General features: G+C 48.1%; 5 protein-coding genes across 9 annotated transcripts; 3 read left to right on the top strand and 2 right to left on the bottom strand.

Annotated features, from left to right (window-relative positions):
* The first annotated feature begins 864 nt into the window (after window positions 1-864).
* On the top strand, window positions 865-16,144 carry LOC309351518 (guanylyl cyclase-activating protein 1-like). Its single transcript, XM_081879248.1, has 4 exons — window positions 865-3,087; window positions 8,135-8,284; window positions 12,302-12,392; window positions 15,049-16,144. The coding sequence occupies exons 1-4, from the start codon at window positions 2,890-2,892 to the stop codon at window positions 15,177-15,179; spliced, it is 570 nt and encodes a 189-aa protein (XP_081735374.1). The 5' UTR covers window positions 865-2,889; the 3' UTR covers window positions 15,180-16,144.
* A 6,249-nt stretch (window positions 16,145-22,393) lies between these two features.
* Window positions 22,394-41,236, top strand: MIOX (myo-inositol oxygenase). The gene is made up of 10 exons (XM_081880187.1): window positions 22,394-22,447; window positions 26,227-26,307; window positions 27,955-28,035; window positions 29,020-29,182; window positions 31,100-31,167; window positions 33,161-33,270; window positions 33,464-33,531; window positions 33,865-33,914; window positions 38,543-38,655; window positions 40,182-41,236. Exons 1-10 carry the CDS (start codon window positions 22,430-22,432, stop codon window positions 40,288-40,290), a joined length of 861 nt encoding a protein of 286 aa, XP_081736313.1. The 5' UTR covers window positions 22,394-22,429; the 3' UTR covers window positions 40,291-41,236.
* A 491-nt stretch (window positions 41,237-41,727) lies between these two features.
* LMF2 (lipase maturation factor 2) lies at window positions 41,728-77,715 on the bottom strand. The gene is made up of 14 exons (XM_081879812.1): window positions 77,580-77,715; window positions 72,918-73,171; window positions 67,159-67,187; window positions 64,068-64,264; window positions 61,796-61,974; window positions 58,839-58,977; window positions 57,227-57,361; window positions 54,521-54,626; window positions 53,088-53,184; window positions 51,192-51,374; window positions 49,086-49,254; window positions 48,132-48,243; window positions 45,940-46,048; window positions 41,728-43,113 (listed from the first exon to the last, which is right to left on the bottom strand). The coding sequence occupies exons 1-14, from the start codon at window positions 77,677-77,679 to the stop codon at window positions 42,751-42,753; spliced, it is 2,172 nt and encodes a 723-aa protein (XP_081735938.1). The 5' UTR covers window positions 77,680-77,715; the 3' UTR covers window positions 41,728-42,750.
* A 211-nt stretch (window positions 77,716-77,926) lies between these two features.
* On the top strand, window positions 77,927-111,400 carry NCAPH2 (non-SMC condensin II complex subunit H2). 3 transcript variants are annotated; one of them, XM_081879906.1, is made up of 21 exons: window positions 77,927-78,037; window positions 81,227-81,428; window positions 82,341-82,442; window positions 82,563-82,618; window positions 84,038-84,119; window positions 85,077-85,148; window positions 87,694-87,773; window positions 88,360-88,496; window positions 88,654-88,746; window positions 91,730-91,851; window positions 91,941-92,006; window positions 94,207-94,273; window positions 96,136-96,243; window positions 99,786-99,839; window positions 101,177-101,250; window positions 102,881-102,977; window positions 103,263-103,331; window positions 104,974-105,029; window positions 107,836-107,937; window positions 108,573-108,722; window positions 111,126-111,400. In XM_081879906.1, the coding sequence occupies exons 2-21, from the start codon at window positions 81,306-81,308 to the stop codon at window positions 111,264-111,266; spliced, it is 1,851 nt and encodes a 616-aa protein (XP_081736032.1). In that variant the 5' UTR covers window positions 77,927-78,037; window positions 81,227-81,305; the 3' UTR covers window positions 111,267-111,400. The 3 variants fall into 3 exon arrangements, with proteins under 3 accessions (XP_081736032.1, XP_081736030.1, XP_081736031.1); XM_081879904.1 differs by having other exon boundaries at window positions 91,727-91,851; XM_081879905.1 differs by having other exon boundaries at window positions 77,947-78,037; window positions 81,230-81,428; window positions 91,727-91,851.
* A 2,097-nt stretch (window positions 111,401-113,497) lies between these two features.
* Window positions 113,498-118,280, bottom strand: SCO2 (synthesis of cytochrome C oxidase 2). Of its 3 annotated transcripts, none has more exons than XM_081880155.1 (2): window positions 118,191-118,280; window positions 113,498-114,625 (listed from the first exon to the last, which is right to left on the bottom strand). In XM_081880155.1, exon 2 carries the CDS (start codon window positions 114,612-114,614, stop codon window positions 113,643-113,645), a length of 972 nt encoding a protein of 323 aa, XP_081736281.1. In that variant the 5' UTR covers window positions 114,615-114,625; window positions 118,191-118,280; the 3' UTR covers window positions 113,498-113,642. The 3 variants fall into 3 exon arrangements, with proteins under 3 accessions (XP_081736281.1, XP_081736283.1, XP_081736282.1); XM_081880157.1 differs by having other exon boundaries at window positions 113,498-114,640; window positions 118,191-118,253; XM_081880156.1 differs by lacking the exon at window positions 118,191-118,280 and adding an exon at window positions 117,641-117,730.
* Window positions 118,281-118,489: the final 209 nt, after the last annotated feature.

Raw genomic sequence — 118,489 nt, 5'->3', positions numbered from 1 at the left:
TATTTAAACATCTTTTTTAATTCATTATAGATCAATTCCCAAAACTCTTTCATTTTATCACATGTCCACCACATGTGGTAAAAATCACCGTCCTTTTCTTTACATTTCCAACAGATTTTACTACTCGTCCTATACATTTTTGCTAGTTTGGTAGGAGTAAGATACCAGCGATAGACCATTTCCATTACATTCTCTTTTAAAGTAGAGCATGCAGTCAATTTTAAATTTTCATTCCAGAGTTTGATCCATGCATCATATTCTACATTATGCCCAAAGTCTATTGCCCATTTTGCCATAGCCTCTTTTATCAATTCATCTATTGTATTCCATTCTAATAAGAATTTATACATTTTCGAGAGTAATTTGGTCTTGCGATTCCTGTCTGCCTCTTGGCCCCTCTCCTCTCCTGCTTCCGCTTCTGCCTCCCATTCTGGCCTTCTCTCTGCTGCCGACTCTCCCTGCTCACTAAGCCTTGTAGCCTCTTCACATTCCAACACTTCCTTCTCCCCCCAGTGCTCTCCCTCTGGTCCCTCATCGTTGTCCCACCACCCCTTCCTGGGATCGGAGCCTCCTTCCCTTGGGGGCTTCCCAGCTGGGTTCCTCCCATGGATCCAGCCAGTCCACCACCACCCCACCCACATAAATAATAATAATAATAATAATAATAATTAATAATAATAATAATAATAATATGTTTCAGATAACATTTCCTGCAATACCTTTTAAGGACAGGGTGGGTGGGTGAGCCACAGGCCTGCGGCAACTTTTATTTTATCAAAACCCTTTTTAAAATTATTATTAGGGGGTCTCTTCTAGCAAAAACTTCCAGAAATTGTCAGAAGGCACGCAGAGTCTGGGGCATAGATCTCGAAATGCTTTGCTCCCATGTGAAGACTCCGTGTTACTATAAGACATCAATGATCTTGCTGACATGTTCATCATAATTGGAGGACCCTGGAGGTTAGTCGTTTCATCCAACATATGTCTCCCCAAAAAATGTCCCGAGAATTGCAATGGCGTGTAAAAAGAAAGGAAGAAGAGATCAGCCTCTGATCATCTTTTGGTGCAAATATCTGCTTGACCCCCTCACCTTTAGCTCCCGTAATAGCAGCAGTTTCTTGGATTATTCTTCCCTCTTCTTTTCTTTCCGTTCCGTGCATATCGTTGAAGCTTTAAAGGCTTCTAAATGGGTCTGAGATCAGATTAGAAGGCTATAATTGGCTTGGAAAGATCTCCCCCAGTGCTGCTTAACGTGATTTGGATGTCTATTGTGAAAACAGAAGGGAGCCAGGAGCTGGTCCTGTAGCAACCACCAGTGGGAGAGGGCGGCGGCTGCTGCTGAGGGTCTCCCCGTGGTCCACCTCCACGCAGAATGGGAAGCAATGGCAGCAGGACACTGGATGACCTGCAGACGTTGGAGATTCACCACTGGTACAAGAAGTTCATGACGGAGTGTCCCTCTGGGCAGCTGACGGAACATGAATTCAAGCATTTCTTTGGACTCCGAGGCCTGGACCCAGAGGCCAACCAATACATTGAGCAGATGTTCCACACCTTCGATATGAACAAGGTAGGCCTTGGCGGCTGGGCTCAGCTGCACCAGTTTTCCAAAGCCAGTGAGCTAGCTGTGGTGGCCACCAAAGTAGCGGTGACATTTTAAGAGTAGCAGAAGCAGCTCAAGGACACCCCCAGAACTGTGCAAGCGGTTCTTCCTTCCCCCCGCCCCCCAGGAGCATACTTTGGAAACAGCTTTCGGAATGGTGAAAAGAATGTAGCAGGTGCTGATTGGCTAGCTCCCATAACATCAATACCTCCCTGCCCTTGCTAGAGCAGTTTCGTCATTGATTTTTAAAAGGTGAATTTGGTGAGCATAGGATGGTGGATGAGGTATAAATGCTCACAACTGTTTTAAATTGCTTTTTATTTATCTTATTCTCATTTTGTGTGTTGTATGCCGCCTTTTTATACAAAAGTGTGGTCTAGAAATATTTCATCGTACAAGTAATAACAGATAGAGGTACGAGAATATGAGATAGCTCATATTCTGCATGGTAGGCAGGTTATAGCTGAGGGCTGATCCTCTGGCTGTATATATACCCGGCTCAGGAACACTTCGATCATAGGTCCTCCTCTGGGAAACTTGAATTCCACTTCTGACACCAGTGTTGCATGCCACCCCAATCTCTTAGCAATGTGGCATTCCAAGTGTTCCAGGCGCTTTCCCCCAGGGTTTGTGTTTTCTTTTGGAATGAGACACAGCAGAGACTGGTGTCCTTATGATGTATGGTTCATTTACACATATATACAACCTGAGCCTACAAGGGAGCATTAACACCCCAGAAGTGTCTTGTTTCTCCCATAGCCACAGCCTTGGGATTCAAACAGAAATAAAGCATTGCTTGCATGACTGCCAGGTCCAAAGAAATGCTTGAATTCATGCTCCATTAGTAAGACACAATCATGAACAACTTGTAGAAAGGGTGGGTCTCCAATGTCTGAAAATTCAGGTGGTGTGTAAAAAGAAGCAATGCAAGAAAGAAAGAAGAGGTCAGCCTCTGGTCAATTTTTGGTACAAATATCTGATTAACCCCTTCACCTTTTCTGATTAAGCTCCCGTAATAGCAACCTTTTCCTGGATTATTCTTCCCCGTTCTTTCCATTCCCTCTTTGTATCGTTGAAGCTTTAAAGGCTTCTAAATGGGTCTGAGATCAGATTAGAAGGCTATAATTGGCTTGGAAAGATCTCCCCCACTGCTGCTTAACGTGATTTGGATGTCTATTGTGAAAACAGAAGGGAGCCAGGAGCTGGTCCTGTAGCAACCACCAGTGGGAGAGGGCGGCGGCTGCTGCTGCTGCTGAGGGTCTCCCCGTGGTCCACCTCCACGCAGAATGGGAAGCAATGGCAGCAGGACACTGGATGACCTGCAGACGTTGGAGATTCACCACTGGTACAAGAAGTTCATGACCGAGTGTCCCTCTGGGCAGCTGACGGAGCATGAATTCAAGCATTTCTTTGGACTCCGAGGCCTGGACCCAGAGGCCAACCAATACATTGAGCAGATGTTCCACACCTTCGATATGAACAAGGTAGGCCAAGGCTGCTGGGCTCAGCTGCACCAGTTTTCCAAAGCCAATGAACTAGCTGTGGTGGCCACCAAAGCAACTCTGGAGGTAGCGGTGACATTTTAAGAGTAGCAGAAGCAGCTCAAGGACACCCCCAGAACTGTGCAAGCGGTTCTTCCTTCCCCCCGCCCCCCAGGAGCATACTTTGGAAACACCTTTCGGAATGGTGAAAAGAATGTAGCAGGCACCAATTGGCTAGCTCCTGTAACATCACCAATACTTCCTTGCATTCGCTAGAGCAGTTTTGTCTCTGATTTTTTAAACATTGGTGAATTTGGTCGGCATCAAATGAGCGATGAGGTGTAGGTGCCATTGAACGTTTTTAATTGCTTTTTTATTTTTCCTATTGTAATTTTGTGTGCTGTATACCACCTTTTCATACTTTTAACGAAATGTGGCTGTAGATATTTCATTACGCGAGTATAACAGATAGAGGTACAATTGCAAATAGATATAGATAACTCATCTTCTAAGTGCTGATCCTCCAGTTGAATTTTTGTGTGCGTTACCTGTAACACAAGTTGCAAATTCCATCCTGCGCTATGGGTGAAAAAGAAAACCCAGCTGTGAGCGATCAAAAACTAGTACCAAGCTCATGAACACAATTTAGCTGCTTTGGTTTCTTATTTTGTTTTTAAGTGCTTTAAGAGCAAAATGCAGCAGAAGGGAACTTGGGGTGTTGTCACCCCAAATCCCTCTCCTGTAGAAGGATTAGGTCTGGGAGGAACAGGGTGGCAGCATGAGATTCTTAGGAGAAAGTAACAAGGAGGTGAGAATCTCATCTGTGCCTGGATGGGACATCCATTGGGACACATGCAAATTTCCTTGAGCTTCCTGAAAGGAAGAGAAGGATAAAAGGCAAGGCACGTGGACCCTGGTCTGTTCCTGGTCCACTGATTTGGTTAAAATGCACAGTGCAAGATTGAGAACTCCAGATCTCTGGGTAGCACAATCCGTAATGGCTAACCCAGCCTTCTCCAACCTGGTGCCCCCCAGACCTGTTGGGCTACAGCTCTTGCTGGCCCCTCACAACGGCTTAAAGCTCTCTGAGCTTTGGCTTCTGGAAATCTCCCCTGCGTGCGAACCACCCACCCGACCTCAGTTGTGTAAAGCTCTGGCAGGCCAGTCCTACAAAGGCAAGCTGAAGGAACTGGATGTGTTCACCCAAGAACAAAGAGGATTAAACCGGAGGGGTGGGGGAGACAAGAGATGAGAAGACAGCAGGAGGCTGGAGTGCCTTCCGCTAGACGAGGAATGGGCATAGCAGGATGCAACCATCTCCAGCATCCCAGTGGAAAGAGAGGGTCTCTCTCTTTTTTTCTGTGTCTTTTAAAATGATTTTTATTTGGTTTTACAGAATCGATCACACAATTAACATTATTGAAAAACATTGCAAATAAAATAAGATTCTTTTGAATTGATGAGTAGTCTCCCAACCCGGGATTTTCCTTAACATCAGGGTGCAAGTCCCATGTGGGTCCATGCGGCCAGTAAAAGAGGGAAGTTCCAGCCAAGTAATTTGGAGCAAAACAGCAGTCAGTAGACCACAATCTTTATTGTTGCGCAACAGGTCCCCACAGGAGCAAGAACCCCAAGCGTGGGGTGACATCGGCTTTTAAAACTTCCCACAATATCCCAGAACACGGTTCATACTGTGTTATGTACTGAGCTGAATCCTAGAACAATAGGATCCAGAATGCTGCAGTCTGATTGATCCGCAGGAGCCACCCAATCAGGCTCCAGATGGAAGTGAATCAGCAACCTGATTGGCCTGCAGGAGCCCCCCCCCCCCATTTCCATAACAGGATCTTAGGAATTCACTCCTCCTCCCCATGCATTCTTTAAATAACTATATCAACTGCATATTATAGTTCATCCAAATTTCAGTACTCCATCGTTTCTAAAGTCTTTGTAACATTGCAGGAGTTATTTAAAGCCTGCCAAAGAGTTCCAAGTGTTTATAGTGTTCTTGTAAATATCTATATTTATCCCAATCTCTACTGAAGTTTCGATCTTTCTGATTTTCCATGTCAGTCTTGTCATCTCTGCATAATCTAGTAGCTACTAGATGAAGCTACTGGAAAGAGAGGGTCTCTGAAGGAGACCTGAATCAGCTCCGTCCCAGAGCACATGCGCACACAGTCCAGAGGTGCATCTTCAATTCTGTGTGGTCATGGCTGGGGAAGGCAGCAACCCTGACCTCTCCAATGTTCCAACTCAGGTGGTTAAAAAAGCAAGACTGCCTTTGCTTCATTTCTTTTTTTTTTAAAAATAATATTTATTAAAATTTTAAAGGTTACAAAAAGAAAAAGTAAAAAACACCACATTGAACAAAAACAAAACAACACATCACAATAAGGGGGAAAAAAGAAGAAAAAAACACAACTAATCTTCCCATAACTTATCTTTCATTTGCTTGTTTCCTTGACCTCCTCACACCTCCCTTTTTTGTATTCTAGTTCGGTTAACTATTTCAGCAAATCCTTTCCATCTTTTCCAATTTTTGTTCTGTAATTCATCTCAATATAATGTAACTTTACTTTCCTTTTTTTTATATAAATATTTATTAGGGTTTTTAAATATAAATGCACACATAATAAACAATCTTACTTCTATCACAACAATTTCATCACTCCTTTGGACTCCCTCACGTCTCCCGCTCCCATTTACATCGTTAAAAATTTTTTCCAAACAAATTATCAACTTGTTTACAATCTCATGTCCACTCATTCAAATATAATCTAGCACTTCTTCCAAAAAATTTTATATTTTCTTTAGTCTCACTTATCATCAAATTTAAATCTAGTTTAGTGGTGACCAGTTTTTTATAATCTAGCATCCTTCTTAACATTCAACCAAATTACAATGTTTTTGTAGATACATCTTGAATTTCTCCCAGTCTTCCTCCATCTTCTCTTCTCCCAGATCTCGGATTCTGCCGGTCATCTCGGCCAGTTGCATATAGTCCATCAGCTGCATCTGCCACTCTTCCAGTGTGGGTAGATCTTGAGTTTTCCAGTTTTTTGCGATGAGAATCCTTGCTGCCGTTGTTGCATACATAAAAAATGTTCGGTCCTTCTTTAACACCTTCTGGCCGACAATACCCAGAAGGAAGGCCTCTGGTTTCTTAGTGAAGGTATACTTAAATACCTTTTTCAGCTCATTATATATCATTTCCCAGAAGACCTTCACCTTAGGGCATGTCCACCAGAGGTGAAAGAATGTTCCTTCATTTTCTTTACATTTCCAACATTTATTATCAGACGAATGGTATATTTTGGCAAGTTTAACTGGGGTCATGTACCATCTATATATCATTTTCATAACATTTTCCTTCAGAGCATTACATGCGGTGAAGTTCAGCCCAGTGGTCCACAACCTTTCCCAGTCCTCAAACATAATGTTATGCCCAATGTCCTGTGCCCATTTTATCATAGCCGATTTAACCATTTCGTCTTGTGTATTCCACTTTAGCAGCAAGTTATACATTCTAGATAATACCTTGGTCTTTGGTTCTAACAATTCTGTTTCTAACTTCGATTTCTCCACCTGGAACCCTGACTTTTTGTCATTTTTAAAAACTTCTTTAATCTGAGCATAATGTAACCAGTCTCGCACCTTATCCTTCATTTTCTCCAAACTCTGCAATTTCCAATTGTCTCCATCTTTTTCTAATATCTTTTTCTAATATTTCCCAATATTTTGGCCATTTGGCCTCCATATTGGGTCTTTTTCGGGCCTTAGCCTCCAGAGGTGAAAGCCACCTTGGAGTTTTATTTTCCAATAAGTCTTTATATTTTCCAATAAGTCTTTATATTTTGTCCAGACATTAAACACTGCTTTCCTGACAATATGGTTCTTAAGGGATTCAGGTCGGAGCGAAACAATACAAACTTAAAGCTTTTGCAGATGACCTAGTTTTGACCCTGCAGGAGCCAGAATCTAGTACGAAAAGAGTATTACAATTGATACAGGACTTTGGTCGGGTGGCGGGATTTAAATTAAACAAACAGAAAACCAAAGTGCTGGGAAAAAATTTGACAGACATAGAGTCAGAACGGTTTCAGAGAGAAACAGAATTAACTATGGTTAAAAAGGTAAAGTACCTAGGGGTAAACATAACAGCAAAAAACCTGAGTCTATTCAAGGATAACTATGAAAAATGTTGGTCTGAAATTAAGAGAGACTTGGATAGTTGGACAAAATTGAAGCTTTCTTTGTTAGGCCGAATTGCTGCTATTAAGATGAATGTATTGCCAAAAATGTTGTTTTTGTTTCAAACATTACAGATTGTGGACAAAACGGAGTGCTTCCGGAAGTGGCAGAAAGATATATCTAAATTTGTCTGGCAGGGCAAAAAGCCCAGAATTAAGTTTAAGATATTAACAGATGCGAAAGAAAGAGGGGGCTTTGCCCTGCCAGACTTAAAGTTGTACTATGAAGCCGCAGCTTTTTGCTGGCTAAAAGACTGGCTACTTCTCGAAGACACTGACGTACTGGACCTGGAAGGTTTTAACAATGCTTTTGGTTGGCATGCATACTTATGGTATGACAAAGTTAAGATCAATAATGTAACTTTACTTTCCCTCCTTTCACCAATTAACACTTTGCTTCATTTCTATCCCACCCTTTCTCCAAGGAGTTCAGTAAGGTGTACGCTATGCTTGCCACTTTCCTGTATATTAATAATAATAATAATAATAATAATAATAATAATTTATTATTTATTATTTATTCCCCACCCATCTGGCTGGGTTTCCCCAGCCACTCTGGGCGGCTCCCAACAGAACACTAAAAACACAATAAAACATCAAACATTAAAAACTTCCCGAAACAGAGCTGCCTTCAGGTGTCTTCTAAAAGTCAGGTAGTTGTTTATCTCCTTGACATCTGAACAATCTTGAACATCAGCCAGGTCAAAATCTGCACCAGCTTCTGCTCCCCCTGCCTAGTTTTCTTATTTCTGCCCTCAATACTTCATCTCTGCTTTTTCCCTGCTCCGCCTCCACAGGATGGCCATATTGACTTCATGGAGTACGTGGCTGCCCTCAGTCTTATCCTGCGAGGAAAGATGGAGCAGAAACTGCGCTGGTACTTCAAGCTCTACGATGTAGATGGAAACGGCTGCATTGACCGCAGTGAGCTGCTCAATATCATCCAGGTAACGGAGAACTCTGTTTTCTTGCAAAGGGCGCCGGAGCTGATTTCTGGAGAGGGAGAAGCCAAAGTTTAGAATGTGTTTGCGGGTTAGCCGCTTCCTCATCCCGGATGTTGGAGCGGCAAAGGAGATGTCGCTCTGCACAGTCTCAGAGGCACACTCTTCTCTTTGCCCCTTCACATGCTCAAAGGCTAAAACCTCACATCCCCAAAGAGAGGCGGTTCACCCCAACCGTAGCAGTTGCTGGTGAGCAGTGACAGGAGAGGGCTTTTAATTTGTACCGTATTTTTTGCTCTATAGGGCACACTTTTCCCCCTCCAAAAATGAAGGGGAAATGTGTGTGTGTCCTATGGAGTGAATGCAGGGGGGGGAGGCAGGCAGGAAAAGCCCCCCAAAGCCGCACACAAGCTCTGCGCGGCTCTTGTGGGCTTTTCCTCAGGAGGGAGAAGGGACTGACACGGCCGGCCAGTCCCTTCTCCCTCCTCGTAGAAAAGGGTGGGCGGCTCCTGTGGGCTTTGGTGGGAGGTGGGGATATTGCCCTGCCGGAGAGGTTGCACGGGGCTAAAGAACCCATAGCCCCGTTCAGCCTCTCCCGGCTGGAGAGGCTGCGCGCGGCTATGGCAGAAGCCAAGATAGCCAGTGGGATGCGTCCTGCTCGCGTCTTGGCTTCTTTGCTCTTTGGGGCTGGGAGGGGGAACCCGGGCTTCCCCGGCAGCCCCGAGAAGCTCACGGAGCAGCGGGAAGGCTGCACGCCTTTCCAGTGCTCCCCGACCTGCTCTTTGGTGCTGGTGGTGGGCTTCCCCCTGCCAGCCCCAAAGAGCAGGTTGAAAGGAACCCGAAGCCTTCGGAGCGCAGCGGGAACTCCCGCCGCTCTCCAGAGGCTTCAGGTTGCCTTCACTGAAACCTGGAGAGCGAGAGGGGTCAGTGTGCACCGACCCCTCTCGCTCTCCAGGCTTCCAAGGTAGCCACCTGAAGGCGGCTGAACGCACCTTGAATGGCACCTTGTTTTAGAGGGGGAGAACAAGGGGGAGAAATTCTCCCCCTCTCTGCGCAGCGCCTCCTGCTGCTTCGCTGAAGGGGCACTGGGCAGAGAGGGGGAGAATTTTTTTTTCTTGTTCTCCCCCTCTAAAACAAGGTGCGTCTATAGAGTGAATAATACAGTAATTTATGTATAAAAATGTGCCATAAGAAAATATATCAAAGCGGTTTACAGCAAGGCAAACAAAGCTATACAATAAAAACCACAAAAGAACCAAAAAAAGAGACGTCGGCTAACCACTGGGGAAGGATGTAGTCTGAGGCTGAGTCTACGCTAATCTGTTTAAAAAAGCTAAGGAAAAATTATATAGCTAACTCTCAATGCAAGTTTACATTGACTGCTGTACAGCGCTGCCTGGTGTCAGCTTTTTATATCGCAGTTATAATGTTATAACTCACAAGTATAGATTAGTCCTTTACTGCCTGCATAGGGTTCGGACGGAATAGAAAAGTTTTCAGTAGGCGCTTGAAAGTTGGCAAAGAAGGCGCTTGCTGCATCTCCGGTGACAGAGTGTTCTGCAGGACTGGGATGTTGAAACTAAAAATTTGGGCCTCATCCATACCTCTGGTTGTCCCGTGTCTAGAAATCACAGGTGCAAGCAGTTTTCCACTCGACCCATTTTCTCGGGGAAAACCTGCTCTTTGGTGCTAAATCAGGGCAAACATCAATCCAAAGAAAACCCAAAGTACCGTTTGGTCCCATTGAGCACTAAAGAGTGGTTTTCCCCAGGGGAAAGCAGCGGAAAAACAGGAAACATTGGATGAGCCCTTGGTTTCTTGGAGAGCACTAGGGGTGAGTTCTGCTTCACCTTCACAGCTGGACGCAGCAGTGCTTTATAATGTCATTGGCTGGAAACTGCTGGAGCAGGAGAAAGTGCTCTTGGGTTCGAATCCTGGCTTGCGCGTTTCCCATTCGGGCGTCTGGTTGGCCCATATGAGAGCAGGAAGCTGGGCAATATGGACCCGTGGCCTCATCTAACGGGTGTTTCTTATGTTCTTACATTGTTGTCAAATGAGCCTTGACAGCTTGGAGAATGTTCCAGCGACACTCCTGCAAATTATCTTGGCAATTGAGCTGGTGGTTCAGGCGACCCCAGAGCTCCCTAAGTTGTCCAATGCATTGTAAATTAATACAAGAACTTTGAGCCTGGCTCCATTGTAAGTGGCCTTCAATCCTCGCTTGTGGGCTGCTTCTTTCCCTAGCCCCAGCCCACCCCCCCTGCTACACCCCTGGTTGCCCCATCATTTTGTTCATTCTCTTGGCCATTTTCCAAACCTATTCCAGCTCCACCAAGGATTCGCCTTCACAGCCATACCCTGATTTTTCATTTTTTCATTTTTTCATTATATGTGCACACCGCCCTATGCCCGCAAAATAAAGTTAAGAAACCCAAAATACATAATCAAAACGAAAACAACCCAATAACATCCCATCCTGCAACTCATTTTATTTTATTTTAATAAATTTATTTATTCGGTTTTCAAGTTAAAATTTTACAATCACAAACATACAACACACAACATAAAGACAAGGTTCCAGAGAATCTCCTGGACTTCCATCCTCCCCTTTGTGGCTCCTGTTATTTAATCATTTTCTCCTGCATCTTTTATAATAACCCAAATCTTTTACATTATATCCAAAATTCACCATTAAACTACAAGTGTTATTCCCACAACACATTTTAAAAGGGCGTTGGGTGTCAATCAGCCAAAGGCCTGGTTAAAGAAGAACATTTTTGAATGGCGTCTAAAAGTGTATAATGAAGGCACCAGGCAAATCTCCAGATGGGGAGCCACTGCAGAAAAGGCCCCGTTCTCGTGTTGCCACCCACTGGACCTCTCGTGGAGGAGTGACATGAGAAAGGGCCTCAGATGATGATCTCAGGGTCTGGGTAGGTTCATATGGAACCTATGCTTAGTTTGGAAACAAATGCTTTCTTTTGATCCCACAATGCTGGCAGAGCAGAAACCGTGAGGGATGGCCTTTAAAGGCTCTGCTGACTCTTGTTTTCTTCCCCAACCTGTTAATATCTTACTGGTATATGTTACCTTGTAAACAAGGGTTGAGCTTCTCCACATCCTTGCAGATTCCTTCAGGCAGGTGGGTTGGGTTTGTGTGCCTTGCTCTGGGTCAACCCTTCACCGTTCATCCAAGTTGGTGGCCATCAGGGCCTCCTGAGGCAGTGAGTTCCATAGTTTAACTATGCAAGGCATGAATTTTCTATCAGTCCTGAATTTTCCAACATTCAGCTCTGTTGAATGCCCACAAGTTCTGGTGTAATGAGCGAAGGTGACAGCCATGGTTTTCAGTTAGGTGATTTCTATCCTAACCTTAGGGACGTGGGTGGTGCTGTGTGTTAAACTACAGAGCCTCTTGGGCTTGCCGATCAGAAGGTTGGCGGTTTGAACCCCCGCGACGGGGTGAGCTCCCGTTGCACCGTCCCTGCTCCTGCCAACCTAGCAGTTCAAAAGCACGTCAAAGTGCAAGTAGATAAATAGGTACCGCTCCAGCGGGAAGGTAAACAGTGTTTCCATGCGCTGCTCTGGTTCACCAGAAGCTGCTTAATCATGCTGGCCACATGACCCGGAAGCTGTACGCCGGCTCCCTCAGCCAATAAAGCGAGATGAGCGCCGCAACCCCAGAGTCGGCCACGACTGGACCTAATGGTAAGGGGTCCCTTTACCGTTTCCTTTATCCTAAACTTTGCACAAGACACAGGGCGGTTTCCAAGAAGGCCAAACAAAACTAAGGCAATATATAAAACCCACAAAATAGCATTGTTCCTAAAACACACAGCAGAGCAACTCAAGGTTTGCAGCTGCTGTTGCAGTTGAGTAACGGGACATTTTTCTGGGGCCGGGATAGGGGGCATTCTCACCTCATTCTGGGTTTCTGATATTAAACAGCAATTGTAAACAATGCTTTTATGCAGCGGTTGTTTATGAACTGAACCAAATAAGCGCCGAGCTCTTCCGTTGCAGGCAATCCGTGCCATCAATGGCTGCGACCACGAGACAACCGCAGAGGAATTCACCAACCGTGTCTTCAACAGGATTGATGTCAACGGAGACGGTGAGACACCCCCCCGAGACCCTCCCTGCCCCTTCCCCAGGCCCACCCTTGTTCCGCAGTCCATTGCGAACTCTGCAGGTTCCAAACTCTGGGCCAAAAAGAGCAGAGCTTGAACCCATTACACAGACACCCTCCCCAACCCTGAACAGGGCCCTCCTCCCTTCACCAAACCTACCTGGGCCACGTGGGCCTCGGAATAGAAGGCAACCCTCTTAGCTATCCCATATCCAGCTGGCAGTGATGGGCGAACTACACATTCTACACCAATGCCCATAACTGGGCCCTGAAAACATCTGGGACTCTGTGGAGAGGAAAACTCTTTTTGGAAGGGGGATTAGCACTGAGGACAAGAGGCAGGAAGAAAAGGAGGAAGAGCCTGTTTTCATAGAGTCATGGAAGAGGCACCGAGGGTCATCTAGTCCAACCCCCCTGAAGTGCAGGAATCACAGCTTCTCTGCTCAATACTTCTTTTTTTAAAAAAGGTTTCGTTACATGCACTTGTTAGAGGATAAGAATCTAAATCAGCTGGTGTCCTGCAACCCCCATAATCCCAGACCATTGGTCATGCCAATCAGGGCTGGTGGAAGGTTTAATAAACTCATCCCCAATGCCCCTTACCCTATAAAATTATTCAGAATAGAGGTTTGCACAACCCACCGTGGAAAGCAAATAACACAATAAAATGCAAAACCGTAACAATTAATTGCACATTTACTCAAAATCCAGTAAAAACTATTTAGTTTAATTTTCAACAGAATTGATGAACTTGAGCTAGAGATACCAGCTGTTCAAAGTCTGATAGTCATTTACAATTGCAGCACCCACTGCCTCCCAGGGGACTGTACTATCCAGCTTGGGAACCACTAAGTTAGTCCAAAACATCTTGAGGGCACCGGGTTGGGGAATTCATCTTCTCTAGGTCTTTGTTTTGCTGTGAGACTCAGATCACAGTGAACTAGTTTCTTGCTCTACTGGGTTTTGAAAATGCTGAACCGTATTTTAACCAGTAACCCACATTTTCTCGGTTGAGTTCTGGCTAAAGTTCAGTTGACAGGACAGAGTGACAAGGCAGTACCACCTAAACAACTCCTGGCTGGGAGTTCAGGGGAGCTGACTCAAAGCGTAGCTTGCTAGGCCAAAGTGAAGACTTTGCAAGAAGGCTGCTCCAACAGCCTTGCAAATCCGGAGCTCGCAGGAGCATCCCTGAAAAGGTCATGCAGCAAAACAAAGATAACCTTCCCTGATCCAGAGCTCTGCAGAGTAGAGTTGCAAGGAAGAATGACGCATAGTTACTTTAGTACTGAGTTTGCTGCAACCAGATCTGGAAGGGCTGTGGCTCAGCGAGTAGAGCACTCGCTTTGCATGTAGAAGGTCCCAGATACTTGAAAACATAGGAAGAGCCTAATGGATCAGTCCAATGGTCCACCTACTCCAGCATCCTGTTCTCACAGTGGCCAAGGTGCCTAAGTGGGGAACCAGCAATCAGGGTTGGAGCACAAGAGCTCTCTCCCTTCCTGGGATTTCCAGCAACTGGTACAGTGGTCCCTTGGTTCTCAAAATTAATCCGTTCTGGAAGTCCGTTCCAAAACCAAAGTGTTCCAAAACCAAGGCGCGCTTTCCCATAGAAAGTAATGCAAAACGGATTAATCCATTCAAGACTTCTAAAAACAACCCCTAAAACATGAATTTAACATGAATTTTACTATCTAACAATTATGAGACCACTGATCCATAAAATGAAAGCAATAATCAATGGATTGTAAAGGTAAAGGGACCCCTGACCATTAGGTCCAGTCGCGAACGACTCTGGGGTTGTGGCACTCATCTCACTCTATAGGCTGAGGGAGCCGGCGTACAGCTTCCGGGTCATGTGGCCAGCATGACTAAGCCGCTTCTGGCGAACCAGAGCAGCACACGGAAACGCCGTTTACCTTCCCGCCGGAGTGGTACCTATTTATCTACTTGCACTTTGACATGCTTTCGAACTGCTCAGTGTATTGTACTATAAAATAAATAAGATAGTATTGTAGATGATAAAAAATTAAATTAATTTTTTTCTTGCCTGCACTGATCATAGTCATTGTTTGGATGGAAGGCTTTTATCCATTTCTGCAGTCACACAATCAATCAATCAGTAGCTGAACTGGGTTCCACACAGTCACAAAAACAAAAACAAATTAATCGAAAAGCCTCAAAAACAAAAACACAAATTAAATAGCAAAAACAAAAGCGTCAAACTTAATCCATTCCAGAAGTCCGTTTGACTTCCAAAATGTTTGAAAACCAAGGCGCAGCTTCTGATTGGTGCAGGCACCCCGGAAACAATAGCCAACAGCCGCATCGGACGCTCGGCTTCCGAAAAACGTTTGAAAACTGGAACACTTACTTCCAGGTTTTTGGCATTTGAGTACCAAGGTGTTTGAGAACCAAGGTCCCACTGTATTCAGAAGCATTTTAGAGGCAGAGCCTAGTCATCGATAGCCCTCTCCTCCACGAATTTGTCTCATTCTCTTTTAAATCCATGTTGATTGGTGGACATCGCTGACTGTTGTGGGAGCAAGTTCCATATCTCTCCTCCCAGAAAAAATGAAAATGGACTGGAAGGGGAAGCCCGTTTTCTCCCTCTCTCATTGTCTCCTGTTTCTCTGCCCCTCAGGTGAGCTATCTCTGGAGGAGTTCATCGAAGGCGCGAGGAAAGACGAGGAGTTCATGGAGGTGATGATGAAGAGCCTGGACTTGGATCATATTGTGTCCATGATCAACAGCCGGCGGCGAAACAGTGTCTAGCGGCAGGGCAGGAATGCAGGGGAGGGGGGAGTGAGCTTCCTCAGGTGTTGGAAGCAGCAGAGAATACCTGGAGGAGGAGGAGGAATCCTGGAGGGTAGATGCGCTTGGTGGAATGGGAGCAAGGTGCATTTGCAGAACAAGCAAAAGAGCATGACCTGAATGGATAAGTGGTCCACAGGCCATTTTCTCCCCGTTCATCTGCTCTCCCAACTGCCTAAAAGTGGGAGGTTAAGCCAATCTGTTCTCAGAACCGCAGGCTGGGCGTGGGACCTCCTAGTTTTACGAATGCAGCACACTCTGTATGCACTACTAGGGTATCCCGTGCGTGGAAGAGTAGCTTTTAGATATCTTCAGGGAAGAAGTAGGAGACTCCGCTGTGAGGTTTCCAGGCAGCCACGCTTCTCCTTTTCTCAAGACTCTCGCAGTTAGAAGGTTAGTTGCTGGGGCACGTCACGATGGGGCTCTTGATGCACGGTGAGTGAAGCCTCCTCTGCCAGCACAAACACACCTGTCTGTGCATGTCCACCTCCCTTGGCCGCTGGCTGAGAAGGATCACCTTTGCTGTGCCTGCGGGCTCCTTTCCAGGAGGATGAGCCCCCCCCCCCGAAAGGAGATGAGGCTGCCTCAAGCAGTGAATATGGGGGGGCATTCAGAGTGCCAAGTTGAGCTGTGGGTCTAGTCCAGGAGTCCCCTGGCACAAGCCTGGGAGATGCCCAGGAGTCCAGAATGAATTGGGCCCTCTTAGTGGGAGTGGGAGAAAAGCAATGACAAACCTAGACAGCATCTTAAAAAGCAGAGACATCACCTTGCCAACAAAGGTCCGTATAGTTAAAGCTATGGTTTTCCCAGTAGCGATGTACGGAAGTGAGAGCTGGACCATAAAGAAGGCTGACCGCCGAAGAATTGATGCTTTTGAATTCTGGTGCTGGAGGAGACTCCTGAGAGTCCCATGGATTGCAAGAAGATCAAACCGATCCATTCTGAAGGAAATCAGCCTTGAGTGCTCACTGGAAGGACTGATCGTGAAGCTGAGGCTCCAATACTTTGACCACCTCATGAGAAGAGAAAACTCCCTGGAAAAGACCCTGATGTTGGGAAAGATGGAGGGCGCAAGGAGAAGGGGACGACAGAGGATGAGATGGCGAGATGGTGTTCTCGAAGCTACCAGCATGAGTCTGACCAAACTGCGGGAGGCAGTGGAAGACTGGAGGGCCTGGCATGCTCTGGTCCAGGGGTTCACGAAGATTCGGACACGACTAAACGACTAAACAACAACAGGGGAGTGGCTGCTGATTTGGATTGGGCCCCCAGTCTAGCCCTGCACCCACAAGAGGGACAGGAGATTATTCCCACAAAAGGTGAGGGGCTGCACACCCCGCCTGACTCCTTGGTTCCCTTTCCTTTGCGCCAGAAGCTTGGAGTGCTGGCTGGCTCCAGCGCTGGAGCCCGAAGGTGCTCCCCAAAGCCTTTCCAAGGAAAGGGGGAAGGAGAACATTGTAAATAGGAGGCCAGGCTCTTGCAATATTTAGCGCTCTTTCTTTGTACAGTTTGCAATTAAAAGGAGAGAAATCCGAGGGTTGCTTGTTTTTAATTCCGGTCAGCAAATGGCTCGTTGGAATGGTGTCTTCTTAACCGACTGGCCGTTGGCAAAACAACAAGGGACACGGAGGTTGCTGGGGGACATTAGGAAGCAGGAGAGGGAAGAGAGAGGAAAGACCAGCTATCTTTCCCCAGCTGAATCCTTTAGAGCAGTGTTTCCCAACCTTGGGCCTCCAGCTGTTTTTGAACTACAATTCCCATCATCCCTGACCACTGGTCTTGCTAGCTAGGGATGATGGGAGTTGTAGGCCAAAAACATCTGGAGGCCCAAGGTTGGGAAACACTGCTTTAGAGGAGATCTAAGATTGACGGCAGGAGCAGGGACCGAGCAACAGGAGCTCACCCCGTCGCGGGGATTTGAACTGCCAACCTGCTGATCAGCAAGCCCTAGGCTCTGTGGTTTATCCCGCAGCGCCACCCACGTCCCAACCTAGCAGTTTGAAAGCACGTCAAAGTGCAAGTAGATAAATAGGTACCGCTTCAGCAGGAAGGTAAACGGCATTTCCGTGTGCTGCTCTGGTTTGCTGGAAGCAGCTTAGTCATGCTGGCCACATGACCAGGAAGCTGTACGCCGGCTCCCTCGGCCAATAAAGCGAGATGAGCACCGCAACCCTGAGGCTTTCACAAAGTAAAGGAAGGATTGAACTCTGATTAATAAGAATACACACAGAGGCTTGAACCAGCAAGACTCTGGGAAGGGTGCATATAAATCTCCGCCTCCAGCCCCTGGCCCAGGTCGTTTTATTCACAAAAGAGCTTTTTACAGAGTGTTCATAAGAACCAATCAGATGTCTTCTGAGCATTTCAAGAAACCCACGTGGGGACAAAGTTAAACTACTAGAACTAATTAAGCACGGGGTAAACAAAGAACAGAACTACAAAGGAGTACATTTGGCAACCCAGAAGGTCATAAACAAGCAATAGACATGATAAGAATGATGGCCAGGAGGACAGCGATCATTATCACCTTCCTGGCCCTAAGATTAACATTCTAAGATTAACATATCAGAAAAGCTACATCAAAAGAAACTGTCCACTGTGTTTGATGGCCCAGAATGCCTGCCTGTCTAAGCAACTGGGCTGTGTACGTGACTTGTGAAGAGAGAGAAATGGAACAGGGATGCAGAGGTGTAGATTGATCAAGAATCATATCAAAATAGTTTAAACCCAGTCAACGCAATGCTTTCATTGCTGGCACAGGCTTACTCTATATTTGTTATAATTCCTCATAGCAGTCCCACCTGATCACTACACAACCCCAGAGTCGTCCGCGACTGGACCTAATGGTCAGGGGTCCCTTTACCTTAAGATTGATGGCAAACATAGCATCAAAACAGTGTTCGCCAGACTTTTCTCTCCGGCTGGGTAAGCTCAGCTTCTCCCCATACTTCCCTGAATAATTGGCAACCTGCAATGCCCACCCTTAATTCAGCTGGCTGTCTTCAGTCTGGCGGGCCTTGGATAAATATTGTTATGTGTCACACCAATCTCTGAACAGGGAGAGACCCCAGGGGTTCCAGGCACTTACCCAGGTTTGGTTTCCTAGGAATGGAGGTCAGTGGAGACTGTGGTGTCTTTAGGATGTATGGTTTTATTTACACATGTATGCAATCTGCAAATAAGATGGAGGGGCTCACAGCATTAAATCCCCTCCCCGATCTTCCTTCTCTATTAGTAGCAGCCTTGGATCCAGCAGAGAGTAAGAAGGTCTCTGTGTCTCCAGCTTCCAGTCTGCTCTCAACTTCCTCTCACTGGCTATTGTTCTTCTACCTAGCAGCTAGGTAAAGTGGGAAAAGGCCCACCCATTTGTCCTATGGCCCAGAGCAGGGATCAGCAACCTGCAGCCCTTGGGCCGCAAGCGGCCCACGGGGGCAGTTTAACTGGCTCACAAGCCGCCCCCGAACTGAGCCGCCCACTCAGCGAGTCCCCACGCACTGTGCTAAACCGGCATGGCGTGGCATGGGGACTCGCTTCCCCTGCGCATGCCCAGACGCTCGAAATCGCACGCGCGATCCAGCCCACGGAGAGATCTCCACAGGACTTGACTGGCCCAGACAGGTAAAACCTTGCCCACCCCTGGGCCAGAGCAACTTCAGGTACCCCTACAGATAGAGGATCCCAAGAATTTGAATGGACTTAGGGCATCATCCAGGCTGGCCCCTCGCCCCCCAAAAAACCAAACTCATAACAATATTAAGGATTCCATTTCTGTCCAAATGTCCATGATGCAAAACTTGGGCAGGAGGTTCATGACTTCACAGGTGCTGGGCAAGCAGTGCTGTGCACAACTGGCTTCTGTAAATTCACACATCCAGCTTTCCTGGAGCTTAATGTGGAAGAGCAAATGGTTCATTTTAACAGAACGCAGTGGGTGTGATGCCTAGGCAGCTAGTCAGACGGATGGACTTGGCCTAGTAAGCTGCCTGGATGTGAAACTGCTTTGGATTCCAGCTGCAGAGTGTTCTGAGATGCTTGGAGGAGGAACGGGATTCTCCAGGGAGCAGAATGACGCCATGAAGCTGGAGAACATCTAGCAGGACCTCTCCATCGGTTCTGCCAGTGTTCCTCAGGCTGCTCCCTAAATTGTAATATTCATGAAGGAACCAGGCAATATTTTCCTTCCTCTCCTATTCAAGCTGCTTTAAATTTAAATAAAATAAGTAATGCGATAGGAAAAAGAGAATGTTGTGAATGTGTAGTTAAACGATGGAATTTGCTCCCACAGGAGGTAATGAAGGCCATCAACAAAGATGGGTTTAAAGAAGGATTCGACAAATTCACAGAGAGGGCTATCAATGGCAACTAGACACAATGACTAGGCTCTGTTTCCACTTGTTGGGGAAAGCAATGCTTCTGAATCCCAGTTGCTGGAGATCGTAGGAGGCATGAGTGCTCTTGTGCTCAAATTCAGCTTACTGGGGCATCTGGTGAGCCACTGTGAAACCAGGAGGCTGGACTGGATGGGTCATAGGCCAGATGCAACAGGCTCTCCCTATGTTCTTAAGTGTTGGGGAGCCACCAAGATGGAAATCTGGGGATCCAAGTCTCCCATTGCCTTGCTTTGTTTTCCTAGCTTCATGCCTGGGCAAACAACTGCTTTCAGAGGCAGGAGCCTCTCTCTCTCTCTCTCTCTCTCTCTCTCTCTCTCTCTGCCACCCCATGACCCCTTTGCCCTGGATGCCACTTGGCAAAGGAACGTTAGTGCTCTAGCATAGCATCCCAGTGATTTTCCACTGGTAAAAGATGCAGGGCCGGCACACCCAAACCTCACATCACAGTGCCATTACATCAATCTATGAATTTGCATATTATTTCAAAGCCATCCAAGTTGGGGACACCTTCATTGCCGCCTGTGACTTCCATCGTTTAACTACCGGTATGTGCTGCGTGCAGATAGACTTTCTTTTCCTGAATCTTCCAAAATTCGGCTTCGTTGGATGCTAACGAGTGCTAGAAGAAGGAAAGCCTTTCTTGAGTCCAGCCACTTTCTCCATGCTTTACTTTATAAACGTCTATCATGTTGACTCTCCCTTGCCTTTTCTCTAAACTAAAAGGTTGCAGACACCACGGTGGGAATCTTCAGGGAGGCAGGAGAGGATGTATTGTTTATTAACATCCTTCCTAACTTGCGCTAGCAAGTTCTATAACTTAGCAGAGTTTTACATTCTTTCCAATGCACAGCAGATAGCTGGTTGCAGGCTTGTGTAAGCCTCTCAATATTAGATGCCTGGTAAGTCCCCTCTTAAAAGAATAAACACTCCACAATCTTGTGTAAGGTATAAAAAAGAACTTTACTCACATCATCACTTCACAGTTGGATCCCTGAAGGAAGACTTAGTTACAAAGTATATACGTGTGGATCTATCCCATTTGGGGATAATCCCAGTGTCCTCTTTGGCTGGAAGCCAACAGAGCATTTCTCACTAAAAAGCTGCTACGACGACGGAGGAAGTCAAAGAGAATGCTGTGCTGCATGACTTGCCCTTTTGTTACCTGGACAGGTAAGGTCACGCCCACCTCTAGTCACATGCAAAGCAAGTATGCCCCAGTCAGAAGGAAACAGGAAGTTTTCGACTGGCTGGACCAAACATCCCTTTGCATGTCCTCTCTAGGAAAACAAGGAATGTTGTACTTGACTGCTACTTATGTATCACATCCCACAATCGCAACAGTTCTTCCTAGACCAGTTGCTTCAAATCCTTTTGACTGCCCTTTCCTGAGCGTTTCCCATCTCTACAATATCTTGTTTGAGGAACTGCAGATGGTTTTCCAAACACACTCACACCATAGATGGCTATACCAACATTATATCAGCCGTTATTTTTTCAATTCTTTTGCCAATGATCCCTCGCTCTCCCCACCTGCAGCTCCCATCAGCTGGTATATGGAGGGCACTTTCAAACTGTTGGCATTTTCAGATAAGGGAAATATACTGTGTTGGACAACATTTGCTTGACGTAGCACCTTCTAACCTCTTTGCAACCAAATCATGCTGGCAGCTGAATAAGCAGGTGGTCTGCAAGCAGCCAAAGGCATATGGGCTGCACGTTACGATCTTGGGGTGGCTAGCGTTGGGCCCCAGTTTGCTCCAGACCTTCCCACTGTGGGATGTGATACATAAGCAGCAGTCAAGTAGAGCATTCCTTGTTTTCCTAGAGTGGACATACGGGGGAATGTTTGGTCCAGCCAGTCAAAAACTTCGTTTCCTTGGACAAAAAACAAGGACACCAGCCAGGTGTGATTAACTTGGCTGGGAAATGGGGAAATATCTCTTTTGTTTCACTTGATGGGTGTTTGGTGGAGGGCAAGGGTTACCTATTTAATGGTCACTTGATTGGATTGCCTGCTTACTTGATTGGATTGTCTGGGGAGCCTGGCCAGTCTTTTGTAATGATAAATACTTCGCAATGTTAAATACTTAGTTCCTGAGTCAGGTCACAGGCTCACCCTGTGGAAACACAGACATACCCTTGAGACAGGATTTGTGAAGGAAAAGACAATGGGGAGACTTTTCTGTTTTCCTTTGACCTTGCAGAGAAAACATTTTGTCAATTTGGGAATCAAAAATGGTTTCAGGTCGGTCTTCCTGTGCTATCTATGTACGTGCTTGCTTGGTACACTTATGAACATTTAACATCTATCTCAGACCTCAAAATTCCTATCACATTATCCATCTTGACCCAGACAATGAAGGAACAGGGTTCAGGGTCCCGCTTTGCTGCCAGGGTGCTTGGCCATGCTCCATGGACCCGAGACACGAACACCAAGGCAACTGACCAATATCAACCTCTGCTCTGATCTGGGGAAGCCCAGGGCTTGTTTGTTCACAAAGTCGGAGGGAGGAGTTGCGTCTGTCCCCCTCATAGGATGCTACAGAGTCCTCTCCTCCTCCTCCTCCTCCTCCTCCTCCTCCTCCTCCTCCTCCTCCTCCTCCTCCTCCTCCTCGCAGGATGCTGCAAACTTCAAAACATTAATCGTTTGTTCGGATGCCCTGCTCAGAAAGGAGTTCGGCCCCTGGCAGGTTAACAGGTGACTTATTGGCCCCGGTTCCGGCTCCTGTTAGCTCAGCCTCTCCTCCTTACATAAGACCAGAGGCTATAAACAGCAGGGCAGTTGACTCCCCAGAGATCTCCCTCCCCACAGCTGCAAGGATGAAAGTGGTGAACGTGGTGAGTGAGCAGCAGCCCCCCTTTCCCAGCAAAGCTCCTCCGTTGGGAGAAGGCAGAAGGCTGAATGGGAAAGGGGTGCTGGAGGAGGGCTGGAGCTCAGCGGTAGAGCATTGGCCTCGCATGCAGAAAGTCCCGGGTTCAAGCTTTTCTGGGATCTCCAGGTGCAGCTGGAAAAGGCTCCTTGGCAGAAACCCTGGAGCGCAGCTGCCAATCAGTGCAGACAGTGTGGAGCTAGATGCTGACTTGGTAGAAGCAGCTTCCATTCAGAGACAGGCACCCCAGGATAGAGAGCAAAGGCTGGGAATGCAGGGATGGTAAAACCCGTATTACGCTGGCCTATTCCTTTCCTTTTAGGATTAGATCCAAAAATATCTCCCTAGCTCTTTGACAAATGCAATTATTCATTTTTATTTACTTCCCAAACTTTATATACCACTTGATTGTTTTTTTTAAAAAAACCCAAAACTCAAAAGTTATTTACAAAAGAGATAAAACGAATGCAGCTTAAAACTTGCATCACCTTTCTAAGCCTCTGGGTACGTGGGTTTTTCACAGGTATCAGAAAAAAGTACAGTGAAGGAGGCTGCCTGGGGTCAATAGGCAGGGAGTTCCAAAGTTCCACTAAAAGGCCAAGTTCTTACAGATGTGGAAGGGATATTATGTGGCGCTTGGAGCGGGGCCAGTTCTGCAAATTGCAGCAGCCAATTGCATGTATATGGGTGAGGCGATCTCGTAGGTCAATTGGACTCAAGTTGTTAAGGGCTTTGTATACAAATTGCAGCATCTTGGACTTGTCTTGGTAGCAAATCTGAACTGGAGGGGCAAGAAAAAAAGAGAAAAATCCCACCCCCATCCCTGGATCATAATGTTAGGTGCCACCCTTAGCAGTGAGAGATTCCAGGGGGTTCCGGATGCTTATACTCAGGTTCTGCTTCCTTGGAGTAAAGGTCAGAGGAGACGGCGGTGTTTTAGGATGTACTGTATTTTTTGCTCTATAAGACTCACTTTTTCCCTCCTAAAAAGTAAGGGGAAATGTGTGTGCGTCTTATGGAGCGAATGCAGGCTGCGCAGCTATCCCAGAAGCCAGAACAGCAAGAGGGATTGCTGCTTTCATTGCACAGCGATCCCTCTTGCTGTTCTGGCTTCTGGGATTCAGAATATTTTTTTTCTTGTTTTCCTCCTCGAAAAACTAGGTGCGTCTTGTGGTCTGGTGCATCTTATAGAGCGAAAAATACGGTATGTCTCTATTTACACATATAAAAAAGAGCTCAGCAACTCTGGCTCCCTAAAAAAAAAAGCTGAATAACTGGTCCATCCTCCAATGACAATGGGTAGATCACAGCCAGTTTTTTTAATACTGTGAGTAGATCGCAGTCCCTTGGGAGTTGGACATCCCTGCAACATCCTGCAATTCAGGAATCCTTCGAACCCACAACCCTGAGAGCAAGAGTCTCATGCTCTACTGACTGTGCTATCCTGAGCATCCCATGGAGGGGCTCACAGCATTAAAACCCCAACTAATCATGCTTCTCCATTCATCACAGCCATGGATACAGCACAGAGCAAGCAGGTCTCTGTGCCTTCCAGCCCGCTTCCAGCTCAGCTCACATCCCAAAACTCTGGCTACATGGAGGTCAGGTGATGGGTTGGAGGAAAGACCCACCCATTAGCCTGGAGTGCCCCCTCACAGTTGCAGCTCTCTCAACCTGGCCCATTCTTTTGGGATGCTGAGGGTGACACTTAACTGCATGAGGCCAGCTAGGATCGTTGTCTTGCAAAGCAACGTGTCTGACCAGTTCAGCAACCTCCTCTCTCTCGGATTCTAACTCTCCCTGAGTCCAGGACTCCAGGGATTGGAAGGAACTCAGGGCATCATCCAGACTGACCCCTCTGCTAAAACCCCAACGGTAATCTTCATTCTTCTCTGGATCAGTGGCAGAGCATATGTCCGCGTTGCCCAGGGCGGGTGTGCTCCTGAGGGGAGTGGTGGTGGGCACAGGATAGCTGCTCGGCTGCCCAGAGCGGCACACGTGCCCTGCAGCCAGGGCAGAGCGAGCCACCCATGCCCACCCACGACTCCCAAGCATCCCACAAGCTGTCAAAATTAAGGGGGAAAGAGGGAATGCCACCGGCAAAGCGGCGTAGCTCCCCCTCTTACCCCAACGGCTTGGTGTAGGCATGGGAGTTACAGGCGGGCAGACGGTGTGCTCAATGTCACCCCCCTCAGTGAGGGCACCCAGGGCGGTCCGCCCTCATCACCCCCCTTCCTACACCCCTGCTCTGGATAGAAGTATAAGGAGGCGGTGCTGAGCTGGACTGCTATTCAGGTCTCCTTCTGCCCCTTCCAAGTCCCAGGTCTCACATAAGTTTCACAGCATGTTACCTAATAAAGAGAACTATATGAAAATGCATCTGTGCTGGTCCCGAGGGTTAACTGTGCGGCAAGGTCCGAGTCCAGTCCGAGGTGGAGGGTGCGGTATGGAGGCTGTCCGTCAAAGCGTAAGCTGGGTCCAAGGCAGGGAATCGGGTGAGGTCAGGATCTCTGGCAGAAGAGCAGGAGCAGGCTACCAACAATGTTGCTCCCGCAAGCTGGGACTAGGGCTGGCCGGCTTTTATCTGCCCCGAGGCATAGGGCGGCCCTGATCCTCTGGTGACTCGCCTCTCCTGGCCTGGAGGCGAGCACGCTTCCTGCAGGAACCTCTGCAGCTCCGGAGAGGCTGGAGGGTTACCAGACCCAGAAGCAACCTCTGCTTCCCCTGACGGGGCTGAGAGTGGAGCACCTGCAGGCAATGGGTCCTCCATCACCTCAGGGGCCAGAGCAGATTCAGCTGGTGCCTGCACCTGAGGACCCAGCACAGGTGAGGACCCTTCAGGCTCATTCCCCAGCCCTGGCTCACCTGGTTCTGGAGGCGGGGACTCCTGTGCAGGCTGGGATTCCTCAGGTTCAGCCACCGAGTCCGAATCCCAGGCCATCACAGCATCACAGGTGGTACCTGGTGCCAGAAACACGGGCAAAAATGAATAAAACATAATAATAAGTGCAGGAGATATAATAAACAAAAAGGAACCTTCTACCATATGTGGTGGACATGCCCTGAAATTGGGAAATTTTGGAGCATGATCCACAAAGAAATAAAGAAAATACTAAGAATATCATATAGTAAAAGGCCAGAGGCATTCCTTTTAGGAATTTTAAATGATGATATTCCAAAAGACAAAACTATTTTTTTCTTATACGCAACGTCTGCAGCAAGAATCCTGGTGGCTAAATACTGGAAAGGGAATCAGTTACCCACTAGGGGAGAATGGTTATGTAAGCTTTCAGAATATTTAGAATTAGCCAAATTGACAGATATAATAAGACAAAAACCAAAAAGTGAAGTGAAAAAGAAATGGGAGTGCCTAAATGAATACCTTAAAAGCCAAGGTTCGAGGGCAGAAATCTGGCTGAGTCTGGAATAACCTTGTGAAATGAAAGGATAAGAAAGAGGGATTTATATCTAGATGTTAGGATAGAGATGATCAGGAAAACAGGAAGACACAATGAGAGGTAAAGGAGGTGCTGTGGGATTGGTGGAAGTCAATGTTTGTTTTTCTTTTTAGGGTTTATATTATTAACTTGTAAGATATGGATTTTTTTTAATGCTGGTTTTTGTGTTTTGTGTACTGTTATTTTTTGATTTTTTGGGGGGTTGTTGTTGTATGGAAAATACTAATAACATTTATTATTTAAAAATAAAAATAAAAAGTCCCAGCTCTCACAGAGCCTTTTTCTTCAGGGCTGTGACCCTTCAGAGGTGTACAAGCCAGAGAGCGATGCGGAGAATGGAAAGTCCAAGGAGGACTACAGGAATTTCAAGGTGAGTGCAGATGTGCCACAGAAAGGGATCTATTTTCCAAGCAACCTCACATAGACCTGGGAGAGGGACGGGTGGTGACGCCCACACAATGTAATTGCCAGAGCAGTTAAGAAGAAACAGGCTCCATCTTGAGATCGAGAAAGCACAATAATCGTTTAACAGAGACATTAACAAGAGAGCCCACATTAGAGTATTGGACTAGGATCTGGGAGAGCAGGGTTCATTCGCCCAGAAAGCTCACCGGGTGAGCTTGGGAGCCAGTGGCTGCCTCTTGGTCTAACCCACCTCGCAAGGTTGTCGTGGAGATGAAATGAGGAGGGGTGAGAACACCACCATGAGCTCCTGGGAGAAAAAATTGAGATATAAATCTAGTAAATGAATATATTAACACCACCCAGGCAGCTAAAACAAATAAACAAAATAATAATAATAATAATAATAATAATAATAATAATAATAATTTATTTATACCCCGTCCATCTGCCTTGGTTTCCCCAGCCACTCTGGACGGCTCCCAACAGAATATTAAAAATAAAATAAAAATAAAACATCAGTCATTAAAAACTCCCCTAAACAGGGCTGCCTTCAGATGTCTTCTAAAAGTCAGATAGTTGTTTATTTCCTTGGCATTTGATGGGAGGGCGTTCCACAGGGCGGACCACGACCGAGAAGGCCCTCTGCCTGGTTCCCTGTAACTTCGCTTCTCGCAGGGAGGGAACCGCCAGAAGACCCTCGGCACTGGACCTCAGTGTCTGGGTAGAACGATGGGGATGGAGACGCTCCTTCAGGTATACTGGGCCGAGGCCGTTTAGGCCTTTAAAGGTCAGCACCAGCACTTTGAATTGTGCTCGGAAATGTACTGGGAGCCAACGTAGGTCTTTCAGGACCAGAGTTATGTGGTCTCAGCGGCCGCTCTCAGTCCCCAGTCTAGCTGCCGCATTCTGGATTAGTTGTAGTTTCCGGGTCACCTTCAAAGGTAGCCCCACGTATAGCGCATTGCAGTAGTCCAAGCGGGAGATAACCAGAGCATACACCACTCTGGCCAGACAGTCCGCGGGCAGGTAGGGTCCCAGCCTGCGTCCCAGATGGAGCTGATAAACAGCTGCCATGGACAATAGAATTAACCTGCACCTCCATGGACAGCTGTGAGTCCAGAATTACTCCCAGGCTGTGCTCCTGGTCCTTCAGGGGCACAGTTACCCCATTCAAGACCAGGGAGTCCTCCACACCTGCCCACCTCCTGTCCCCCCAAAACAGTACTTCTGTATTGTCAGGATTCAACCTCAATCTGTTAGCCGCCATTCATCCTCCAACCGCCTCCAAACGCTCACACAGGACCTTCACCGATCGTTCAGGTATACTGGGCCGTTTAGGGCTTGAAAGGTCAACACCAACACTTTGAATTGTGCTTGGAAGCCAATGTAGGTCTTACAAGCCAATGTAGCCAATGTAGGTCTTTCAAGACCGGAGTTATGTGGTCTCGGCGGCTGCTCCCAGTCACCAGTCTAGCTGCTGCATACTAGATTGGTTGCAGTTTCTGGGTCACCTTCAAAAAGAAAGAGACACTTATTATACATTAAAAAAAGAAAAGAACCACTCCTTGCTGATGGATAAGCCAAAGGTCTCTCTCAATCCTGTCTTTTTCAGGATGGGCCCCTGATGGACCGAGTGTACAACACTTACTTGCAGATGCACACCAACCAGACGGTGGATTTTGTACAGAAGAAGGTGGGTTTGCTGGGGTGGGGGGCGGTCTTCAGTGATAAGGAAGGCTCATCATGCCCAACGTTTACAAGCAATGGGGGGTCCTTCTTTGCAGCTCAGGTATCAATTCTCAAAACAGTTCCGAAAGATGCACATCAAAGGGAAGTGAATCTCTCTGCATACGACACGCGACTCTCTGACCCCTGAAACTTTGCGAATATTTCCCAAAATCTACACCAAATGTTTTTGGGCCCCGTCTCCCTTGGCTTCATCAACTCATCCCCAGTGCCCCGTACCCTATACAGTGGTACCTTGGTTCTCAAACTTAATCCATTCTGGAAGTCCTGTTCCAACACCAAAGCTTTCCAAAACCAAGGCGCGCTTTCCCATAGAAAGTAATGCAAAATGGATTAATCCGTTCCAGACTTCTAAAAACAATCCCTAAAACAGCAATTTAACATAAATTTTACTATCTAACGAGACCACTGATCTATAAAACAAAAGCAATAATCAATGTATTGCAGTCGCACAATCAATCAACAGCTGAACTGGATTTCACACAGTCACAAAAACAAATTAACCGAAAAAGCCTCAAAAAGAAAAACACAAAATAAATAGCAAAAACAAAAACGCCGGACTTAATCCGTTCTGGAAGTCCATTCGACTTTCAAAATGTTCGAAAACCAAGCCACAGCTTCTGATTGGTGCAGGTGCCCCGGAAACAATAGCCGCATTGGACATTCGGCTTCCAAAAAATGTTCGAAAACCGAACACTTACTTCCAGGTTTTTGGTGTTTGGGAACCAAGGCGTTTGAGAACCAAGGTACCACTGTAGATAAGAAAAGCATTATTCAGGATGGTGGTTTGCATGGCCCACTAAGAAGAGCAACAACACAAAACAGGAGCAATTGAATGCACAACTCTTTGGAACCACCGATCTACACCTTCTGGCTGAGCTCCCCCAACCCACGGTTCAATAATAGTGTCCTCACAGTCCCCTCTCCCTAGAACGAGGAGTATGGAGGCTGCCAGCTCCGTCGGATGACCATCATGGAGGCCTTGGACCTGCTGGACGACGTGGTTGATGAATCGGACCCCGACGTCGACTTCCCCAATTCCTATCACGCCTATCAGACGGCGGAGGGCATCCGAAGGGCTCACCCTGACAAAGGTGAGTGGCTGGCGACTCCACCTGGGGGATAGATTTATTTTCGTCTTCTTTTTTAGTAGTGTGAGATATAGACATACCGTATATATATTTTACTGGTTTTACATATAGTCACATTACATAACATTGTACCCTCTTATTTGGCTCGACTGAGCCTAATGTCTTCCTCCTGTCTGATGGTTTACAAAATTAAACTTTACATCTTTACATTTCACTTCGTTGTATCATTACCTAAAACATTACATTACTCAACCTGAATAGGGAGCAATTTCACCTTACAGATCTTCAGATAACCCTGCCAGTGATGTTAATTCGTTACAGTTGTCTTTCAAATATAATATAAATTTCTTCCAGTCCTTTTGGAATGCTTGGTCTCGCTGGTTCCAGATTCTTCCCATCGGTTTCGCCAGTTCTGCAAAGTCCATCAGCTTCATCTGCCTCTATCTATCTATCATCTATCTATCTATCTATCTATCTATCTATCTATCTATCTATCTATCTCTATCTATCTATCTATCTATCTATCTATCTATCTATCTATCTATCATCTATCTATATCTATCATCTATCTATCTAAATTTGATTGCAAAGTAAATACATCAGTAACAAGCCATACATAAAAAATAATATAAAAAAGGAAAAAGAGAATAAAATAAAGAAAAGGAAAAAATGTGAAGAAAAGTAGACAGTAAAAGAATAAAGAAAAGTATAATATTTCAAAACAATAAACAATATTTTACAAAATAATAATAATAGACTTCCATCACTCTCACAACACTTCCTTTCACATTTCATATTTTATCTGTATTTCAGTATTATTTTCATCTTAATATATAAATGTGTATATATGTATGTTTTCCCTTTTCCATTCATGAGGTCATTCTAGACACAGCCAAATTTTTACATTAGAACCTTGTCTTTCTAAATAATTATTCAAGCACTTCTGTTCCTTCTTGACTGTATTCATTGGCTTTAGTCTTATTATGTCCGTCAATTTGGCCAGTTCCAAATATTCACATAATTTACATAGCCATTCCTCTTTGGTCGGTACCTGGTTACCCTTCCAGAACTTAGCCACCAGGATTCTCGCCGCTGAAAGAATTTAGTATTTTTTCTAGAAATATCACTATTCAATATTCCCAAAAGGTATGTTTCTGGTCTTTTGCCATGTGAAGTTCTTAGTAAGTTGTTTCTTTCTTCGTGGATCATGTCCCAGAACTTTTTGATCTCTGGACATGTGCACCACATATGGTAGAAGGTTCCAGTCTGCTTTGTGCATCTCCAACACTTACTACTAAGCGATTTGTTCATTTTAGCCAATCTCTCCGGTGTTAAATACCACCTATGGTGCATTTTCAGGTAGTTTTCTCTTACTAAATAACATGCTGCAGCTCTTCTTTTGTTGGTAACTCCTGTTGTTTCCGTCTTTGGGCTAACAAAATTCTTGCTGCTGCAGAAAAGTGGGAATAGATTTCTATTCCTCTCCCACGGTTGGAAACAATAGGAACACAAGAAGAGGCTGTTGGATCAGGCATTCTTCTCTGCAAGGGACTTTATTTTCTTTTTGTCTCTGGGCCAGCAACATCCATGCAGCTGTGGTCGCATACATAAATAGTCTTTTCTGCTCTCTTAGGATTTCAGCACCTGGAATTCCTAAAATTCAGGTTTTTCTAAAAAAAGGTTATTTTTTTTTAAAAAAATCAGCTCATTATATATCATTTCCAAAATCCTTTTACTACCTTACAATTCCACCACATATGATAAAAGGTGCCTTCTGTTCCCTTACATTTCCAGCATACATTTGAGCCTGTTTTATACTTTTGTTGCTAATTTGCTAGGAGCTAAACACCACTGGCACATCCTTTTCATACAATTTTCTTTCAACGTATGACATGGGCCGCCTCTCTTTTCTTGCCACAGATTGGTTTCACCTGGTCGGGCTACTTCATGACATTGGAAAGATCTTGGCACTCGTTGGTGAGCCACAGGTAAGCAGAAAGGTTACATACTTGCCCAGTCTCCCTCGTGATCCCCGTTAAGCAAGCTGCCCCACCTGAGGCTCGCTTGCCTAATGCTCAGCTCCTGTGTCACTGGGCAGGAGAGACCATGCTCCCCCACCCCCGATCTCCCCCTATCAGGGAATTTAGCAGGGGTGCCTGGGAACCCCAAACGGGGCAAAATTTCACCTGCCCCCTCCTTCCTCACCTGCATTTGTCATCTGTAATGTTGTATTTTAGTCAACGAACTTATTATACGCTACATAGAAGTGCCAATCTGAAGTGGGATATGCAATCATGCTACTTTTACACACCACTCAACTCTGAGCAGAGAGAGACTCTGGGGAGTCCAGGGTTTGGTTTCCTTGGAATGAAAGTCAGTGGAGACACTGGTTTATTAGGGATACGGGGGTGGCGCTGTGGTCTAAACCACGGAGCCTCTTGGGCCACATCATCCAGACTGAACCCCCATCCCAAACGAATGCCAATAATGATTAAAATATGTTGTTGCTAGATTACCATATCTTTCACTCCATAAGATGCACCTAGTTTTTAGAGGGGGAAAGCAAGAAAAAAATATTCTGCGCAGAGCATGTAAGAGGCTCTCGTTTTCTTGCTTCAAACCCTTCCGTCCCTCCTCCCGCTTCGCTGAGAAGCCAGCAGAGCAAGAGCGATAGCTGCGCAGCGCCTCTTCTTCTGTTGGCTTCCCAGCAAAGCGGGATGAGGGACAAAAGGGAGCTCTTACAAGGGAGCACTTAGCAGAGCCTGGCAGCGGCTCTCGCTGGCTTTTCCGGGAGGTGGGGGAAGGGACTGACGGGCTGCCCTCTGTGAGATTTCACCCCTCCCATATCCAAGAATCTCCTGACGAATCTGCTGATTCTCCAGAGAGGAGGAGCAGTGTTCTGCTTTCTACTTTTTCAGCCCCAGCACCAAGTCAGTCAGTCAGTCAGTCAGTGTGTCGGAGAGAGAGAGAGACTGAGTGTTAGAGATCATGTGTAGAGATAAGGTTGCTGCTAAGAGCAGCTGCAGACACTCAGTGCAGCATTCATTTATGCTTACACCTATTTAGTTCTATATATAGTTTTGTATTATAGTTATAGTTATAGAATAAAAGAAGATATTCTACAGAGCTGCTCTCCGAGTCGTTTATACACTGCCAGACTCTGCTATATTCTGCTGTGCGACGACTGTATTATGGAAGTGAATCCGGTGCTCACAACTCTAAGCTGTGAGTCCACAGCACTTTGACCTGTTCCTGTGTAGAAGGTGGTCTCTGGAAGTGCTACCCAGCTCGCCTAGCCCAGTCGGGGTTGAAGTGCATGAGTCCAGTTGGTGACACTGGCTCAAGGGCGATGCTGACACTCTGTGCCTTCTCACACCTCCCGGAAAAGCCCCCAAAAGACACACACACGCTCCGAGTGGCTCTTTAAAGGGAGCGCTGAGCAGAGCCTCCAACCTGCATTCGCTCCATAAGACACACACACATTTCCCCTTACTTTTTAGGAAGAAAAAAGTGCATCTTATGGAGCGAAAAATACGGGTATCTCCAATGAAGTCATCTGTTCACGGAAGAACCTCCACTTACATAACACAACTTCCCCTGCCCTTGAAGATCAATTCTGGGGGTCCTTCTCCAGGCCTTTGAGGGAGATTTGGGGATGGTGCAGGGGGGCGTTCAGGGAGAGGAGTGGGAAGCTGCATTGCACCATCAGAAGTCCTTGCGCAAACAGGATAAGTTTGGGGGATCTACAAGCCCCTGTTGACAATATTGTGGTTCTCCAGGGAGCCTAGCTCAGCTCATCTCCTTGAGAAAGGTGACACACCCAGTCCTTGCCGGGTTTATTATTGAAAATGAACACAAGGCTGGGATGGAGGCTCAGCAAAACAGGCCAAGGAACAAACCGGTTTGCAGGCACTCTGGACGGCCAAGAGGAATGGGGGGGGGCTCACTGACCTGCTCTTCCTTCCCCTCCATTTCTTGCAGTGGGCCGTGGTGGGTGACACTTTTCCAGTGGGCTGCAAGGTGCAGGACTCTGTCGTCTTTCGGGACTCCACTTTCCACAACAACCCCGACATGACGAACCCCTTGTACAAGTAAGCATTTGCTCGCATCCCTGTTTTGTTCCGTGAGCAGGAAAGAGAGAGCCCTTCATTTGGAGGGACAAAAACCTAAGAAGCTCGTCTAGTCCTCATCTCTTGTGATAATCCCTAGACCATTCGTAAGGAGGAGCCTGAGGTACGTTGGGGAGCAAGCCTTGAGATTTGTCTTTCTCTCTCTCCTCCTCAGCACTAAGTATGGGATCTACCAGCCTCATTGTGGTTTGGAGAATGTCCTGATGTCCTGGGGCCACGACGGTAAGAGCTCCAGCTTTGCATCCGAGGCAGGAAGCTATGGAAAGCTAAATTAGTTTGCACTAAGCTTGTGGAGAGGTTTTATGACATCTGCTGCTTATGAAGCAGTGGAGAGCTTCTATAGCACTGGATCAAGCAAATGATCTCCCTTGCTATCAAATGTATTTCTCCATTAACTTTCCTTTCCGCAAAAGTCTGTTCTGTGCCGTGGAGCCTGAATCTGCTGGCATGGAATGTGGCTGGATCCCACCCCAAAACAACAAGCAGTTTAGAAGTACACCAAGGGGGGACCCAGCCCCCTTTTGTCTTCTGTTTCTCTTCTTCTCTCCACTCCAGAGTACATGTACAAAGTGATGAAGCACAACAAATTTGCTCTCCCTCAGGAGGTAAGCCGGAGATCTCACCATCTATGCCCCAAATGCATTCCTACTTGTTTGTTTCTACTTGTTCCTGGTAAAATAATAACAACAGTCAGTGCTCTTTGAGGGGGGGGGTATGCAGGGGTACGCATACCCCTAAACGTTTTGTGAATCCTTGTACTTTTGTCCATTGACTGTATTTATTTTTCCTGATTTGAACTATAAAATGGTGATTTTCCTGAGTCAAAATGAGAGTACCCCCTAAACATTTTTTTTAAAAGAAAAAAAAAGCACTGATAACAACACTCTCTCTGTTTTGCCTTTTGGAAGCTGGTAAGGATGCAAGGACCATGAGCACCTAATGTGAGGCTAAGGAAACTCTATTGGAAGCAAACAGGGAGAGTCGAGTTTGCTAACACCTGTCTGAGGTCTGTGCAAAGTGTTTCCTTATACAGGCGTTGGTTTTGCTCTCTGCATTTTTCTTTAAGCTGTCCATCAACAGCGTCTCTGAAAAAAATTACACATCACTTGGGAAGACAGGCGAACTAATATCAATGTACTGGAAGAAGCAAAGATCACCCGTGTCGAAGCAATGATTCTTCAACATCAACTTCGTTGGACTGGTCATGTTGTGTGGATGCCTGATTATCGTCCTCCGAAGCAACTACTCTATTCCAAACTTAAAAATGGAAAGCGTCATGCTGTTGTTCAACGAAAGAGGTTTAAAGACTCTCTCAAGGCAAATCTTAAAAAAATGTAATATAAACACCAACAATTGGGAAACACTGGCCTGCGAGCGCTCCATTTGGAGAACAGCCTTGACCAAAGGTGTCATGGGCTTTGAAGACACTCGAACGCAGGACGCAAGGGAGAAACGTGCTAAGAGGAAGGCACGCTTGGCAAACCCTCACCATGATCAACTCCTGCCCAGAAACCAATGTCTCCACTGTGGAAGGACGTGTGGGTCCAGAATTGGCCTCCACAGTCACTTACGGACTCACTGTTAGAACCATGTTTATAGAAGACAATCTTACTCGGCTACGAGGGATCGCCAAAGAAGAAAGAAGAAAAGTGTTTCCTGGTGCAGCTGGTTCCATTGATTAGAGCAGCCTTTCTCAACCTGTGGGTCCCCAGATGTTGAACTACAACTCCCATCACCCCTAGCTAGCAAAGCCAGAGCTCAGGGATGATGGGAGTTGTAGTCCAACAACATCTGGGGACCCAAAGGTTGAGAAGACTGGATTAGAGCATAAGAGCAATGCTAGCATCCTGGGCATTCAATGATGCTGAAAAATTCAAGATGTACTTCATGCAATGTGTAGTTAAACTATGGAGGGCTATTGGTGGCTCCGAGCCAGAATGGCTCTCTTCTGCCTCCGCAGCTGAGGCAGCAATGCTGCTGAAAACCACAGAATGCAGGCTCTTGAATGCAGGTTTCCCAGCAGAAGAGGCACCTAGCTGGCCACTCTGAGAAGAGGATGCTCAGGGCCACGGGCCTGATTCTGCAGGGCTCATCTTACATTTTTTTTAAAAAAATGTGGTTTTTTTACCAACAACCAAAACACAAACAGTGCAACCCCCCCAGGCGGCTAATACACTGGGTTTACATAATCAATAATAACATATTGAAATCAACCCTATGTACAATTCTATATACCTTAACACTCCTCCCTCCACAAGGTTTATTTAACTTTTAACATTTTAATTGCCCCAAATTGTTCAAACCTACCCAAATAATTCAGTATCTTCTCAAACCAATCCTCCTCCTTCTCACTGACCTTAAACCCTTTCATTTTATGTATCTTCACAGTTAGAGATTCTAAGATTATAATATTTTTCAATTTTCCCCTCCATTGGTTCACCCCTAGCTCTTCTGCATTTTTCCAGTTACTCGCTATAACCTGTCTAGCTGCAATTACCATCAATTTTACCCATTTACATTCCTCGCGGGTGGCGCTGTGGGTTAAACCACAGAGCCTAGGACTTGCTGATCAGAAGGTCAGCGGTTCGAATCCCTGCGATGGGGTGAGCTCCCGTTGCTCAGTCCCAGCTCCTGCCAACCTAGCAGTTCGAAAGCACGTCAAGTGCAAGTAGATAAATAGGTACCGCTCCGGCGGAAAGGTAAACAGTGTTTTCCTGCGCTGCTCTGGTTCGCCAGAAGCAGCTTAGTCCTGCTGGCCACATGACCCGGAAGCTGTACGCCGGCTCCCTCGGCCAATAAGGCGAGATGAGCGCCGCAACCCCAGAGTCATCCGCGACTGGACCTAATGGTCAGGGGTCCCTTTACCTTTACTTTATCTTTGTTTCTAACTCAGTGCTACTCAGGCTAATAAGAACCATTAATTCAGATATTTCCACCTTCCTACCCAGAATTCCCAATATTTCTATACCAATCTGTTTCCAGAATTCATTAACTAACGGACAACCCCACCACATATGACTGTACGTTCCCATCACTCCACATTTCCTCCAACAATTCTTACTTCCAGATTTTGTAATATGATATAACCTTACAGGTGTGTAATACCATTTTTGTACAAACTTCAACCCTTGTTCCTGGATTACCCTAGAGGTCGCAACAAAGGGTGGTTGCCGAAAGATTCTATCCCAATTTTCATCTAAAATCTGCTCCTGAATATCTAGCTTCCAACATTCTTTCAAACTTTCCTTTGGTGATTTCTCTTACATTGTTAGAGTAGTTGCACTGCACCGCAGGGCAGGAAAGGCTCAGCTCCTGCAGAAATGCACAGAACATGTGGCAGCCCTGAGCCAGCAGCAGCTGCGAGGGACATGGGCTCAGGCAGCAGTAGTTGCCCTGAGGGTTGGTGGAGAACGGAAACACCCCTACTTTCTTCCTCAAAACAATGCCAGCAATTTCTCCTGGTTACCCCAGAACTTTGCAAGGCACACAGACATGAGATGTCGTGGGAGCTTGCACGGCCTGGAGAGATCTCGCGAGAGCATCCCAGAACCTGCATGCTGAGTGGGACTTGCCCAGGAATGAAGGCAGAGACCTTATTAAAAGCTCTCTGCCCCTTGCTTGGGGGGCAAGACCTGCCTGGTGCGCCGGCTGAAGATGGGTGGTCTTGACAGGGGCAGTTCAAGGATACTCATTTTTGCATATATGAGCCGTCGCCAGATCATAACCCTCACGTAATATACAATCCTGCTGTACTACCAATGCAGGTAAAGGTAAAGGGACCCCTGACCATTAGGTCCAGTCATGACCGACTCTGGGGTTGCGGCGCTCATCTTGCTTTATTGGCCGAGGGAGCATGCATACAGCTTCCGGGTCATGTGGCCAGCAGGACTAAGCTGCTTCTGGCGAACCAGAGCAGCACACGGAAATGCCGTTTACCTTCCCGCCGGAGAGGTACCTATTTATCTACTTGCGGTGGCGTGGTTTCAAACTGCTAGGTTGGCAGGAGCTGGGACCGAGCAACGGGAGCTCACCCCGTCGCGGGGATTCGAACCACCGACCTTCTGATCGGCAAGTCCTAGGCTCTGTGGTTTAACCCACAGTGCCACCCACGTCCCTCACAGAGCCGTTAGCTATTCAATCCAATGCAGAGCCGGTAGCTATTCCAAGTTAATCCATTTTGGGAAGAAATTAAAGGGGGAAAGTGAGGCTGCCAAGATGGGTCAAAGGGCAGATTTGTTTTTATTTTCCAATCTGCCTTTCAGCAAGAAAAAACTTAAGACCGAATTCGTTATCAGCAATTAATTAGCATGTTGTTTGCGGAGGGAGAGGCGGTGCAGAAGGAGCAAAGTCCATGTGAGATAAGCAGGTTTATTTCCATCAACAGCTCTCCCACAAACGACTGATAAGTTTCCTTTTGCTTTTTTGCTGACGAAACATTTTCAGAGTTCTTAAATTCTGATGGCATCTGTGTTGGCAGTGCAATGAAGGAGTCTCCCCTGTTTGACTTAAGGTCACGAAATTAAAAGAGACCTGCTTTTTGGGAGAAAAGCAATGACAAACCTAGACAGCATCTTAAAAAGCAGAGACATCACCTTGCCAACAAAGGTCCGTATAGTTAAAGCTATGGTTTTCCCAGTAGTGATGTATGGAAGTGAGAGCTGGACCATAAAGAAGGCTGATCGCCAAAGAATGGATGCTTTTGAATTATGGTCCTGGAGGAGACTCTTGAGAGTCCCATGGACTGCAAGAAGATCAAACCTCTCCATTCTGAAGGAAATCAGCCCTGAGTGCTCACTGGAAGGACAGATCCTGAAGCTGAGGCTCCAAGACTTTGGCCACCTCACGAGAAGACAAGACTCCCTGGAAAAGACCCTGATGTTGGGAAAGATGGAGGGCGCAAGGAGAAGGGGACGACAGAGGACGAGATGGTTGGACAGCGTTCTTGAAGCTACAAACATGAGTCTGACCAAACTGCGGGAGGCAGTGGAAGACAGGAGTGCCTGGCGTGCTCTGGTCCAGGGGGTCACGAAGAGTCGGACACGACTAAACAACCACCCCAGAGATTCTCCCTTGCCTTGGGTGTGTCCAAAAGTCACCCTGCTTGTCTTGGGGGGGGGCAGTAGTGGGGTTTTCCCAAAGCTTCAGGGCTGCATGGCTTTCTCTTTGCACACCCCTCTGTGCTCTAAAGCTGTGGAGGCCGATGCAGTTTTGCTTTCCTCCCCCTTCTCTGCAGGCTTTCTACATGGTCCGCTTCCACTCCTTCTATCCCTGGCACACAGGGGGAGACTACATGCACCTGTGCAATGAGGACGACCTCCGGATGCTGCCCTGGGTGAAAGAATTCAAGTACGTGGCTGCAAGCCTACGGAGGGAGAGGCAGGGATGGAGGTGTTGGGGTCTCTTCTCAGGAAGCAGCGTGGTTCAGTGGTTAGAGTGCTAGACCGGGACCCGAGAGACAAGGGTCCCAGTCCCCAGTTGCCAATTCTCAGCCTGGCCTACCTTGCAGGAGTTGTGGGGATGAAGCAAAGACCAAGATGCCACCTCGAGCTCGGAGGAAAAGATGGGTATATAAATACATCAGTAACAGAGGTCCCATCTAACTCAGTGCTGTCAGCACTGACTGGCAGCTGCTCCCCAGGGTAGGAAGTCTCCCACGTGGAGATTAAATCTGTGACCTTTGAGATTCAAAATAGGTGCTCTGGATCATCATCACCATAATTTATTATTTATACCCAGCCCATCTAGCTGGGTTTCCCCAACCACTCTGGGCAGCTTCCAACAAAATATTAAATACACAATAAAATGTCAGACATCAAAAACTCCCCTAAACAGGGCTGCCTTCAGATGCCTTCTAAAAGTCAGATAGTTGTTTATTTCCTTGACATCTGATGGGAGGGCGTTCCACAGGGAGGGAGCCACCACTGAGAAGGCCCTCTGCCTGGTTCCCTGCAACCTCACTTCTCGCAATGAGGGAACCGCCAGAAGACCCTCGGAGCTGGACCTCAGTGTCCGGGCAGAACGATGAAGGTGGAGACGCTCCTTCAGGTATACTGGACCGAGGCCTTTTAGGGCTTTCAAGGTCAGCACCAACACTTTGAATCGTGCTCAGAGCCAATGTAGGTCTTTCAAGACCGGAGCTATGTGGTCCCAGCTGCTGGTCTCAGTCACCAGTCTAGCTGCCACATTCTGGATTAATTATAGTTTCAGGGTCACCTTCAAAGGTAGCCCTACGTAGAGCGCATGGCAGTTGTCCAAGCAGGAGATAACCAGAGCATGCACCACTCTTGCCAGACAGTCCGCAGGCGGATAGGGTCTCAGATGGAGCTGGTAGACACCTACCCTGGACACAGAATGGACCTGCACCTCCATGGACACCTGTGAGTCCAAAATGACTCCCAGGCTGCGCACCTGGTCCTTCAGGGGCACAATTATCCCATTGTCCTCCACACCCACCCACCCCCTGACCCCCAAAAAGAGTACTTCTGTCTTGGCAGGATTCAACCTCAATCTGCACTGTTACTAATATAAACCCATCAGTAACAGAGGGCCCATCTAACTCAGTGCAGTGAGCACTGACTGGCAGCTGCTCCCCAAGTAGGGAGTCTCCTCCTTGGAGGTGCCACTGGAGATGAAATCTGGGACCCTTGGGGTTCAAAATCTGGATCACGACCTGCCCTCTCCCACCTTGGACCCCTAAGCCAGGCAAGTGTTCCTTAATCTTGGGTCCCCAGTTATTGTCAGACTACAAGTCCCATCATCCTTGACCCCTGGGTTCTGCTAGCTAGGGATGATGGGAGTTGTAGTCCGACAACAGCCGGCACTCTGTGGGTACCAGAGAGCAACCCCACCTTCCTTATTCCACCCCCTTGCAGCAAGTTCGACCTGTACACCAAGTGTGGGGAGTTGCCCAATCCGTCAGAGCTGAAGCCGTACTACCAGAGTCTGATCGACAAGTACTGCCCAGGTGAGCTTTCCTGGTGATGCTCAAAATGGGCTCTGCTTCCTTGTCGCCAACCCGGCCGCTGCTGCAGGATGGACGTGTGCCAATCTCTCGATGACTTCGCAACTGCAAGGAAGAGGGCGCGAGGAAACACGTGGTAGGGGGAAACACACTTCAGGCCGTTTCAGCATGTTTTCCGAAAAACGGCAAAATCCCTTCGAAACGGCACAAGATCCCTCTGTCAAAAACCAATAAAACGCTATTCAAATTGTAATGAACAGAAATCTGCCCTCGTTCTCTTAAGGGGGACACAAGAGCCCTTCTAGAGTCCTTTGTAGGTTCTCCATCAGTCGGAGAAAATAACAGAGGCCAACCAGAGAATATTGAGAAGCAAAGCAGATAGTAAGCCTGATCTTTATTGAACCGTTGCAACAGGGTGCCCCCTTCACACACAGGAGGAGGAGGACCCAGAACCCAGGTGTGCCAGCCCTTATATAGACATTTTAAATTGCCCGCCCTGGAGTCCAAGACCACCCCCAGGTACATCATACCTACATCACAGAAATGGCGGTCTACAGCAGAAATCTGAGTGCGTTGTTTATCTCCTGTCTGGCAGGTTACCTGTTAATGGTCACTTGACTGGATACCCTGGGGAGCCTGGCCAGTCTTTCGTAATGACAAATACTTAGTATCTGTGCCAGGTCACAGGCTCACCCTATTCATACACAGACGTACCCTTAAGACAGGATTTGTGAAGGAAAAGACAATGGGGAGGCTTTTCCATTTTCCTTCGACCTTGCAGAGAAATGTTTGAGGTCAATTTGGGAGGGACAAAATGGTTTCAGGACTTTCTGGGGGGGGGTCAGACATGTGGCTTATATATCGATGTACGGGCTTGATTGGTGAATTTATGAACATTTATTATACATAAGACCTTAATTTTTTTAATTTCAAAATCGGCAGGTTGTGCTCTCTGCTCTTCCTCCACGGCTGGAGGTAGGAAAGCTGAGCACCAGGTTTCTGGAACCTGAAAGGGGGGGGGGGAGAGACCATTGCTTTTGGTCTCAAATCCTATGACAAAATCAGAGTTGGAAAGGGTCCCAATGGTCATCTAGTTGAACCCCGTGCTATGCAGGTATCTCAGCTAAAGCAGGTGGCCATCTTGCTTGCTGGTCCCCCCCCCAAAATCTGGGCATCTGGTTGCCCCCTGTGAGAACAGAATGGGCGCTGGCCTGATCCTGCAGGCTCTTATGTTGACAGCATGTTTTGGCTGCACCAGCATGAGATCCGGCTTACTGTGGCGGGAGCCCAACTGGTAGAGTGCCACAAAACTCAAGCAGAGGGTCAGAAAACCTGGCGCAGGTTTGAACCCTCTGGGTGGCGCCAGACTCCTCACATTCCCACTCCTGGAGCCCAGGTATACAAAACACCCCCTCGCCCACCCAACCCCAAACACACACACACACGGGAGAAAGAGCTGGAATGTAAAGGCTTTATTTAGAAAATTATAGATCACTCTGTCTCTGGGCGCCGGCAGCGCACCTCCTTCCTTGGGGGGGGGGCATCTGCTAGAGCCAACAGGCCCACCGAGGTTGCTGTTCAGGGCCCTCCCACTAGAGGGCAGCACGGGGGGGGGGTGAGGGCAGCAAAGGCAATCTCACCTGCCCCCACCCCCGGTGGAGGGGGGAAGGGAGGCACAACTGAGGTCAAGGCAAGGGCCAGGAATATAGGGGGAGCTGGCCCAGAAAGAAGTTTGCGGGTTGAGGCAAGGCGGCCACTTCTGCTGCCCCTCTTTTTTGGGGGGGCACCCACCACCTCACAACAGTGCTCAGCAAGACAGAAAGGGTTTTCCCCTGGGGGGGGGGAGCTCCCTTGTAAATCTCCCACACCAAGACCAGCAGACTTTCGCACCCAATGCCAGCTCCAGCAGCAGAGCCAAAAATCCAGAGGAGAGAGATTTTTTTATCTAAAAATGAAGATTTTTTTGGGGGGGATACATACTCCCCCCGCACCCGGTTTTCAGGCATTCAGCTCCTCGTGAGGAGCAGGAAGAGCCCCAAGAATGAAACCGTGTTCAATAAGCAGCATCAAATAAAAGAGGGGTTTTTTTTTGGGGGGGGTGTGCAGAGGTGTCTTAAGAGGCCAAAGAGGCCTTTTGTTTAGCCAAGAACAGCCTCGTCCTTCGCCTTGGGAAGGGCTTTGGGGGGCCTCTGCCACTTCACGGGCAGCATCAGGGAAAAGCTTTGGGGTGCAGGGAAGGGAAAAGTTTCAACGGGCCCCCAGACCCGAAAGCCCTGTGCAGGTGAAGCAGAGCCCCCCAAACAGGAGGAGGAGCGGGGAGCGAGGGTCAAGAGAGATCCCCAAAGAGACCCGCACCCCAAAAATCAGCGGGCGTTTCTGGCCGAAAGCGGCAGGGCCCTGTGGGAGCATCCGTCAGCCCCTGGAAGGTGGGATTGGGGGCACAGAACGGGGCACCCCTCCAGGAACAGCACCTATTATTATTATTTCTTCTTCTTGACGTTGCGGGGTCCGTCTGCGGGGGGCTCGGCCAGGCCCCTGGACTTCTCCGCTGCTGCCGCCTCCTTCCTCCTCACTTGCCCGTTCTTCTCGCTGGCGGCCGCCTGGTCTCCTCCGGCCCCGGTGTCCACTTCTGCCCGCTTAGCACCCTTGGGCTTCCCAGGCCCGCTGGGGGCGCCCCCTGCCAGCAGCCAGCCCCCCGCCGCTCTCAGGAGGCAAATGGCAGCCCCCGTGAGGTACAGGGACCAGATGACGGCCGGGCCGCTGTACGGGTGGAGGTACTCTCGAACTCGCTGCAGGGCCGTCGATAGCGGGGCACCCGAGGCCCTCTTCGGGGAGGCCTTGTCCTACGAGGGAGGGAAGAAAGTGTTGGCAGGGCAAGGCCATAGCTCGAGAATCACAGAATTGGGACCTCCAAAGGCCATCCAGTCTAACCCACTCACCTAAAGCATCCCTGGCAGGTGGTTCTGCTTACAAACCTCCAAGGAGGGAGAGTCTACTACCTCTCCCGGGAGTCTGTCCCACTTGGTGTTGTTATTGTTGTTGTTGTTGTTGTTGTTTATACCCCACATATCTGGCTGGGTTTCCCCAGCCACTCTGGGCGGCTCCCAACAGAATATTAAAAACAGAATAAAACTTCAAACATTAAAAGCTTCTATAAACAGGGCTGCCTTCAGACATCTTCCAAAAGTCAGATCATTGTTTATTTCTATGACATCTGGTGGGAAAGCATTCCACAGGGCGGGTGCCACCACCGAGAATGCCCTCTGCCTGGTTCCTTGTAACCTCACTTCTTGCAGGGAGGGAACCGCCAGAAGGTCCTCGGAGCTGGACCTCTGTGTCCGGGCTGAAGGATCGGAGTGGAGATGCTCCTTCAGGTCTACTGGGCCGAGGCCGTTTAGGGCTTTGAAGGTCAGCACCAACACCTTGAATTGTGCCTGGAAACGTAATGGGAGCCAATGTGGGTCTTTCAAGACTGGTGTTATGTGGTCTCTGCGGCCGCCCCCAGTCCCCAGTCCAGCTGCCACATTCTGGCTTAGTTGCAGTTTCCAGGTCACCTTCAAAGGTAGCTCCACGTAGAGCTTACAATATCATGACAGAATTTTGCATGTCGTCTCAAGATCAAGGAGCAACTTGGAAAACAGCTGGACACCATTCTAAATCAAGGCTGTACTTTTCCAAACTGCACTGGTTTTAGCTACTGATTTCAAAACTGCCCTAATTTGGGAGTGGGGGTTCTTAATATTCAAACCCGTGCAATACAGGGATCTCTGCTCTCATTGTCAGAAAGTTCTTCCTGATATTTAGCTGCACTTCTGCTGTGGGATGAGCAGGGAAACATCTAGCGAACACGAATGGTTTGGCTTTCACGCAAACAGAACGGAGGAAAAGAATTTATTTTAGAAAATGGAATTATCGATTTATTGTGAATTGATCATTAGTCGGTTAACCTCACTTGCAGGTATTGCAAATGTTAAAAGACTGTACGTGCAGGAACTGGCAAGGAGATAGCTGATGGCTGATAATGGTTTTTTTTAAAAAATAATAATAATAATAATACTGTAATATAAGGTTAATTGTAAGGAATGCTATGCGAATTAGGAATAACTTGGGAAATAACGCAGAAGCAAAAAAGAAACTTTGGACACATCAAGAATGGAGGCGGGAAACTAATTTTTGGAAAAATTGTATTAAATTTGTTTTAACATGGGTGATTTGGTAAAAATTTGGAAAATCAATAAAAAGGATTTGGCAGGGCAGGGGGCTCTCCCCACAAAGCGTGAGGAAGCAATCTCCCATCATCAAGCTGCTGAACCCCCCCCCTTTTTCTGGGGGGCAGGTGGGAAAAGAAATGGGGGAGGGCAGGCACAGAGCCAGGGAAAGCAGCTCGTCTTCTGCCGGGGCAAAGGGGAGCCACACAGGGCTCCCCCCCCCACCACACTCTACCCCATTGAAAGGTGCAGGGCAGGTCAAAGAAAGTCCTTCTTTACGCAGCCAGAGTTAACCTGTGGAACTCCCTCCCACAGGAGGCAGTGAAGGCGGCTTTAAAAGAGGGTGGGACAAATTCCTGGAGGAGGAGAGGGCTCTGGGTGGCTCCTAGCCAGGATGGCTCTGCCCTGGCCTCCACAGCTGAGGGAAGCCATGCTTCTGAATCGCTGTCACTGGAAACCACAGGACGGGAGAGAGTGTTCTGTGCTCAAATCCTGCTTGCAGGTTTCATTTTGGGACAGCTGGATGGTCCCTGTTGGAAGAGACCCTGAGGATCATCTAGAACAGCCCCAGGGCCGGATTTAGGCTGGATGAGGCCCTAAGCGACTGAAGGTAATGGGGCCCTTGATATGTCCAGCTGTCCTTTGCCAACAACAAATGGTCACTGTTTTTTGTGTTGAATATATGCTGTATGGTCATTGATGGACCTAATAGGTATCTAAAGCCATTTGTATATAAGAAAAAATGTGTTTTATCAAAGTTATTGCTGAACAATTAAGATGAAGTATATTAATAGTGAAATACAATTAAGAAGTACATATTACTAGTGAAATAATGATTAAAATGATTTTTTATTCACAACAAACTTAATAATGCAAACACATTAGCACTGGGCAATAACAAAAGTTCCTTTAGAAACACAGTTTACAAAGACTCATAATCTAGTCTCTAGAAACTTGCTAGAGCATGAAATAATAATAGCTGTAATTATATGATGCAAATAATTATAAACAGCAGAATGAAGGCACCCTCTATATAGAAAGGAGCAAACCAGGGATATTTTAGGGAGCAGGCTAGCAGGCGGGGCCCATCACAGGAGCCTACACAACACAAAACACTGTTGCTGTATGTAGGCTTTATTTTATTTGCTTTTTTATCTTATATTTTGGAAATGTACATCCAGTGTTTTTTTTCCTTTAATTTTTTGGGGGGCCCCCAAGAGAGTGGGACCCTGTGCTAGAGCCTGTTGAGCTTATACGTAAATCTGGCACTGCACAGCCCTCTGCAAGACAGGAACAGGCAGTTCCCCCAGACAGGGATCAAACCTGCAACCTTGGCATCATCAGCACCACGCTCTAACCAATGGAACTATCCAAGCCCGATGCTCCCCCATTCCTCCTGTGCTCATGCACCCCTCCTCACCCTCTTGAAAGGGCACAGATGCTCCCTGCCCCTCGACTCACCTTAAGCCCATGTTGGACCAAGAGGTTGTCCAGGACGGTGTCGCCGAGGAAGACAGCTGGGTAGAATTCCTCCTGCCACTGCCGCCTCCACCACCGCTGAGGGAGGGACCTGCAAGGGGGCAGGAAGCGGGAGAATAACTGGGTGCCCTCTTCACACCTTGGATCAAATCTACGCTTCCAGGTGCCATAAGAAAGCTGCAGAGATAGCGCAGGATAATGCGCACCCCGGAAACGATCTCTTTCAGCTTCTGCCTTCTGGAAGAAGGTCCAGGGTTATAAAGACTAGGACTAGCCACTTGAGAAACTGTTTCTATCCAAATGCGATTTTGGTTTTAACCGCAGTGTAAGGCAGCACGTCAAAGTGCAAGTAGATAAATAGGTACCGCTCCGGCGGGAAGGTAAACGGCGTTTCCGTGCGCTGCTCTGGTTTGCCAGAAGCGGCTTAGTCATGCTGGTCACATGACCCGGAAGCTGGACGCCGGCTCCCTTGGCTAATAAAGCGAGATGAGCGCCGCAACCCCGTCTGTGACTGGACCTAATGGTCAGGGGTCCCTTTACCTTTACCTTTAAGGTAGTGTCTATGGGAGTATATTGTATTTAATTATGGGGTATCAGAGTTTATAGGGAGCTAACCAGGCTGGGATAGCTGAGATAGCAGGCTTGTTGGTTTCTGAATGTATGATGTAGATTGTCAATTTTGTTGTTCTGCATGGGACAATGACAATAAAGATTATCATATTGTTATTGTTCAGATGCGTTCGTGGTCCACAACCCCACCCATCCTGCTCCCGTATCCTGGGGGCAGGAGGCAGAATTCTGCAAAATCTGTTATCGGCTTCACGTATGCGAGGATACGCAGCCTGAGCAAAGAACTAGCAAGAACCAGGCAGAGGGGAAGCCTAATGCTGGCTGCTAGAGGGGGAAACGGCACAAGGAGGGTTCTGCAAGTACAGTAACAACAAAAACGGGTTGAGCAAGTGTTTCAAAGGACTGTGGTTGGATGAAGGGAATGGTGGAGTGAGGGAGTGGCAGAAGTGTGGGAGCAGTCAAATACAACATTCCTCGTTTGCCTAGAATGGACATGCAAGCGGATGTTGGTCCAGACAGTCAAAACTTCCTGTTCCTCCCAGGCTGGAGCATCCTTCCTTTTGCATATGACAGTAGGTGGGCGTGACCTAACCTGTCCAGGTAACAAAAGGACAAGTCACGCAGCACCCTTCCCTCTCTTTTTTGACTTCCTTCGTTTGACCAGCTTTCAGCTAGGACCGCTCTGCTAGCTCTCAGCTAGCAGAAGCACTGGGACTATTCCCCCATATGGGGCAGATCCACATGTACCTATTTGTAACTAACTCTGCCTTCAGGAATCCAACTCTGAACTGATGTGAGTAAACTTCTTTTATCGACTTTGAATAAGATTGTGGCATCTTTATTCTTTTAAGAGGGATTCAAGGGAACTTACCAGGAACGTGCAATTCAATCTGAGACAGACTGAATTGTATAATAGTGAGAAGCTCACAAGAGCCTGCAACCAGCTATCTGCTGTGCATAGAAAAAGGGGAATATAACTCTGCTACATAAAGGAACTTGCTAGCGCAAGTTAAAAGGGTAAAGGTACCCCTAACCGTTAGGTCCAGTCGCGGACGACTCTCATTTCGCTCTATAGGCCAAGGGAGCCGGCGTTTGTCCACAGACAGCTTCCAAGTCATGTGGCCAGCAGGACTAAGCCGCTTCTGGCGAACCAGAGCAGCGCATGGAAACACCGTTTACCTTCCCGCCGGAGTGGTACCTATTGATCTACTTGCACTTTGATGTGCTTTCGAACTGCTAGATTGGCAGGAGGTGGGGCAGAGCAACGGGAGCTCATCCTGTCGCGGGGTTTTGAGCCGCCAACCTTCTGATCAGCGAGCCCTAGGCTCTGTGGCTTAACCCACAGTGCCACCCGCGTCTTTAGCGCAAGTTAGGAAGGATATTAATAAACAATATATTAATAAACAATATATCCTCTCCTGCCTCCCTGAACATTCCCACGAGAAGATGGAAGTAATTTTGTTGTCCCCGAGAGGGGGCAATGACAATAAAGATATTATTATTATTATTATTATTATTATTATTATTATTATTATGGTCGAGGAGAGGATGAAAGCCCCGAAGGATTCCCCGCCCTCTCCCAGAAAGCGCTGCGTGTCACTCACCAATCCTGGCCGGCGTCCGTGAACCAGTATTTGTACAGCTGAGCCCGGATGTAGGTTGGGGGTTTGGAGCTGAAGGGGTACTTGGCGTCGTCCGCCTGCACGAGATGGATCACTGTGGGAGGGAAAGGAAGTTCTTTCAGGCCCAATGGGTCCGGATGTCCCACCCACTTAGACCCACGGGGCTTTTGTGGGTTTAGGATAAGAACTGGGTCTGCCACCTTGAGCTCCTTTGGGAAACAAGGTGGGATATACAAATGCAATCACAAACTATATTCCTGATAATCAAAGGAAGGTTTTCCTCTATGCGACAACTACTGCCAGGATGCTCATAGGCAAAAAAATTGAACGGGAGAAAAATTCCATCAATAAAAAAAGTGGTAAATTAAATTTTGTGAATATATACATCTGGCAAGACTCATAGCATTCATAAGGGGACAATTGGACCAAAAGTTAGTAAAAGAATGGGATTGTGCTAAAGTGTATATGAAAAAATATTGTTCTGGAGTAAGTATATTGGTATGTAACGAATGAAGCTTTGCAGGGTTAAAGAAAGTGAAAAATAGTGCAAAAAGTATATAGCGGTAATCTACATTAGACACAATAATTTAGAAAGAGTAAAAATTTTGAGGTCTTAGAACAAAGGAAGGAAGTCAATATGTGTATATGTATGTAATGATTAGAATGATGATAAGGTTTTATTTGTAGATGTGGTTTTTTGTTGTTTCTTTTTCTTGTTTGTATTGCTTTATTTTGGATTTAATGTTTGTAGTTTCTGTTGTCATTTTGCATTGAAAATAAAAAAATATTCTTTTTTTTAAAAAAAAATGCAACAAATGAACCAACAGCAATAATAACAGAAGGCAGAATTAGACAAACAGTAGTAAGTCTTCCTCAATATCAGAATTCTGTAAAATGTGGGAAATGGCCGTTCTCTGACTCTTTCCCTCCTCTCACCTTCTTTCTTGCCCTGTAGGAGGCGGTAGACGAAGCCTGTGAACCAGGGGCTGTGCGCTTGGGGAGCCAGGGCGGCAAACCACATCTGCCAGTCGAGGCGCGGTTGGTGCGGGGTCACCACAGGGGGGGCAGCGCTGACGTTGCCCGGTTTGTACATGAACTCAATCTCCTGCGGGCAAGAGGGAGAGAGAGGCACTAATCACACACACATCACCTGAAGCCTTATATCCCAGCTCAGTGAGGTTCATTGGACGACCACGGGAAAGTGAGCCTTTGGGTGTCATCGGCCCAGTCCTGTGGGACTCCCTGCCACTTGACACCCAGCAGGTGCCTCCCAAGCAAACTTTTAAATGCCTGCTGAAAACAACTATATTCCTCCAGGCTTAAGCAGGCAATTAAGAACATAGCAAACCACTTTGCTACGTATTTCTATAACACAGGGATGCACAAATATCTTTACAAATGATATACAGTGGAACCTTGGCTCTCAAACATAATCCGTTCTGGGAGGCCGTTCGACTCCTGAAACCATTCGAAAAACAAGGCGCGGCTTCCAATTGACTGCAGGGGCTTCCTGCACTCAAGCGGAAGCTGTGTCAGCTTCCGAAAAATGTTCAGAAACCTGAACACTCACTTCCGGGTTTGCGGAGTTTAGGAGCCAAAACGTACAAGTACCAAGGCGTTTGAGAACCAAGGTACGACTGTACATAAATGAATACACATATATGTGATACATATAAATGAAGCCACCCAAACCCCCAGGGTGTTGTGCTTCCACCGCCAGCTGCCTCCGAAGTCACACAAATGACTCATTTGTCTGCCCCAGCTTGTGCCCGTCCTCCATGAGGTCTAGCACCTCATGCAAGCATTGTTTTGCCAAAGTCCATGGACGGCATCAGCAGCTGCAGGCAGAAAAGAGGCCCAAATCCCCCTCCAAGAGGAGGATAAAAGTGCGTGGTCTAAAATTGTGTGCACCAAAAACTCCTCTCCTGCGAAATCCACCCACATCAGCTTCTCAGGATGGGCTTTATTAAAGAAAAAGGCTAATTGGACAGCATCTGAAGGACTTAGAGCAACAGAACAATCTGGCCATCATAAAGAAATTCTGTCCTTGGTATGCCTTTTCAGTTTGATTCCCTGGCACCATATCTGTAGAAATTAACTATCCCAAAATATCCCTTCACACTGGTCAGATTGGATGTGATGCCCTCTGCCATACTTGAGGGCAGATACCAAAAGATTCCAACTGAGAAACGACTCTGCCCCTGTGGAGATGGAAGTCTGGAAACAGTGGCTCATGTTCTCCTGTCCTGTCCCCTTTATAAAGATCTGAGGAATGAGATCATCACGCCACTCCTGCTTGCCATCCCAGGCCTCCCTTCTGTGGCCACACTGTTCTTTCTTTTATCAGATCAAAAGAATCAGACAATAATCTTGGTCATTTGATTGCCCTTTTTCCCCATTGTTGTCTTTTTAACTGCATACCGTATTTTTCGCTCTATAAGACTCACCTAGTTTTGGGAAGAGGAAAACAAGGGGGGGGGGGATTCTGAATCCTAGAAGCCAGGGCAGCCAGCGGGATCGCAGCGCAGCGATCTTGCTTGCTGTCCTGGCTTATGGGATAGCCGCGCACAGCCTCTCCCGGGCAAGGGGAACCTTCATATTTCAATATTGTTGTATTTTAATCTTGTTTTTAAGTTGTATTCATTCAAATTGTTTTTATTATTGCTTGTTAGCCGCCCTGAGCCCGGCCTTGGCTGGGGAGGGCGGGGTATAAATAAAAATTATTATTATTATTATTATTATTATTATTATTATTATTATTATTATTATCATCCCCTGCCCGGGAGAGGCTGAGCACGGCTAAGGCTCTCCCAAGAGCCGTGCTCCCTTTAAAGAGTGTCCCCAAGAAGCTCTTTAAAGGGAGCGTTGAGCAGAGCCTTCCACCTGTATTCACTCCATAAGACGCACACACATTTCCCCTTACTTTTTAGGAGGGGGAAAGTGTGTCTTATAGAGCGAAAAATACGGTATATTGCTTGTTTTATGTTGCCATGGCTGTTGGCTAATGCGAATAAAGTTTATCTATCTATCTCCATGAATTACCGTCCACGTTTCCTTGTCATAGCTGCCTTCCAAGACCACCTCGGGACGTCCGCCGACCCCCGTCATCCGCCGGAAGAGGCCGTAGGAGTTGGCGAGCTGGTAGCGGTCGACAGCGCTGAAGAGCTGGTGGACGCTGGGCCAGAGTTTCCCGTTGGACTCGTACTCAATGTAGGTGAAGGGGACCTGGGGCGAGAGAGAGAGCAAGGAGGGGAGGGGTTTTTTTTGGGGGGGGGGTCAGCCTCTCCTGGAGACAACGTTGCAGCAACAGGAGCGGCAAGAGCTTAGCCGTCCAAAAAACATGCATTGTGTATGTGGAACCCCGTCTCTGAATGAATAAAGCCCAGTCTTATAAGAAAAAATGCTCCTTTTTCCCTTATGGCGTATCCAAGAGCCCATATAGAGTCCTTAAGTGGGTTCCCTATCTGTAGGAGAAAAGAACAGAGGCCAACCAGAGAATATTGAGAAGCAAAGCGGCTAGTAAGACTTGACGTTTTCATCCCCCCAAAAGTTTTTGATTTGAGTTTCTACTGAAAAGAGGATGCATTTTAATGTTGTATTTTAATCTTGTTTTTAAGTTGTATTTCAATCAATTGTTTTTAGCCGCCCTGAGCCTGGTCTTATAAATAAATAAAATTTAATAATAATAATCTTTATTAAACTGTTGCAACAGGGTCCCCCACTCACACCACGCAGGAGGGAGGAGGGACCCTGAACATTGGTGTGCAAGCTCTTATATAGACTTTTGAAATTGCCTCCCCTGTAGCTCAAGACCACCCCCCAAAAAATCATAAATGCATCACAGAAAGAGGTGGTCCCCAGCAGAAATTTGAGTGTGTTGCTTCTCTCCTGCCTGCCAGGATACCTGATAATGCCTTATTATTATCTGATTGCCTTTTCTGGGTAGCCTGGCCATTCCTTGGAGATGGTAAATACTTAGTTCCTGAATCTCTTACACATATTGAGAGTGTGCTCAGCTTAACAGATACTTGCCAGACTGTATTTGCAGGGAGGTGTAAGCAGCCCCTACAGTCCAAAGACAATTGGAAAGCTTTCCCCATTTCCTTCCTCCTGGCAGAAAAATCTTTGAGGTCAAATTGGGAGAGTCAAAATGGCTTCAGGATTGCTCTCCTGTACTATTTCAGAGACACGGTTTATATACTTATGTACGTGTTTGCCTTGTACATTTATGAACATTTATTTCATATATGTAAATGTAAAGGGACCCTGACCATTAGGTCCAGTCGTGGCTGACTCTGGGGTTGCGGCACTCATCTCGCTTTATTGGCCAAGGGAGCCGGCGTACAGCTTCCGGGTCATGTGGCCGGCATGACTAAGCCACTTCTGGCGAACCAGAGCAGCGCACGGAAATGCCGTTTACCTTCCCGCTGGAGCGGTACCTATTTATCTACTTGCACTTTGACGTGCTTTCGAACTGCTAGGTTGGCAGGAGCAGGGACCGAGCAATGGGAGCTCACCCCGTCATTGCGGGGATTTGAACCGCCGACCTTCTGATCGGCAAGTCCTAGGCTCAGGGGTTTAACCCACAGTGCCACCCACGTCCCCTTTCATATATGTAAGACCTTAGAATTCCTATAACACCAGGAATCCCCACCACTAGGGATCCCTTTCCAAGTGAGAGCAACTGTTGGGGGGGGGGGCTTTGCTTCCCCCCAATTTGCTTTAAAAGGAAACAACTGGACAATATATTCATTCCACGGTGAGATGCAAGGTTCATATTTATACAAAAAGCACCCCTCCCTTCCACTTCTCTTTCCCCTGCCATCGTTCAAAGGTGCCATTTTTCTTTTATTTTTTCCTGAGTTGGCACACTTGGCAGCTTTCGAGGCCCACGCAAGACGTCATCCCTTTCCCCAAGCTGTCACCTGATTTACTCACCAGGCTGATGGTAAACATCCCGAGAGCCGCAGTGGCGAAGATGGCCCACTGGGTGGCGCTCCAGAGCTTCCAGAAAAAGCCACGGGTGCAAGCACTCCTATGCGGGGGGGGGGGGGAGAGGGCAAATAGAGAGGGCTGCATATTAACTTCTGCCATCTCCTTTTTATTTTATTTTACAGTTCAGTTTTTATTCGTTTATAAACAATACATCCAATCACCTCGAAACACCAAAACACAAAAGCATTACGAACAAACCACCACCAAAAAAGGATAATATGTAACTGAAAAAGGATAAAATAAAGTAATTTTCTTCACCTGATGACTTCTTCTGCCTCCTTTATTTCCTTGTTAACTGCATCTGGGTTTTTTTTTAGTAAACTTAACCAATATTAAATGTTGTTTGTATTCTTTTTAAACTTGTGTTATTACAAGAGTTAATCAAAGAATATTAAGGATTTGATGTGGGGACAATGTTCTTTTAAATATAGTCTACAGATGTCCCATTCTTTGTTAAAATTTTGGATGAACCGGTCCCTGACCTTTTCTGTCATATTTGCTAATTCTATATACAGTGGTACCTGGGTTCTCAAACGCCTTGGCACTCAAACAACTTGGAACCCAAATACTGCAAACCCAGAAGTGTTCCGTTTTGCGAACTTTTTTCAGAAGCCGAACATGCTCCGTTTTGAGCGTTACGCTTCTGTTTTGAGTGTTATGATGAGGTGTGTCTGTTTTTGCTATTTATTTTGCGTTCTTGTGGCTCTTTTTTGTTGTTGTGACTGTGTAGAACCCAGTTCAGCTATTGATTGATTGTGTATATTGATTATTGCTTTCGTTTTATGGATCAGTGGTCTCGTTAGATGGTAAAATCTACGTTAAATTGCTGTTCTGGGGGTTGTTTTTAAATTTTGAGGTATTTAGTAAAGAGTTACAGTCATACCTCATGTTACGTTTGCTTCATGAGACGTTTTTTCAGGTTGCATCCTGCGGTGACCCGGAAGTACCGGAAAGGGTTACTTCCGGGTTTCGCCGCTCGCGCATGCGCTAAATCACGCTTCGTGCATGCGCACAAGTGCCAAATCACGCCACGCACCTGCGCAGACACGGCACTTCAGGTTGCGGGCTTTTCATGTTGCGAACGGGCCTCCGGAACAGATCCCGTTCGCAACCAGAGGTACCACTGTACCTTAGAACTGAAAAATATATAAAATGCTATAATATAAAGGTTAGTTCTGAAACCCAAGGGGTGGGAGGGAAGGAAGTCAACAGGCTCTAAGGAGCCAAAGAAGTGGACAAGAATGATGTGATTATATATGTTTAAATGGAAAAGTAATAAAAATTATTTTTAAAAAAAGAAAAGAAGGCAGCAGGGACACTGCCGAGGCCTTTCCCCCCAAAGACACCACTTGCCCCTTTACCTGTGAGGCACTCACCTGTAACCAGCCTGAAGGATCTCCCAGACCAGAGAGGCAAGTCCGATGGCCGCCAGAGGGAGGGTCACCATCCGCAACCACAGCGTGAACTCATGGTAGGTGAAAGCTGGAGAGAGACAGAGAAGTCGTCCGCGTACGTGAAAAAGCCGGGATCAGGGGCGACAAGCCCCCAGCCCAAATCCCGATGGACAGCGAACTTCAAACTAAGAATCAGAGAACAGTAGGCACCCCTATGGTGTCTCCGGAGATAGACGGGGGCCCAAAACAGTACTACAGATGCACGCTTTCTATGCACCTCTTTGGAAAGATTCCCGGCTCAGTGCTAGGGCATCTGCTTGGCATGCAGAATGTCCCAGGTTCAGACCCTGATGGTCTCTCCAGGCAGGACAAGCACAGGCCCCGCCTGAAACTTTGCTGAGCTGCTGCTAGCCTGTGTTGGTAGTGCTGAGCTAGATGGATCAGTGGTCTTCCTCAATGCAAGGCAGATCCCCATGTTCCGCATTCAAAAGAACTCAGTTTTTGAATGTGGCAGCATTTACACTGCGGAACTCCCTGCCGATTGATAGCAGGCCGGCACCGGCACTTCACTTTTTTCAGGGCCTCCTAAAAACGTTTTCGCTCAGACAGGCCTCTCCTGATGTTTGTAGAGTTGGTGCAAGCTCTGTTTTTGGCCTATCATCACTTTAACTTCAGGAGTGCATTAACTTATTGTTGCTCTTTTTCCTGGGTGGCAATTTTATTGCTTTATCTTATTTTTGTAAACCGTGTTGAGCGGTTTTTTATTATTAAAAAAATACAAGCAAGCAGTGTACACATTTTATGAAAGAGAGAATGTTCCCACGAATTGAACAATCTCCTTTATGGTATTCAATTTTCCTGGTGCCCAAATTGGCACATTTTGACCTTAGATCATCAGGATTGATTTCCAGACCCTTGATCATCTTGGTTGCCCTCCTCCACCCACCTTGCAGCTTGTCAACATCCTTCTGAAACTGTGGTGCCCAGAACTGGACACAGCATTCCAGGTGTGGACTGACCAAGGCAGAATAGAGATGGACCATTACTCCCTTTGATCTGGACGCTAGACTTCTGTTGAAGTTACTGTTCATTGTCATCAATGTCAAAAGCCACACATTCTTTCCATAGGAAAAAAAACAGTGCAAAGCCCTTCACTGTTTATATGGATATTCTCAGGGCTGGATTTAGGTTTGATGAAGCCCTCAGCTACTGAAGGTAATGGGGCCCTTGATATGTCCAGCTGTCCTTTGTCAACAACAAATTGTCACTGTTTTTGTGTGTGGAATATATGCTATATGGTAATTTATGGACCCGACAGGTATCTAAAGCCATTTCCACATGTTGCTGTGCACCCAGTCCATGCAGAATGTGGGCACCCTATATATAGAAAGGAGCAAACCAGTGATATTTGAGGGAGCAGTCTAGCACGTGAGGCCCATGACTTGCATCATAGGAGCCTACACAACACACAAACACTGTTCCTGTATGCAGGTTTCCTTTTGTTTTTTATCTTATATTTTGGAAATGTACATCCAGTTTTTATTTCTTTTAATTTGGGGGGGGGGCAAGAGAGTGGGGCCCTAAGGTATAGCTCTAAGCTATAGCTTGTTTAGCTTATACGTAAATCTGGCACTGGTATATTCTATTTTCATTCTGCCACGATTATGGCAGCAATTTGCTCCCCGACGTTTCTTTTTAAAAATTCTTTATTACAAAATAATTTACATAGAGCATAAACACAATGAAAAACAACAAACAAACAACACCTCATTTGACATTATATACCCTTTAACATCCGATTCACCTCAGTGTGCTTTTTATACCTTACTAGTCAATATGCACTTGATTTTTTATTATTCCTTTTGGTTAATTACCAGGGAGGGAATTTTTATAATTTCCTTAAACTTCAAGATTCAGTCCAAATCTGTCAGGAGATTTGTGCTGTTACAGTACTTTTTAAGATATTCTTTGAATATTGTCCAAATGTTCATTGTCCAACAGAAAACAGTAAATACCTGATGAAGAGAGCACAGCAGAGGTCATATTTTCTGAGAATCCTCTGGAAAAATAATCTCTCAAAGGACCTGTTGATGGCATTTTACCATTGTACTGTGGAGAGTGTATTAACTTATGGTCTGTGTGTGTGGTTTGGGAGCTGCACAGCCAGGGAAAAAACAATGCTGTCCAGGGTTGTGAAGACTGCGGAGAGAATAACTGGGTGTACTCTTCCCACCTTGGATCAAATCTACACTTCCAGGTGTCATAAGAAAGCTGCAGAGATAGCGCAGGATAGGGGGCACCCCAGAAATGATCTCTTTCAGCTTCTGCCTTCTGAAAGAAGGTACAGAGTTATCAAGACTAGGACTTTCCGCCTGAGAGACAGTTTCTACCCAAATGCGATTTTGGTTTTAAATGCAGTGTAAGATAGTCTCTATGGGAGTATATTGTATTTAATTATGGGGTATCAAGAGTTTTTAGGGGCAAACCAGGCTGGGATAGCTGGGATAGCAGGCTTGTTGGTTTTTGAATGTCTGGTGTAGATTTTTTCAATTTCATTGTTCTGTATGGGGCAATGACAATAAAGTTTATAGTATTATTGTATCGTATGTTTACTAAATTTCTGGTTAGAATTTCCTCTTATTCTCCCCGTCATCCTTGCAAGTTGTGAGTATTCTGACGTTTCCATACCTGCCTTGGACTCAATCAGCTTCTTCTCCCAGTTGACCTTCAGGTCGAAGTAGAGAGCCGTCCAGTAGACCAGCAAGCCATAGGCGCCCAGTTCGGACAGAAGGGACATGACGGATGCCAAGCTGGGTGGCCAAGCTGCGGAGAAGAGACGACACGGAGCAATGCAAGGACGGAGGGGTGGGGTGGGCATGGAGGGGCCGTGGCCACACACCCCTAGATGGGTCACTGGGCAGAGAGGGCGTAGAGACCGACTCAAAATCCTCACCCGCTTTGAGGGAAGAGTGTTTCAAGGCTGATTCAGCGGCCCCGACCCCCCACTGGGGGATCTCAAAATATCTATCTTCCTAGTACTTTGGGGGACAGGAGGAGGGTGGGTGTGGGGGACTCCCTGGTCCTGAATGGGGCAACTGTGCCCCTGAAGGACCAGGAGCACAGCCTGGGAGTCATTTTGGACTCACAGCTGTCCATGGAGGTGCAGGTTAATTCTATTGTCCATGGCAGCTGTTTATCAGCTCCATCTGGGACGCAGGCTGAGACCCTGCCTGCCCGCGGACTGTCTTGCCAGAGTGGTGCATGCTCTGGTTATCTCTTGCTTGGACTACTGCAATGCGCTCTACATGGGGCTACCTTTGAAGGTGACCCGGAAACAACAACTAATCCAGAATGCGGCAGCTAGACTGGTGACTGGGAGCGGCCGCCGAGACCACATAACCCTGGTCTTGAAAGCCCTAAATTGGCTCCCAGTACGTTTCCAAGCACAATTCAAAGTGTTGGTGTTGACCTTTAAAGCCCTAAACGGCCTCGGTCCAGTATACCTGAAGGAGCGTCTCCACCCCTATCATCCAGCCCGGACGCTGAGGTTCAGCTCCAAGGGCCTTCTGGCAGTTCCCTCCCTGTGAGGTGAGGTTACAGGGAACCAGGCAGAGGGCCTTCTCGGTGGTGGCGCCCGCCCTGTGGAACGCCCTCCCATCAGATGTCAAGGAAATAAATAGCTATCTTACTTTCAGAAGACATCTGAAGGCAGCCCTGTTCAGGGAAGCTTTTAATGTTTAATGCTGTATTGTGTTTTTAATATTCTGTTGGGAGCCGCTCAGAGTGGCTGGGTATAAATTGTTGAAGTTGTTGTTACTGTTGTTGCTGTTGTTGTTGTTGTTAATCATTAACAAAACTTTAAACATTAAAAAGCTTCCTGTTAAATGGCTGCCTGCAGACGTCTTCTAAAGGTTGTACAGTTACTCATCTCCTTGACATCTGTTGGGTGGGTGCCACTACCTCTGCCCGGTTCCCTGCAACCTCACTTCTCGCAGTGAAGGAACCCAAAACCCACCAAGAAAGACAGTAACACAACATTTGGAAGAGCAACCATGAAATGCACATTGATTCAAAACCCAATGAAAACTATTTGGCTTAATTCAACACTCGAGGGAGGGATGACGACTTGATCTGGTGATGCCAGATTCTTGAACTCTAAGAATTTTCTGCACCCCCAGTGGCCCCTTGCCTCTTAGTAACCTCCCAGAGGGCACTACCACCCGCATGGGTATCAGATGATGCAGACCCGTCGCTAGCGCTGGACCCATTTTACAGAGCCACGGAGACCAAAGCTGCTTACCGGTTGCTGTTTTCTTCCGGCCGTGGCCCAGCCACATTCCCAGGTGTTCGTCATCCAGCAGCGAGAAGCTCAGCACGATGGTGAGAAGGTTGAAGAAGTTGTAGTTCCCCGTGGCAATGATGAGGAGCTGCAGGAGGACCTGGAAAGGGTTTCGGAAACCTGTCGTTATGATCTTAAACCTAGGTTTTAAAAGACAACCCACCCACCCCACAACCGGACCAGATGCAAAGGGACAGGGAAAGGGTCTGTATAAAGAAGCTCGTTCATCAGGGCCGAGAATAGATGTATTTGCAAGAGACTCTCCACAGCCCGGCTGAAATTTTGAGCGGATTACACCGATCTTGGTCCAACTGCACTGTCTACCAATTAGTTTCCCAGCCCAATTCAATGTGCTGGTTTTGACCTATGAAGCCTTAAACGGCTCAGGACCGCAAGACCTCAAGGACCGCCTCTTTCCATATGAACCCACCTGGACCCTGATATCATCTTCTGAGGCTTCCTCCTTGAGAGGTCCGGAGGGTGGCAACATGAGAACGGGGCCTTTTCTACAGTGGCTCCCTCTCTGTGGAATGCTCTCCCCAGGGAAGTTCGCCTGGCGCCTTCATTATACAGTCATACCTCGGGTTACAGATGCTTTAGGTTGCCTTTTTTTGGGTTACAGACCCGCCGAACCCCGGAAGTACCGAAATGGGTTACTTCTGTGTTTCGGCGGTTGCGCATGCGCAGAAGCGCTAAATCGTGCTTTGCGCATAAGTGCCGAATCGCAACCTGCGCATGTGCAGATGCCCCACTGCAGGTTGCAAACGTGCATCCCACATGGATCATGTTCGCAACCCGAGCAAACGTCCTTTTAGAAAGTGGTTCGTTTTGGGGGGTTGTTATTGGGCTATTGTTCTTATTTTGATTTTGTATATTGTGATATTTTCTGTGAACCGCCCCGAGACCTCCGGGTATAGGGCAGCGCATATACATTATATATATATATATATATATATATATGCTTTCGTAGATTTTCACGGGTACAGGAATGCAGGTTTTGGTGTCCTCGGGTGTCTTCCCGTGTAAAAGTTGGGGTGTCTAGGCGACGTTTCGACGAGGTCTCACTCGTCATCTTCAGGCTGGTGCTTTCGGCTTCTTGTTACTGGAACAGAGCAGGATCTCAGTGTTTGAGTTCCTATAAATACTGTAGAGGGGGTGTGGTGTATAGCCTCCAATGTTCTGGGCAGAGAGGAAGTTCCCAGGCTAGTGTGCCTTTTCTTCTTTTGTTCCTTAATTACTTGAGAGATATCTTGAGTGATTTCTTGAGTGATATCCTGAGTACCACTTAGGTGGGTCATTAGGTGTGGATTAGTTGTTAAAGTCTTTGTGTCTTGACCTCTTGAACTTTGTGAAGAGTTTTCCTGAGAAGATGGCTGTACTGTACTTAGTTGTGCTCTGGCTTGGCTTCGTGTATAGGGGCGAGCTGTGGTTTTGTGGCTTGTGTCAGCCAGATCTGTGTAGGGATTGCAGGGGGGTGCAGCATCCGGAGGTGCCACCATGGATTGGCTACTGGATGGTGTCTGTAATTCATCTGTGGAGAGGGTCTGGGTTTGGGTCTGGTGTGGTTGATTGGTGTTGGCGTTCTGTGTGCCTCTGGATCTGGTGTCAGTTTTTGTGGCTTCAAAAAAGAAGAAAAAACTTCCTCTCTTTTCCAACACATGAAAGAAACAGGACACGAAATTAATTTTGCAGATTCCAAATTGCTCTTTAACACGGAACATCACCACAAGAGAATAATCATGGAAGCCATCGAGATAGAGAAACACCCTCACAACATGAACAAGCGTGACGACACATCCCGCCTGCCAGACATCTGGAAATTAGCCCTCCCCACAAAAACTGACACCAGATCCAGAGGCACACAGAACGCCAACACCAATCAACCACACCAGACCCAAACCCAGACCCTCTCCACAGATGAATTACAGACACCATCCAGTAGCCAATCCATGGTGGCACCTCCGGATGCTGCACCCCCCTGCAATCCCTACACAGATCTGGCTGACACAAGCCACAAAACCACAGCTCGCCCCTATACACGAAGCCAAGCCAGAGCACAACTAAGTACAGTACAGCCATCTTCTCAGGAAAACTCTTCACAAAGTTCAAGAGGTCAAGACACAAAGACTTTAACAACTAATCCACACCTAATGACCCACCTAAGTGGTACTCAGGATATCACTCAAGAAATCACTCAAGATATCTCTCAAGTAATTAAGGAACAAAAGAAGAAAAGGCACACTAGCCTGGGAACTTCCTCTCTGCCCAGAACATTGGAGGCTATACACCACACCCCCTCTACAGTATTTATAGGAACTCAAACACTGAGATCCTGCTCTGTTCCAGTAACAAGAAGCCGAAAGCACCAGCCTGAAGATGACGAGTGAGACCTCGTCGAAACGTCGCCTAGACACCCCAACTTTTACACGGGAAGACACCCGAGGACACCAAAACCTGCATTCCTGTACCCGTGAAAATCTACGAAAGCAAATATATATATATATATATATTAATAATATTTATTAAGTTTTCAACAAGAAAAAGGTTACAAAACAAAAACCAAAAACGACATAAAAAGAAAAGAGAGAAAAAATACACACAAATAAAAAAAGAATATAAAAATCCCTCTTTCTAATATCATACCACTCATTTACTTATTTTCATGACTTCCTCACACCTCCCATTTTCGTATTCCATTTAAAAATTTGTTCAGCAAATCCATACCCTCTTTGTTTACCCTTAATTATTTATCCTCACCTATTATAACTTCAATTTTTCGTCTAATATCAATCCATTCTTACACATTCTTGTTTTGCCTAATTACTAGAACCACTTTGTTTCATTCCAACGTCATTAACATTCTAGGGCGGCATATAAATTCAATGAATGAATGAATGAATGAGGTTGCCTGCGGATACCTGGCTGTAGAAGGCAAAGAGGCGGAGCCGTCGCAGAGGAGCGAAGAAGAGCGCCGGGATGGCTATCTCGATGACGTAAGTGGCCACCACGCTGAACTTCTGGAACCAGACTGGCAGCTGGTGGGCGAACCACGAAGCCGGCGTGGGGATGCACTGGGTCTCATAGTGGTAGGTTAAAGCTGGGGAGACAAGTGGTTTTGGGATGCATAAAAGGATCCAGAACGAGAGATTCAGATGGCAGGAAAGGAGATTCTGGGATGTAATCCATTGGACCAGTCAAATGCAACATTCCTTCTTTCCCTAGAATGGGCACAATTAGGGGGACATCCTGTTTCACGGCATGTGACCTGGGAGATGGACATGGATCTTGCTGACTCGACATAAGAGTCGGGTCACGCAGCCAATTTCTCAGCCTTGATTTCTAGTTTTTGTCTCTTTCTTGTTGCTGTTCTTTTGCTAACGTTAAATAAGTTGGAGTTCTTGTTATTAAATATACCAAGAAAACTCAGGAACTCAGGCCAATGTAAGTTTCAGTAATGGGAGTGGTCCCTACTTGCTAATCAAAAGTCAATTTTGACAAAAACCGATCCGTTCATAAGTATGTATTCTGACAAGGACTACAAACTCTAACAGAGATTACAAACTCAAACTGATGAAGACATGTATAACACAATAATTCGTTACAGAATTAGAGATAAGAGTTTATGAGTAGAGACAAGTTCAGGTTAGTCCATAGATTCAACGTGAAGGTCTTAGTTTCAATCATTGAGCAAGTCAGAAGTCAGTTATGGATCAGAAACCAGTAAGTTCATAGAAAACGCACAGAAAAGCTCAAGATACACGTTGATCTACCCACACGTAGTTGTCATCTCTGAGAAACATAGAAAATAACAGGATACATTTATCCAAAAGTCTTCAAACTTGCACGACCCTTTAAAAAATAGCGGATGAAGGTGAATACATCAAAACAGGGCCCTGTCCTAGTTTTTGCTCCATCACTGACTTCTGACTTCTGCTCGATGATTGAAACTAAGCTGTTCTTTTGCTGCCTGATGCTCTCCTGCCACCATTTTCTTATCTAAATGTGATTTTGCTGTCTGCCGGCTCTCAGCCAGCAGCACACGGGTCCAGCCTCCACGTGAGAAGCTCAGTTTCTTTCTGTAACTACTATGTAAAGCCTGCCTTTCAGGGATCAAATCGGGAAATGAAATGGGAGTAAACCTTCTGTTACCTTACTCAGAAAGACTCTTATGTCTTTATTCTTTTAAGAGCGATTAAAGGGGACACCAAGAAATAATCTTAACTAGGAGATTCAAACAAATCTGCAAACTAGCTTTCAGCTACCGTATTTTATGCCGTATAGGACGCACTTTTTCCCCTCCAAAAATGAAGGGGAAATGTGTGTGCGTCCTATGGGGTGAATGCAGGCTTTCACTGAAGCCTGGAGAGCGAGAGGGGTCGGTGCGCACCGACCCCTCTTGCTCTCCCGGCTTCAGGAAGCTCTCCGCAAGCCTTGGGAGCCCGTGGGAGTTCCCACCGGGCTCCCAAGGCTTGCGGATAGCAGCCTGTTCTGGGGGCTGGGGTCGGGAAATAATTTTTTTTCTTTATTCCCCCCCCCCCAAAAAAAAAACTAGGTGCGCTCTATGGGCTGGTGTGCCCTATAGGGCAAAAAATATGGTATATTGAGGGGAATTTGCTCTGCCTCATCATTTCACTCGCGTGAGTGAAGGAAGGATAATACAGTGGTACCTCGCAAGACGAAATTAATTCGTTCTGCGAGTTTTTTCGTCTTGCGAATTTTTCGTCTTGCGAAGCACGGATTTTGGAAAAGCTTAAAAAATCACCAAAGTCTTTAAAAACCTCAAAAAAGGCTACCACACCTCGTGCTATGAGCTTCTCCTCGAAGTCAAGTCGCAACTGCACCCCCTGAATGCACCCTGTGTATTAACGGTTTTAAGAAAAAGGAAACAAACTTGCCAGACGTTTTCGTCTTGCGAAGCAAGCCCATAGGGAAATTCGTCTTGCGAAGCAACTCAAAAAACGAAAAACTCTTTCGTCTTGCGAGTTTTTCGTCTTACGAGGCATTCGTCTTGCACGGTACCACTGTACTTATTCAATATATCCTTTCTGACTATCCTTAACATTCCCACAAACAAGAGCCGTTCAAGGTTTACTGCCCCTCCCTGACTTTATAGCCCTACGGCTTTCAAATCCAGGCCTTGCCTCTTCGTTTCGCTGCCGCGACCCCTTTTTCCGCGAGTTCCCCACTGACCTGTGAGCCCCCACCAGGTGGGGCAGCGGCTGGTCAGCTTCACCACCCCCGAGGCGAACATGAGGCGGAAGAGCAGCCAGCGCAACAGCCAAAAGGTCACCCCGTCGTGGGGCCGCCAGGCCGTCGTGCGCCATTTGAGCAGGTGCAGCGGGGCCACCAGGACCGCCAGGAAGCCCGTCTCCAGCAAGAGGCTGTCCCTGGGAGGGGGAGGAAGACACAAGGTTTACCCACCCAGGAAGAATGGCAGGCGAAGGTAATGGACTATATGGAATTGGCGGAAATGACTGGCAGAATCCGAGACCAAGGTGAAGAGTCGGTGGAAGAAGACTGGGAGAAATTTAAAGTTTACTTACATAAATATTGTAAAATTAAGGAATGCTAGAAGGATGTTGGAATGAAGGTATGTGGTTTTTAGCAGAAATGATATAAAGGTTTAAGTAAAAATGGATTGTTATTTAGTGAAAGAAGAGAATGTAAAACTTAGTATATTAAGATAAATCATCAGGATAAAAACAAAGTATTTCAGATTGCTGAAATACTTAATTGAATTAGAAAACAAAAAAGGGAGGCGTGAGGAGGTCAAGGAAATAAGTAAAGGAAAGAAAGTTATGTGAAGGTTAGGATTTTCTTTTTTCCCCTTCTATCTTGTGTGCTGGTATTGTTTTGTATGTTTTTCTTTTTTCTGTTTATGTCTTTTTTAATTTTTCTTTTTTGTAACCATTAATATTTTAATAAAAATCTATTAAAAAAAAAAGAAAAGAAAGATACGGGGAGGTTGGGGGAGAAATCAGGGCAGGCCACCAGCTCTGGGATGCCGCCCTTCACACAGACACACATTTATTATAGAATGTTTAAGACAACTTTTGTTAAAAGACCAGAAGCCTAGGTATTACAGGCCAAGACTTGCCAAAAGTGGAAAAGACTATTTATGTATGCCACAACAGCGGCTAGAAAGTTAATAGCCCAAAGATGGAAAGACGACAAGGTACAGTCATACCAGGGCTTCCAGACGCTTCAGGTTGCGTTTTTTCAGGTTACGGACACGCCAAAACCCGGAAGTACTGGAACGGGTTACTTTCGGGTTCCGGCACATGCACAGAAGCGCAAAACCGTGCTTTCACATGCGCAGAAGCGCCGAATCGCAACCTGTGCATTCACAGATGCGACACTGCGGGTTGCGAACTTGCACCCTGCACGGACCACGTTCACAAGCTGAGCATCCACTGTACCAACCAAAGAAGAATGGCAAGGAAAACTGATGGCGTAGGCGGAAATGCAGAGCCGTCTTTCCCACAGGGCTTAGTGGTGTGTCGCGCCAGCATGCCAGCCTCTCAGGGGCGCCCCAGAAAGTGGAGGAGCCACGTGGCTTTGCCGGCGGCCTCCCCTTTCCCTGCACGCCTGCCAGCTGCGCCCCGCCAATCATAAGGCTGGCGGGCCCGCAGCTTCCTTTCCAAGCCTCTGCGAGAATCGCTCTCCTCCCGAGGAGGCTTGGGAGGGGTGTAACTTCACTCCCATGCCTCTGTGGGGATCGCTCTCCCGCAACTGCATGGGGGAGAGTTGCGCCCACCCCGCCATGGCTGGCAGTGAGCAGCTACGGCCACCCCAACACTATCCGTCGTAATTTGGGGGAGCTGGGCAGATATTTGCACCCCGGCGCCGCATCTGCTAAAGACGTCCCTGCTGAAATGGCAAAACTAACTGGAAAACTAAGAGACAAGGACCATAGAGACTTCAAAAAGGACTGGGAACTCTTTACGTTGTACTTACAGAAACATTGTAAAGAAATGGACGCGCTAGCAGCGTTTGAGTAAACACTTCCAATTAAGAAAACAAGCATAAAAGTTAAGAGGTGATAATGGGGAAATAATAAAGGGTAAGACGTAATACGAAAAAATACGGCACAAAAATGGTAAGATTACGATAATATTTAACTAAAAGATTACAAAATTAAGGTAAAACTAAAACAGGGAGAAGCAAATATTCAAAGAACCAGAAGAGGAAGTTGAGGGAAGGCACAGGGGGCGGGGGGAAGGGGAGATAGGGATTTATACATTATTTTTGTGACAATAATGATTGTGTTGATTTATACATTATTTTTGTGACAATAATGATTGTGTTGAATATCAAATTGTAAAACTTAATAACAAATATTTAATCTATTATTATTATTTCATTACAGCCGTACCTTGGTTTTCAAATGCCTTGGGAGTCGAACGTTTCAACTCCCAAATGATCAAAAACCAGAGGTGACTTTTCCGGTTTCCGAACGTTCTTGGGAACCTGAACGTCCGACGTGGAACTTCCTGCAACTGATCAGAAGGTGTGCCTTGGCACCCGAACGTTTTGCAAAGTCGAACGGACTTCCGGAACAGATTCCGTTTGACTTCCGAGTTACTGCTGTACTTATTAAACCTGTACACCACCCTATAACCGTCGATCTCAGGGCGGTTCGCAACAGAAAAATTTTAAAAATATAAATTCTGTCCTCCTCACCACCAAAATGCCAGATTCTGCTTCCAAACAAATGACGGCAAGCTTGCAGGATGAAGCCGGGAGGCGCAGAGCCCAGGGGCTACATCCTGTTGCTCAGCTTCTGACGCACAGTGACGCCACGGCCCCCTTTGCAGAGCTGCCTGCCCTCTCTGCTCCTCAACATGTAGGAAAGCTTAACCAGGCATCCCCTGTCCCAGATTTTAGCCATCCGTGGTCTCAAGGTTCCGTCCCCCAGTTTAGGCAAACAACAGTTGTGGCTGAAGTTAAGGGGCGTTGAGTGAATTCTCCGTCCTCTTTAATCCCCTATTTTTTTAAACGGAAGGCTGAGAGCAGAGGACATTCAACACACACACACACACACCACAGCCTAGGTATTACAGGATGTTATTTGCAGCCTGCCGTCCCCGGCAGGTCAGAGAAAGAAGGAAGCACCACACCCAAAGTCTGGATGTTTAATGTTTTATTGTGTTTTTAATATTCTGTTGGGAGCTGCCCAGAGTGGAATCGCAGCCAGATGGGCAGGGTATAAATATTTATTATCATTATTATTATTATTATTATTATTATTATTATTATTATTATTTAATGGGCCACTTACCACTGGAAATACAGGAAGACCTGTCCGACCTGTGGGGAGAGAAAGGGGAGAGCACACATCAAACGGGGTTCAGACCCACTCCATCTAGACTAATTATTTTCTTTGCACCCACATCCCGGCTGTAGCACCGCTGGCAAAAAAAAACACCCTGGCAAATCTCACGGTTTTCACATACAGCTGCTTGCAGATTTCAGTGGCCACTAGCGCCACGCCCCTAAAAGGCTCAGGACGCTCCAAATATCTGAAGCTTCGCCTGCTTCTCTACAGACCCTTGTCTGTGCTGAAATCGGCAAAGGGGACCCTTTTGGTGGACCCCCCCCCCCACTTCCCGTCCGCAGAGGTTTGGGTGGAGGCAGCCCAGAGGGTGCCTATGCTGTGGGACTCCCTCCCCACAGAAGAACTGTCACCAAGCACTTTTCAACAACTGCCAAAGATGTGCCAGTTTACCCGAGTTGAATACCATATTTTTTGCTCTATAAGACTCACTTTCCCCCTCCTAAAAAGTAAGGGGAAATGTGTGTGCGTCTTATGGAGCAAATGCAGGCTGTGCAGCTATCCCAGAAGCCAGAACAGCAAGAGGGATCGCTGCTTTCACTGCACAGCAATCCCTCTTGCTGTTCTGGCTTCTGAGATTCAGAATATTTTTTTTCTTGTTTTCCTCCTCCAAAAACTAGGTGCGTCTTGTGGTCTGGTGCATCTTATAGAGCGAAAAATACGGTACTTCTGAATATTCCTATTCTTGCGACTGCAATCTGTTAAACTGATTCTATTTTAAGTCAGTGCTTCCCAAACCCATTTGCGGCTACGCCCGCTTGGTTCCCTAAACTCATCCCCAGACCCCCCCCTGCCCAATTTTTTAATTTTTTTAAAAAAGGCATCATTCAGAAGAGCGATTTGCACGACCCACTGAGGATGACAATAGTGTTAGGTTAAGAAACAGTAAAAGGGTGCAGAGAACTTTAAGGACTTTTTCCTGTGAGTTCTGGGTGTGGTTTTCTAGGCTGATTAGACAGATGGCAATATTTATAAAGGATGAAGAAGTTGTAGTTCGAATCTGCCTGCAGAAAGAGAACACCCACACGCTCTGCGTTTGTAGTTTTGTGTAGTGGTAATGAAACTTTTCTTTGCGCATTTTACACCAGCCTCGTGGTTCCGTCATCTGCTTCAGCTTCAATAAATAGCACCATGAAATTCAAAGCAGGAACAGCGAGTTGCACCTTTCTTCGAAACCCAGCTAAAAATGGTTTGGTTTAATGAATTCTGCCAATCTGACGAATTCAATCTGGCGATTCCTGCTTTTCAAAGTCTAATAGTCCTTTACTCCCCATGTCCTTTAAAAATATGCTGGGGAGAGGGATATTATTGGGTTGCCGTTTTTATTATGTATTTTGTGTATTGTGATTTTAGTGGCATACAAATTTAGGATTCAGCATACAAAAAGTAGGGCAGCATACAAATTTAATTTAATTTAATTTAGGGCCGTATACAAATTTCAGAATATGGGACGCGGGTGGCGCTGTGGGTTAAACCACAGAGCCTAGGACCTGCCGATCAGAAGGTTGGCAGTTCAAATCCCTGCGACGGGTTGAGCTCCCGTTGCTCGGTCCCTGCTCCTGCCCACCTAGCAGTTCCAAATCACGTCAATGTGCAAGTAGATAAATAGGTACCACTCCGGCGGGAAGGTAAACGGCGTTTCCGTGCGCTGCTCTGGTTTGCCAGAAGCAGCTTAGTCCTGCTGGCCACATGACCCGGAAGCTGGACGCCGGCTCCCTCGGCCAGTAAAGCGAGATGAGCGCCGCAACCCCAGAGTCGGCCATGACTGGGCCTAATGGTCAGGGGTCCCTTTACCTTTTACAAATTTCAAAAATAATACTCCTGAGCTCCTCTGCTGCCCCCTAGCACCTCCCCAATAATCCCATTGCCCCCTCTTGGGGGCACTAGTTCCCACTTTGGAAACCACTCCAATAGATTGCTTTGACCCTCCCTGAGACCTTAGGGTGAATGATGGGCAATAGATCCAACTGAGAATAAATAAGAAGAGGGATGCACGTGGCAAGCGCGTTGTGCATGCCCGCTCCCTGCGAAGCTGTGCAGGTTTGGGTTTCCCCCAATGCTGCATGCAACTCCCCCCCCTCCCCCGGTGAAATCTCCACCAGGATCTTCCCGCAGAGGGCTGCATGGCCCGCCAACTGGACCTGTGCCTCGCCCGCCCCCACGCAGGGAGGGAGCCAAGACAGAGGAGGAGGAGGAGGAGGGCCGGCTGCAGATTCCTGGCGCTGAACCCAGCTCCCTTGCCACGGGCTCGGGTCCAGAGCCGCTCCACCGCCTGCCCAACCCGCCAGGAGGTCCCGGGGGCTGTCAACTCGTGACAGCACAATGGCGTGGGAAGAGGAACCCGGGAGGAAGGAGGGAGAGTGCAGGCCTGGCTCCTTTTTCAGAGGACGTCAAGCTCTCGGGATCAACCCAGCGGCTGCCAACTTTGAGCAAAGGATTCACGATTTGGGGATTAATCCTGGTCTCACACTCAGGACTGGGTCTAAATTTGATGAGGCCCTCAGCTACTGAAGGTCATGGGGCCCTTGATATGTCCAGCTCTCCTTTGTCAACAACAAATGCTCGCTGTTTTTTGTGTGGAATATATGCTATATGGTCATTGATGGACCTCATAGGTATCTCAAGCCATTTGCACATGTTGCAACCAGTCCATGCAGAATGCCGGCACCCTATATATAGAAAGGAGCAAACCAGGGATATTTTAGGGAGCAGGCTAGCAGGCGGGGCCCATGACTTGCACCATAGGAGCCTACACAACACAAAACACCATTGCTGTATGTAGGTTTTATTTTATTTGTTTTTTATCTTATATTTTGGAAAAGTACAGTGGTACCTCTAGATACGAATGGGATCCGTTCCGGAGCCCCGTTCGCATCTAGAGATAAACGTACCTAGCGACGGCACATCTGCACATGCGCGTGACGTCATTTTGAGCGTCTGTGCATGCGCAAGCGGCGAAACCCGGAAGTAATGCGCTCCGTTACTTCCGGGTTGCCGCGGAGCGCAACTCGAAAACACTCAACTTGAAGCAAATTTAACCCGAGGTGTGACTGTACATCCAGGTTTTTTTTTCCTTTAAATTTTTTTGGGGCCCCCAAGAGAGTGGGGCCCTAAGCTATAGCTTGATTAGCTTATACATAAATCTGGCACTGATCTATTTATCTACTTGCACTACTAATAGTGACAAAGAGCAGAATGTAGACACCCTATATATAGAAAGGATCAAACCAGGGATATTTGAGGGAGCAGGCTAGCAGGCGGGGCCCATGACTTACATCATAGGAGCCAACACAACACAAAACATGGTTGCTGCATGTAGGTTTTATTTTATTTGTTTGTTATCTTATATTTTGGAAATGTACATTCAGGTTTTTTTCCTTTAATTTTTTGGGGGGGCCCTCCAAGAGAGAGGGACCCCTAAGCTATAGCTTGCTTAGCTTATATGCAAATCCGGCACTGCTCACACTGGCCGACCAGGTGCCTGCCGGGAAACCCAGAAGCAGGATTCAAGCATGAAACCACACTCTTCTCCTGTGTTTCCCAGAAAGGGCATTCAGGAGCATTCCTGCCTCCGACTGAGGAGGGCAGAGCATGGGCCATCCTGGCTAGCAGCCACCGACAGCCGTCTACTCCTCCATGAATATGTCTCAATCTCTTTTAAAGCCATTGATGCTTCCTGTGGCAGGGAGTTCCACAGTTTAACTAAAAGGAACTTTCTTTTCTCTGACCTGGATCTTCCCACTTTTTTTGATGTTCATGAGCTCCAGTGTTATGGAGGAGAAAAAGCCTTTGTCTATCCGCTTTCTCCACCCCCAGAATAATTTTATAAGCTTTCTATCCCATCGCCTTTAAGATAAAAACCCACCAAAACTGCACAGGGGAGTCGCCTGCATCCCTTTGGTAATTCTGGCGGCCCTTTTCCTAACCTTCTAAATTCTCAACCTCTCCAAAGCTCTCCCAGAGATTCTCCCTCCCATCAACCGGGACGTGGAAGACATCTGGGGCGGGGGGCTGGATCAATAGGGCGCAACACAGAACAGAGAGTCTGTGCCCAGAGGGAGATGCGACAACAAGCAACAATTCTGGTCGCGGGAGGATTCCTGAAACGACCCACCCCTCCCCAGATCTAGGTCAGAGTTTTGTCTGTCCGCTGGAATCCTCTGTGTTCAAACACAGCCTTAAAAGGAAGGAGGGAGCAGAGAGCCTGGCGGAGGAGACTGGCATGTCACTCTGAGATGCTTTAAAAGCAAGGGAATCCCTCTCCACGCTGTGACTCGCCCCTGACCTTAGGGAAGAACCCAGGAACATCTGAAGTGGTACCCAAAACTCTGGATGAACAGTGACTCAGGGCTTGCTCCTCATCTGAAGCCCCTTGCCTCCTGTTTGGGGGTCAAAGCCAGCCTCCCTCCTTCGCTCCAAGTCATCCCGATCTTGGAACAACGCACTACGAAATTCTCGCTCCGTTTTTTTTCTTCTGTGTCAGCTGGCAAAAGGTTTGCCAGCTGACCTAGCCAAGCGGGGGGTGGGGGGGGGTGGGGATGACGGCGCAGAAGGCAAAGGGAGCACATTTCACGACACAGCCAAGCTGGAACAATTCAAACCCCACACAAAATATTGCGGGGGCTCACTTAACTTGTGTGTTATTCCGCTGACTTAAAGCAGCGGCTCCCATAGTGGGTGGTACTACCCACAGAGGGGGGCGGCAGTGAGATTACCTGGCCGGGGGTGGGGGGGGGCTAAGAGCAAGGGGGCAAGAAGGGGGCACTGGAAGCGTAAAAGCTGATGTCACCGGATCAAGTTCACCCATTGCATTGATTTAAGCCACATAATTTTAACTGGATTTTGAATAAACGTGCAATTGTTTTGAATTTTACTGATTACTGTTATGTAGTTATTAATACCTCACCTTCCCCAGATAGGAATGCTATTTTACTGAGCTATCATGTGGGTCATGCAACCTGCTATCCCGAATAATGCTATTCATACTGGAGGAGAAGGGGCACGGGGGGTGAGTTTACGCAACACGGGGATTTTTGACAGCTGCTGGATTAAACCATTTAATACCCTGGCTTCCCACCCAAGAGACCCTAAAGGCTGCTGAGAATCAAGATTTTACACTCAAGTGGGCTCTGTCCAGTCAAGCTAAATTGCATTTGCCAACAGCACAGAACGGCAGGCAATGGGTTTCGCCTTGGCCCTCTTAAGTCTTTTTCAGTGCTGCACACTGCCAACTGCCTTGAACTCTTGGGCAGAAAATATAGGCATGCGCCGAGCAAAACGATGTGCAACGATTAAGAATACAGAGGCATTTATTTCCAATACAAAGACACCCCCAGCAAGGAAGAGATTTGCTCTTCGAGGGCCTAATTCCCCCCCCCCCAAAGTAAGCAGCGGCCCCTCTGAGCTCCCGGGGCGAGGGTTTGCACATGAGGAGTCATGGAAGAAAAGGCTCCGCTGCTGGGGGGGGGGCATTAACGCAGCTTGGCTGACAAGAGGTGGGGTGGGTTTTTAAAGAGCTGATGAGTGAATAAAACTGCCTCTGAAAGGTATCCAAGTCACCTTGGCTCTTTTACGGTTTATATTTGGGCTTCCAAGGACACCCCCCTCCCCGCAAAGCACCAGTAAGGAGGTGCTAAATCATGCTTTCTGCCCCCTACTGCTGCCACCCCCCCCAAGGCCACGTACCACTTGCCGCCCCATCATACCTGATAAACAGAGAGGTAGAACGCCCAAAGGGCCAGGAAGACCAGGCTGTCTCGCAGAGGCTCCAGGATCAGGGCCCCGAAGGAGAGCAGTGTCCCCAGCAGGCAGAGTAGCTCCAGGCCCTGCTCCGTGTCCAGGCCCAGGCGTGGCCCCAGCCACAGCAGGGTGGGCGAGTCGCGCAGCTGCTCCCAGAAGCCCTTGCCAGTGAAGCGAAGCACCTTGCGGGCGGGCAAGATGCCATCCTTCCCGTAGAGGCCTGCGAGGAGGTCGAAGCAGGAGTTGTTGGCGGCAGCGGACACAGGCAAGACTTCATCCCGCTCATAGGGGGCACGGCACCTCCGACCCCAGCCGTCCCCAATTCGGCGCCCTCCCAGTGCTTTGAACTATGATGCCCATCCCTGCAAAACACTATCTAGCCTGGCAGACCCAACATCACTGGTCAGTTTAACTCAGAGTTGTTGGCACGGACTGGCAGCAACACTCTGCGGGATCAGACGCAGGGTCTCTCCCAGCTGGAGATACTTTTAGGGACTGAACCCAGGGCTTTCAGCACAATAATAATTTATTATATACATGCCACCCATCTGACTGGGTTGCCCAAGCCACTGGGCAATTAATAATAATAACAATAAAATTTTATTTATATCCCACCCTCCCCAGCTGAAGCCGGGCTCAGAGCGGCCAACAACAATAAAAGCAATGCGGTTTGCATAAAATCATAATCAATCAATTGAAATGCATTCTAAACCAATTCATTCTAAAATCAATTCAAAATCAAATTAATGGCAACCATTGGGCAAGAGTTCTATGAGGATTACCAAAGGAGGGGGTCAAGCTGGGCCTTGGCCAAAGGCCTGGTGGAACAGCTCTGTCTTGCAGGCCCTGCAGAAAGATGTCAAGTCCCACAGGGCCCTAGTCTCTTGGGACAGAGCGTTCCACCAGATCGGGGCCACCGCCAAAAAAGCCCTGGCTCTGGTTGAGGCCAGCCTAAGCTCCCTGTGGCCCAGGAACTCCAATACCAGGAGAGGCGGTCCCGTAGGAATGAGGTTCCTAGGCATACTGGGCTTTATAGGTTAAAACCAGCACCTTAAACCTGACCCTGTACTTCACCAGAAGCCAGTGCAGCTGGTATAGCACCGAGTGAATGTGATCTCGCAGCGAGGATCCCGTAAGGAGTCTCGCTGCGGCATTCTGCACCCGCTGGAGTTTCTGGGTCAGTCTCAAGGGCAGCCCCACGTAGAGCGAGTTACAATAATCCAGTCTGGAGATGACCGTCGCGTGGATCACAGTGACTAGGTCAGGGAGAGAGAGGTAAGGAGCCAACTGCTTAGCTTGGCGGAGATGAAAAACATCAAACATAAACTTCCCTAAACAGGGCTCCCTTCAGATGTCTTCTAAAAGTCAGATAGTTGTTTATTTCCTTGACATCTGACAGGAGGGTGTTACATAGGGAGGGCGCCACCACCGAGAAAGTCCTCTGCCTGGTTCCCTGCAACCTCGCTTCTCGCAGGGAGGGAACCACCAGAAGGCCCTCAGCGCTGGACCTCTGTGTCTGGGCTGGACGATGGGGGTGGGGACGCTCCTTCAGGGAGACAGGGTCTGAAGCAAGTGTCCCACCCCCTAAGCTACAACCCTTCCCCTGCTGCAATGGTGCCATGCCCCCCAAAATATGTGTGGAGGTGCCCACCTCGCTGTGAAGGACAGTTGTTGTCGTCTCAAAAGACAATGGAGTGCACCTCCGAGGGTGGAGCCAAACTGTTGTGTTTGTTTTTTGGGCGTGAGGAGGTCGCGGAAATAAGTGAATGAAACACAAGATATCGAAATTATTTGATGTGTTTTGAGTTGTGTTTGTTTTGTTGGTTTAGTGTGTTGGTGTTGTATTGTTTTTCTTTTTTGTAGTGTTTAAATTGTTGGAAAAAGTAATAAATATTATTTTAAAAACAAACAAACAAACAAACTGTTGTGTTAGAAGCATCAAAGTGACCCACCTCCCCGGGGAGCGAGCCTGGGCTGTGTGCCTGGAGGTCTGGGGCTGCCGAAAGGACAAGAAACCCCCTCTGGACCTGGCTGACAGGGTCCAAAGGAAAGGAGAACGATAGGTCTGGCTGCAGAAGATGCTGTAAGGAGGTGTACAAGGCACCATGCAGCAGTCTTAGGGACTCCGGATTTGTGTAGACTTTGCGCATGACCCTTTTCTAATTGATTTTTGAATTTCATCGTTATTCTTGTTTTTATATTGTATTTTATGCTGCTTCTACAATTAAGTGTTTTAAATTTGTCGTTAGCCGCCCTGAGCCCGGTTTTTGAAGCAGGAGGGGCGAGGTATAAATAAAAATTATTATTATTTATTATTATCATTTATCATTAGTATTATTTTCTCCTAACAATGTCCTGCAAGGCAAACAGAGGCTTAGGACCTGAATTCTCCTTCTCCTCAATGGGCTCCCACCCCAGGTGGTTGAGCCCCACCTGCCCCACACATCCCTCTGCAGAAACTGCCTTCTTGACCGCTGGACCCATTCTGGGTCTCGTCCGCTCAACCCACCACCTGCAGAGGAAGACCCCAACTCACCAGTGGGCCCCGGAGGGACAACTGGGAGATTTTCCTGAGTGCGCAAGGGGGGGGCAAGGAAAGCCAAAGGACGGCTTTGGGCTGCAAGGGGGGAATTTCCCCCAGCTGAACAGGACCCTGGGCTTGATTTTCAGCACAGCCTCCAGCCATAAGGAGATTAAGAGCTGGATTTGGAAGCATGAGAGGCCCTTGGCGGAGGGCCCAGAAGCCGGAGGGGAAGGAAAGGCTGGCAGGAAACTTGCAGAAAAGGGGAAGAGAAACCAGGAGGGTGGCGGGGGGGGGGGGGGGTTCGGCTCTGACAGTAGCTGCAGGCAGGACAGTCTGGGCGAGGTGGGAGGCATTGCCCGGCAAAAATAAAAGGTGTGCAAGAGCTGACTGCAAGCCGCATGCACTGACAGCCTCTCCCCCCCCCAAAAAAATATCCTGCACCGAGCTTGCACTATTGCAATGTGGATGCCACGTGTTACGTGGAAAGGAGAGGGAGGGGCGCAGCAGAGGGAGGGGAAAGTTCCATAGGATATCCGGCCCTGGAGAAAGGGGGTGTTTGAGGGCAGTGGGCTCCGTTCCACAGCCGGGACTTGCTGAGAAGGGGCAGGATTTGGGTGGGGGAGAAGGTAAGGGGGGGTTCTTTAGGGTGGATGGGACAATGAGAGGAGACCTGCAGGATTAGGCCGACAGTCCGTCTACCCCAGCATCCCGTAGCCCCACGGAGCCAAGAAGTTGGATAGACTGCCGCTGGCCTGGAGGTTCAATTGGAAGAGTCTAGCTGCTGGATCAGGCCACTGGCCCACCAAGCCCAGGTTCCCCGACAGGACACCCGCAAGCAGGATTTGACCCTCTCCTCTGGCGTGGTTTCCAGCAACAGGGCCTTGTGAGGAAGGGGGCCAGGCCATGGACCCCTTTAGCTGAAGAGGACTCAGATCCCACCTTTGCAGACTCAAGACCCCCTTCTAACCCAAACACGGATTTGGGGACCCCTTAATCTGTCACCATGTACTTGCACAGGGTTCATACACCTGCTGCAACCCACCTTGGATCAAGACCAGAATTCTAGGCCAGGGGTGGGGAACCTGTAGCACTCCAGATGTTGTTCTCCTCCAGTTCCCATCATCAACATCTGGAGAGTCCCAGGTTTCCCACCCCTGCCCTAAATAAATCTGTTAGCAATGTTAGGGTATATTTCCACGGTGTTGCATAATCACCCTGTGCTCCTACAGGAGGAATAACAGGACAAACATGAATAAAGGGTTCACCCAGTGCCCTCTAGCTGTTTTGGACTATGATTCCAGCAGTTTTACCACATCACCAAAGTTTGCCCCTGTCAACACGGTTAAGAGTCAGGTATGGAGGAAGTTGCAGTCTCCAACATCTGGAGGGCCCCAGGTTGGAGACCCCTGCTTTGTACCAAGCTGCTCCCGGGGAAGCGGAGCTGGCGGTTTCGTCCCGCCTCCACCAGCCAGAGGGCCGCCCTGCACAGACCCGATTCCGCTGTCCAGGCCAGCTCCTCCGAAGTTGCCAGCATCCATCCCGGTCCTTCCAGGCCCAAGCCGACAGCCACGTCTCCCTCCCTCTCTCTCTCTCTCACACACACGCAGGGTTCCGTGCATGCTTCCCTCCGGCCTCACCTGCAGCCCCCAGCTTGCAACGCCTAGAATCCTCAGCATCACAAAATGCTAAGAGTCCGAAGGGACCCCCAAAGGTCATCCAGTCCGACCCGCTGCAAGGCAAAGAGGCCCGGTTTCCGAGGACCCCCGAACCCACACGCCACGCGCTCGCCCCCCGAGAGCTGCTACCCACATTTCGTGCAGACCCAGCGGAACCCCCCCCGCCCGCCCCAAAATGCCGCTTCCCGTGCAGGAGAGCAAGAGGGCACCTGAGCGCGTGCAGAGTGCAACGGCTCGGCTCCAGGCCCCCCTCCCGCTTCTCCCTCGCGGCCCTTAGCACAAACCCTGGCCCTCTTCCCCGGCGGCCTCCTTCCTCTCTCCGGCCCGCGGGGCCCTCACCGGCCCCCGGGAGGGAGGCGAGCCTGGCGCAGCAGCAGCAGCAGCAGCAGGGCCCGGGGAAGGGAGACCCTTCTCGGCGCCGCGCTCACCGGGGACCTGGACGTAGAGCGAGGCGAAGGCGGCGACGTAGACGGCGGCCAAGCCCCGCAGGAACAGCTGGCGGGCCAGGCGGGGCGGCTCGGCTCCCATGGCGGCGGCGGCGGCGGCGGCGGCGAAAGAAGCAGCCTGCGCTGGCGACTCGCTACAATGTAGCCCACTTCGCCAGGGGGCGGGCTCAGAACGCCCCGGCCGGAGAGCTGATTGGCTCAGGCGCCGCGAAGGGGCGCGGTTAGAACGCCAGCGCCCAGGCGGGGCGCGGGGGAGGAGGAGGAGCAGGAGGGCGGAGCCGGGGGCGGGGCCTGCGCTTAAAGAGGAGGAGGAGGCGTCGGAGGAGGCGTCGCCGGGGGATCGCGTCACCGCGGCGCGGCTTCGATGGCGTCACTGCCCCGCGACGGGCGGGAAAGACGAATTGGCGGAGCGTTGGGAGCGGCGCGCGAGGGAGCGGAGGGTGAGTCCGGGGGAGAGGAGGGGGGGCGGGAGCGGGGGGGGGTCTCCCGCTCTCCATAGCAACCGCGCCGGTAGGACCACCCCCTCCAAGGGCGGGAGGCGGAGCTGAGGCCCATTGCACTCTGCACATGCTCAGGAGACCGCCGCCGCCGCCGCCGCCCACTCCCCCCCCCCTCTCATTTCCCCCCTTCGTTTAAGTATTCGCGGGTCTCATTTGCTTCTTCGTTTATTCCCTTCCTTCATTCCTCGGTGCGTTGCTTAGCTTTTAAATATTTTATTTATCTAATAATAATAATAATAATAATAATAATAAAATGTTATTTCTATCCCGCCCTCCCCAACCAAAGCCGGGCTCAGAGCGGCTAACAGGAAAAATAGCACCATTTACATAAAATCACAGTCAATCAAAATGCATTCTAAAATCAATTCAGAATCAAATTAATGGCAGTTCAGAATCAAATTAATTTGTTCATTCAGTCGTTGTTGTAAGGAGGCGTTAAATTTTCACACTGCCCAGGGTTTAGGTTTGATGAGGCCCTCAGCTCCTAAAGGTCATGGGGCCCTTGATATGTCCAGCTGCCCTTTGTCAACAACAAATGGTCACTGTTTTTTGGGTTGAATATATGCTAGATGGTAGTTGATGGACCTCATAGGTATCTCAAGCTATTCGCACATCACAAAAGACATATTTTATCAAAGTAATTGCTGAACTACAATATAATTAAGTATAATAATAATGAAATATAACTAAGTATACTAATATTGAAATAATTATTAAGCTCTAACTTAAAATGATTTTTAATTCATAACAAACTTGATAATACAAAAACAAGGGCATTTGGCAATAACAAAAGTTCCTTTAGAAAAGGTTCATTTAGCTTACATTTTGGAAATGTACATCCAGTGTTTTTTCCCCTTTAATTTTTTGGGGCCCCCAAGAGAGTGGGGCCCTAAGCTATAGCTTGTTTAGCTTATACGTAAATCTGCCACTGACACCGCCCCTTCATCCTAGGTTCATGGGGTGGTTCTCGGTATTAGGGGGAAAAACATAAATACTCCGTGTTTTCATTCCCTTTACTAATTCATTTGATTGTTGCTTCCCTTCATGCATTCGGTCGTTCAGTCCACCAATCCACCAATGAATTATTCATTCGCTGAATTTGTGACCCGCTTTTATCTTGCCCAGGGCAACCTAAAGCAACACCCCCCCAAGCCACCTAGATATAGCATTAAAACCAGAAGGAAACGACCTTCCTGACTCCAAAAGATTTGTTCCTTTAATTGATTGGTTGATTGATTCCCTTCATTTGGCGCCTCTGGTGCACAAGCTCTTCAGAGGAGCTCTTAGGACTCTCTTACTGCTCCCCTCCCAGCCCGCCTTATTCCCGTGACTCTAATTGAAGCTCTACTTATAATGTGTTTTAATTGTACGGTATGTGTTTTAATTGTGGCCACCTGCCCAGGGGAAGAGCAGATAATTAACAATAAACATAGTAACAGTAGGATGCATTTGGCAGCAGTGTAAAAATATGGGGTGGAGACAGGAGTGAAAACAGTTGCTTTGTTTCAGGAATTTATGTACTGCCTGATAATCATAATTTCTAAGAGGCACACGGGAAGCGCATGCAAAGAACAGGATAGCAACTCTGTAAAAGTTTGGTGTGCTTTTTCTCCCTTCTACACAGGGGCTGTTTCTCTTTTTATATTTATCTCTCTTATTTACATCTCACCATGTTTAGTGCACATATAATTATGTACTTTTGAACTGTCAATAAAGATGTCTGGGGAAGGGGAGAGAACAGGAATGGTTTACGATTGGAAGAAAGAGGCGCGCCCTTAAAACACACGCCTTTCCTGTGGTGTGTTTGGAAATTGCCTTGAGACACATGGAACAGGTGGTTCATGAATTGATAAGTGATAGTAGATTCTGCAAGCTTGTCCAGCAGGACAGAAATATTTTTTAAAAATAATAATAACAATTTCAACAAAACAATATCAAATATCAAAACATCTCATTATTCCCCCCCCCCATTTCACCTCCCCATCAAACCCTGCCTCCCTCCTCCTCCGAGACCTCTCTCAGCTCCTCCCTCTGATTTCTCAACTCATATTGTTCTCTGCATACTGTAAAATTGTATAAATCCTTATATTATCTATCTACTATGTTAACAATCAAGAAATTTGTGTATGTTTATTCAAAACCTGCCAAGGAGTCCAATTCATTTTCTTGTCTTTTTAAGTAATGTGTGAAAATTTCCCTTCTAGGACAGAAATATTTTTTTAAAACATTATTTCATGTGTTTATGTAGCATGTTTGCAAATCGCCTTGGGACACATGTAAAAGTTGATATGTAAATTGATGATAAATGGGTAAAGAGGGAGTCTTCAGCATGGGGTAGAAAACAAGACCTAGGGTTCTGAAGCCAGGCTGCTTGGTTTTGCCAAGGTGTGGAGCCCTGACTCCCCCCCCCCACACCTCTTTGCCCTTTGAGCTCTGCAAAATTAGTGGGTGCCTTGCAGGGGCATTTAATGCATTTAGCTCAATTGAGATGCTGGATTGAATAATCTTATGGGATCTCCCCACTCAAAATCTGCTAAGTCTCCTGAGTTGGGACCCAAACCTTTTGCACCAACCCCCTGTCCTGGCAGCATCACTGTGGAGAGGGAGAAGTTAGGCTGTGTTACAGCCTCCTATATTGGAGAAGTGGTGGTCTATTTATTGCATTTGTACACCGCCTTTTTCTCCAAGGAGCTCAAGGTGGCAGAACTGGTTCTTTCCCTCATTCAATCCTCACAACAACCCTGTGGGGTAGGTTAGGCAGTGACAGGCCCAAGGGTACCCAGTGGGTTTCATAGCTGAGGGTGGGTTTGAACCCTGGTCTTCCAGAAGGTCATAGTCCCTACACTCTAACCCAGAGCTTTCCAAACTGTGTGTTAGTGTGCAGGTGTGTTGCTCAAACACTCCCTGCCACTCCTTCCATAACTGGAAAGGGGTTAGCTCAAACTCTGGTTTACTAGTAAAGCTGAATTACTTTGTTGTGAAATGGCGCATATCTAAAAAGCATGTCGCCAACGCAGGAAGTTTGGAAAGCTCTGCTGTAACCACTGTACCACACTGGCTCCAGTTCTTAATGGCTGGGATTATGCAAGTCGCGCTCTCCTTTATTTTGGTTATTTGTTATCTGAACAGCAGGTCTTTGAACAGCGGGCAGGACCTGAACCTTCATGCCTAAGATGCATTAAACCCCTGGAGTGTGGGTCTGTTCTGGATGGGATTTGCTGCCATGGAGGACGTGGAGTCGCGTTTCGTGCACTTCCTCAAGCCGATAAGGGACCTCACTGCAAACTGGGCGGTGGATGTGGCAGCTCAGCTGGGGGAGTACCTGGAGGAGGTAAGTGCCTCCATTTGCTCCTGCCTTGGGGGAGACCATGTGTGCAGGGAGTTGCTTTGGCACGGGAATCTCATTCTACCTATGGTGTCTCTGCCTCTGCAGAGTGAAAGTCTCCTATTTTTAATCTTTGCTGGAAACCGCCCAGAGTGGCTGGGGAAGCCCAGCCAGATGGGCAGGGTACAAATGATAAATTATTATTGTTGTTGTTGTTGTTGTTGTTGTTGTTGTTGTTGTTGTTGTTATTATTATTATTATGGGCAGGGCTTTAAAGGAGGAGTAGAGCCTGTCTTCTGTGGGCAGTTGTCTACCAGCTCCGTCTGGTACGCAGGATGAGACCCTACCTGTCCGCAGCCTGTCTTGCCAGAGTGGTGCATGCTCTGGTTATCTCCCGCTTGGACTACTGCAATGTGCTCTATGTGGGGCTACCTTTGAAGGTGACTCGGAAACTGCAGTTAATCCAGAATGTGGCAGCTAGACTGGGGGCTGGGAGTGGCCGCCGAGACCACATAACACCAGTCCTGAAAGACCTACATTGGCTTCCAGTACATTTCCAAGCACAATTCAAAGTGTTGGTGCTGACCTTGAAAGCCCTAAACAGCCTCGGTCCAGTATACCTGAAGGAGCGTCTCCACCCCCATCGTTCTACCCGATACTGAGGTCCAGCACTGAGGGCCTTCTGGCAGTTCCCTCCCTGCGAGAAGCAAAGTTTCAGGGAAGCAAGCTCTGGGAGATGCAACATGTCTGTTAAATTGGGTTATAAGCAGTACCCTTAGTTGCTTTTTGATGGTGATATGATTGAAGAACAAAATCAAACAAAGCTCTTGCTGTCTGTTAGAATTAGTTTGCCAAAACAGAATCTATTATTCCTGTATTCTCTTGTCACCTCATGTATTTATTTTTTTAATCCTGCAGCTGGCGCAGATCTGCATTTCATTTGATAATGGCAGAACCACCATGAACTTTACAGAAGCAGCAATGCTGATTCAAGGTTCTGCCTGCATCTACAGTAAGAAGGTGAGGTGGCTGTCAAGAATGCTCAAACTAGATGGACCATGGAACTGCAACAAAATTGTTTGGCTTAGCAAACTTCCATACTTGCCTCTAAACCTGTTGCCTTTTTTCTCTTTTTTTCAGGTGGAATCTCTCTACTCACTGGTCTTCCAGGCACTTGATTTCATTTCCAATAAGAAGTTAGTTGAACTTTCTTTGAGGGGAGGGAAGATTTTCACTTCCGGAGTGGCTAGAGCTCTTCATATTTCTGTCCTGGAATCCCTCACCTTCCTCTGCCCATTGTGCCTTTGACTTAGTTAGTCAAACCTCGGTTGTCAAACATAATCCGTTCCAGAAGCCTGTTCAACAACCGAGGTGCAGCTTCCGATTGGTTGCAAGAGCTTCCCGCACTCATGCGGAAGCTGCGTCAGACATTCGGCTTCCGAAAAACATTCGAAAACCGGAGCCTTTACTTCCAGGTTTTTGACGTTTGGGAACCGAAACGTTCCAAAACGGAGGTGTTCGCGATCAGAGGTTGTATTGCCAAGATAGCTTTGTCTCTCTCCATTGTTTTTAACTTTAGACAAATTTTTTAAGTTGTCAGGTGTACTTTTTTCTAATATTGGCAGCAAAAATTTGGTTAGTGGAGCTGAATAGCTTCCTTTTCTGGAAGTTTTCTGGCATTGAGAGAGCTCTAAGTTTATGTCCTCATATCGTGAAGGAGCAATTTTGTTTCGCTGCTTCCACATGTTTGCTTCATTTGTCTTAAGTTGGCATGTCTTTCGCCTGCTCGTTTCCTGTTGCCTCGTGTTAGGACTGTGGGGCTAGGTGTTTCCACCATTCCTCTCTGTGTGTTTTATTATAAGAACAATTCCAGAAACACAGCTCCCCTGACGTGCTAGCTTCCTTGCTTGCAAGGAGAGGTGCTGTTCTCCTGACATAAAACCACATTTGTCTATGTACTCCGAAACCCACCCATCCCACCATTTGTAGATAGAAATGATCAGTGCAAAGAATTTTACACTGGCTTATTTTTCTGGCTGCATCCAACCAGTCATTACTATAGCAATAAGTAGCCAGAAAGTTCTGTGGTACCAAAGACTCGGGACCGCAATACCTCAAGGACCGCCTCTTCCTATATGAACCTTCCCGGTCCCTGAGATCATCTTCTGAGGCCCTCCTTCGTGTTCCTCCTCGAGAGGTCTGGACAGTCGCAACACAAGAACAGGGCCTTTTCTGCAGTGGCTCCACATCTGACTCTGCCCTATAGCCAGCGAACCTTGACTGTAGTATTGCCTGGTAACCTGGATTCTGAAATGGCACTCTTCGGGGGGACTTTCAGTTGCTTGAAAAAGAGAGGGATTCATTTTTAAATAATATTTATTAAATTTTCCAATAAAGACATACAAATACAAAACAACTACAATAAAAACAAACACAAACAAAAAATAACAAGTATAATTTCAAAACTTATTTTCTCAACCTTATTTCCCCGACTTCCTCATACCTCACCGTTTTGTATTCTAAGAAAAAGAGAGGGATTCAGATTTTAAAAAAGAACAAAAACAATTTGCTCTGATTTTCCTTTTCCCGTGACTCTTTCCACTCCCACCGATTAGGCGTGAGAAGCAGGCTGCTTCAGTAGGAGAGGATGGAGTTGACAGAGATGTCAGCAATGGACCAGCAGCAGAAGAGGAAAAGGTGAGGTCCATTGTCGTCGTGCAAGAGAATGTGTCTATGTTCTCTCTCCCTCTGCAAGCAAAGCTGTTTTCTTGACGGGGCCAAAGGCATCAACAGAAACTGGCTGCGGATGGATTCTGTCTGAGCAGCGCCAAAGCAACTCTTGCTTGTGCCTGTTCTGCTTCATCCATCTGAAGAACAGCCTTTGCCAGCCTGCCAGCCTTCAGATTCTGGCCTACAGCCTCCCATCAGCTGAGGGGATGTCCTAGTTTAACTGAGGGGCACCAGGTTGGCAAAAGCTTTAATTTTTGCTCTTGGTGATGACTGCAGGCTTCTTCTAGTTGCAGAAACGTACAGGAAAATGCTGCCAGCCATCTCTTTGTATAAATTCCAGAGGGGCTGCTGGGCTTGCCTGCTATAGCAGAAGCAACATTGGAGTCCTGCAGCTCCTTTAAACCTCATAGAATTGTAGATTCGGTTTTGGTCCTGTATACCTGAAGGAGCGTCTCCACCCCAATCGTTCAGCCCAGACACTGAGGTCCAGCGCCGATTTCTGAATTTTGAATTTTACTGTTATTCATGTTTTTATACTGTATTTTATGCTGCTTTTACAATTAAGTGTTTTAAATTTGTTGTTAGCTTCCCTGAGCCCGGTTTTTGAACCGGGAAGGGCAGGGTATAATTTTTATTATTATTATTAGGTTATATGGATGCAAGTCTACTTTGTCAGATGCATATATCCTTTTATGTTGCCTAAATACACTTAATGTCACTTCAAAATTGTAACCTGCCTTGAGGGACTAGGGATGGGGCAGGCTAGATTTTTATCTTTATTTTTAAATGGCAGCCATGGCTCCTCCCATTAAAAGCAATTTCATATGTAGCTTTGGGCAGGCTCCCTTTTCTTCTTCTGCCCTCCAACTCCTTGCTTGCCTAGGCAATGTGCGCCATTGATGGAGTTTCTCTGTTTCTCTGTAGTTCCTCTCTTTGGACGACATCCGCGATACCAGCAGAGCAAGCAATGACATGAGGGAAAACCAAAGGCACAGTGTGAGTAGCCTCTACTGTTCCCATTTTTGATGTCTGAAGATGAATGGAATGGGAGGGGTCAGGAATTCAAGGGGGGTATGTTGAGCCTTCATACAAGTTTGACTCCCCCCTCCTCTGCCCCGCTGCTGAAATTGTGGATTCGGCCGCAAGTAGCTCGGTGTGTGTCATAACACATCTAAGTTTAACATGGGGAACTGTGGTTTGGGTATTGCAAGATGTAATGATTAATTTAGAGAAGAAGAGGCTGAAAACAACTCCATCTATCTCAACATCCCCTCTTAAAGCCAGCTTTGAGAGAAAAAATCTCAAAGCTATTTACCACACATTCAAACATCAAATAAAACAATCCAGAACAAAACATTACTGAAGAAAGTCAGATGTAGATATCCAAAGCAAAGTAATTAAAAGGAAATTATAATATCTTAAAAGGTTTCAAAGCAAAGCGTTGCAAAGAAGGTCAACTGCAGAATGCACTTTGAGCGCAGCAAAGTTAAAGAAATAATTGCCTTGAATTCATTTCAAAAGAAAACATTACTAAAAAAGGTCAAATACTAAGTGCACATTTCAAACGGCATAATTAACAAGAGAATAAAATACTATAAGCATAGAGCATAACTTCTGCTGTCGCCGCCAGTTCTGCCAGTGGTGGTTCATGGCCGGGGCAGCTGTGGAAGCTCAGATTTGATGACCTGGGTCTGCTCCAAGATGGTCTCTGGCCTCTTCAGCAGCACTGACTTTTTGTAGCTGGAGTCAGTCCGGGCCCCACCCTCCCAGGCCAGATGGGAGGAAGCCTTCAGGGAGCAGATCTTCTAGGGCTCCCAGCCAAAGTGATGAAACTGAAGCAATGGGAAGCTGGCTTATACTGAGCCAGGCCTTTGGTGCATTTAAGGGAGTTTTTGTCTACGCTGACAGATAGTGATCCTCCATGGTTCAGACCAGGGACATTCCTGGCCTTGCTTGGAGATGCTGTAGATTGCTTGGAGGACCTCTTGCAGGCAAGGCATGGCCTACAGCCTCCCCCCTAAGTCCCTTGCTCATAGATGTTTGTGGCCACTGAAATAGCACATTGCTGTGAGTTCCAGACTGAGAACTGTTGCTTCGTGGTTGGCACAAGACGTCGGGTCAGCCGCTCTTGGAAACAGCATTCTTCCTACGTTCTTGTGCTTTCGACCTTCCGAGTCCAGCTCTGTCGTCTTTCTGTCTCACTCCTGTTCCCCTAAGCCAGAAGGCCCTGCTTGTTTATGCCTCCTTTAATCAGCAAGCGGACTCATCCAATTTCCCCTTTCCTGGAAGGTCTCCAACAGCTCTGCGTGTGCTTCCCCAACCCTCCACTGTTCGAGGTGCATGAAAAGGGCTGTGGCTCAATAGCAGAACATCTCTTTTATGTGGATTAAGGGTAAAGATATAACTTAGAGATAGAGGGTTTTATACTTTCCTTTCTTCATTTTATTCCTTTTTTTATGCTCTTCCATTTCCCTCTTCCCACTCTATTTTGCTTTTATTGTACTCTATGTTGAAAACTTTTAATGGAAAAGGTTATTTTAAAAAACAGTAGAGCATCTATTTTGCTAGTTGAGCGGGGTAAGATTCTGAAACTCTGTACAGTGGTACCTTGGTTCTCAATCCATTCCAGAAGTCCGTTCCAAAACCAAAGCGTTCCAAAACCAAGATACACTTTCCCATAGAAAGTAATGCAAAACAGATTAATCCGTTTCAGATTTTTAAAACGACCCCTAAAACAGCAGTTTAACATGAATTTTACTAACGAGACCATTGATCCATAAAATGAAAGCAATAATCAATGTTTTCTACTATAAAATAAATAAGACAGTATTCTAGATGATAAAAATTAAAATTATTTTTTTCTAACCTGCACTGATGATGAACGTTGTTTGGATGGGGGGCTTTTATCCATTTCCGCAGTCACACAATCTATCAATCAGTAGCTGAACTGGGCTCCACACTGTCACAAAAATAAATTAACTGAAAAAGCCTCATCAAAAATGCAAAAGTAATAGCAAAAACAGAAGCGCCAAACTTAATCTGTTCCGGAACTCTGTTTGACTTCCGAAATGTCCAAAAACCAAGGTGCAGCTTCTGATTGGTGCATGTGCCCCGGAAACAATAGCCGACAGCCGCATCAGAAGTTGGGCTTCCGAAAAGCGTTCGAAAGCCGGAACACTTACTTCTGTGTTTTCGCTGTTTGAGTACTAAGCCGTTTGAGAACCAAGGTACCCACTGTATTGCTGCTTCCAGCCAGTGTGAGCAAAACTGCACTAGATGGGCCCCAATGATCTAGCACAACGCAAGGCTGCTTCCTGTCTTCCTGTGATCCCTTTGCTCACAACTCCCAGCTAGAAAAATAGGGCCCTGCCGGCAGCTGAAGAGGAGCACTCAGCTGAAGGGAAGCTCAAGAGCTCTCTAGCCTGAGATGGCTGAGTCTCCAGGAGGCCATGGGTGCTCAGCACCCCTCCTGCCCCAGAGGACGACCCCCCCCCCGCCCCTCTCCCTAGGCACGTTGGAACTCGCTTCCTTATCTTTCCAGGCGAACGGCATTGTCCCCCTGACTCCAATGGCCCTGGTTCCACCAGATGACACAGAAAAGACTGACAATCCCCTCTTCAGGTAAGGAGTCCCTGCCCCCAACCTTTAATTTTCCTAGTTAGAGGGGATTATCAATGCGCTCTGGGGGAGGTGTGCCTTCTCATGCTGCCCAGCTCTCTAGGGCTTGTCAGGAGTTCAGCCTACACACGAGTAGGATCCTGGTAGAGACACCTGTCCGACTGGCATGTTCCCTCCCTCCTGGTCAATCGTTCGGGAGCTTCACAATCTTTCTTCAGCCCGAACATCACCGATGCCAGCCGACATCGGCACACTTAGGGATCCACAGGGTTTGTGCAAGTTGCCTAACAGAGCTCAGCAACTCAGCATTTTGGCTAATCGGCATTATTTACATATAAACACACATGGAGCACTGCAAGATGGCTCCCTCTCTCTCTAGCATCAGACAGCAAAGAGAAAGAACAAAGGACAATAGTCCCACTTCACGGGACACAGTAACACAAACATCCTGTCTCCGTCACTTCCCACTCTGTGGAGTCAAAGCATACACCGTCTTGCGATAGACAACAGTCCCATGACTGCAATCATGGAGCAGGAATTTTAACAGGGCTGGCCTACAGACTGAAGAGGTCACTGTGTTTCCTTGCAGCCAGAAGGGGGAGAAGTTGGCGAGCCGGAAGGATTTTCACATGAACATCTGCACTCCTCAAATCACCGGCAGGCTGGAGCTGGTGGGGCTCTCGCCGATACTGGACAGGAACTGGGACCGGGGGATCGGCTCTATAGGTAGGGGCCGGCGCACGGTGCTTCTCTCTCCCGTCTTGCTCCATTGGAGGGGGGATGTTAAGAGCGTAAGAAGGGGCCACATGCTTTGGTGTCGTTAGGGGGATGTTGCTGCCATGCTCTAGGGTGGCCCTCTCAGTCCCCTCTCCTTCCCCTATAGGTGTGCAGGGCCTTCTTCCAGCAGGCTCCACGCCCATGGACGTCTGCGGGTTCCGGACGCCTGTCGCTGCGCTGAACTTCTCCGAAGAAAGCGGTGAGTTGCGCCTGGCAAGACAAATGTCAAAAGATTTTGAATAAATGGACAAGTTATAGGAATTAGATAGCATGGGGGGAAGCCAACCCAAGCATCCAAATTAGAATGAATAATCTGTGCACATGGTTAAAGATTTGAAGAGGGAACAATTGGGGGGGTCAAACGGGAGGGAGGAAGGGGGGGTGAAATTAGGATAAATGAGTAGGGACAAAAGTATATACTGTTTGTTGTTTAGTCATGTCTGACTTTTTGTGACCCCCTGGACCAGAGCACGCCAGGCACTCCTGCCTTCCACTGCCTCCCGCAGTTTGGTCAAACTCATGCTGGTAGCTTCGAGAACACTGTCCAACCATCTCGTCCTCTGTCATCCCCTTCTCCTTGCGCCCTCCATCTTTCCCAACATCAGGGTCTTTTCCAGGGAGTCTTCTCTTCTCATGAGGTGGCCAAAGTCTTGGAGCCTCAGCTTCACGATCTGTCCTTCCAGCACTCAGGGCTGATTTCCTTAAGAATGGATACGTTTGATCTTCTTGCAGTCCATGGGACTCTCAAGAGTCTCCTCCAGCACCAGAATTCAAAAACATCAATTCTTCGGCGATCAGCCTTCTTTATGGTCCAGCTCTCACTTCCATACATCATTACTGGGAAAACCATGGCTTTAACTATACGGACCTTTGTTGGCAAGGTGATGTCTCTGCTTTTTAAGACACTGTCTAGGTTTGCCATCGCCTTTCTCCCAAGGAGCAGGCGTCTTTTAATTTCGTGACTGCTGTCACCATCTGCAGTGATCATGGAGCCCAAGAAAGTAAAATCTCTCACTGCCTCCATTTCTTCCCCTTCTATTTGCCAGGAGGTGATGGGCCCAGTGGCCGTGATCTTCATTTTTTTGATGTTGAGCTTCAGACCATATTTTGCACTCTCTTCTTTCACCCTCATTAAAAGGTTCTTTAATTCCTCCTCACTTTCTGCCATCAAGGTTGTGTCATCTGCATATCTGAGGTTGTTGATATTTCTTCCGGCGATCTTAATTCCGTATTGGGATTCATCCAGCCCAGCCTTTCGCATGATGAATTCTGCATATAAGTTAAATAAGCAGGGGGACAATACTCCTTAACATACTCCTTTCCCAATTTTGAACCAATTAGTTGTTCCATATACTGTTAGGCATAACTAATAGGAGGATGATTTTGATGCAGGTTATTGTTAGATTTGCGACTGAATGGTTTTTTTGTAAGTTATTCGACGTGCCTGGATGAAAGTGTGATTAAAAAGAATGGGGTGAGGGGAGTTGCGCCTGGCTTTCTGGAGGCGACTGAAGGCATCTGAAAAAGAAGAACCCGTATTGGAGACACTCAAAAAGAGGTTCCTAGACTGGAGCTATCCCTCCCAGAAACCCAAAAGAAAAGGGTGAATGCTCCAAGCGAAAGTCCTTCATTGAAAAAAAAATGCTCAAAGGGACAGCCTCAGAAATAAGGAGGAGGCTGCAGGGTTCTGCATCCAAAGCCATGTTTTTTTTACACTTCCAGATTACAGACGTCATTTCCTTTCCCCAATCAAAGAATCACAGCAATCTTATTAGTTGCAACCCAAAGTCATCATCCTGAACCAATCTAAATCGTTTGGCTCTTCAGATCAGCCCTCATCATAATATCATGTGATTACGTATAACCATTTTCTGCTGTCTTTCCTTGTTAAGACTTTGACTGATTTTCCTGTTCGTTAAGTCTTCCAATGTCCCCTTTCATCTGTCTACAAAACAATTGAAGATTGATTGCAATTGCCATGCCTAGCTGATTCTCATTTCATGCATATACAACGGCCACAATGGATTCTAGCAGTTTACTCTTTCACAGGTACCACGTACCTAAAAGCATCTAGTTCTGTACTGTATAAGACAGGTACAGGCCTTTTCAGTTTAGCTAGGAAATAGACTCAAAAATGGAACAATCAAAATGCAGTTTTATGAAATTATTACTTTCTCCAACACCTGCTGGGTCAGGCCAATGATCCCATTCAGCATCCTGTTCACAGTGGCAAACCGGGTGCCCCCAAGGGAAACCTGAAAGCAGACCCAAGCACAAGAGTCCTCTCCCCTCCTGTGCCTTCCGTCAACTGGAATTCAGAAGCATCGCTGCCTCTGGTTGTGAGGGCAGAGCAGAGCCATAAATGGCTAGTAGTAGTAGTGGTAGTAATAATAATTTATTTATACCCCGCCCTTCCCAGTTCAGAAAACCGGGCTCAGGGCGGCTAACAACAAATTTAAAACACTTAATTGATGCAGCAAAAAACAGCATAAAATACAGTATAAAGCATGAATAACAATAAATTCAGAATTCAAAAATCAATTTAGGGGGAAAATCCATCCAATAAACATTAGATGATCACCAGGGCTAGCTGGCTAAATTAGTCCCACTTGGGCCAGCGAGGAGACCAGGGGAGAATTAGCTGTGGGGTCTCAGAGCACGTAATCTTCATAAAAGGGGAGAGGGAGGGAAGGAAGGGGAATAAAAGATCAGGCTAAGTTCAAATTGAAAGCCAGGCGGAATAGCTCTGTCTTTCAGGCCCTGCGGAAGGAGGTTAAATCCTGCAGGGCCCTGGTCTCCTGGTACAGAGCATTCCACCAGGTCGGAGCCATCACTGAGAAGGCCCTGGCCCTCGTGGAGGATAGTGTGACTTTCTTAGGGGGACCTCTAAACTATTATTATTCATGGACCTTAAGGTCCTCTGTGGGGCAGACCAGGAGAGGCAGTCCTGTAGATACGAGGGCCCTATGCCACCCATAGCCCTCTCCTCCAATAATTTTTCCAATCCATTTTTTAAGCCCTCCAGGTTGTTGGCCATCATGGGGGAGGGAGTTCCACCGCTTAACTTCCTTTCCCAAGGAAAGCAGGGAGCTTCGCGGCGAGAGCGCAGCCCGTTCCACGGCCGCTGCTCTTTTGCCGGGCCGGAAGATCACCTCCCTCCTCTTCCTTTCTCCCTGAAGCAGGTGCAGCAGGGCCCATCTGTGACGATAACGACGACTGCAACAACTTCTTGCCAGCGCTTCCCGAAGATGTGCTGGATGGCTCCCCAGCTCGGGAGGAGGAGGTCCATGTTGAGCATCAGATGGTATTTGGCAGGACGAGGGGAGGAGGAGAGCGGGAGGCTGCCTAGGCGTGGTGACAAACCCTTAACGGTCTTGTTCCTCTGCCTTCTAGAGCATCCCTCAGAGGAAAGGCTACATGCTGCGGGAGAGAGGCCCTGCCCCGGATGCCTGCGTCAAGGTCAGGGGAACAAAATGCCCCAGCCTTGCCTCATGAGAGCCACTGTGGGGTCGTGGCTACAGCGTTCGCCTGCAGCCTGGGAGACCACGGTTCTAGTCCCCGTGTGGGTGACCTTGGGCCAGTCGCTGACTCTCAGGCCAGCCTACCTCACAGGGTTGTTGTGAGGATAAAATGGGGGGAACCCTGTGTGCTGCCTCCCTGGAGACATGGTGGGGATGGAAATGCAATAATATAAGCAAACAAACTTGGGCAGAGGGTTGCCTTTGCGCAAACCCCTCAGTAATAATAATAATAAATTTATTATACTGCGACCATCTGGCTGGGCTTCCCCAGCCACTCTGGGCAGCTTCCAACAAAATATTAAAATACAGTAATGGATCAAACATTAAGAGCTTCCCTAAAAAGCGCTACCTTCAGATGTCTTTTTAGCTGGGTTATCTCATACGATGAAAATTTGTCCAATGCCCTGCATGTGCCAGAGGAAATCGGAACGTGGACTTAGCCACAATTGTTTTGCGCCTGCCGGCACAAACATTACGAGTGCTGTGATGCCACTTTTCACAGCAATTAGCACTCCCCCACTCAAATAATCCTGGGAACTGTAGTGTGTTGAGGGTGCTGAAAGTCATTAGGAAATCCCTCCCTTTTCCCCCTCTCACTGCTACAGTTCCCAGACTGGTTCATCAATCGATCCATCCTTCTTCACAGGGTAATCTGGGGGATTATAGCTGTGGGAGGGGAAGAAGGGAGTCTCCTAACAACTCTCAGCACCCTGAACAAACTACAGTTCCCAGAATTTTTATTATATGTTATTTTGGAGGGGGATCCCTGACGTTTCAAATTGGTATGGTAGAGCTTTAACTTGGGGAGCTTACTGCTGCTAGATGTTTTGACGGCCCGGAGGCTTCGATGGGGTGAACGGAACACTGAACAGATTCATGCAGGAGGAGGAGGGGTCTATGAGTAGCTATGAGCTATGGCAGCCAAGTGGAGCCTCCAGGCACAGTGGAAGTATACCCCTGAATACCTGATGCTGGGGACAAGCGACGAGGCACTGCATATGTGGGTGCTAGATAAGATGGGCCTTTGGTCTGCTCCAGAGTTGGCTCTTCTTGTCTTCTCTCCTTCGTGTGTGTGAAGTGGGATAGTCTGAATCTCGTTCCAACTTATTGTCCTACAATACAAGGCCAGGCTGCAGCCTTATAAACAAATGCCGCTGCTGAGCCTTGGCCGAGACCCACAACACCTACTACTACTACTAATAATAATAATACAGTGGTGCCCCGCAAGCATGTCTCGCAAGACGAAAAACCCGCTAGACGAAAGGGTTTTCCGTTTTTCAAGGCGCTTCGCAAGACAAATTTCCCTATGGGCTTGCTTCGCAAGACGAAAACGTCTTGCGAGTCTTGCGAGTTTTTTGCTCCCCCCCCCCTTTTTCTAAGCCGCTAATAGCCGCTAAGCCGCTAATAGCGCTAAGCCGCTAATAAGGGTGCTTCGCAAGACGAAAAAACCGCAAGACGAAGAGACTCGCGGAACGAATTATTTTCGTCTTGCGAGGCACCACTGTAATAATAAATAATAATAAATATTTATACCCCACCCTCCCCACCCAGAGCCGGGCTCACGGCAGCTAACACCAATAAAATCACAGTAAAAACATAATGGGGGGGGGGAAGGGAGGGGAAACCAATTTAAAATGCAGCCTCATTTTAAAGTAGTTGATAAATCAAGACCATAAGGGAAGGGAAACATAAGGGTCAGACTGAGTCCAAACCAAAGGCCAGGCGGAACAGCTCTGTCTTGCAGGCCCTGCGGAAAGATGTCAAGTCCCACAGGGCCCTGGTCTCTTGTGACAGAGCATTCCACCAAGTCAGGGCCAGTACTGAAAAGGCCCTGGCCCTATTTGCAACCAATCTAACCACCTTGCGACCTGGGACCTCCAAAGTGTTGTCATTTGTGGACCTTAAGGTCCTCCGCGGGGCATGCCAGGAGAGGCGGCCCCGCAGGTACGAGGGTCCTAGGTCGCCTAGGGCTTTAAAGGTCAAAACCAGCACCTTAAACCTGACCCTGTACTCCACCGGGAGCCAGTGCAGTTGGTAAAGCACTGGATGAATGTGATCCCGTGGCAAGGACCCCGTAAGGAACTTCGCCGTGGCATTCTGCACCCACTGGAGTTTCTGTGCCTCTGTTTCTCTTCCAGGAGATGCTGGACCCCTGGCGCAGCCTGGACCCCTTCAGCTCCTCCGATGATAAACCCCTGAGGAAAGGTATCTGGGGAGAGAGAGAGGGAGGCTGGGTGGGTTGGCCGGCTGCAAGGTGGATTTGATTTAAATCACGATTTAAACCACTAGTCAGTAAGACTTGATTTAAATCATATTTTTTTTACAGAAACTCTCATTCTTGCTGGTATCATCTTAATATTGACAACCAGATGAAGGTTTCGTTTTTGGAATAATAAATTTTCAGAGTAGTTTTTACAGTTATATCAAAAATTACGGATTTGGTTATACTATTAGAAACACATAGACAGATAATTATGAAATTATTGTTTATATGTGGACAGCTTTTCTGCTGTACTTTATTGGAAGGAGAAAAATAATCATTTCCTTAATAACAATTTAATCAATTTATTTAACCAAAACAGTAAAATTGTAGCATATGCATTCATGTTTGTTAGCTGATGTGGTTAAACAATTTTTTAAATAAAACTTAGGCTGAGTTTTAGCACACATGAAAAACTTAAAACAAATTATTATTTCCTGATTATAGCCTTTGGACTATAATGTAACTCTAAAAATAGCTTTCTGTTTAAAAGATTTTTCCTCCAAAAGCATTTTATTTTAAAAATCGAAGTTAAATTAAAATTTTCAATTTTAATTATTTTTTTATTTTAAAATAGTTGATTTTTATCCACCCTGGCTGGCTGGCTGCTGCAGAACCCTTCCTGGTAACCCACCTCCCAAAAAACCATCAGTTAGACCCAAATGGGCTGTGAGGAGAGATTTGCCCCCTGAGGTTTCCTTAAGAAAACTTATTCCATAGAATCATCAAGTTGGGAGGAACCCCAGGGGTCTTCTAGTCTGACCCCCTGCAATGCAGGAGTCACAACTCAAGAATCCCTGACAGAGGGCCATCTAACTGCTGTTTCAAAACCTTCAGTGAAGGAGAGTCCACTGTTTGTGGCAGGAAGTGTTAGAAACTCAGATATACAGTAGCACCTTGGAAGTTGAATGGAATCCGTTCCGGAAGTCTGTTTGACTTCCAAAATGTTTGGGAACCAAGGCACAGCTTCCGATTGGCTGCCGGAAGCTCCTGCAGCCAATTGGAAGCCGCGGAAGTAGCGCGGACGTTCGAAAACCAGAACAATCACTTCCGGTTTTCGATTGTTTGGGAGCCAAAACATTCGACTCCTCTAAGGCGTTTGCAAACCAAGGTATGACTGTGTGCTCCAAATGGCTCCTTAAACCAGGGTTACCGTCACCGAAACAGAATTCCTCGTTGCCATTTGGGGACCAGACAGCTTGAAAGTCTATTTTTCAACACGGCTTTTTGGTTCCTGAAATTCGTTCTGATTGTGCGGATAAAATAGAACGGATAGCATTTGAGAGGATGTGGTATTAGTGTGTGAAAAAGTCCAGATCCAAGGATCCCCAGGCACACACCTCCAGATGGTGGAGACGTCAGGCACCGTCCTGGCCCCCGGGCATCTTCACTTGGTCCCAAAGGCCAACAGCTGGGTGCAAAATGTGCCTGGCAAATTTTGAACGCTGGTGGCACATGACAGCCTTTGGCCGTTTTCTTGGTCCCTTTGTGGGACGCAACAGATACTGGAAAGGGAGGGGAAACCAGGAAGGTGTTAGAACAGGCTTCCTCAACCTCAGCCCTCCAGATGTTTTGAGACTACAATTCCCATCATCCATGACCACTGGTCCTGCTAGCTAGGGATCATGGGAGTTGTAGTCCAAAAACATCTGGAGGGCCAAGGTTGAGGAAGCCTGTATTAGAAGCCTGTAAGAGAAGAGTCTTTGCTGTTGACTGCTGGGGGTTCTTTGGGGGACTGGGAGGACCTCCGTTTCTGCCCCTGTGACCCGATGTAGGAGGGCAGCCCCTTCCGTTTCTCTCTCTTTAGGCAAGCCGTTCACGGTGCCACATGCCCTGGAGAACCTGCCTGGCACCAAGCGGAAGAGGAGGCTGCCCAGCAAGCTGCAGGAGTTCACGGCCTGGTTTTCAGCCACAGGTGAGTACAATGGGGCGCGAGCGTGGGGCTGCTGTGGGACGTGACCTTGCCACCTCAAGGCGGAGGGAGCCCTTAGCCTGCTGTATCCAAGAAGCCTCTGTTTCATGAACGCAGCATGTCCTCTGTTGTGGGTGTGCTTGTTCCGCCCCTGTGCCCCCACCATGCACCATATAAGACGCATCAGACCGTAAGACGCACCTAGTTTTTGGAGGAGGAAAACAAGAAAAAAAATATTCTGAATCCCAGAAGCCAGAACAGCAAGAGGGATAGCTGCGCAGCCTGCATTCGCTCCATAAGACACACACACATTTCCCCTTACTTTTTAGGAGGGAATAAGTGTGTCTTATAGAGCGAAAAATACAGTAGGTCAGAGGGTGCTGCTTCTGGTAAGGCCTAAGAACCGAAGAGGAGCTTGCTAGATCAGCCCAGCTTCCTGTTCTCACAGTGGCCTACCAGGCACCCGTGGGAAATCTGCAAACAGAACCTGAGCACAAGAGCTCTCTCGTGTGGCTTCCAGCAACGGTTACAATGGTGCCCCGCAAGATGAACGCCTTGCAAGACAGAAAACCCGCTAGATGAAAGGGGGAGCCGTTTTGGAGGCTCTTCGCTAAACGAATTTCTCTATGGGGTTGCTTCGCAAGACGAAAAAATCTTGCGAGTTCCCGCGGGTTTTTTTCGCTCCCCCCCTTTCCTAAGCCGCTTATCAGCTGTTCCGCTGATAAGCCGCCTCTCAGCTGATCGCTAAAAGCCGCTAGACCGCTAATAGCGCTAATCCGCTAAGCTGTCTATGGGCTTGCTTCGCAAGACGAAAAAACTGCTAGACGAAGAGAATCGCGGAACGGATTCTTTTCGTCTTGCGAGGCACCACTGTATTTAGTCGCATCCTGTTCTAGCTCTTCTTGGTCGTCTTCTTTGGTGATCCCTCATAACCAAGTAAGATTGTCTTCCACAAACACGGTCTTAACAGTGAGTCCGTAAGTGACTGTGGAGGCCAATTCTGGATCCACACATTCTTCCACAGTGGGGACATTGGTTTCCAGGAGGGAGTTGATCCCGGTGTGGATTTGCCAAGCTTGCCTTCCTCTTAGCACGTGTCTCCCTTGTGTCCTGAGTTCGAGTGTCTTCAAAGCCCATGGCACCTTTGGTAAAGGCTGTTCTCCAACTGGAGCACTTGCAGGCCAGTGTTTCCCAGTTGTCAGTGTTTCTACTACATTTTTTTAATATTTGCCTTGAGACAGTCTTTAAACCTCTTTTGTTGACCACCAGCATTACGCTTTCCATTTTTAAGTTCGTAATAGAGTAGTTGCTTTGGAAGACGATCATCAGGCATCGGCACAACATGACCAGTCCAACAAAGCTGATGTTGAAGAATCATTGCTTCGACACGGGTGATCTTTGCTTCTTCCAGTACACTGGCATTAGTTCGCCTGTCTTAGTATTCACTGCTCATTCTTAGTATTCACCCCTGTTGCAGAAGGGGGGCAGATACATCCCAGCAGCCGTTGAAGTTTTTCAAGCAAAACCTCTGGCGCAGTTACTGTATGGGGCACAAATCTGGACGGGGAACCACTGCTCTAGTCTTGAAACTGTTCAGTCTAAATTCCTAAGGCAGATATTCGGCGTCCCCACCTGTGTTCCAAACGCAGCATTACGACTCGAGGCCTGCCTTCCATCTGTAGAAACTCAGACCTGGCAAAGAACATTTAACTATTGGCTTCGTCTTAATCTAAATCCACCTGGTCTACTGCCTCTAGTAATGCAAGACCCTTACAAAAGCAAGTGGTTCAAAACTGTGCATCAAAAACTTCTTACATGCGGTCTGCATTCACAGTCCCTATTATCAATGGGCCTCATTAAAGCAAAGAGTCTAATAGGCCAGCGCCTGAAAGACATTGAACGGCAAAACAACCTGACTATCTTAAAGAAACTGTGCCCATGGTATACCTATTTTCCCCCTTCTCATTTTGATTCTCCAGTTTCATATTTGTTTAAACTAACCATCCCAAAATACAGACGTGCCTTTACATTGGCTAGATGGGACGTTCTCCCTTCTGCCGTACTCGAAGGTCGCTACCAAAAGACTCCATTTGAAAAACGACTCTGCCCATGTGGAGATGGTAATACGGAAACAATGTCCCACGTTCTCCTATCCTGCCCCCTTTACAAAGACCTAAGGAATGAGATTATTACTCCACTCATTCTCGCCAACCCCGGCCGTTCACCAGACATCACACTGTATTTCCTCTTATCTGATACGGATAGTCAGATAACAGAGAAGGTTGCGAGGTACATCGAGAGAGCTATGAAATTGAGGGCCACCATCTGAGTGACAGACTTGTTCATCTGACGGACCTCCTTTTGCTTGTTCTTTTCTCTCTTTTATCCTTATTTCTATTTTTAATTCCTGTATAGCTGTGGCCTGTTGGCTTTGCTAATAAAGTTTTGATTGATTTGACCACTGTTGCAGCTCATAGGGAAAGCGCCGTTGCTTTGCAAGCAGAGCATCTTGGGCTGAATCACCAAGAGAGGTGGACCAAGGGTTGGAATTGGTGTAACTACTTGGAAGTTTCATCACAACTGAGCAACATACAGATTTTATTTAATAATAACAATAATTTATTTATTTATACCCCACCCTCCCCGGCCAGAGCCGGGCTCAGGGTGGCTAACACCAGTAAAATTACAATAAAAACATAATAGGGGGTGGAGAAGAAAAAAGAAAAACCAATTTAAAATATGGCTTAAAATACAATTTAAAATACAGCCTCATTTTAATAGTAGCCCATAGATCAAAACCATAAGGGGAGGGAAACATAAGGGTCAGACTGAGTCCAAACCAAAGGCCAGCGGAACAGCTCCGTCTTGCAGGCCCTGCGGAAAGATGTCAAGTCGCGCAGGGCCCTGGTCTCTTGTGACAGAGCGTTCCACCAAGTCGGGGCCAGTACTGAAAAGGCCCTGGCCCTAGTTGCAACCAATCTAACCACCTTGCGACTTGGGACCTCCAAAGTGTTGTCATTTTTGGACCTTAAGGTCCTCCGCGGGGCATACCAGGAGAGGCGGTCCCATAGGTACGAGGGTCCTAGGCCGCATAGTGCTTTAAAGGTCAAAACCACCACCTTAAACCTGACCCTGTACTTCACCGGAAGCCAGTGCAGTTGGTAAAGCACTGGATGAATATGATCCCGCAGCAAGGACCCCGTAAGGAGTCTTGCCGCGGCATTTTACACCCGCTGGAGTTTCTGGGTCAGCTTCAAGGGCAGCCCCGCATAGAGCGAGTTACAATAATCAAACCTGGAGGTGACCGTCGCATGGAACACTGTGGCCAGATCAGGGCAGGAAAGGCAAGGGACCAGCTGCTTAGCACGGCGAAGGTGGAAAAATGCCGGGTTCTTGCATAGCATCGTCTTTCCCTTTGACCTGACGCATTGCCTGGCCTTGGAAGCGCCTTGCCACCTTGAGGAGGGAGGGAGGGAGGAAGGAGGGCCGCTAAGCCAGAGAAGCTCTGCCATCTCCCTCTGAGCATGTTCTTCTTCTCTCCCCAGAGCACCACAGAGCTGGCAACCAGAGAAGCAGGAAGAAAGGCCCCGTGTTCCCTGGTGAGTGGATACAACTCGTGGGTGGGAAGGTTCCTGGGTCCTTTGTCAGTTTGCCTCCCCTTCTTCGTTTGCTTATGCTTGACTTTGCGTTTAATAAGAAACAAACAAAGCTGCAGGGAGCAAGTTAGAAATACCAAAGCAGCCTCTGCACTTCTTTGGGCCCCACTCTGGGCATCTTCCAGACGCCTCTCCTTCATGCAGTCCAATTTACAGTCTTTGGGCGTTGCTCTCATACAATCCTAGGGTTGGAAAGGACCCCCCCGGGGGTCATCTAGTCCAACCCCCTGCAACGCAGGAATCTCAGCTAAAGGATCCCTGACAGGTGGCCACCCGACCTCTGCTTAAAAACCTCCCGTGAAGGAGAGTCCACCACCATCAGAGGTTTTCCATTCCTTTGTCAAATGGCTCTCACCGTCAGAAGATTCTTCCTGAAGTTTCTTGTCATGTGACTCCATTGGGTGCTCCCCTCTGTAGCTCTCATGTGACCTCTCCTTGGGGTGGGTGCAGCATTTCCTTCTTACACACACACACACACACACACACACACACACACACACACGGTAGCTGAGGGTTAGTCAGCCGCTGAGCATCTTTTCGGCACCAAAATGTGCACAAAACGTAGAAGCAGCAATGGAGCCCCTCTCCAGAGAGCTTGAAAATAGATGAGACGACAGGCTTTCATATCCTTGACCCTTGGCCATGCAGCCTGCTGGGAGTTGGAGTCCCACAACATCTGGGGCAGGAATCGCCGTTTCTCTGTCGAGGGCAGTGGGAGATGGTTGGGTGTTGGGGGTATAGACCAGGAGTAGGCAACCTAAGGCCCGGGGGCTGGATCCGGCCCAATTGCCTTCTAAATCCGGCCCGTGGACAGTCTGGGAATCAGTGTGTTTTTACATGAGTAGAATGTGTCCTTTTATTTAAAATGCATCTCTGGGTTATTTGTGGGGCATAGGAATTCGTTCTTTTCCTCCCCTAAAATATAGTTCGGGGGCCCCCACATGGTCTGAGGGACGGTGGACCAGCCTGCGGCTGAAAAAGGTTGCTGACCCCTGGTATAGACAGTTGAGAAGAGAGCTAAGCTGAGGCCAAGCTGGGTTGGGGGGGATTTGAGAAGTGATTTCGGAGTCAGCCACGTAAGAATCCGGGGCAGGGAGCTGGGGAGCAGCAATGCAAGTTCTGCAGAAGAAGGGCTGGGCGGAGAGTGGCTTTTTGCTGCTCCTTGCAAAGCTGCTTCCCAGAGCCTGGGAGCAGGACAAGGGGATTTGGGGAGGGGGAGAGAAGCTGTAGCTGGGGGGTTTGTCGAATACCCTGTTCCTGATCCTGTCATTTCTGGACAGATCTCGAAGTCCTCTACTTGAATCATGCGAAGGAGCGCTTGGCTGCCCAGAAGAAACTGCAGAGGATGAGGGTGGTGAGGAGAGAGACCTTTCATTCATTCGCTTTTGCTGAACTTCGCTGCCCCTGATTTCCTGCCAGTGCAGACAAGGCAGTTTGCAATCGGATGAAACACAATCTAATAGGCACACGACTTGCAAGGAGAAAAGGGTGGCAGCTGGGAGCGTTGTCTGTGTTGGGAGCCCTCTCTGATCCCCATAAAAGTGGTCCAGTTTGCTAGCATCTCTGCATGATCAAGTTTATCTAGTGCATTTTTCCTCAAGGTGGGACACGCATTGTTCTTGCCCTCCTCATTTAAATTTTTATTTGTACCCCGGCCAGAGCCAGGCTCAGAGCAGCTAACATCATATAAATAATACAATATTCAATCCCCACAACAACCCTGTGAGGTAGGTTAGGCTGAGAGAAGACAGTGACAGGGATTTGAACCCAGGTCCCAGCCTGACGCTAACCACTACACCACCGCTGCTGTAGTGCATAAATTTGATGCAAGAAACTTGGTGCTCTTCTTGCAAGAGGAGTCCTGTTGCTCTGGCAAAAGGAATCTCTGCCCAATGCCCTCCTGCCACTTATCCCGGGTTTTGGAGATGCTTCTGAGGCTCGCCAGAGCCCTCTGAGGCCCAGGCTTAGAAGAGGAGCTACTACATGTCTAATATTTGGGAGCAATTAAGTTCATTTCCAGTGCTGGTGGAATGGTTAATGTGTCGGGCTAGGACCCAAGAGTAAGGTAAAGGGACCCCTGACCATTAGGTCCAGTCATGGCTGACTCTGGGGTTGCAGCGCTCATCTCCCTTTACTGGCTGAGGGAGCCGGCGTACAGCTTCCGGGTCATGGGGCCAGCATGACTAAGCCGCTTCTGGCGAACCAGAGCAGCGCACGGAAACACCGTTTAACTTCCCGCCGGAAGACCTATTGATCTGCTTGCACTTTGACGTGTTTTCGAACTGCTAGGTTGGCAGGAGCAGGGACTGAGCAACGGGAGCTCACCCTGTTGCGGGGATTCGAATCGCGACCTTCTGATCGGCAAGCCCTAGGCTCTTTGGTTTAACCCACAGCTCCACCCGCGTCCCTCAGGACGCAGGAGACATGGGTTCAAAACCTCAGTTCAGCCATGAAACCCACTGGGTGATTTTGGACTAATTGCTGCCTCTATCAGCCTAACTTACCTCACAGGGTTCTTGTTGGGGATTAAATGGGGGTGGGGAGAGAACTGTCTGTGCCACCTTGAAGGAAAAAAATAAGATATACTGTATTTTTCGCTCTGTAAGACGCACCAGACCATAAGACGCACCTAGTTTTTGGAGGAGGAAAACAAGAAAAAAATATATTCTGAATCCCAGAAGCCAGAACAGCAAGAGGGATCGCTGCGCAGTGAAAGCAGCAATCCCTCTTGCTGTTCTGGCTTCTGGGATAGCTGCGCAGCCTGCATAAGACGCACACACATTTCCCCTTACTTTTTAGGAGATAAAAAGTGTGTCTTATAGAGCAAAAAGTACGGTAACTGCAACAAATGAATGAGTAGAATAAGGCTGCTCCCACCTGGGAAGGCAAGCTTTGTTCAAAACCTCATGAAAAGTGACTGACCCTGAGCGAGAACAGGAAGGCAAAAACAGGCCTGGTTTTTGTTTTTATCTTTCCCCCTGAAGCAAGATGCGCAGCTGGCCAATCGGTTAGAGGAGCCCGAAGCCCTGGAGGAGGAAGAGGAGCAGGACGACAATGACGATATAGATGTCGGAGGGGCAGGTCTGTCCACAGTTTCTGGGCTGAGCCCTGGGAATCTCTTGGCCCTCTCCCCCAAAACTAGGGCTTCTATTTACAGCCCAGAATTGGCCGTTGCAATGGGGGGCGCCTTCCACACAGGTCCCCCACTCCTGGTTTAAAGCAACCAGTGGGGCAAAAGAGCCACATTTCTGGACACCAGTTCATCCAATCTCGCTGCCCATTTGCCTGCAGCCGTTGTGCTCAAGCCTTTCCCCAAACGCTCCCCCCATCGCACTTGCCTTGACCGCCACCTTTCTCTGTCCACAGATGACTTTCTGGAGCCCGAAGATGCCCCCCAGGGGGAAGCCGCAGAGGAGGCACCAGTTGGCCTGATAGGTAACAATTGGCAGGCGGCGTTGTTAGCTGGGCCGGGGGCTGGGCCTGTAAGAATAGCTGGAAGCTGGTCAGTTAACCCTGCACCCCAGGAGCAATGGGGGGGGGGGCAAAGCTTGGGTTCAGCACTGTGCAGCTGATTATTATTATTATTATTATTATGTATTTATTTATACCCCATCCATCTGGCTCGGTTTCCCCAGCCACTCAGGGCAGCTTCCAACAAAACACTAAAATACAATAACCTTTTAAACATTAAAAGCTTCCCTAAACAGGGCTGCCTTCAGATGTCTTCCAAAAGTTTGGTAGTTATTTTTCTACAAACGAAAAACTATAAAAATTACAAACACATCAAAATCAAACAAATCCCTGAACCCAACCAAACATCCATCCCACCCACGCCCCACCCCACACAAAAAATCAAAAGGGAAAAAATAACATTTTAAAAAGAACTCTGCGCCGCTCCGAGTCCTCCTGGGCAGCAACAGCAGCAGTGGCAACCATCCTTCTGAGGCCTGTCAGGCCCCGCCCTGGGCCAGGTGGTGAGTGGCAGGAGCGGGGCCCTTAGGCACTCACGCAGGGGAGGTATTTGTGTTATTTCTGTTATTTGTGCCAAAAAACCCTGTGGGGCATAGCCGAATAATCTGGCTGCTTTGCACAACTCACAGCTGTGGGTTGAAAAAGATACCTAATGAATATTTAGCCTGTACCAACAGTGACCAGGGAAGCCTAGGCTTCGAAGTGTGTTGGGGGTGCAGTGAGTGGGCCCATCAAGAGAAGGCTCTGATTTGTGGTTGTTTGGAGACAATGGAGGAATGCAGGAGAAACATGTTTTGTTGCAGCTGGGGCAGGTGAAGGCGTCTGGTTGTTCTGCTGCAGATGCCCCGTGCTGTTTCTTCTCTCTGAGCTTCTCCCAGCCGTCATTTCTCCTCTGGTCACTGCTATGAACGCACAACTTGTCCGCCTTTAGCATACGTGAAGGAGCATCTCCACCCGCATCGTTCAGCCTGGACACTGAGGTCCAGCTCCGAGGGCCTTCTGGCGGTTCCCTCACTGCGAGAAGCCAAGTTACAGGGAACCAGGCAGAGGGCCTTCTCGGTGGTAGCACCCGCCCTGTGGAACACCCTCCCGTCAGATGTCAAGGAGATAAACAAGTATCTGAGTTTTAGAAGACATCTGAAGGCAGCCCTGTTTAGGGACGTTTTTGGTGTCTGACATTTTATTTGTTTTTAATATTTTGTTGGAAGCTGCCCAGAGTGGCTGGGGAAACCCAGCCAGATGGGCTGGGTATAGATAATAAATTATGATAATGATGATGATGATGATGATGATCCAGAGCACCTATTTTGAACCCCAAAGGTCCCAGATTTAATCTCCAAGTGGGAGACTCCCTACCTGGGGAGCAGCTGCCAGTCAGTGCCCAGAGTAGCTGGGGAAACCCAGCCAGATGCGTGGGGTATAAATAATAAATTATTCTTATTATGCCTGTCTCCAGGCACTGCGGTCGTCTGCAAGGGATTCCCGCCTCTGGCCCCTGCAGCCGTTTCCGGGGTGCTTTTGGTTTTGTGGGATGTAGGCAGGGCAGTTGCCCACGGCTAATCTGAGACATTTAGGAGAACCTCTTAATTTCTGCATTCGCTTACAGATCTTGGTGACATCACTCCTGCCATCAACTACGAGGAATACGTGCAAAGAAATGTGGTGCGTATCATGTGTGTGTTTGTCACGTGGCATTTAGGTGGGTCCCAGGCAGCCACCCATCAAAACACTGGCCAGACTCACACCTGATTATCTTGCTTAGTGAGGTGATGGTCTTGCCTGATTTCAGAGCCATGCCCTGGGGCTGCTCGGCCTCGCAGTGTCTCCCACCACTTGTTACTGAATTTATATCCCGCCTTTTCCAGTTCGAGTTCTCCCTTTCTCCATTTTATCCGTACAACAATCCTGTGAGGTAGGCCAGGCCGTGAGAGATTATGGCTGGCCCAAGTCACCCAGTGAACTTCATAGCTGACTTGAGATTTGAGCCACGGTGTCAGGCCCTAGTCCTAGACTCTAGCCGTGCCACACTAGCGCATCTTATTGCTTCCCCTGGGATTTTTTTTAAATTCAAAATTTACTTCTTAGTAAAATACAGTGGTACCTCGGGTTAAGTACTTAATTCATTCCGGAGGTCTGTACTTAACCTGAAACTGTTCTTAACCTGAAGCACCACTTTAGCTAATGGGGCCTCCTGCTGCTGCCGCATCGCCAGAGCATGATTTCTGTTCTCATCCTGAAGCAAAGTTCTTAACCTGAAACACTATTTCTGGGTTAGCGGAGTCTGTAACCTGAAGCGTGTGCAACCTGAAGCGTATGTAACCTGAGGTACCACTGTAAAGCAAAGATAAAGAATTTGAGTAAATACTCGGAACGTTACAGCAGGTTGAAAGCAGCATAAGGTTGAACAATACAATTAAATGTACTGTTCCAAAACATTACAAAAAGGCCTGTTTTTCCATAAATATGTTAGGCTGGTTTATATGTATTCTTTTGTATTGAGTTAGCTTAATCATGGTTACTACAGACCTGATTTTCTCAGTTTATTTAGAAATAGTAGGATATATGTTCTTCTCTCCCCCCCCCAAAAAAAAAAACACACACACTTTTAGCTATTATAATCTTAGCAGCAGGTTCCCAGTCTTTTTTGAAATCTCTGTTGTCCGTGTCTCTCTGAGTTCCCCTGTTAGCTTTGCCAGTTCAGCATATTCCATCAGTTTTTCTTGCCATTCTTCTTTGGTCGGTGTATTCTCATCTTCCCATTTCAGGGCTAGTAAAATCCTAGCTGCTGGTGTTGCAGAAAGCCTTATTTCAGTCTCCCATGCTGGGGACCCCTTGAGACAGGCAGCCAGAGCCCCAGCCATCCAGGGGGCAGCTATTGCCCAAGATAATCTTGGACGAGAGGGCCTAGCAGTGGCTATTGGCCACGATAGTTTAATGTAGGGTTACCAAACGCCCCCATTTACTGGGAACAGTCCCCAGATTTGCGAATAAGTCCGCGGACAAATTCCATCCCTGGATTTCATCTAATGTCCCTGGGAAATGCAGCAGCGGCAGTCTCAGCAGCTCGGAGCAGCTGGCTCTGGCTGGCTTCAGGAGCTGCTCGGAAGTCCCCATAGGATGGTGGTGAAGGGGCTCTTAGATGCAGCGTCCGGGCTGCCTCCACCTTCCCTGACCCCAGCAACTAAGCTGTGAAGGGAGGCTTCATGCTGCCTATCAGAGCAGCCTCCCAACTCCTACTTGCATGCAAGCAGGAGCAGTGCAGGGAACTCTCAGCTGTGAAGGGGAGGCTTCACGCTGCTTATCAGAGCTTGTGTGCAAGCAGGAGGGGCCAGGAACCTCTCAGTTACGCAACGGGAAGTCTCCCTTCCCAGCTGAGGAATCCCAGCCCCTCCTGCTTGCACAAAAGTAGGAATGGGATTGGGGCTGCTCCAATGGGAAGGGGGGCATCACACTGCCTGAGCCTTGCTGCCGCCGTTGCTCTCAGCCCTTCTTCTTCGCCGTCCATGCCTGACCCACCACGTACCGCTTCCTCACCACCACCACCACCAAAGAACCAACAACTCAGGGGCTGCCCAGGCTCAGGGAGAAAGAAGAGAGAGAAGCCTTGGAGGAAGGGGAAGCGTGGCGGTTGAGGTCAAGGTGGCAGCCGCCCCTCTGCCACCGCCATGGCTGCAGCACCAACGTCCCGAACATGTATCTGAAGAAGTGTGCATGCACACGAAAGCTCATACCTAGAACTAACTTAGTTGGTCTTTAAGGTGCTACTGGAAGGAATTTTTTTATTTTGTTTTGACTATGGCAGACCAACACGGCTACCTATCTGTAACCCGAACATGTAGTATTTATTTATTTATTTGAAGTGTCACCGGATTCATTGAAAAAAATCTGGTAACCTTTGTTTAATGAGCTCTTCATGTTCAGATGCAGGTCTACCCCCGAGGACAGGACAAAGTGTATGGAAAGCAGTATCTGGAAACAGCCTCTTTTTTGGGGGGGGGGGGTGATGGTGCCCCACTTTCTGCCTCCCATTTACTTTGCCTCTCCAGGAAGAAGAGAGGGTTTACTAAGCGGGTTGTGTTCTGTTGGCTTATTATGCAGTAGCAGTTTGGGATTAAAAATAAAATAAAATCAGAGTGGTTGGATAAAAAACGGCTGCTTCGCACTAGCTCCCCAGTTCTGAGCAGTAGTTGGCCTTTGCAACCAGAGCGCTCCTTCAGAGCAGGATCGGAACCCCACCTTCTGGGGAGCTTGAGCACAAGACACTTGGTTTGATTTGATGTTTTCATCCCCAACAATTTTTGATTTGAGTTTCTACTGAAATGAGGCTGCATTTTAATTTTGTTTTTAAGTTGTAATTTAATCCATTGTTTTTATACCTGGTGTTAGCCGCCTTGAGCCAGGTCTTGGCTGGGGAGGGCGGGGTATAAATAAAAGTTATTATTTATTATTATTATTTTTCTCTCCCCAGGAAGTGTTCATCTCGCACTCCCAGAAATACGCCCGAGAGACCGTTCTGTCCCGGCGCATTCGGGACTGGGAGGAGATGGTGGTCCCGAAGCTGGAGGAGCAGGTGAGGCTCAGCTTGAGGGGGGCAGCAACTGTGTCCCTCTAGGCCTGCCTGACTCCCCCTATTTCCCAGGTCCCACACCTCTTGCCATCTCCCCCCAACAACACCCTCAAGTGCTTTTGTGTAGCTGTAAGGCAGGGGTCAGGGACTTGGGTGGCGCTGTGGGTTAAACCACAGAGCCTAGGACTTTGCCGATCCGAAGTTCGGCGATTCAAATCCCTGTGACGGGGTGAGCTCCCGTTGCTGGGTCCCTGCTCATGCCAACCTAGCAGTTCGAAAGCACATCAAAGTGCAAGTAGATAAATAGGTACCGCTCCGGCGGGAAGATAAACGGCGTTTCCGTGCGCTGCTCTGGTTGAGCAACGGGAGCTCAACCCATCGTAGGGATTTGAACCGCCGACCTGATCGGCAAGCCCAAGAAGCTCAGTGGTTTAACCCACAGCGCCACCCTTGTCCCTTAAGACTACCTTACACTGTGTTTAAAACCAAAATCGCATTTGGGTAGAAACTGTTTCTCAGGCGGCTAGTCCTAGTCTTTATGACCCTGTACCTTCTTCCAGAAGGCAGAAGCTGAAAGAGATCATTTCCGGGGTGCGCACTACCCTGCTTCCCTAACCTGCTTCCCCCTCTCCACCTAGGAATCGCACAAAGCCTTGGACATCCACAGCTATGGGGACATGCTGGTGTCCAAACTGGGCACCGTAGGCGAGTGGCACTCCTTCGCCAGCCTGGTGGCGGGGCAGCCGCCTTTCGAAGTCTGCCGCTGCTTGCTGGCCTCCCTGCAGCTGGTGAGCACGACGTGCCAAAGGCCAGAGGGTGGGGGCCCTTTTGTGGGTGGGGGTTACAGGGTCCACCTGGGCGGTCCACCCCTTTCCCCTTCTCCTGTCGTAGCCAGGTTGTCTTCCAGCCTTGGGGGGAAGGGCTGCAGCTTGGTGGGTAGAGGTCAAAGGTCCCAGGCCCATTGGAGGTATTTAATAATAATAATAATAATACAGTGGTACCTCGGGTTACATATGCTTCAGGTTACAGACGCTTCGGGTTACAGACTCACCAACCCAGAAATAGTACCTCGGGTTAAGAACTTTGCTTCAGGATGAGAACAGAGATCGTGTGACGGCGCGGTGGCAGCAGGAGGCCCCATTAGCTAAAGTGGTACCTCAGGTTGAGAACAGTTTCAGGTTAAGAACGGACCTCTGGAACGAATTAAGTACTTAACCCGAGGTACCATTGTAATAAATTTTTATTTATACCCCGCAGCTCTGGGACAGGGCAGCTAACAACAAATTTAAAACACTTAATTGTGATACAAAAACAGCATAAAATGCAGTATAAAATGTGAATAACAATAAAATAAAAAATCAGTTTAGGTGGAAACTCCATCCAATAAACATTAGATGATCACCAGGGCTAGCTGGCTAAATTAGTCCCACTGGGGCTAGCAAGGAGGCCAGGGGAGAATTAGCTGTGGGGTCCCAGAGCGGGGAATCTTCATAAAAAGGGGAGAGGGAGGGAAGGAAGGGGAATAAAAGATCAGGCTAAGTTCAAATTGAAAGCCAGGCGGAATAGCTCTGTCTTACAGACCCGATGGAAGGAGGTTAAATCCTGCACGGCCCTGGTCTCCTGGGACAGAGCATTCCACCAGGTCGGAGCCATCACTGAGAAGGCCCTGGCCCTGGTGGAGGATAGTCTGACTTCCTTAGGGCCTGGGACCTCTAAACTATGGTTATTCATGGACCTTAAGGTCCTCTCGGGGCAGACCAGGAGAGGCGGTCCTGTAAATACGAGGGCCCTATGCCACAAAGGGCTTTAAGCAGAGGTTGGATGGCCACCTGCCAGGGATACCTTCGCTGGGATTCCTGCAATGCCGGGGGTTGGGCTGGATGACCCTTGGGGGCCCCTTCCAACTCTTAAGATTCTGTGATTCATTCCCCGGTGACATCTCCAGGTAGGGCAGGGAGAGAGACGTCTGGGATCCCCAAGAGTGTTGCTGCCTGCCCGTGTGGCCAATACTGAGCTAGGCGGACCCCAGGGACTCGCATGGTGTAAGGCAGCTTCCCTGGTTCCACATTGTAGCCTGTGGGTTAGCTCAGCTGGTAGAGCACGGGACTCTTAAATCTCAGCGTCATGGGTTAGAGCCCCACGTTGGGCAAAAGAATTCCTGCATTGCAGGGGGTTGGACTGGATGATGATGATGATGATGATGATGATTTATTTATTATTTATATCGCACCCATCTGGCCGGGTCTCCCTAGCCACTCTGGGTGGTTCCCAACAGAACATTAAAAACAGAATAAAACTTCAAGCATTAAAAACTTCCCTAAGCAGAACTGCTTTCAGTTGTCTTCTAAAAGTCAGATAGTTGTTTATTTCCTTGACATCTGATGGGAGGGCATTCCACAGGAATTGTGGATCATCTCTCTGTAGTGATGTAGGGATATAGGAAAAGGTGAACAGGTTCTTTCTTTTTTATTGTTAACTGCCTTGGGAATAATAATAATAATAATAATAATAATAATAATAATAATAATAATTTATTATTTATACCCTGCCTATCTGGCTGGGTTTCCACAGCCACACTGGGCGGCCTCCAACAGGTTAAAAATACATTAAAACATCAGTCATTAAAAACTTCCCTAAACAGGGCTCCCTTCAGATGTCTTCTAAAAGTCAGATACAGTGGTACCTCGGGTTAAGTACTTAATTTGTTCCGGAGGTCCGTTCTTAACCTGAAGCACCACTTTAGCTAATGGGGCCTCCTGCTGCCGCCGTGCCGCCAGAGCACGATTTCTGTTCTTATCCTGAAGCAAAGTTCTTAACCTGAAGCACTATTTCTGGGTTAGCTGAGTCTGTAACCTGAAGCGTATGTAACCTGAGGTACCACTGTAGTGGTTTATTTCCTTGACATCCGATGGGAGGCTGTTCCACAGGGCGGGCGCCACCACTGAGAAGGCCGTCTGCCTGGTTCCCTGTAACCTCACTTCTCGCAGGGAGGGAACCGCCAGAAGGCCCTCGGACCTCAGTGTCCAGGCTGAGCGATGGGGGTGGAGACGCTCCTTCAGGTCCACAGGGCCGAGGCCGTTTAGGCCTTTCAAGGTCAGCACCAACACTTTTGAATTGTGCTCAGAAACGTCCTGGGACCTTCGGGGCTCCCTTCCCACTCTACAATTCTCTGATTCCACGTCTTCCTCTAGGCCAACGACTACACAGTGGAAATCTCCCAGAAGCCTGGCCTGGAGGAGGGCATGGACACCATGGCTCTGCGCCTGCTGACCCAGGACAAGGCACACGACCGTTTCCGCACCTACACGGCTCCCTCGCTCGGCCAGCCCTGAAGCCTCTCCTCCTGCGCGCATGCGTGTTTGTGTGTATATATGTGTATATATCTCTGTACAGCTTCTGCACCCTCCTTTCCCCACTCTGCTTCGACCCTCTTCTCTTTGCCACAATAAACTCGCGCGCTGGAGTCCATTCCTGGGTTTCCTTTCTGAGCGCCGGGCAAAACTCGGGATCTGTCCCTTCCGGGATTTTGTTTCCGTTGGGAGCATGGGGGTCAAGATGTGCAAGCCGAGGGGTCCCGCTCTGTCTGGTCCCTGTTTGGAACCTGGAGGCCGGCTGGAACAAGAGCTGCACTCATTGAGTTTGGGTGACGCTGGTTTTGTTCCTTGCAGCGCAGTTTGAGGAAGGGCAGCTCTGCAGTGGTTAAGCTTTACTGCGCATGAGATTAAAGGCTTCTGTGCAGCCGAAGTATTTGTCTGCACAGGAGGTAGTCTGCTATATAGTATCTCTCTTCTGGCCACGGAAAGCAGCAGGAGCATTTGGTCACTAGGAAAGCTACCCGCCATTAGAGGGTTCATGCTCCAGGTTTGCCTCTGCATTCCCAGAAGCCACAACCGGCCAGACACATAAGTGCTGCTCTTGGAAATGCAAAGAGTGGGCAACACTCCCAGAGTTACAACCATTTCAGCCGTAAACTGGAGGCTACAGAATTACACATGCTTCCCGCAAGACACCAGGTGTACCGGGAATCTGTTGTTATACAGTGGTACCTCGGGATGCGAACGGGATCTGTTCCAGAGCCCTGTTCGCATCCTGAACAGAACGTAAGACACATGTGCGCGGGTAAAGTTTCGCCACTTCCGAGCATGCCATCATTTTGAGCGTCTGTGCATGCGCGAGCGGCGAAACCCAGAAATAACACGCTCCGTTACTTCCGGGACGACACGGAGCGCAACACGAAAATACTTATCCTGAAGTGTATTTATCTCGAGGTATGACTACTGGCAGGGAAGCCTACAGAAATAATTAAAAAGGAAATATAAAAAGAACCCCAAAGCTACTAAATCGCAAGGCTGACTAGCATTAAGGGGCACCCCCCGCCCCCTGGCTGTGAGTCCAGGAAGCCCTTTCCTTACCTGGCCTGACTCGAGCTGCAAAAGTAGAGGTTGCTGAACAGACTCTTGGGCTGGGGAGCTGCTGTTGGTTTTTTGTATCTTCGTTTACGGACTTAATGGCAGGTAAAGGGACCCCTGACCATTAGGTCCAGTCGCGGCTGACTCTGGGATTGCGGCACTCATCTCGCTTTATTGGCCGAGGGAGCCGGTGTGCAGCTTCCGGGTCATGTGGCCAGCAGGACTAAGCCGCTTCTGGCGAACCAGAGCAGCGCACGGAAACACCGTTTACCTTCCCGCTGGTAAGTGGTCCCTATTTATCTACTTGCACTCTGACGTGCTTTCGAACTGCTAGGTTGGCAGGAGCAGGGACCGAGGAACGGGAGCTCACCCCGTTGCGGGGATTCGAACCGCCGACCTTCTGATCGGCAAGTCCTAGGCTCTGTGGTTTAACCCACAGCTCCACCCGCCAGGTGCAAAATGCGCCCAGGTGAATTTCAAACGCTGGCGTTGATCAAAGGGCTGAAGCGCCAAGAGCAAAGACGTTTGGGACTTTTCAGTTTGGCGGGGGGGGGGGAGAGAAAAGGGGAGGATATAGAATGCATGTATGGAGAAGGGACAGATGTTTCTCAGACTGCAGCTCAGATGGGGGGGGGGGCGAGATTCAGGCCAGACAACAGCATATTTAAACCGGATTTCACTGTTGCAAGAAGTGATGGTCCCCAACTTGGATGATCTTAAAAGATATTTTAAAACTTAATGGAAGTCAAGATTGGTCAAAATTAGCAGCTGCTGTGGCTGTCTGTCAGACTGCAGGAGAAGGGATGAACCAGCATCCCTGGGAGGGAAAAGCAAATCCTCGCCCCTCAAATGTACCCCAGATTAACCAAACTGCTGCAAGCAGAGACGCCCATTTTATAGTGGGGGGCACCTGCGCTTAACCTGGGGGCTTTGTGCTTCAGAGGGAAAGAATCGGAGCAGCAGGGGTGCCCATCCACAAACAGTAGCTCTTTGGAAAGCAATCTTGAAAGCCTTTGCTGCAGCTCTTGGAAACCACAGCGGACAGACAAAGAAGTATGTTTGCGTTTGTTAAAAAGCACCCCAAAGTATTTTGTAGGAAGCAAAGCAAACCTCTCTTCTCCCCCAGGTAACCCAGTAAATGAACACACGCAATATCAGTGAGTAGCAATGTAATTTCTCCCTTGACATAGCCTCCGGAACTCACCACCACAAGGTGCCAAGACAGAAGCTTGTAAGTGGAAACAGCCCCCTCCCTTCAAAAGAGCGGCATTGAGAGAGCCCACCTGCCAGGCCTCCGTCTCAGCCAAAGAGGCTCTGGTAGGTGTCCATGTGTCCCTCCACACTCTTAGCAATCTGCGCCTCCGTTTTGTTCCGGTTGTAATAGTCCAGGAAGAGCCCGTCTGGGCTGAGCAGGTAGATGATCACGGTGTGGTCCACAATGTAGTCGCCGTCCTCGTCTCTGGGGCCGGCGCTGGCGTAGACCCGGAAGGCCCGGCCCACTTCCCGCACCTGCTCGGGGGTGCCCGTCAACCCCAGGAGGCGCGGGTGGAAATCTCGGACGTACTTGGCCAGCGCAGGGACGTCGTCCCTCTCGGGGTCGACTGTGATGAAGACAGGTTGGACTCTGGGCAGGTGAGATTTGCCATCCAGCAGTTCCACCACGCGGCTCATCTTCTCCAGCTCCTCGGGGCAGATGTCCGGGCAGTGGGTGAAGCCAAAGTAGAGCAGGACCCAGCTGCCCCGCAGGTCGGCCTTGGAGCGGGGCCGCCCCGTGTGGTCCAGCAGCCGGAAATCCCCCTGCCCGAGGGCCAGCTTCCGCAACTCCTCAATGCGCCTCAGTTTCTCCTGCCGGAGTTTCTCTTTCCGCAGGTACAGCCAGCCGGCCAGGATGCCGCCACCAAAGAGGGCCGTGATGAGCAGTCGAGTCTTGAACGGGAGGCGGGGGCCGGACGAGAGGCTCTGTGGGGTCCCCTGGGAGAAAGACCTCCAGCCGGCCGCATGCCGCTGTGTCCTGCTGGGGTGCGAAGCCCCTCTCGCTCCCAGACAGGCCCCCAGGGCTGCGGAGTTAGAAGCGCTCTTTTCCAAGGGATTCAGCAGAGATGCCTGCCAACCTGTGCCACCAACCAAAGATGCAAGCCGGCTGTGCCAGGCTGCCTGGAAGCGGCACCTGGCTTGTTTGCAGAGAAACGGGCATCTTCTTCTCCCCCAAAGGTGGGAGGTCTGGCCTGGCACCACATGCCAGAGGCTCGGGCTGACAAAGGACCGAAGCATCCCGGACAAATCTGGAAGGAGAAAACCTTATGTGCTTAATTAATAATAATAATAACTTTTTATTTATACCCTGCCCTCCCCAGCCAAGACCAGGCTCAGGGCGGCTAACAACTAATAATAATAAAAAGTTGATTAAAATACAATTTAAAAGATTAAGATATAACATTAAAACATTCGGGTGCAATCTCTTCATAGGAGGAGAAAGGAAAAAGAAAGGGGGAGGGAATCAAACTAATTCTAAGCCAAAGGCCAGGTGGAACAACTCTGTCTTACAGGCCCTGCGGAAAGAAATCAGATCCTGCAGGGCCCTGGTCTCATGAGACAGAGCGTTCCACCAGGCCGGAGCCAGTGCTGAGAAGGCCCTGGCTCTGGTTGAGGCTAAGCTAACTTCCTTAGGGCCCGGGACCTCTAGGGTGTTGCTATTTATGGACCCTGAGGCTCTCCGTGGGGCATACCAGGAGAGGCGGTCCCGTAGGTACGAGGATCCTAGGCCGTGAAGGGCTTTAAAGGCCAAAAGCAGCACCTTAAATCTGACCCTGTACTCCACCGGGAGCCAGTGCAACTGGAAAAGCACTGGGTGAATATGCTCCCATGGCAGGGACCCCGTGAGGAGCCTCGCTGCAGCATTCTGCACCCGCTGGAGTTTCTGGGACAGCTTCAAGGGCAGCCCCACGTAGAGCAAATTGCAGTAGTCAAGCCTGGAGGTGGCGATTGCATGGATCACTGTGGCCTGGTCAGGGTGGGATGGCCATCCATTAACAGATAGAGCTGAGTGTCATCAGCATATTGGTAACAAGCCAGCCCAAAGCTCTGGATAATCTGGGCAAGGGGGTGCATAAAGATGTTAAAAAGCATTGGGGAGAGGATTGCGCCCTGGTGCGACGATATCTCCCTCCCTAGTGCCACCCTCTGTCCCCGACCAGAGATAAAAGAGCACAGCCATTTAGGGGCTATGCCCTGTATCCCCACATCGGCGAGGCGGTGGTCCAAAAGATCATGATCGACCATGTCAAAGGCTGCTGACAAATCAGCAGTCCCAACCCTCCTCGATCCAATTCAATTTATGCCCTTGCATTTGTGGGGCGCACAGGGGTTTCCCCCTGCCCACATTTTTCCCTCAACCAGCCTATGTTGCAGGTTGGACAGAGCCACAGCAACTGGTCCCCGGTCCCCCAGCAAACTTTGCGGCCGAGCAGGAGCTCGCACCGGCGCAGTGTGCAAGCTTTCATGAAACACCAGGTTCTTCCTCAAGCTAGGTAGTTCCAAAAAAGGCAAGGAAGAATTGGAGAGCGTCGGAGCAGTGGAGCGATGTTAGACTGGAAATGCTAACAGGAGCTTTTATGGAATCTCCCCTTATCAGGGAAGGTCCCCAGGGGAGCCGCTGCCTCTCAGCCAACCTCGCAAGATTGTTGTGAAGATAAAAATGGGGAAAACAATTGCATGCCAAGTTGAGCTCCCTGGAGGAAAATGGTGGGCCATAAATACAATTAATAGCAATAATTAACAAGAAGCCTTCTGTTAAGGGAAATAGGGGTACAAGGATCCTACCATTGGCTCCCAGTACGTTTCCGAGCACAATTCAAAGTGTTGGTGCTGACCTTGAAAGCCCTAAATGGCCTCAGTCCAGTATCCCTGAAGGAGCGTCTTCACCCCCATCGCTCAGCCCGGACACAGAGGTCCAGTGCCGAGGGCCTTCTGGCGGTTCCCTCCCTGCGAGAAGCCAAGTTACAGGGAACCAGGCAGAGGGCCTTCTCAGTAGTGGCACCCGCCCTGTGGAACACCCTCCCACCAGATGTCAAAGAGAACAACAACTGTATGACATTTTGAAGACATCTGGAGGCAGCCCTCCTTAGGGAAGCTTTTAATGTTTGATGCATTACTGTATTTTAATATTTTGTTGAAAGCCGCCCAGAGTGGCTGGGGTATAAATAATAAATAATAATAATAATAATAATAATAATAATAATAATTACCATTCATCTGGGAATATGGAATGTGAAACCACTCTAGCGCTCTTCTCCCAAAGATCTATGGGTGAGGAAGGGGGCAGGAGAGAAAGGCAGGCAGAGCAGAGAGATTTTACCTATGAGATAGCTCATAGGTAGTGCAGCAGTTGAAGCTGGCCTGTGGGTGGTGAGTTTAAGTCCATCCCCTGCTGTGGATTCAGAAAGTCCAATTTTTTGGCCTCGTATCTCCACTTTTGCAGCTCAGGACAGTCACTCCGGGCGGCTTCAAGAGCCACCAAGGCACAGTCCCCAAGCCCACCCTTTCCTTTCCACAGAGGCCATTCTCTGCCCACTGCAGCTGGATCCCTGTTGCTGGAAACTGCAGAAGGAAAGAATCGCTCGTGTTCAGACCCTGCTGGACCAGGTGGGCCATTAGCCTGATCCAGCGAGGAGGATTTAAATTTGTATAATTGTTCTTTCCTAAGGCCCCCTCCTCGCTTCCTTCTGGGGCGACCCTCCCCCTCCCCCTCATCAAACAGGGTCCTAACTCAAAAAACCCTGGGAAGCCTCAAAGGTCTTTCGGGAACTGGGAGGGGGAGCAGATCCTGCTGGAGGAAGGAAGGGGGTGCAATGTGAAAATGCCCCCCCAAATTTAACCCCTTCCCTGGGACGCTTTGAGGAGAAAGAGGCAGAGCTCATGCGATCCTTGTGAGGATGTTGGCAGGCAAAGGTTTGCGAGGAAGAGAAGCGGAAATTGTTGCTCTCTTTGACCACCTTTCTCTTTTCGGCTGGGTTTCTCCACCTGTCAACCTTCTGGCAGGCAGAAATTCAGCAGGTGGGGATTGACCCTTGCCATGGATTGCTTTGAAGTCATTTCTGCACCAGGGAAAGTAAAATTTAGCCCAGTTCCCCCCCCCCCACCTGTCCAGTAGCAACTTAGAGACCAACTAAGTTAGATACTGGTATGAGCTTCTGTGTGCATGCACACTTCTCCAGATGGGTACGACTGGAAGGAATTTATTTTATTTCTTAACTTATTTTATTTTGTTTCGATTACGGCAGAGCAACACAGCTACCTACCTGTAACCAGAACCCTGCTCTCCTTTTCCTCTGATCCCTCCTTTTCCCAACTCAAACCTGGGGGGGGGGGGTTCTCCTCTGATCTCCTCCCCCCCCCCCGTGAACCAAGCAGGGCTTGGACCCCCTGCAGGCTCTCAATTCCCCCCCCCACGCAATGCATCCCCCTCCCCAATGCACCCCTCCCCTCCCCCAATGCATTCCCTCCCCCAATGCACCTCCCCTCCCCCAATGCACCCCTCCCCTCCCCCAATGCATTCCCTCCCCTCCCCCAATGCATTCCCTCCCCCAATGCACCTCCCCTCCCCCAATGCACCCCTCCCCTCCCCCAATGCATTCCCTCCCCCAATGCACCTCCCCTCCCCCAATGCACCCCTCCCCTCCCCCAATGCATTCCCTCCCCCAATGCACCTCCCCTCCCCCAATGCACCCCTCCCCTCCCCTCCCCCAATGCATCCCCTCTCCCAATGCACCTCTCCTCCCCCAATGCACCCCTCCCCCAATGCACCCCTCCCCCGCATCTGCTCCCTCCAGCCACGTGCTTCCTCCTTACTTCCGGGTTCTCCTGCCGGCGGACACCTTGGGCTCGACCTCGCCGATTCTGCGCATGCGTGCTTGGGTGTCCCGCCGGCTCCACCTCCTCGGCCCTCCCCTTCTCCCTGCCTCGCCTGTTCCCCGGAGCGGCCAGCGGAGGGAGCTCCAGCGCCGCGCGAGGGGAAGGGGGGGGAATGGGCTGACTTTTTCTTTCTTTTTCTTTCCCCCCAGAATTAGTTTTTATTATTATTATTATTGCAGATTGGCTGTTGTTAAGGAGATGTTGCACGCTTCCATAGTATTATTTACTTATTGCAC

Source organism: Podarcis erhardii (genome assembly GCF_964252035.2).
Source record: "Podarcis erhardii genome assembly, chromosome: 10".
In the NCBI taxonomy this organism is placed as follows: Eukaryota; Metazoa; Chordata; class Lepidosauria; order Squamata; family Lacertidae; genus Podarcis; species Podarcis erhardii.
The sequence above is the reverse complement of the archived record's forward strand: the minus strand, read 5'-3'. Positions and strand labels throughout refer to the sequence as shown.

Excerpts from the sequence above, each read along its gene's own strand:
- LOC309351518 (XM_081879248.1), top strand. The coding sequence starts at position 2,890 with ATGGGAAGCAATGGCAGCAGGACACTGGATGACCTGCAGACGTTGGAG. Across the intron at positions 8,285-12,301 it reads AGCTGCTCAATATCATCCAG|GCAATCCGTGCCATCAATGG; the intron begins GTAACGGAGAAC and ends CTTCCGTTGCAG. Across the intron at positions 12,393-15,048 it reads GATTGATGTCAACGGAGACG|GTGAGCTATCTCTGGAGGAG; the intron begins GTGAGACACCCC and ends TCTGCCCCTCAG.
- MIOX (XM_081880187.1), top strand. Across the intron at positions 33,271-33,463 it reads ATGACGAACCCCTTGTACAA|CACTAAGTATGGGATCTACC; the intron begins GTAAGCATTTGC and ends TCTCCTCCTCAG. Across the intron at positions 33,915-38,542 it reads AATTTGCTCTCCCTCAGGAG|GCTTTCTACATGGTCCGCTT; the intron begins GTAAGCCGGAGA and ends CCTTCTCTGCAG.
- LMF2 (XM_081879812.1), bottom strand. The coding sequence starts at position 77,679 with ATGGGAGCCGAGCCGCCCCGCCTGGCCCGCCAGCTGTTCCTGCGGGGC. Across the intron at positions 67,188-72,917 it reads TCTACCTCTCTGTTTATCAG|GTCGGACAGGTCTTCCTGTA; the intron begins GTATGATGGGGC and ends CTCTCCCCACAG. Across the intron at positions 53,185-54,520 it reads ATCCTTCAGGCTGGTTACAG|GAGTGCTTGCACCCGTGGCT; the intron begins GTGAGTGCCTCA and ends CCCCCCGCATAG.
- NCAPH2 (XM_081879904.1), top strand. The coding sequence starts at position 81,306 with ATGGGATTTGCTGCCATGGAGGACGTGGAGTCGCGTTTCGTGCACTTC. Across the intron at positions 92,007-94,206 it reads CCCCGGATGCCTGCGTCAAG|GAGATGCTGGACCCCTGGCG; the intron begins GTCAGGGGAACA and ends TTTCTCTTCCAG. Across the intron at positions 102,978-103,262 it reads TATAGATGTCGGAGGGGCAG|ATGACTTTCTGGAGCCCGAA; the intron begins GTCTGTCCACAG and ends CTCTGTCCACAG.
- SCO2 (XM_081880155.1), bottom strand. The coding sequence starts at position 114,614 with ATGCTTCGGTCCTTTGTCAGCCCGAGCCTCTGGCATGTGGTGCCAGGC.